Raw genomic sequence first — 131848 nt, forward strand, 5'->3', positions numbered from 1 at the left:
TATTTTGCTCTTTTTACTAATATGGTTACAGACAAAAAAAAGACACACTATAAAAGTTTTTGAATTCAAAATTCTATTTATCAATACTATAAAAACATGATGCGCTTCTCTCCAGTATTGACACTTCAGCATTTTAGAGAATCCTGGAGCTGACATCTCAGTTAAAACAAGTAGCCAATCAAATAATAAGAATTAATACAGCTCAACTTTGATATCCAATAATATTCATATCTTTTTCTATGTCAATTTTTTTAGTTAATTGGTTGCATTTTAAAAAATGGCCCAAGCCCAACTGGCTAATAGCAAAATTTCATTACATAGAAATCTAATTGTAGTCATAATTAAAAGCCAAATAAATTGTAACATCCGCGAACCGAAATTCCGGTTTAGGGATTGCATCGGTCGATGCAAGGTTGTTTTTTGCGGACGAGTTTATGTGAAACGCTGCGTTTTGGGTTAGGGAAAACACTTGAATTGTGTTTTTGTCTCATTCGACGAGTTCAGCAGTTTTTGAGAGAAAAGAAGGGAGAAAAAGTGTTCTTGAGTGTTCTTGAGTGTTCTTGGTGATTTCTGGTGTTAGGAGACGTTTTATGTAGAGATCTGTAGTTGGGATCGTTGTAGGAGCTTCCTAGGAGCGTGTTCTTGATTGTTTAAGGTTCAGAAACTTCTTGGCAAAGGTAAGTGCATGACCATGGCTTATCTAAGCTGGAGATTCTCTAATCTGTTTGTTTATGTGTTGTTTGGCTTGTTAGAATGTTGTATGAGGCGTTAGGAAGCTTTCTTGTGGCTTGGGATCGATTCTTGTGTTTGCAGGAACGGAGATCCGGCGAGAAGCTTCGGGGAAAAACGATGCTCGGCATGTGCATCGGTCGATGCACTATGTGCGTCGGTCGATGTAGTGCAAGGACCGCGCAGCTTGACCTAGGAGCATCGGTCGATGCCATGTGGAGGCGTCGGTCGATGCAACTAGGGTTTCCGCGTATTGTCGAGCATGCGTCGATCGATGCAAGTGGAAGCATCGGTCGATGCAAGTGAACCTTGTGTCGACCGATGCATACCTTGTGTCGACCGATGCATACCTTGTGTCGGTCGGTGCAAGCCTTGTGTCGGTCGATGCAGAGCCTGGTTTGTTTGTTGATTGTTGCTTGATGGTTAGAGTATCTCTATTGTTTGTGTGTATAGCCCAGTAGATGGGAGGATTGCCTTACTGAGTATTTATAAAATACTCATGCATTGCAATTTGTGTTTGTGATGCAGGTAAAGGCAAAATGTGATCGTGGAATCAAGGCAATGAAGAGGAGGATGTTCTAGGGACTCGATTGGATGTTGTTTGGCATTGCTAGGTTGCTAGAGTTGGGTCTTTAGAACTTGCTAGGTTGCTAATTCCTTGTTTCCTGTTGTTTGATTATTGGTTATTAGTTATTGGATTATTGTTTGGATATTGGTATCTATTATTTCCGCTGTTGGTTGTGTTTGTGGTTAGGTGGCTAGTGGATATGGGACCACTAGTTGTAGTTTATTATTATTATTATTTATTATTATTTATTATTTTTTGAAAAAAAAAAAAAAAAACGGGTCAGGTCGTTTTAGTTTGGTATATGAGCCCTTACGGTTCTAGGTTTGGGTTCACTAGGTTTCTGTTGTGATGTTTGGGATTGCATGTCTTGATTGATTATGTGAGTTAGTCAATTGTGTGTGGCATGAAGTTCTAGAACATCCTCTTCGAGCCTACATTGTGATTCCATGGTAAGTATATGTTTTTGTGTTATGTTAATTGTGTGTTTAGCCTTATGTTCATGGTAGTGCAGATGGTTAAAGAGGATGCTGTGGCTGGTCGTGGTCGTGCTCGTGGACGCGGACGTGGTCGTGGACGCGGACGTGGTCGTGGTAGGGGCAGAGTCCCAGAGGTTAGCGAGACTACAGACCAGAGTGTGACAGCAGAGGGTGTCGGCAAATCGCAGGGCGTCCAGGGGGATTCCATGAGTGTGGCCGGAGGGGGCGGTGTTGATGCTCCAGTAGCCGGTGATGTTAGAGCCCCAGGTGTGAGAGTCCCAGCGGATGGAGCCCCGGGTGTCAACCTTGCGGGTTTACTGACACAGTTGATAGCGCGGTTGCCGCCAATGGCACCGGCTCAGGCTCAGGTAGTGCCACCAGTGGTGGCGGAGGAGAGGCAGCCAGTGGCTGCGGATGTGGGGGTTCATTCTTGTTATATCAGCATGCTGACAGAGATAGGTTGTATTGGTACCGAGCGGTTTTCAGGAGGTACAGATCCTACCGCTGCGGAGGCGTGGAGGACGAGTGTGCAACGTAACTTCCATACTCTGAGATGTCCTGAGGAGTTTTGGGTGGACATTAGGGTCCACCATTTGACTGGTGATGCTCAGTTGTGGTGGAGTTCTGTGGCAGCCAGGAGAGTGCAGAGGGAGATGTCTTGGGCTGACTTTGTCTTGGAGTTCAACCGCAAGTATTTCCCTAGAGAGGCACTGGATAGGTTGGAGGTGCAGTTCCTTCAGCTAGCTCAGGGAACTCGGTCAGTGCGGGAGCTTGACTTGGAGTTCAGTCGATTTCTGAGGTATGGGGGTCGAGATATAGAGTCTGACGAGGCTCAGATCAGGAGGTTTTTGAGGGCCCTACGTGACGATTTGAGAGTTCACTGTAGAGGGCGGAGTTATGCTACGCGTGCAGAGCTGGTTGAGACTGCAGCAGGGATTGAGGATGACATCCGGGCACAGTCAGTGGCGGTTAGTCCAGCAGTTCAGCCTAGTAGGGCTCAGCAGCAGGGTGGTTCTAGCATGGGCGGTAAGCCTGCGCAGGGAACCAAGAGGAGGTGGGAGGCTATGCAGAGGCCGAGTGGTGCGAGTTACTTCGGTTGTGGGTGCAAGGATCACAGGATTGCTAGTTGTCCCAAGAAGAGTGCTCCGACGGCAGGGGTTCGTGTGTGCTATCATTGCAGGGAGTCGGGGCATATTAGGCCCATGTGTCCCAAGTTGGAGCCGGTGGCAGTGGCAGCGTTGCAGCAGGTGCAGCCTGGAGGGCAGCAGGTGGCACAGATTGAGCAGGCGCCACGGGCTTACACAACTGTAGAGACTGGTGGAACCAGTGCCGGAGCGATCACAGGTATAATTTCTGGTACTTAATCTTTGTGAATTCTTAGTAAGTTCAGATTTTATGTTTCCCTGTGATAAAGTGTTAGGTTCTCAACACATGAGGTTTGTGTAGGGACCTTGTTGGTGGGCGGGTTTAAGTCCCATGTTATGTTTGATTCTGGAGCTTCTCATAGCTTCATTACTCCGGAGTGTGCAGAGAGCGCGGGAATCAGAGGGGATCCCGGAGAGCGTACAGGAGTTGTCAGAGTTGCTGGAGGCAAGTTTCTGAGGGTCATTGGTAGAGCGAGGGGTATCGATATTCAGATCGCGGAAGAGTCTAGGCCTGCAGATTTGCTTATCAGCCTAGTGGAGCTGTATGACGTTATCTTGGGGATGGGATGGTTGCATAGGCATATGGTTCATCTGGATTTTCATCGGGGTAGAGTGGAGTTTGAGCGCTCAGGAGGGAAGTTGGTTTTTCAGGGGATTAGACCGACTTCGGGGAGTCTCGTGATCTCGGTCGTTCAGGCTAGAAAGATGATCGAGGAGGGCCGTGAGGCTTATCTTGTTACTATATCTATGCCAGAGTCAGTGGGGAAGTCTACGGTTAGCGGTATTCAGGTTGTGGAGGAGTTTGAGGATGTGTTCCAGTCATTGCAGGGATTACCACCTTCTCGGTCGGATCCTTTCACGATTGAACTTGAACCAGAGACAACACCGTTATCCAAGGCTCCTTACAAAATGGCTCCAGCAGAGATGGCAGAGCTGAAGAAGCAGCTAGAGGATTTGTTGAGCAAGGGATTCATCCGTCCTAGTGTATCACCGTGGGGAGCACCGATGTTATTCGTTAAGAAGAAGGATGGGAGTTTCCGCTTGTGTATTGATTACAGGGGTCTCAACCAGGTCATTGTGAAGAACAAGTACCATGTTCCAAGGATCGATGAGTTGTTGGATCAGTTGAAAGGTGCTACTTGGTTCTCCAAGGTAGATCTGGCGTCGGGTTATCATCAGACCCCGATAGATGAGGCAGATGCGAGGAAGACTGCTTTCAGGACGAGGAATGGGCATTATGATTTGTGGTGATGCCGTTTGGGTTGACTAACGCACCAGCTGCGTTTATGAGATTGATGAACAGCGTGTTTCAGGAGTTTCTGGACGTGTCTGTCATCATTTTCATCGACGACATCCTGGTTTATTCTAAGAGTCCTGAGGAGCATGCACTGCATTTGAGAGCAGTTCTGGAGAAGCTGCGTGAGCAGAAGTTGTTTGCTAAGTTGAGCAAGTGTAGTTTCTGGCAGCGTGAGATGGATTTTCTGGGTCACATTGTGTCTGCAGATGGGGTTTCTGTAGATCCGGAGAAGATTCAGGCTATCAGGGACTAGCCTTAACAGCAGAATGCCACAGAGATCAGGAGTTTCCTTGGTTTGGCAGGTTACTACAGGAGGTTTGTAGAGGGATTTGCGAGCAGAGCACGCCCTATGACTAAGTTGACAGGGAAGGATGTTCCTTTTGTCTGGTCACAGGAGTGCGAGGAGGGCTTTGCAAGCCTGAAGGAGATGTTGACTACTGCTGCGGTGTTGGCTTTGCCTGAGCAAGCGGAACACTATATGGTGTATACAGATGCATCCAGAGTTTGTTTGGGGTGTGTGTTGATGCAGCATGGGAAGGTGATTGCCTATGCTTCGCGGCAGTTGCGGAAGCATGTGGACAACTATCCTACTCATGACTTGGAGATGGGTGATGTAGTTTTTGTGCTGAAGTTTTGGAGATCTTATCTTTATGGTGAAAGGTACATGTATTTACAGATCATAAGAGCCTGAAGTATATATTCACTCAGCCCGAGCTGAATTTGAGGCAGAGACGGTGGATGGAGCTGGTGGCGGATTATGATCTGGAGATAGCCTACCATCCTGGTAAGGCTAACTTGGTTGCAGATGCCTTGAGTCGGAAGCGGGCGGCTTCGGCTCAGGAGCAGGATATGGAGTCTTTGGTAGGTGAGATCAGTGCGTTGAGCTTGTGTGCGGTGGTTGCAGCTGATAGAGCAGATCTGTTGAGCAGAGTGCGGTTGGCACAGGAGAAAGATTTGGGGCTGGTGAATGCCTCAAAGGATGTTGATTCTGAGTATCAGGTTTCGACTAATGGTACTATTCTAGTGCATGGGCGGATCTGTGTGCCCAAGGATGAGGAGTTGAGGCAGGAGATTCTGCGAGTATTGGCATGGCTCCTTATGAGGCTTTGTATGGTAGGTCGTGTCGTACACCGTTATGCTGGACTCAGGTGGGGGAGAGGAGCATGTACGGGGCAGATTTTGTTCAGGAGACCTCGGAGAAGATTCGGGTTCTCAAGCTGAACATGAAGGAAGCTCAGGATCGGCAGAGGAGTTATACCGATAGGAGTAGGAGAGATCTTGAGTTTTATGTTGGAGATAGAGTATACCTCAAGATGGCCATGTTGCGGGGTCCGAACAGGTCATTGACTGAGACTAAGTTGAGTCTGAGGTATACGGGTCCATTCAGAGTGATTGAGCGTGTTGGACCAGTGGCATATAGACTGGAGTTACATGAGGTTATGCATGCATTCCATAAGGTTTTCCATGTTTCTATGGTGGCGGTCCTGTTTAGGACATTTGTTTGGCCTTGGTGGCGGTCCGGTTTAGGACATTTGTTTGGCCTTGGTGGCGGTCCTGTTTAGGACATTTGTTTGGCCTTTGGGGCGGCCCTTGTGGCAGTGTGATGATCCATGTGTGGTCATGAGGTATCCCAGTGAGGGGATATGTGGTTGGTAGGAATTGAGATGTCTTTCGCGAGCCACGGGAAGGAAACCTGGATAGGGATAGGACTCAGACGTGTTCAGAATTGTTTGCTCGCGACTCTTGGGGGACTTTGGTTCTCCTAGTACTGCCATATTCGGAGACTTTGTGACTTGGGAGTATGGTTAGTATATCGACTTCGGATGATGATCCGGAGGCGCGCTGTAGGGTGACGACCCGAGATACGAGTATTGGATTTTTCTTTATACAGTATGGCATGCGGGTTTAGGCCCGATGAGGAGCCAACATTATGGCATGAAGACTTAGGTATGATGAGGAGCCAATAAAAACTCATGGTTTAGGCCTATGAGTAAATGAAAGTCCAAAAGTCGAGAGAAAATAATGCCTGGAGCGTGAGTCTATCACCTAGAGGTGACCTTCTGTAGATCAGTCTGAGGAGTGCGGGCCGTGGAGACGGTAGCACGTGAGTCCTTGGCTGAGTATTGTTCGAGATTCGAGGACGAATCTAAATTGGTGGGGGAGAATTATAATATCCGCGAACCGAAATCCCGGTTTAGGGATTGCATCGGTCGATGCAAGATTTTTTTCTACGGACGAGTTTAAGTTAAACGCTGCGTTTTGGGTTAGGGAAAACTCTTAAGTCGTGTTTTTGTCTCATTCGACGAGTTCAGCCGTTTTTGAGAGAAAAGAAGGGAGAAAAAGTGTTCTTGAGTGTTCTTGGTGATTTCTGGTGTTAGGAGACGTTTCCTGTAGAGATCTGTAGCTGGGATCGTTGTAGGAGATTCCTAGGAGCGTGTTCTTGATTGTTTAAGGTTCAGAAACTTCTTGGCAAAGGTAAGTGCATGACAATGGCTTATCTAAGCTGGAGATTCTCTAATCTGTTTGTTTATGTGTTGTTAGGCTTGTTAGAATGTTGTATGAGGCGTTAGGAAGCTTTCTTGTGGTTTGGGATCGATTCTTGTGTTTGCAGGAACGGAGATCCGGCGAGAAGCTTCGGGAAAAAACGATGCTCGGCATGTGCATCGGTCGATGCACTATGTGCGTCGGTCGATGTAGTGCAAGGACGGCGCGGCCTTACCTAGGAGCATCGGTCGATGCCATGTGGAGGCGTCGGTCGATGCAACTAGGGTTTCCGCATATTGTCGAGCATGCGTCGATCGATGCAAGTGGAAACATCGGTCGATGCAAGTGAACCTTGTGTCGACCGATGCATACCTTGTGTCGGTCGATGCTTGTCCCTGTTTGTGTCGGTCGGTGCAAGCCTTGTGTCGGTCGATGCAGAGCCTGGTTTGTTTGTTGTTTGTTGCTTGATGGTTAGAGTATCTCTATTGCTTGTGTGTATAGCCCAGTAGATGGGAGGATTGTCTTACTGAGTGTTTATAAAATACTCATGCATTGCAATTTGTGTTTCTGATGCAGGTAAAGGCAAAATGTGATCGTGGAATCAAGGTAATGAAGAGGAGGATGTTCTAGGGACTCGATTGGATGTTGTCTGGCATTGCTAGGTTGATAGAGTTGGGTCTTTTGAACTTGCTAGGTTGCTGGTTTCTTGTTTCCTGTTGTTTGATTATTGGTTATTAGTTATTGGATTATTGTTTGGATATTGGTATCTATTATTTCCGCTGTTGGTTGTGTTTGTGGTTAGGTGGCTAGTGGATATGGGACCACTAGTTGTAGTTTATTATTATTATTATTATTATTATTTTTTTTTTATTATTTATTATTTATTATTTATTATTTTAAAAAAACGGGTCAGGTCGTTTCATAAATAGACCAAATCGTAGAAAGATAAAAATAGGTGAAGAAATGGTTGTCGTTCAATTACTCAGCAAACCGAAAAATTGAGAGAACATCAATTATTCAATCTCTGCTTGTGATTAATTGTGAGAACTACGGTGAAGTTTGCTGTTCATTTCCCTCCACATCACTTTCCATTTTCTACTCCAAAATACTTTAACTTAACGGAGATAGTAGAAAAGATTGGAATATTGGATGTTCATTGGATATAACAAAGTAATCAGCCAAAATGACAATGTTGCTTTGTATTTCTTCGGAGATGCACTTTGAATCTGGTAAGAGGTACGGTAAACCACACGGCTTCACAGATCGGAATTATCTTCGACAGTAGAAAGATAATAAGAGGTAACAGTATGAACGCCATGGGAAAGCTACAACGAGAAGATATAGTTAAAGTATGTGATGTGAGTCAACACTATATAAAAATTATCCTCAAATTAATTAAAATAAAACAGTAAAAAAAACATTCCTGCAGCGTAGCGCGGACACAATCCTAGTGTTGCTAAACAAAGAATTTTCTAATGTACCCAAACTCCCAAAGTCTCATCTTATTTGGAACTAGATTAGAATCGCCACTGTCCGTAGTAATCATAAATAGAAATTTGAAAACGTTTCTATGCCCGTAATAGAACTACATAGTGAAATGGCTAGGAGTAGCATTGGATCAATTCTATATGTGAAATGGAGGACCACTTGTTCCACGTAAAAACAAAGTATTAGATCTAGCTAAGTATACATATAATACACAAGGCAAGTCCCATATCCTTTTGTAAAGAGAGGCTATATTTAGCATTCATCTTCAAATCCTAACTTATATCTCTATCATCTTAGCAACTATTTTGTACAAAAATATTTGATGTAAATTGAAAAGCAGAGACGAAGGCGACAAAGGACAAGGTATCATTTATCTTCCTTGCATTGCCATGGACTATTTAGAATTAGAAATATAGGTTTTGCAACTCCAATTCTTCCTCTTCACAAGATGAAACGAAACTTGGAAAAGTCCCCTTTATATCCCTACAATTTACCATGAATTGGTTGAAATTAAAGCTGGTCACGGTCTAAGATATATGAGATGAGAATGTTACCCATTATTACATTATAAGACCCAATATAAACTAACTTCAGATATGGCAAAGTCATGTTCTTGATGAGCGATGGATTCAAGGATACAAAATCTGTCCATTCATCTATATTAATTTTTCCTTCGCTTTTACTGTCTGCTTCAACAAAAGCCTGCAAAATAATATATATATAGCACCATTTTCTTCTTCAATATTAGATTTAGAGTCTAGACAATTAATTATAAACATATATCTATATATATGCAGGGGTGTGGGGATGTGGTGGATTACCTTATACACCATAACTTCTGTTGGAATACAAACAATGTCCCACATCTGAAGATTAGAAAATAAGTTTCTAATATATAAGTCAAGACCAACTCCAATTAGTATGAGGTCTTTTGGGAAGGAGCCCAATAAGAAATCCGTGCAGGCTTTGCCACCTGGGCCCAAAGCGGACAATATTATACTAATGGAGGAATTGGTTTGAGCTTGGAAAACCTAACAATTGGTATCAGAGTCTAGGTCGAAAAAGTGGTATTAACTAATCAATTACACAATTTCGGTCAACATTCATGGTACATGTTAATCAACACTCATAAAGTTATTGGAGTAAAACTAGCGAGTACCAAAAAAAAATGGACTCACTTCTTCACGCTCGATGAATCCAGTTTGTCGTAAATCGTACAATTCTTCACGCTCGATGAATCCAGTTTGTCGTAAATCGTACAATTTGAAAGCAACTGCAAATTCATGATAAAGGTAAAGGTAACTTAATTAGAAAATAAGTATTGAGTAGTACTAAACATAGAATGAATGTGAAAAAACAAAAAATGGGGTTAGAAGAATGACATTTGATTTTGTTGTCATCGACCGGTGCGCTTGGATGAAAGACGCCTAAGGACCGGACAAATTCCCCAAACTCGATCACTCCATTTCGCTTCACATCAAATACATCAAATATCTACGTATATAACATATCATTAAACAGAACGCTATAAAATACACATATGTTTTCTTTAAATGTGACACTCGTCTAGTTAAGATAATAACTTAATATATACAACATACCCGATCAGCGAAGAGATTCCTCCGGTTCCTATTTCTGAACAAAGCCAGCTGAAATTCTTCCTGCAACATCACACTTTTATACTTTAATTAAGCCATATAGATTGCCTAATTGCAGTTTATGTATGATCACTTTTAGAATGAAAGAAGAAACCTTATGAATAAGACCGTCATCAATAATTGAGCTGCTTAGCTTCTTAAACAGTTCATACAAAGCTTCCACTTCTGCTACCGTAACTATTGTCCCAACCAAATATTAAAAGTAAAATACAATTAGAGTTTTTTTTTTCCAAATTCTAGAACACTTTTTATAACATTTTTGAAATTATGATACTAAGAAGATCTAAAGATTAAAAAAACTGACATGGTGTAACGGAGGCAAGAAGGTCGGGATCCTCATATCCCGGCAGGCGCATTGCATTCTTCTTCTTCTTCTTCTTCTTCTTCTTCGACACAGAGCAGCCCATATAACCACAAATTCCTTCTCTTAACTGTTTGTTTTTCTCACTCTACAACCAAACATAAAAAATCGATTTCATACCTTCATTTACATTGGTTCTACAAGAAAAATAATTCCTCGAACAAACCAATGAAAATCGAGTGCTATAAATTATAGTGTAGATCGTTTATTTTGTCACGTTATTGACTTTTACTTGGCAAACTCAACACGGGCTCTTATTTTTTTTCTTTTTTTTTTTTGTTGGGCAAACTCAACACGAGGTTAGCGTTCGTAACGAAACTCAGAATTACGTCGAAAACAAAGTAAAGAGTGTATATCACAGGGTTTACATGTACACGAACACGACATAATAAAAACCTACATAAACACTAACGTATGCCCACGTTTATGTATGTCTACATTTATAACTCTTGTCTGTATATGTATTACTTGAATATCATTAAAATTAACGTGGTAATCTCTAGTCCATTACCAAATCTGAAAACTTTTCAGAGTTTGACAAAAAAAAAGATATATATTAAAAGTTTGAAAAAGACGTTTGTGCAAATTTCTTTTAGTGATATAAAAATGAAGTTGATGGCTATATAAGGACGATTATGTCATTGGTTTACACATAATAAATGCATAAGATGTAGTTGGCCAAGTTACCACCGTTTAAAATTAAGATAGTTGTAGCTTTCACGACAGCTACATTAAGCATTTAAGCTCTCCCCATACATCAAATCATTAACGGAAATAGCCAAAACTAGAACAAAACAGCCTTTGGCCCTGCTTAATCAATAATTTAGTAATGATTCAAATAAACAAATTGATAACCAAAAGTCATATGAGTTGTGGAAGATGTTAGGCAACTCGCCGTAATAGCCAAGATAATCAATGACGTATGTCTAGGTGTGCAGATAAGAGAGAGCTTTTGTTTAATCCTACTTATTATTATATATTTTCTAATAACAGAGATAACTTATCAAAGTCTCCAATGATATATGCGAGATAATAGATAACTAGGTTCGGACCCGCACATACGTGCGGGGTTAATTTCAAAAAATAAATTTGTAATCAGATTTGCAATATATAATGTATATGCGGATTAGTTTTGCAAACCTATTTTTAGGTATGGTTGGACTTTCGGATAACCCGTTCGGGTTGGGATATTACCCGATCAGATTTGGCTATATGGGTTTAAAAAAATAGAATCTATTGGGTATTATTTCGATATATGGGTTCGGTTTAGTTCGAGTACTATTAACTTCGGGTCGGTTCAGATTACAAATTTGAAAACCTGATTAGTACACAAACTACCGAATACCCAAAAATAATAACTTGATATAGCATTTATATTATAACTTTTGTTATAAAAAAATAAAGACAGAAGAATGCATGTAAAAAAGTATAAAAATAATTAAAACATGTTTGATACAAATATTTCAGAGTGGATGTGATTCATGTTTCGTCTTGTACCTGAATTCTACTTGTATAGAGAATGCATTCTCGATATATGACATTTCCAATATTAGACAAAAAAAAATTATTCCCGATTAGAAATGGAATGGAACGAATACAAAAATTACCAAAATACCATTAGGAACAAACACAAATATAGTTCATAGTATAATTATAAAATAACATATTACAAAATTAGTTGACTTCTTTATTCTTATTATTTTATGTCTGGTTCATCTATTACGGTTTTTTGTTTTAAATATTTTAATATTATAAAACACACTTTAATGCCTATTTAAAAAACATGTTAAATATAAAATTGTAAGCGTTAATTTATTTTAACTATAACATGTTCTAAAAATTTTCTTTTTGGAAATTTATGTTCTTATCTAGTCATCTTTCCTTCTATCTTGTTTACGTGTGTAATCCTTATTCTCAAAATAAATAGATAAAAATTAGCTCAAAATAAAATAATATGGCTAGATATAATTATTATTTATAATATTTTCTAAAGGTATATTTTAGTTTATACAGTTACAATTTTGATTAGTGGAATATATTTAAGATAATGTAAACCATCATCTAAAAAGAATATCCTAATGCTTTATAATATTTCAATTTTAATTAAAAATGTAAAATGTTTTGCTTTACTAAAACGTATATAACGCCTTGTCGTTTCAAATATACAAAAAAGGTTGTTATGCCATTTGAGAAAGGGAAATGACATACATGTTAACCCCACTATTGTAGGGGCCCTTACAATTATTTTCCCAAATTCTAGGGTTGTCGATGGAGAATTCAATTTTTCCTAAATTTGGTGAAGGTTAAGTGATTTCAGTAACTCAGATTATGCTTCTCAACTTTCATCCTCGTCATTGATTTCAGTAAAATCTTAAGAGAGAGTTTTGATGGATTCTGTCGAGATTAATGGCTAAAAGAGCCATCATCTCGAGGGGGCGTGTGAAGAAAAGATCCCACATGTGATAGATGTAAAAGGATTTGAGTAATATATAAAGAGGTAGGGTCTCTCCACTCATTGCCAATTGGTTTTGAGTTGGAAGCCATATCAAACCCTAATTTAACAAGTTTTCGATTTGGAGAAGGTAAGTTTTTTTCAGATTATGCTTCTTTCACATCTTATCTTCGTCGTTGCTCTCACTTTGAATTGAATTGTAAGAGTTCAATTGCTTAGTTGAATCTTTGATTAATTGATTATCTCACCCTGCTTCGTGTACTTTATCATTATCAGAATTGGACTGTTCTTTAAAAGACTCATCATAGTATTAGACAAAATTGAAAGTAATTGTAGCTTCGCTTATTTTGATTATTCTGCATTTTTCCCTCTGTAATACTCTCTAATCTTTGGTGATGATGATTATTCACGTTCATAGTCTTGAAATTCCCACTTACATTTTCTAGCTGTCAATTGTAATTGACTTTGGAATGGGGCATTTTCTAGCTGTCAATTATAGTTGTTCAATATTCGATTAACTTTAATATTTTGTAGATTAATTATTTAGAAAAAGGTAACAACTCTTAGTATATAATTTCATATAAGGGAAAACGGATAATGATAGTAGGATTTGCCAACTATTCAGTTAAAATATAAGCACAACAAATAATTGTATAGGACTATAGCTTGAATTAAGCTTATATGCATCTGAAGAGAATAGGAGTCTGTGTAGTCACACTTTTCTAAATCTAAAGGTCCATTTTCTTTCCCATAGTCATAAGTCAATTCCACTTTGATTAGCTACAAAAGTATGAAGAAATGGTAATACATATAATTAGAGTTAGATAAATTATTTCATAACATAAAAAGGAAAACATTTTCTACAATTAATTTGTTTTGACTTCTAATTGCAGCAGCTCATCGGTACATTGAGTCTATCAAGTATGGGGGTGGATGATGTCGTACCATAAGGTGAGTTTTTCAAGTGTTTAGTGTTTCGAGTGCCTTATGGTTGCTTATTTAGGTGAACTGTTATTTCTTCATAAGCTGCAAAAACCAAGATACAAAGTTAGTTATCTACGTTTACCTTGGTTTATTCATAAATATGTTTGAATCATACAAAAAAAAAACAACATTGAACAAAACAAAAATCTGGTATAGATTGTTTCTTACATTGACATGTCCAATACATGTCATAAAATTTTGAAAATAATTAGATCTTTCTTAACATTATTTATTTTAAACAAAATTAGAGTGTCATATACGAAGATATAAATAAATAGTTACCACTTCTTGATTGTTTGAAGATCCTGGAGTTGAGAGTTCTGATTCACAAACTTATCAATTGCTGAGAATGGTTTTGTATTTTGATTTTCAGCTGCAAAATTGTTAGGAGTACAAATTAGAAAACTTATTGACATAAAACACATGAAAAACAAATATTAGTAGCTCATCTATAATATACTATACTTATAGAGACATACAGGTTATCCAAAATGCTTTATGGTTTGCTTCCATGATTGGAGGAGGATTTTGGTCTGAATGGCTTGGGTTTGCTAACTTGTTTTCAAGGGTTAATGTCGTTAAGGTATGTGAATCCATCAATCTATTTTCTACATATTTTTTTTTTTTTTTTGGCGATCGATGTTTTTGAATGAAAGAGATTAGAGCTTTAGGTTATCTAAAATGGTAGAATTCGGATGCTATATTTATATACAAAAGTCAGCGTAAGCATTGATTATTTAGGTTAGATAAGTATAAATCGATGCACAATCTTTCAAGTAGCAGATATTTAGTTTCTGTTTTAGAAATATTCTCTCATAAATTCGAGTATCCTAATTTCTTTTTCTATTTAATAAAAGATTGAGTCATCATTCAGTTTCTTTTTTTTTTTTACGATTTGACAGGATTACCTTCCATACTGTTTTTATCTGATCTTTATCAGATTAAATGAGCAACAGAAATGGTAATTATCCAATATGGTACCGATTATTACGAATGGTAAGTTTTCTATAACGGTTTTGTTTATATTCGCTGATTTTTAGCAGTTTAAATTACGAAATGAAATTATATGGTAGGTATTGAATATGATGTTGGTTTTACGATTTGCTGATGTTTTATCAACATAAATTTATATGGTAGGTATTTAATATTACGCATATTACGCATATGATCCTAACTAATTTTTTACTTACATGTTTGGGAAGAGGATGACAGTGTTTGGATACACGTATAGGATAGTTGAGATCCGAATAAGATTGTAGCCAAACAGATAGGGTCCGCGTTTTTTTACACTCTTAATTACCTTTTTGTCCTTTAATTTTTTTTCTTTGTTTTCCTTTTTTTTTGTCGTGGGGGCATTTAATGGAATTTTTTAGTTTTTTTTTTTTGCTTTTCTGTTTTTGTATTCCCCAATTAATAGTATAGATGCATATATATATATATATATAGATAATTGTATTATTTAAGTAGGCCCAAACCCAACTCTTGGTTTTTTTTAAATAGGCCCAAAATCGACTCTTGGTTTTTTTTTTTGTGACTCTGGTTTTTTGCTCGCAAAAAATCCACTTGGTATTTAAAGTCAAAAAAAGTTTAACACGTACTGACCTCTTTAACTAATCGCATGGTCCCCATGCGACTCCTTTAGTTTGGTTTTGACTTTTGACCTTTAGAGCAAATCCATTGCACATCCTCCATTGATTTGGTTCTGACTTTTGACTTTTAAAGGATCAGAAGAATAAAAAAATGAGAAAAATGTGATAAAGAAAAAGTGTTTCTGCCCCAACTATTAAATACACCAAATCTACAATTGTCTTTATTTTATTGGTTAGATAAATTAAAAAAAAAGTAAATAATTAAATTAAATTAAAATATTATTAATTAATTCTTTTGACATCCAAATGGAAGTATAATCAATAAACTTGCCCTTACATGCGAACGGAATCAAATAAGAAAAGTTTAAAATTTACGGAGAATGATTCCTTTTTGGCGATGCAAGTAATAGAAATCTATATATATAAAGTTGGTTTTTCTCTCTTCTCATTCCTTCAGCTCGTCACTTCTTATTTTCAATTTTAACAAATTAATCCATATCATCAAAATAACATAAAATCTAAACTTAATGCATCAATTAATTCGCTAATTTTTGTAATATTTTTATTATTATTAAAAATATTAATTTAAACTAAAAGTAAAAACTAAATGAAAAAAATACAACCAATAAGAATATCAAAATAAAATATGAATAGAGATTGCATAAATATAGAATTAGATATTTTCTATCATAACATATAATAATTGTGTAAATATTTGTAAAAGACTAGGTCAATGAACACCATTTGCACCTCCTCGTTCATAGACATACACTCCAATTACTTGTTGGTCACATGGTCCATTGGATAAAGGGAGGAAAATAGTTGAAACATTATCCCATTTAAGCCTTTGTCCAAAAATTGTTGGGGCAAGGGCCGATTGCACATCCGGCGGCAAAACAAGCAATTTTTTTTTTTGACAATCACAAAACAAGCAAGTTTTTTTTTTTGACGATCACAAAACAAGCAAGTTATCCAGAAGGTTTTGGGCCATCTAAAATTTACAAAGACATAACATTAGAGCTCTTCGAAACAAGTTAAGGATACGACGAACAATTAGAAAAACCTTGAATCACAAAACAAAATATGACAATGTATACGAAACCCCTTTAAATGATTGCACTACATTTTGATACATATACATAAAAGAGTCAACTTTATATAGATGATAATACATGGTTCTGTAAGTCAAATCGAAATAAACCAAAGAGTCAAACTCCATCTTGCTCATGCAGCACCAAACGATCAAATACATGTCGCATGAACGGAGAATATAATCTTTCCGATTGATAATTTGAGATAGAGATAAGTGAAAGTCGAAGGAGGAAGAAGGAGGATTAGAGAGTTAAAGTTGCGGTAGGCTTACATTTAGAATGAATGTTCAGAAAGGTTGCGAGAGATGATGAAGTGAGTGCGGATAAGATTATAATAAACTTAGACATATCGAGAGGAACTGAATCAGCTATCTGGTCGTGTCATAGATAGAGAGAAAGTTTTATGTTCGGTGAGGGATGATGGATGACTCACAAATTCAGCCAGGTTTTGATTTGTGTATATTTTTTCCTCAATTACTTGTTGTTGTTCAATTAAATATTTATAAAGAATTCTAGAGCTAAGTTAATTTTTATTAATTTATTGAGTAGCTAATTATAGATCATATGATGAAAAAAAAACTAATTACTAATCACCAGGTGTAGATTTTACATTTTAAAATTTAGGTTTTATATAGTGTACTAATTACATGTTAAATTGAATATTAATATGACCACAAATTTATGTAAATTTGCATATATACTACTACTAAAACTTTCGCATAGTGCCGATTCTAATCTGTTCCAAATAAGATAAGAGATTTTTTCACATTCAAAAAAGTCATTGTTTTAGCAACACATAGAATCTGAAAGTTTTTTTGAGAAATCTTTTTTGATGTATCTCTTTTCAAAAAATGCTCCTTCATTTATATATTTTCAAAAATATTTTCTATTAAATCTGAAAATTTTGAAGTTTTAGAAAGTTTATAAGGTATTTCTAGATAATAACTACTACTCGAAGACTTTATTTAAATATTTATAAAATTTTAATTAAAAAATGTTTTTCATAGGTTTTGAAAAGTATTTTATACTAAAGTATATATAAAATTTTACTTTAAATGTGAATTGGAAGAATCACTTGGAGCAATTCTATATGTGAATTGGATTGTTCCACATAAAACGTAGTTGGTAGTACTAAATCTAGCATAGTATGCATATACACAAGGCAAGTCCAAGATCCTTACCAAGACCGGCCTAAAGAACCATTTTCAAATTCTAACTTATATATATATATATATATCTTATCTAAGATTTTGTACAATAATGTGAAATGTAAATTGAAAAAACAGTGACGAAGGAGACAAGGATGGCCTTTTATCTTCCTTGCATGGATTGTTTTAGAAATATAGGTTTTGCAACTCCAATTCTTCGTCTTCACAAGATGAAACAAAACTTGGAAAAGTTCCCTTTATGTCCCTACAGTTTTACCAAGAATTGTATATGATCAATCATTTTGATTTTCATCAAATAGGTCGGTTTGGTTCAACGTTGGTCATGATCGTTGAAACATATGAGATTAGACTCTTAACCATTATAAATTAGTAAGAGCTAGTTAATATAAATTCACTTTAGATATGGCAAAGTCATGTTCTTGATGAGCGACGGATTCAAGGATACAAAATCTGTCCATTCATCTATATCAATTCTTCCGTCGTTTTTACTGTCTGCTTGAACAAAAGCCTGCAAAACATATAATCACCATTTCCTTATAGATTATTTATCATCAAGATTATATTCTTCAATATTATATTTAGAATCTAAGATGATTATAAACATATTTGCAACGGTGTGGTAGTGATGGGTTACCTTATCCACCATTACTTCGATCATATCTTCGGAAACAACTAGTTCAGATTCATGAAGTAGCGCAATAACCATCTCGTTCAACTAATCAAAACACAATTTTGGTCATTATGGTATGCATGTTAGATCAAGACGACACACAAAGTTATTAGGGTCAAAACTGTTTAAGCTGGCGGGTACCGAAAAATAAATGGACTCACTTCTTCTCGCTCGATGAATCCAGTTTGTCGTAAATCGTATAATTTAAAAGCAACTGCAAATTCATGATAAAATATATTCAGTTTCAGATAACTTAATAAGAAAATAATAGAGTACTAAGACATAGAATGAATGTGAAGAACTATTCTTGGGGTTAGAAGAATTACATTTGATTTTTTCATGGACCGGTGCGCTTGGATGAAAAACACCTAAAGACCGGACAAATTCCCCAAACTCGATCACTCCATTTCGCTTCACATCAAATACATCAAATATCTGCGTATATATAACATATTGTAAAACAGAACTTTATATAAAATTATACACATATGTTTTCTATAGTCTAGGTAGATAAATAACGTAATGTACAACATACCCGATCAGCGAAGAGATTCCTCCGGTTCCTGTTTCTGAACAAAGCCAGCTGAAATTCTTCCTGCAACATCACACTTTTATACTTTAATTAAGCCATATAGATTGCCTAATAGCAGTTTATGTATGATCACTTTTAGAACGAAAGAATAAACCTTATGAATAAGACCGTCATCGATAATTGAGCTGCTTAGCTTCTTAAACAGTTCATACAAAGCTTCCACTTCTGCTACCGTAACTATTGTCCCTCCCAATATTAAAAGTAAAATACAATTAGAGTTTTTTTTTTCCAAATTCTAGAACACTTTTGATAACATTTTTGAAATTATGATACTAAGAAGATTTAAAGATTATAAAACTGACATGGTGTAACGGAGGCAAGAAGGTCGGGATCCTCATATCCCGGCGGGCGCATTGCATTCTTCTTCTTCTTCTTGGAGACAGAGCAGCCCATACAACCACACCCTACTTCTCTCAACTGTTAGTAGTCTTTGCTTTTCTCACTCTACAGCCACACATAAATAATCGTTATAATTATACTTTCATTTTCGCTGGTTCTTCTACCAAAAAAAAAAACAAAAACAAAAAGTCCAAGAACAAACCAACTAAAACCGAGTGCAATTAACTATAGTGTAAATTGCTTATTTTGCCACGTTATTGATTTTTCTTGGCAAACTCTACATGTAAACCGAGTGCAATTAATTATAGTGTAAATTGTTTTTTTTTTTTTTTTTGACAAACTCAACAGAAACTGAGTGCAATTAACTACCGTTCGTAACAAAATTCAGAATTTACGTCGAAAACGAAATAAAGAATATATCACGGGGTTTACATGTACACGACATAATAAAAACCTATATAAACATTAAACACTAACGTATAGTTTATATATGTCTTTATATGTATTATTAGAATATCATTAAAACTATCGTGGTCATCTCTAACCAGATTTATCAAATCTGAAAACTTTTTAGAGTTTGACAAAAGAAACTGATATTAAAAGTTTGAAAAAGACGTTTGTGCAAATTTCTTTTAGTAATATACAAAAGAAGTCGACGGCTATATACGGACGATTATGTCATTGGTTTATAGTTTAAAATGTAATAAATGCATAAGATGTAGTTGGCCAAGTTACCCATTATAATAAAGATAGTTGTAATGTAGCTTTCACAACAGCTACATTAAGCTCTCCCCATACATTATTCATTAACCGAAATAGCCAAAAACTAGAACCAAAACAGCCTTTCCCCTGTTAATCTATAATTTAGTAACGATTCAAATAAACAAAATGATAACCAAAAGTCATATAACTATATAAGTCATAGAAGATGCTAGGCAACTCGCCGTAATAGCCAAGATAATCAATGACGTATGTCTAGGTGTACAGATAAGAGAGAGATTTGCTTAGTCCTATTTATTATATTCCTAATAACAGAGATAACTTATCAAAGTCTCCTATGATATATGTATATGTATAGATAACGCATAAATCCAAATACCGGATCAAATCTTAATCGATGTTGGTCCACGTATACGTGTGCATGAATCAGTCAATGTTGTTCTAGTAAATAGCTATTTCTTTACATAAATTTGCACCTATATTTGTCCAACACAATCACAAGAACACATTCAAGCGACCAAAAGCGTTTAGAGATCTCTAGAGGTAGCATAATGGATTTTTGAAGAATATGAATAGAGAAGAGTTCCAATCTGAGCGGGACCCCGTTTATGCAATAATACAAAGTGATACTCTACTGAAAGTCACGAGTATGAGACAACTTTTTGTTGCTTTATTCAATAATTGTAGGAAATTGTATGTGTTTCATCAAATAGTTTAAACGAAAGTGGTTTAGAGTAGATTTATGATTTGTACAAACATAGCTAAGTGAAGTCGGTTTATTTTATCTACACAAAAGCCGGTCCGCGATGCATAAGCAAGCAAAGCTTGGACTTGGAACCTCAAATCTAGTAATTATTTTCAAGGCTAAAATAACAAAAGAACCATGCATTAGTAAGATACAGTATATATGCCTAAAGGGAGGTGGTGGTGTAGACTGTAGACTCTGTATAGATTTTCTATCACAATTTTTTAATGTAAATAATTAAAAATAAAAAATTCGGACAATTTTGTGGGCCAAATTTTGTGTGGAGCCACTGAGCCAGAGATACCAAATGATCATGGCCGGTTTTCATCTCGTTGTTTACGAAAAGGTTCAAGATTTTGTTGCTTAAACCAAACCGGCCATGCAGCAAAAAAAAAAAAATGACGTTTAAGCAACAAACCGGTATTAATTATACTCTCAAGTATTAAAATAGTCAATGAAAACAACTTGCAAGTATTGACTTAAATATATTATTATTCCGTTTTTTCAGTAAGAAATTAATTTTGTCATTTCCTTATTTCCTTTGACCGTAAAACACAAAAGTGTTATCAAAGCCCAAACGCAAAACTCAAAACATGTTAAAATGGCAAAAATCTTCCGACTAGTTTTTATGCACCCACCCACCAACGCTAATAGAAGAAGATTTCCTATGGTACAGAAGCTTGACTGCATAGTTCTACCCTCTTTAAATTGATTGAGCTAAACCGAATATGATCCCAATTTGTAAATCTGAAATAAAAATCGAACTGAAACCAAAATAAAACCACTTCCATTTGGAATATAAATGGAAACTTCAAACTAGACACTCAATATAGCCGGTTTGAGTCATGGTTTGGTTTGGTTGTTTAAAAAAAAACATTTAACCGAATTACGCTAAACCCTATAAGTTGTAACTAGATTCCTTTAGAACAGGACATACTTTGAACTTTTTATTGAAGAAAAACTCAAGATGGGATGATCTTTTATTATGTCACCAAACAAAAAGCCATTGGAAAGATAAGAAAGATTTTCTCAGCAATTTGGCAAGAGAGCAAGAGAGCTGCATTTTGGCAGAGGTTGGATCGAAGAAACAACGATAAAATCGAGTATAACAGTAGGACTAACCTGAGAAATGTGTGAATCTCAATCTCTCTCTATGTGTTCTTGATTGTATGCGCCTCTTCACTTCTCTCAAATCTTGAATAATAATAATAATAGTTATGTGTGTGGGGGGAAGAGGGATGATGAAATTGAAAAGGGGAAAAATGAGAGCTAATTAAATAGAGAAGACGGTCTTCCCAACATCGGTTTGGTTTTTGTGTCCATCCATGCGCAGATGGATCGCGCGATGTTATGTCGGTTTCTCTATATATTTTTTTTAATATTTTTTTTCTATAACTAGTATAGTATTATATTATGTTGTTATTGTTGTAGTACGAATATAAATTATTGTTGTAGTACGAATATAAATTATTGTTGTCTCAACCCTTCCGTTTATGACCAAAATATTTACTACTATTGTTTTGATTTTGAAGCCCCACGAGTCCTCCTTTAGAGTCCTCCTTTAGAGTCCTTACCTCACTTTTTTATTTTCTTACTCGACACTTGTTGACAGATAATCATATAATAAAATTTGTACAAAATATAAAAAATCAGGCAGGTTTTATATAATAAGCAGATCTTATAGAAGATAATTTTTTTTGCATCATAACTAGAAATGTTCTTATTTTAAAAGATGTCATCTGAAATAATAACAATTTTCTGAACACCATATTGTTAATATATATATACATATATAGATATTGTTTCTCTTCCTTCGTTTGAAGGTAAAGATAATAAATATCCCTTATGAGAAAAAAAAATAGATATAGTTCTCAAAAAGTTTAACAAATGATTGATAATTACTTAATACATAAGTCTTTTGTAATAATTATTATGTTTTTGAATTATAGAAAATAACTAATATGTTTACGTAACCAATGGTAGGAAAATTTTAATAACTTTGTGAACTAAAATATGTAAATTCAGATGTCTTACAGTCATCGACTTAAATCGTTTCGTAACCCAAAACATCAATAAAATAATTTAGATGAGGATTTTGAATTTGCTATGAGTCTACTATTATAGTAACCATATTCCACAATATACACAGCTTTTGTTAGGGTAGAAACTTGTCAACTCATCCCCGTCCTACAATGAGAGCTTTGGCTCAAATTCACATCCCTACTCTTGCCTAACATTTCTGATTAAACTACACGTGCCTAACCTTTATAACTTTTGTCATGATCGACTTTTCTTTGTTTTTCTTAACCATATAGGTTTTTTTTTCTTGTCTCAGTTTGATTAGAGAATATGGTTTGAACGGTAACAGTGGTTAGAACGAACAAATTCGTCAGTGGTTTATTCTGTCCTAAGAGTAGGACGAATAACAAACCATTGCAAATTAATTATATTTGTACATAAAAACGGTCTACAATTGATTTACTATAGTTTTTTTTAATTTTTTTTATTGTATTACTGCAAACTATATTTGATGAATAGTAAGGGTCCAAATGGTAACAGCGGATTTGGTTGTGCGGAACAAATGATTTGATAGTGCGGTACGGTTCAAATGTGGTTCATGCGGGATAAATATATTTGTGGAACAAGTGCGGTTAATGCAAAATAAGCGGTATGGAATGATGTTTGATTGGTAAAAAAATATTTGCGGTACACTATAAAATATATGACTTGTAAAAAAATAAAAAAATGGATTACATATTATAAATTTTTTATTGTTGGATAAAAATTATGAAAACATCATATAATTTCTAAACAAGTAATGTAACATTTAAAATCAAATATTTTTTAAAATTGCTAAAACATAACTAAATTACATAATTACACATTTAAATTCATAAACTCTTATGTAATAATAATAAGATTTATAGAAAAAAGTTAACTAGAAAAAAAACTTTAAATAGTAATGGCTACTAAAAGAAAATTGAGAAAAATGATTTTTTTTCTTTAAATGGTATGAGAGAGAAATTGTGTATAATATTTCTGAATATTATTATGTGTGTTTATGTTTAAATAAATATACAAATTTATTATTATAAATATATATATATATATATATGTTATCCCGTGGATGCGGATTTCATGAACCGCTGGTTATTAGACATGTTACAAAATGAAGTGCGTTTTTTTATTTGATAGGCAGTACTTGTTAGCCTAGAATACCGCAAATCAATATACTTTTTGAAATGAGAAAAACACATATTCATGTTAACAATTGTGATTGGTGTTCTATTTGCGGTTTTGTAATTTTTTCTTAAATACACATTTGATATTGTTACCAATCACTACCTAAATAAAAAACGGTTTAATCTACATACAGAATTGTCCGGTATAACCACTGTCACCATTCAACCTATCTATATCATTTAAAGTCGACCCATCTTTTCGTTAATCAAACAAAAAAATCTTGTTGTAACCCATCTTTTCATTAATCAAACAAAAAATTCACGTTGTAAAATTGATAAATCCTCCCCTACTTCATATATACGTCTCTTCCCTTTTTTTATTTACCGTCAATCTTTCTTTTCTTGTCGGTTGGATTGATGGGTTCGCTATGATGTAAAACCGAGCGATACAAAGGTGGGTATGCTATAATGGTCTTTTCTTTTTTTAACATGGTTTTGCTATCATCATGGTTATAAAAGAAATATTCTTATCTATGTGGCTATTTTCTTATACATATGTTTGTTTCGGTTCTGAATATCTGTATATTAAAAAGATCATAGCAGCAAAATATTAAAAAACAAAATCAGAAATAATTTTGAAAAAGAATTGGTGAACAAAAATAAAATTTCAGAACAAAACTGACTACTTATTATAATCACCAAAACAAAACCGATTAGCCAACAGGTAACATCACTGTTTGAATCGTTTTAGGTTCAGTTTAACTCATAACTCAATCTCATTCAGGGGGCAGAGTCTGGATTAGCTCTAAAGAGTTTGTTGCATTGTGATAAGCTTCATTTGTTTTCTTCATTTTTTTCTCTAACTTACGCAATGAGCACTTCTCCTCCTCTATCTTCTTCGCTGCCATTCTCACTCTGTCTCTTGCTGCTTCCAATTTTCTCAGCTTCTCTTCTTCATTCTCCGTTACTGTGATCGGGAAATGAATTTCCGGTTTGCTGATCCAATAAACCAAAGATCATAATATCAACAGCATTTACATATTTACATATCAATTCTAGGAATAAAATTCAAAAGCTAACTTGGGCAAGAAGAAGAAACGAAATGCATGGAACTGAAATGGATATAAGGATCAAGAAAAAGTCAAGTACCTGCACCCAGAATATATGAATTCGTTTCCTTTTGCGATAAACCCATCTAAAGAGACTGCACCACCACCATTGATATGTGGAAGAGCTGCTTCAACTTGCTTTTGAGTCTCATATACCTGTAAATTCCCAAAGAGATGGTAGAACAACGTCTCTCTGAGACCGTATCCTGAGTATGTTTGTATACAGAGCTCCTCTGTATCCAAATCAATCATGTTCACGGCATAGCCTTTGAAACCCGGTATGGGATCTCCATCGGACAGTTTCGGGTCATCCATGGCTAATTTCTTCTGAGGATCGTTCTCCAAAATTCCATCCTTCCAAGGTCTGCATGGTTGGAAACGGTCACCAGAAAACTTTTATAGTTCTGTCAGAAACGATTTTAAGCATCTATCCAAAAGTTGAAAGAATACCTAATTGCATCAAGACATAGAACATGAAACCGATGATTGGTTATAGATCTTCCAAGTCTAACTGCTTCAGATTGAAGCCTGAGATACTCAGCACTACTCGAGCCACATTGTGCCGATTTGCATACCAAAGCGAGCATCATGTCTTCTCCCAAATATTCAGACAACACCCTGTCATACCAAATAACTTCACATACAACAGTTTTGGCCCAAGTATAGACACTATGATCAGTAAACTATGGCGATTAATTGATTTCACCTGCTAAGGGAGGTGGAGGCAACCGAACCAAGAAGTGCTACAAGGCCAAACAATCCTTTCTTTGACAGAAGCAGTGACCGCGGAGGGGCAGCCTCTCTGTACAAATAACAGAAAAGCGATGATGCAGTGTTATGTTGCTTCTTTTCAATCTGTTTCATCATTGATTCTTTGGTGTATAGGCATTCTGGGAACGTAGCACCGAGAGCTTCCAGCGAAGCTGTGATAAAGGCAACATGAACATGTAAGAATTGTTGGTTTGTGCTACCATTCGCCATTCTTTTGTCTCAGAAAATTATTGATATAAGAGTATGCTCTAATAACGACTCTGTGAAAATCTTAAATTAAGCTTTTAAGTGTTTTCAGAATAAAAAGATGAGGGCAGTTCAGTAAACATCAATGCAACTTCAATCCCCCGATCATAGTTATCAACCTTTTGCAACTTCAGTCTGATCTAAACCAAGATAATAGTTACCTTGCAAGGTATTAAACTCTTCCTTAGCCTGGTTTAGTTCAGCTTCCAAACATTTTAGACGCTCATCTACTTCCACTCTGTGTTCACTGTATCTAATGAGTTTTTCTTTTAAGCTCTGCAGGAAAAGGGGAGCATTTTCAAATGACGATGTTAACTCCGAATACATAAGTTAGATCAATCTATAATTCTTTTTTGCTGTTAATTACTAAGGCATAAATGAAACGTAAAGATAAATATCTGTGGCTCAAATGGTGATGGTCATACCTCAGTGAACTGTGCCATATCCATCAGGCCAGTTTGGCTACCGAGAGTCGATGACGATGCCTTAATGTTCAAAACTCTAAACTGTGAACATGGAGATTGTCCAGTTGGAGCCACCGATGAATTTGTGGTTGAAGCCATCTTTGATTGAGGTGTGAAACTCATCCTTGGATAAGGTGTAGAACACCCAATCTCATCTCTTTCAAATGTTTGAGCAGGCGTTAGCTGAATCTGTAAATTAAGAGGACATGTTCTCAACAACCTGCATTTTCTACTCATGGTAAAAACATATTGTAAGATAACCCAGTCCACAAATTTCTACCTTTAAGCTCATATGAATCTCGGGAAATCGAGAATGGAAAACCCTGAAAGAAAAGTCACCCTCGCTTTTAGGTAGGGAAACTGTAGAAACTTTGCAGAACCCGTGAACAAATGCATATCTGACTTCACTCTCAACACTGCTTGAATCAGATTCGGCGCTCATGGTATGAAAATATCCAGAATTTTCATCATGATGGATACTAGTATCAATAACACCATCTGAATCCGTCACTTTGAATTTGAGGTTTGTAAGATTTGTACCAGCAGTACAGCAGTCGGGCAGCTGATCAAAACAATCAATTTCAGAATGAGAAAGGATTAAAAAACATGAAAAATGTGTAGGGAGTGAAGATGAAAGACAGAACTCAGAACAGGAGAAACGCATTGAAACAATCAACCTATTTTACGGATACTTACCTTTGTTAAGAGCCTGAGCTCTCGTTTCTCAATTATAGACTCTTTCTTGAAGATCTCATCAGTACCAGACATAACCGAGAGTGATACTACACAGAAAAAGCAAAAAAATACATTAGACAATTAGAAGATATGTTTTGTTACATCTTACAAAAGAATGGTGGCAGATGTTACTAGATTTCCCATAGCCGGCCGTTACTTGGAGAATGCCAGACAGATCAACGCAGCCACAACTATCAACCTGTGACATGATCAATGAGCTTAACGAGTGAATAGAACATTTGTCAATACACAGTCACCAAACAGACCAATGAACTAGAAACAAAGCTTATAATATGGTATCCTAGAAGTTGGTTATTCTAAGAAAATAAGCTCCTCGCACCTTTCGGTGCAAGCCCATCGAGTCTTTGATACAATAGCCCTCAGTGCAAATCAGAACATTGGTCCCTTCTGCAACATGGTTATTATATCCATCAAACACCTGCATGAAAAAAAATTGTACTCAGTGGAATTATTCATTACGTAACACTTAAAATGTAAAGAACTTTTATTACATATACCTCCAAGATATAATTTTGAGCAGTAGAATCTGGAAGCAAATTTTCCAAAGCCTCTGGATACATCTCAACAACACGCTTCATAGGCCCAGGATTAACTGGAATATGAAAAGATTGTGAACTAAATAATTATTCTACACAAAAGTACTCTTATTAAATCAGGTTAGTTTGTATCCCAAAACACTTCCTACTGTTGTCAATTTTTTCAGTTCCATAAACAAAGCTAAATTTACAAAAAGGTCATTTAGTTGGAGTAACATTACTGATCGATACAAGATATTTTGATAACTCCTTCCCGTATCTTACTACAAGATATTGTAGCACAGACATATAAAGACTGCTACTATACAAAATTAGAGCATTAGGCTTACTTTTACACGCAACTGAGACGGAAAATGGTTCGTCCTTTGAGCATATCTTTAAGGTTGCATCATAATCTGGCCTGATCTGATCTAAGCTATCAGTCTCAACGAGCATATTCTGCATTAATTTCAGAAGATTAGACTTTGCCAGAAATTCAACAGCCATCAAAGGTCTTCTTCAGCTGCCACAAGGAGCCTAATTTGGTATCTAACCCTCACTCGATAACAATAATATAGAAATAACATTAGTACTTGAAGAGGTTAAATACCTCGACTTTGAGAATTCCATCATCTACCAGGTTGGCCTCAATCATATCAATCTTTCTTTCGAATCCGGGGCTGGCTTTCAGTTCAACTTCGAGAGTTGGAACAGAAGTGAATGGTATCTGATTTTCATGTTCATCAAAGCAAGCGATAGAGCAAGGAGGAAGTGAAGAACCCACCCTGTAGACACACCATTATACTGATCAAATTTGAGATCTTAAGTGCAGGAATAAGAGAAAGGTCACACACGTGTTCCGTTCTGAAGAATATAAGACTTACTGGACATTATACTGCTGCGTGAACTCAAGATTAGAAGCAAGTTTCCAACTTCCCACCTTCGAAGACGGTTCAACGAGCACCTTTTTCTTAGCGGTAATCGATTTTCCCTGTGTTCAAACAATTGGTTACATGATTTCTCGAGACACTTAAATGGCAGATAAAGATTATAGCATCACTTACAATAGAGAAACAAAAATTGTAAATGCCAGTTTTATTGAACTTGTCAGGGAGCTTTGACTCAAGTGGAAAGATGTAGAGACCATGAAACCCCTTACAGGATGTAGGAAAACAGTCATGTGAATACAAAATTTTGGTATTCTTATTCGAATCTTGAAATTCTACTTCCATGAGCATGTTTCCATCCATCTTCACAATATGTTTCTGATGCAACTTTTTCGACACTTTTGAAGATGTGAAGCTAGCAGGTCGAACAACTGCAACAATCTGTTGCGGGGGAGTTTCTCCAGCACGCACTGTATCACCAAATGATGATTCCTATGGCATGTTCATAAATAAAACGTTATCTGGAAGTTAATGATACTATAACAGCAAACCCTATAACTATATCTGACTCATTTTTAGAAAGAAAAGAAACGTTCCTACCCCATCAATGTTCAGTGCTCTGCAATCTTTCTCATCCAGCAAATCAATTCTCGATGGATCCTTTTCCCGTTGCTTCTCAATTTTTCTATTCCATTCAGTTTCATCTAAAGGTAGACACTGTTCAAAACAGAGTGAAGTCAAGAGGGTACGCAAAAGAAAAAGAATATGATTAAAGGGTTCAGCAGTTGACCATTCCAGAGTCAATAATACTGATTGGAAAAGATGAAGAACTTCGTAGTTCCAATCTTGAAACTCCTTTAGTCATTGAAAGAAGGCATCCCTCATCTTCAGAGTAATTGATTTGCCTAGATCAAAAATTCAGATTCAGACTACAAGAATTAGAGATAGTGAACTCTTCTAGTATTCAGAACTAGTTAAATAGAAAAGAAACCACCTGCATATAATCCAGGCATCACCTGCTCAGAATCAACAGAGACAGATCAATTCAACATTGTTCTAGTATGTAGTTTAAATGATAGTTGAGACGGTACTTACCGCCTGCTTCGTCGTCGAAACCTTCAACGAGAAAATAGTCAATTGTCGCATAGACATCATTCTTGTGAACCCCTCCACATGCACCTTTCAGAATCCTGATCTTCTGTCCACGCTTCCATGACATCCCTTTTCTCTTCATAATACTGTGCACCCTCACAGCTAGAATTCAAAAGCATTGCAGTTACAAATAGTTTTACACAAGGAATAAAGAAAAGATGACAATATTATCACTACAGATATCATGAAGCTTTTACAGCACATTTCTGGCTATTCATTGAAAAAATTTGAAAATGGTTATACCAAACAATAGTTTGCCAAAAAAAAAAAAAAGGTTATACCAAACAATTACTTTTTATCTTTACGAAGGCATTAGGCATGCATAGTCGTTTGCAGCTGCATACCTTCACAATCAGGCGAAATGCAAAGAGCTTTGTTATCCAAGGAATCGAAAATAACGACTGCGTCGTCTTCACCTGACGCCTCTTCTTCATCATAAGTCTTATGCATCTCAAGAACCCAAGCCTTATAATCCTGGTCCACTTGCCCAAATACTAAAGTTTTTCCTTCTCTATGTAGTACACAACTGACATCTGTAAAACATAGAATTAAATGTATTTGAGATAATAGAAGAAGAGCAAACCAAGATTGCAAATGGGTTTAAACTAACCGTTATCCTTCTCCTTTGATTTACTACCAAAGTTTTTCAGAGCCAAAGTGAAGGGGCTTTGACTTGCAAGATCGGTCTGCATAAAACATGTTTAATAATCATGTAAAATTGTACTAATAAGTTTAACTAATCAAGCATAATGTTAGCTCACTTTTGAAGGCGTTGGGCTAAAACCAGCATCCAAATCTGTAACCACCAACGAGTGCACATGAAACATGCTCGGATAAAACAATTTCAAACAGATACATATACAATTGACTAGTGCGAGGCATCATACCGACGAAGCATATCACTCTTTGACACGATTTCTGCAAAGTAGTGGCTCTGTCCCCCTTTTCCATAAACGGAATTGATGCCTACACATAGTTATTGGAAACAGAAGCAAGGATTCACCCACAGTCATAACCTTTTTAAATCCTTGACGGACTAAACATAGTCAAATATCATTCAAAACATTCTCTGGTAACAGAACTGTGAATACTCCAGGAAGAAAAACTAATGGTGAACAAAGAAGACCAACCCAAGATACTTCTGGGAGTAGACGACCAAGTCTTCGTACATAAAGACGACTAAAAGTTTTGAAGCTTTCAGAAACTTTGTATCCTTCCTTTTCTAAGCTTTCCAAAATAATATTACTGCTCTCTTTATAATTACTCTCTTTTTCCTGTCACATACATAGTTCAGAACTTAAGTGTTCAGTTCAAGAAGGTAAACCAATGGTCAAGTTCGCTTCTTTGGAAAGGATTTTCATACCCGTATGATTGGAAGATAAGCAAACTTGAGGCGAGAATTTGCCTCCTGAAATGACCCTGCATGAAAAAGATATTGTCAAGACTCCAAACGATATGATAAAATATTCTGGATTCTAATTCAGCGTTCTACAAAAAAAAGTATATTGAACCCTAGTTTCAATATCTCCATATAAGTTACATTAGCTTTCATTGTTGTTACAAAAATATACTATAGAAATATACTTATCTGTTTCTATATCTCTATGTAAGTTACACTCACAACTGCAATTTTGTTTACAAGGACATAAATTGATAGCTCTGGCTGTTTGCTACCAAATGCTGGAGCAAAAGCTGCCAGACACTTAACAGAGAGGAAGCATCTTGAACTGTCAAAGGGTTGATACCTTTTGTTTTTTCACCATGAAAGAATCGAATCTGAAACCAAAATTCTCGACCCTTGGAGTTTAGGTTGGTAGTGGCAACCTCTCCACCTATAATCTCAGCTAAATCCTCTCCATTGACCTGGGCAAAGACCAAGGAAATTAGAAAAGGTTGAAACTAAGAATGTCAAATCCAAAACATCTGTAGAAATAATAACACACCTGAAACTCTACAGGCCTTTCAGTCCTCCCAGTATTAGAGATTTCATCACACTACATGTTGACAAAAAAATAATGAAACCTCCGACAAAGAAACACCATAAAGGGATCACCACATATTGTATTAATATTAGCCGACGAAAACCTGAATGTAAGGAAAATATATATCCTTAAGTCTGCACTGAAGTTGATATATTTCTGGCATTTTACATTCCGATTCAAATATCTCAACCTGGAAATAAAACAGAATAGCAGTTTCAGATAAGCAGATGCGTATTGCAACTTGCTGATTCATGCAATCAGAGGAGCATAGATTAAGGTCACGCAGGAGAAAGTGGAAAGATTGTTATAGGATTCTAGAACAGCATCAAAAACTTTTGCATAATCTTATCATTAGAACATAATTCTCCAATAAAAAGGTATCACTGCATGATATGAATAAACAAACATGGAGACTATATTTGTTAACAGAGATAAACTCAAGAAATCCAAGTAGCAACACAAAATAAGCTGTGTACCTTTGTGAAGCTTCCATGAGGTGATAACTTCATTTCCTCCTCCAGAGGATCCCTCATTCCACCATCAACCTTTCAAATTTTTTAAATCCACAATTTAATAACATAGACTATGACGAGCAGTAAAGGGTGATGAATCATGAATATATTATATCACCTTCCAGTTTTTTCCTAAGACAGAACGGTTGTCAATCAAAGCTTCTCGATTGAGTTGCAAGGTGAATACTTTCTTAGACTGTTTCGTCTTTGAAGACACCAAAGTACGCCTAATCATAGAAGAGAATTAAATGCACCCAAGGAAGGCAGACAATCATTCCTCAGATTAGTAAAATACTCACCTTCCTAAATGCATACAAGCATAAGGACCTCCATATCCAAACATCCCAAAGAATGGCTACATAGCAAAATAGTGAATCTTCCTCAGATTAGTAAAATACTCGAGTTCATTACTGTTCAATTCAAAGATGCATGTCTTGTTATGTAGAAAGACTCATGATAATTTATAAACTGCCAGCAAAAACTCTTCTAAGATTCTTGGTGTTAAGTACCATAAGGTATGGTGGTTTGCCTCCAATAGCTTTGGATTTTTGCGACCTATGTAATGAAGCCCCTATTTTCCCCCTGCGCAGTGTTAAGAAAATGAAGACTGCTTAAAGATCAAACTCGCGGTATGAACTTGAGTAAGGAAAATTTGATTGAACTGTGAAGTTACTTATATTCTACCGATACATTCCATGTTTTCAGATTCTCACCATTTATCAATAGAATTTGCGTCGCTACTGTCCATTCCAGGACCAGAATCAAAGATTGAAATCCGATCACCGAGAACATCGACACTGCAAAAGCAATTACATGAAATCAAAAGATAAAGTTCATTTGAAGTATATGACCTTTTAGGACAAGAACAAACCTAATCAGTCTTCGATCTCCCGGCGAACAAGACCACACAGCTTGCAGAGAATTATCCTGTGATATAAGCAACATGAAAATTGGAGTTCATAAACGAGGCAAACTAACACAGTCATACCCAATCATATGATAATTAAAAGGGTGATCCAGACGACGTGGAGTTATATTTCACAAAGAAACCAAACCAAGCAACATCACAACAATGAAATAACTAAACCAGTAAAACTAATTTTATTCAGTTCAACAAACAACTACACCATAAAGAGAATTTGATTAACGAGAGAATCTCAGATCTAAACCCAAGCTGTTAACACAACTTCAGACGACTACAAAATCCATAGGAGTGATCCTGCACCAGACTAACACAAGAAAAAACTCATACAATACCGCCAGCCAAGCTGAGAATGAGGTGACTTCTTGAGATTCGTCTTTGGAGCAGCCCCCTGTGTACAAATTTATACTTGTAACTAACCCTCCCCTGCCAATTAGTAATCAGTACCCACCCGCTAATGCCTACGGAATAAGTCTTCACCTCTTGGCTTATTCTCATCCCATTCTCGAACACATATAGTATCTCTCAAAAAGGCTACTTTGAGAGTCATTTCATCGAGCACCTGGAGGGTGTTTTTCATCTTGACACATGTCTTCAACTTTTCAACCTTCTCAGGTACTATCTTCCCACACGAGTTTCAAAAGATTGCTCTCAGCTCTCGTGCTGAGATTCGAAATCTTCTTTTGAAACTCCGAATCAGTACGTACCAACTCCTCCGAGATCCTTGCGAATGTCATCACCATTGACGGAGAAAGAAGAACTCTGTTGAGTTTTGTAATTTGTTGTTTGTTTTGATTTTCGAGATAAAACAGAGAGTAAGAGAACTTCTTTCTTTTAAACTTATAATCAAAAAGCAAGCTAACAACTCTCTGACACACACCATGCTCTCTTTCTTGCATACTCAGCAAAGACACTTTACTAGACAAGCTTAACTCTAGATTAGTCTAGTTTCACACCTCATACAAAAGTTTGATCATGACTTTTACCAACCTCGTTGACCTGCAACTACTAGTTTCTTCACTTGGTTTCTCTGATTCATTTAGTTTGGTTTGGGTACAAAATAGGCATAAGTCAACAAACTCTTAGACCGGTTTTAAAAAGACCCCAAGCCGGTTAACGAGAGAATCACGCTAAACCGTAAGCTCTCATCTAACGAACTTACCAGATTTTAGCTGAGCTGTCAAACTAGCCACAATCTACTACAAAACCCCTTACCCTGACTGCAGTGATCCTACACTAGACTTGTAAAAGACTCACTTAAAAAACTTTGTATTAAGTCAATAAGAGCAATATTTTCACAGACACACATAAAATTGTATCAATATATTACATGCAAATTTTTTACTGAGAAACTTACAATTAGATCCGCAAGAGCTGTCTCAAAGCTATAAGTTTGTGGTAGTTCTCTAAGCAAATCAGTATCAGGTGTTAAATCCCACATGTTCTGCAAATACAAAGAACAAGACCATCACTAAACAAAGCTTAAAGAGACAATTATACATAGCAAAAAAAAAACTATGTAAATAAAGCTAACCTCATACATACTAGAAGCCTCTCCAGTCCCATCCTGATCCAGAGATTAATCAAGAAACATAAATCTATCATAATTAGCTTAATCAACACATAAAGAACAGAGAAAGTAGCATAATGAAAAGATTATAACAACCAACTCACATCAAGACGTATTATGTTGCACAAATCAGGCTTAAACTTCGCAAATCGAACGATCTCTTTAATCTTTTCACCGTTAAACTCGAGATAAGATTTAGCAGCCATATTCCAATCAACCAACTTCCTCTTCTTACCGGACAAAACACAGTTTTTCCGGGTTTTGTCATATTCATCTTTCACCAGGTTAACAAAATTCTTCATTGACATTGTAGGCTCAGGGTTAGTAAGTGTGAGTGTCACACTAGTGCTGTTTGGCAAAAGAACCTTGAGCCTGTAAAACTTATCTCCTCCACCATCATCATCATCTAGAAACAATCTTCTCTCGATCGGTCTCTTCTTACTCATCTGAAATTCAAAGCACATAATTCAGAAGAGAAGATACCCATAAAAAAATACGGATATGAGGCATGCATGGATATGAGGTTTTTTTACATTTTATTGTAAATTTTTTACAAAAAGTTGTGTGGTTTGGTAACTTTAGAAAGCAAGTACCTAAAAGCTACAACATATACATCTACTAATACAAGTGCATGTAAACACCACACTTAGTAAAGAATCTATGTAGATCGATTTGCATATAACAAGCCAAAACCGGAGAGACAACTGTTTATAGACTTTATTACCTTGAGATGAACAACTCTTTAAGTTTTGGCAGTGAAATCAACTTCAGATACCTTAGATTTTGCAGACTGATTTAGCTTTGAATAACCCTCCAAACGCTAAGAAGAGAGAGACAAATGAGAAGACGAAGAAAAAGAAGAAGAGTGAGAACGAGAGTGTTGGGAAAAGATAGGAAGGGGAAGAGTCGAGGAGTGAGATGAGAAATGAAGAGTCGGCAAATTTTATAATGAATATGTTTACAAATAAAATTATTTTTCTATTGGTTATTTTGTTTGGGGCTCCATTACCCAAGACGGAAGATGAAGTATATATACGTGTTTAGGTATTATTAACTTTATCATCATTAGGAGATTTATACTTTTTTCTACTCACAGAAGTACCCATAGCTTTTGATATTTTCGGCAAAAAACATCAAACCTTTTTTATATTACGAAAACATCAAGAACGTTTTAGTAAACTACCGAATTGTTCCAAATCATCTGCTATTTACAGAAGTACTACATGAAGAAGACTTTTAAAAAGTAAAAACCTAAGAGTCTATCGTAGCTGTTAAATGTTGGTACTTGTCCGTTGCCTTCTTCAACTTTTTCACCAACCTACGCATCTTACATTTCCCCTCGGTGATCTCCTTCTCAGCCTTTCTCTTTTGGCCTCTTGCTATTTCCATTCGCACCAATGCCTTCTCTTGCTTCTCCGTTACGGTTATTGGAAAATGAACTTCCGGTGTACTGACACAGCACAAGACACAATAACCAAAGATCACCAACAGTCCCAATAACCAAAGACAGATAACAAAATAAAGCAAAGATCTGCAAGGTTTAAAGGATAAAAAAGAAAGTGCATGTACCAGCAACCAGAGTATATGAAACCGTTTTCTCTGGCGATCACACCATCTAGAGACACAGCGTCTCCATTGATGTGAGGAAGAGCTGCTTCGAGATCCTCTGCGGTCTCATACACCTGCAACTCTCCAAAAACTCCATAGAATAGCGTCTCCCTAAGCCCATGACCCGAGTTTGATTGTATATCCAGCTCCTCTGAATTTAAGTGTATCATGTTCACAGCGTAGCCTTTGAAACCGGGAATAGGATCTCCATTCGGCAGGTAAGGGTTATCCATGGCTAATCTCTTCTGAGGATCATTCTTCACAAGTCCATTCCTCCAAGGTCTGCATGTTTTGAGCCGGAAAACATTTGACTAAGCTATAGATTAACAAGATATCCAAAAGTCAAACGGAGAGTACAAAAATATGTACCTGGTTGCATCAAGACAAATAACAAGAAACCGATTGGTGATAGTTCGTCCGTGGCTAGCTGCTTCAGATTGAAGCTTGCGATACTCATCGCTTTTCTGTCCAAATTGTGATGATTTGCACACCAATGAAAGCATTGTGTCTTTCCCCAAATATTCAGACAAAACCCTGTCAGTCATACCAAATTAGTTACGAAGTTGAAGATTTTCCCCAAGCGTAGACACTATGAATATGATCAGAAAAAATCTGTGGCTATACATTGATATTTACCTGCTAAGGGAGGTGGAGGCAACTGAACCGAGAAGCGCTACAATGCCAAACATTCCTTTGTTTGACAGACAAAAAGACTGTGGAGGCGGAGCCTCTCTGTACAGACAGCAGAAAACCGATGCTGCAGTGTCATGATGCTTCTCTTCGATTTGTTTCATCATAGATTCTTTTGTGGATAGGCATTCTGGGAACGATGCACCAAGAGGTTCCAGAGAAGCTGAGAAGAAATTCACATAAACATGGATAGTTCATAAAAAGAATGCAAAATAAAATAAAATAGCAGCAATGCAGCAAATCAAGACACTAGTTACCTTGCAGCGCACTCAATTCTTGCTCAGCATGTTCATGTTCAGCCTGCAAACTTTCTAGGTGCTTATCTGCTTCAATCGGTATTCTTCGTATGTATTGATTTTTTCTTTTAAGCTCTGCAGGAAGAAAGGAATATTTTCAATGTGGCTGAGATAAACTAGGAATACAAAAGCTAGATCATTCTAGATATTGTTTTGCTTTCACTAAGGCATAAATGAAAGAGAAATATCAATATTTTCCCACTTAAATAGTGATGACCATACCTCAGCGTACTGTGCCATATCCATCAGGCCAGTTTGGCTACTGAGAGCCAATGAAGATGACCTAATGGCCAAGACTCCAATCTGTGAACATGGAGTCAGCCCTGGAGTTGTGATTGAAGGGATTCCTGATTCAGGTGGTGTAGTCGTCCTTGGATAAGGTGTTGAATACCCAGTCTCTTCTCTTTCAAATGTGGAAGCAGATGTCACCTGAGTCTGAAAATCAAATACAGGAAAATCAATATGAAAAAGCGATTTAACATAAACATGAACTGAAAATTCTACCCATAGTAGAAACATATTGCAATATATACAAAATTCACCAGTTACTAGTTACTACCTTTAAGCTCAAATGCAGCTCAGGGTATCGAGAATGGAACACCCTGAAAGCAAAGACACCCTCGATCTCTGGGAGGGAAAGATAAGGAACTCTGCAGGATCCATGGACAAAGGCATATCTGATTGCACTCTCAACGCTACTTGAATCAGATTCAATGCTCATTGTATGGAACCACCCAGATTTTTCGTCATGATGGATGCTAGTATCCAAAGAACCCTCTGGATCCGTCACTTGGAAGATGAGGTTCACGAGATTTGAACCAGCAGCACAGCATTCGGGCAGCTGCTCAAAAAAAACAATTTCAGGAATAGAGTTAGTAAAGAGACAAAATCTTGTTGGCAAGGAACAAAACCAAATTGCGCCAAAAGAATATTTACCTCTGTTACAAGTCTTAGCTCTCGTTCCTCAATTTGAGATTCTTTCCTGAAAATAACTTCATTACCATATATTACGGACAGTGATACTGTAGAGAAACAAAGACACTTGACAATCAGCAAATCATCAAAAGAAAAGAATGACACCAGAAAAATATAAACTTGAAGAGATCACGCAACCAGATTTCCCATAGCCTTCTGTGACTTTAAGAAGGCCAGAGAGATCAATGCAGCCACGACCATCAACCTATCAAATGATCAAATAAGAGTAAATTAAAACCAAAACGCAAACCAAACTGCGTCATCCATATAGTGTTACAATGGTGAGAGCATGGTATACTACAAAAATTCACTCAACAAGTCAGACAAAGTCTCCTTTGCTTTACTAGAATAAACTTCTCACACCTTACGGTTGACGCCCATCCAGTCTTCAATACGGTAACCATCAATACGTATCAGAACATCGGTCCCCTCTGCAACATGGTTATTATATCCATCGAACATCTGCATGAAAATTATGGTCAACTTGATTAGAAGGAAAAACTAATTACTGTAAAACAACGTGCATAGGCCTATATTATATACCTCAAGGATAAAATCTTCAACAGTAGAACCGGGAAGCAAATTATCCAAAGCCTTGGGATTATTCACAGCAACTCGTTCCGGAGGCCCGGGATTAACTGAAATAAGAAAGTTTCGTTAAGGAAAACAATTTATACATATTAGAAATACTATTGGTTCATTTTGCATGTCCTTATAATGTCAATTTGATAAATAGATACAAAGCATCGACTATACTCCCTAAATACATAACTATCAGAGATCTTCAATTTTTTGGAGTTCTATAAAGAGTGAAGAAATTACAGAAAGCTCCCTAACTTAAAGTAACAACTGAACGGAGTGCCGGCTCCGGCTCTGAGTTTGTTTTGCGTGCGCAAGTACAACTTTGACGAGCCTTTTGTAATTTTAGATATGAGCTTCTGCAAATAGACATATATAGACCAATACTAAAAGCTTACCTTTACAAGAAACCGAGACAGAAAAAGGCTTGTCCATTGCGCGTATCTCTAAGGTTGCTTCGTAAGTTGGCCTGATCTGGTCTAACTCACCAGTCTCAACGAGCATATTCTGCATTAGACTCAGAAAATCACGAAATGATCTAGACTTACCCAATGGACTGTATATCATTATTATCTGTGTCCTCACTTAACATTAACCAAAATATGATCATACCATCAGTGCTTAAAGCATGGAAGAAGCAAGATACCTCAATTTTAAGAATTGATCCACTATCTATCAGGTTGGCCTCAATTTGATCAATCTTGAGTAGGAATCTAGGGTTAGCTTCCAGTTCAACTTCCAGGCTTGGAACAGTAGTGAACGGGATCCGGTTTTTGTACTCATCAAAGCAAGTGATACGGAATGGTGGAAGAGAAGAACCCACCCTGTAGAATCACCATTATATTGATCAAATTTGACAATCCAAGATTTAAAGTGAGGGAAAATGAGAAAGGTTTGAGATATATATATATATATATATATATATATATACCATTTTTTAAATGATTAGGAGTCTTACTGAACATTGCATGGAAGGGACTCCAGATTATCGTCAAGTTCCCACCTTGCTACCTTTGAAGAAGGCCTAACAACCACCGTTTTGTTGCGCTTAATCGAATTTCCCTGAAGGTAAAGCGTTTGGGCAATTACATTATATGATTACTTGAAAATAAACTGGCAGATAAAACTGCAAGGTATAAGTCTATCAGTTTAAATTTATCAAACAATCCTTTTATATATAATTTCAGATACAAAAAGGAGAGTGTAGAAAGTTACTTACAATGGAGAAAGAAAATTTGTAAGTGCCAGCTTTCTTGAAAAGGTTCGGTAACTTGGACCCAAGTGAAAAAATGTAGAGACCACTAATCCCTTTACGAGATGTAGGACACAAGCGCTGCGAATACACAGGTTTGGCATTCTTATCACTCGGTTTCATATTTGTGTCTAGCAATTTTACTACCATGACCATTTCTTCATCCATCTTAACAATATGTTTCTGTTCCAACTTCAACTGGTCCAACTTCTTGGACGGTGTTGAAGACGTGAAGCATGCAGGTCGGACAACTGCTACAATCTGTTTTGGGGGAGCTCGCCCAGCACGCACGGATTCACCAACTGGTAATTCCTGTAACATATTGATACATAAAATGTTACTCTACGTGATAAGCTTGTACGAAAGGAAAAGGTGCTTAGTTTTGTGGGGAAAAAAAAATGGAGACAAAAGTGCTTATTTCTCATTTATACATTTTTGCACGCTAAGGCAGTTGGCATCAAACTCTATTACTAGAACTGCCTTTAGTTTATACTAAATAATGAAACGTTCATACCCCATCAATGCCCAATTCTCTGCAATCTCTCTCATCCAGCAAATCAATTTTTGACGGTGCCTTTTCCTGTTGCTTCTCAAGTTTTCTACTCCATTCGTTTGCATCTACAGGTAGGCACTGTACAAAAACATTTCAGATTTAAATTATTTGCTGTATGCAGAAGAGGAGAATAAAAATATATACATATAAAAAAATTAAGAACATGGGTAATAGTTTAGTGATTGACCTTTCCAGAGTCGATTATAGTGATTGGTAAAGATAAAGACCTCCCAATTTCCAGTTTCGAAATTCCATCGATGATTGAAAGCTTGCATCCCTCACTCTCAGGGCGATCGATAAGCCTAACATTAAAGTTATATGATACAGAACTAGCCTTGAATATACAGAACTAGTCAAATGATAAAAACAAATCACCTGCATAAAATCCGAGTATCCCCTGCGCAGAAGACACATAAAAACGACAGCTCAGCTGTAGCGACTACAGAAGACTATTCAGTTTGTAGTTTAAAAGATGGTGTAGATGGGTACTAACCGCCTGCTTCGTCCTCAAACCCTTCTATTAGAAAATAGTCAATGGTGGCATACACATTGTTATGGTGAACCCCAGCACAAGCTCCTCTCAGAATCTTTATATTCTGACCACGTTTCCATGACATTCCTTTTCTCGTAACTACCTTGTGCACCCTCACAGCTACAGCTCAAAAGCATTGGAGGTATGAGCACCCAATTCATAGAAGGAGATAAAGATGAAATATATGGAAAAATGCATCTAGCGAAATCCTCCAGTGTCTTTCTACTAAAACATCAACGTTAGTAAAAATATTTGGATATATGAAAATGCTTAGAAAGCATGCACTGTAAGGCAATAGCTTTTCAAACAAAGTTTATTTAACTTCCATGAAAAGCTAATACATACCATCACGCGAAATGACAAGGGCCTTTTTATCCAGTGATCCAACAATGAGGACAGCTTCATCTTCACCCGATGCAGCTTCTTCATCATGGGTCTCATGCATCTTTAGAACCCAATCTCTAAAATTATCGTCAACTTGCGCGTAGCTGACATGATTTCCTTCTTTATAAATCTCAAAGCTGACATCTGTAAAAACAAGAATTGGTTATGATCTAACTACAGAAGAAGAGGAAAGCCATGATTGCAAAAGGATTTTAAACTGACCATCATCCTTCTCTTTCTCCGTCAGTTTATTACCAAAGTTTCTTAGAGCTACTGAGAAAGGATTTTGGCTCGCAAGGTCGGTCTGTACAAAGCTTATTCAGTGATCAGATGATAATAGATATGTTAAAATAATACTATAAATTAGTGTTTACTCACTTTGGAAAAACCAGCATCCAAATCTGCAACCACAAAGAGTGCACATCCATAAATAAATAAAAAAATTAAAAGAAAAATAACACAACTGAAAACGTAAGCACTTTATACCAACAAAGCATTTTACTCTTCGGGAGCCTTTCTGCAAAGTAGACGCTCTGTTTCCTCTCACCATAAACGGTATTGAATCCTACACGTATGTATAAATAAAACAAAAAGTTAAATTCTTGTTTACAAGCATATTCAGCGAACTTCCAAAGTACTGCACACCATAATTTGTATGATAATGGTGACAAGATAAGACTAACCCAACGGACTTCTGGAAGTAGACGACCAAGCCTTCTTACTGAAACACGACCAAAAGTTTGGAAGCTTTCAGAAACTTTGCATCCTTCCTCTTCTAAACTCTCCAAAATTTTCTCAAAGCTTTCTTTTCCCTGCAAAGCTTCTAAGTGTTTAGTTCTGGACGGTAACCAAAGGTAATGTTTGCTTCTTTAGGAAGGAATGTTAAACCTGGACGATTGGAAAATAAACAAACTTCGGGCGAGCGTTTGCCTTTTGGGTTGTCCCTGGAAAAACAAATATACAGTCAGAATCCAAATAAAGAGATAATTCTTGGGATTGCTATTGCTATTTCAACGTTCTCCATACAAAAATGATTTGGACTCTCTAAGAATTCCAGTTTAAAATGATTAAATATGTGTTGGCTAACCACAAAACAACCATCACTGCATTTTTAATATAGGGAGCTAGAGCAATTTCTCAAATTCACCGAAAACAAAAATACATCTTCATTTTCATGACATTACTTTCAAATAGACTTGCTACCAGATACTGAGGCAAAAGCAGCCAGGAGCTTAACTCATAGGAAACATCGTGATCCGAAGAGGGGTTTTTTACCTTTTCTTTTCCCACCGGAGAGAGTGAATCGAATCTCAAACGAATATACTTGACCCGTGGAGTGTAGGTTGGTAATGGCGACCTCTCCACCTGTTATCTCAGCTAAATCTTCCCCATTGACCTGAAAAAATCAAGAGGACCCGGAAAAGAGTATAACCAAGAACACTTTCAGTAATATATCTTGGAATAGTAATAACAAACCTGAAATATAGTTCAGCTACAAATGATAATCTTAGTAATATTAAACGAGATTCAAAACTGATTAGCTAATGATGATAATAACAAACCTGAAACTCTACAGGCCTTTCAGTTCTCCCAGTTTTGGAGAGTTCATCACACTACGGGTTGATAAAGCAAATTAAAACAGTCACATTATATCAGAACAAAAAAAAGACACAGCAAAAAAATGGTCAAAAGGCAGAACTAATAGAAAACATATATTAGCAATCAGAAACTCATGCATTTTTCCATATTTCTAGCCCATTCTCGGGAATCACTTGACCCAAGTAGACAATAACGTACTCTGGTGGAGGTTAGCATGCTTTAAGAACTATTAAAGCCATCAACAAAACTCCGAGCAATAAACATGGATTATGACCTGTTGTATAATCAATAGCCAAAGAATACCTGGATGTAAGGAAAGTAAATATCCTTAAGCCTGCACTGGAGTTGATATATTTTGGAGATGTCAAATTCTGATTCAAATATCTCAACCTAGAAAGAATAAAGAACAGCAGTCTCAGATAAACAGTTGATAACATATCATAGCTAAGGTTTATGAGAAGAAATTTGAAATTATGAAGATCAAACTTTCATTGGAGTTGAGAACAACACCATGCGGTTTCCGCACAATCTCTAGATTCTAGAACACACATAATACTTCCAGTCTTCCACTATAATCCAAGATGAACATTATAATTTGATAAATGACTATCATTGAACTAGATGAGTAAACAAATTAACAACACCACCTCAATTCAAAGCGATAAAATTCAAGATATCAAACTCGTTCAGAAACAAGAAAGTTTTCCCACAGAAAGTGAACTCCTCACAGAAAAAAAAGATACTCAATTATCACAGCATTTCTGACAATAGAAAATATGTTCAACTATACTTTGTTCTGCATCTCTGACAGTACATAGAAGATTATTTTTCACGTCATATGGGGGAACAAAGGAATAAATTTTTGAACAAGGGGGTACCTTTGTAAAGCTTCCATGAGGCGATAACTTAATTTCCTCCTCAGATGGGTCCCTCATGCCACCATCAGTCTATACAAGAAATTCAGAATTCATTGTTTATGAAACACTGATGACAACAAGAAAAAAATATGAGCTAAACATAAAGATGGTGAATCATATTACCTTCCAGTTTTTTCCCAATATAGACCGATTGTCAATCAAGGCTTCTTTCTTAAACTGCAAAGTGAATACTTTCTTGGACTCTTTTGTCTTAGAAGACACCAAAGTACGCCTGACAGAGAAGAGAGTTAGACACAACAAGAGAATGCAGACCACCATAGGTTGACCTTAACAGTTTTGGGTAAACAAAAGCTGAAATCACACCTTCCCAAGAACATAGAAGCATAAGGTCCTCCATATCCGAACATCCCAAAGTATGGCTACATAGAAAAAGAGTGAATCTCTCTTCAAAAACAGTAAAATAACAGACAGGTGTTAATACAGAAAGAACAGTCCAAAGAGAAGTATAAAAGAGCAAAAAATGAATCTATGCGACTAATGAATTACCTTAAGGTATGGTGGGTCGCCTCCAATAGCATCGGTTTTTTGAGATCTATGTAATGACGCCCCAATCTTACCCCTGCACAATTTGAAACAAATTTGAGTAAAGAACACTTGACCGCAATATCAAGCTTATTACGTAAAATATGTTAAGTTGTCTGTTCTATAGAACAATTTTCTCAGTTCATAATCATAATCCACGTTCTGTGAGAATTTGAATATAACTGAAGAAACAATCTCACCATTTGTCAATAGAATTTTCCTCACTACTGTCCATTCCTTTCCCGGTATCAAAGACTGTAATCCGGTCAGCAGAAATATCCACACTGGAAAATAATCACATGAGTTGAAGGATTACACTCAATGGTTGTCATCTAACTTCCTAATATAAGAACATACCTAATCAGTTTCCGAGCTCCTTCACGATAAGGCCACACAGCTTGCAAGGAATTGTCCTGTTAATTTAGCAACAGAAAAATTAGGATTCCATATCTGAAATAAAGGAGAAACTTAACAGCTACAAACCCCAATCTCATCAACAGATCCAGAGAATTAATGTCAAAACCATGTGACTAATTGAGAGTAAGTTAATTATTTGGAAACACAATGTGAATCCCTAGAAACTTTTGGTTGCAAACACGAAGCGGAGAAAATAATTATATTTTTTGTTTCTTTGGGCACCATCCAAAGAGCTAGACCACATCCAAAAGAACCAAAATCGAAGTCAAACAATGTGTGCCAGTCAACACAATAAGGATAAAGTAATGTGCATCGGTTTACAACAACGCACAATATCCACTTTGAACCAACACGAAACACTTTTCCATTTAGGTAATTTTACTAAATTACTTACTATCAGATCCGCGAGAGCTGTCTCAAAGCTATAATTTTCAGGTAGTTCTTTAAGCAGATCAGTATCAGGTGTCAAGTCCCACAAGTTCTGGAAAAACAAGTGTGAACCATCACAGACCAACCTAAGGAGACAATGAGATAGCAAGCATATATGTTTTAGAATAGTAATACTGACCTCATACATGGTGGAAGCTATACCAGAACCGTCCTGATCCAGAGATAGAAATTGAGTCAAAAAATATCAGAAATAAGAAGTGGAAAATAGTCAAGCACATATCTCAGTCATTTTGTAAAAGACTGGAACGAAAAGAGAAGAACTCACATCAAGGCGTATTATATGACAAATGTTCGGCTTAAAGGCAGCAAAACGAACAACGCCACTCATCTTCTCGCCATTTGACTCAAGAGAAAACTTTCCGCCTGAGTTCCAATCAACCCTGGTCCTCTTAGACAGCAAAACACAGTCTTTCCTAGCATTATCGTACTCCTTCTTCACCAGGTTGACAAAGTTTTGCATAGACATCTTAGGATCTGGGTTACTAAGTGTGAGTTTCACACTAGTACCGTTTGGGAAGAAGAACCTTGAAGCTGTAAAAGATATCTTCATCTTCATCGTCAGATAGAATCAATGATCTATTCACTGATCGCCTGCTACTCATCTGAAATGCGAAGACAGAAACAACATGAAACTGAATAACTTTGAATTAAAATCAGGATTACAGTGGAAGCTAAACATGGAAATCATTGATTACAAGGAACATTAATGGAATCAGTGACACAGCTATCGAATGGGAATGTATGAAAGATGGCTAAAGAATGGTTTTTAGATCATCACTGAACGACTTACTATAAAGAACCTACAAGAAAGACTGCTGCATCAAAAGTAAAAACTTTTTCTTCACTGCGGAAGGCATTCACCGATTTAAGTTGTGAGAATATCAATATCAATCTAATACTTGTTCTACACTTTTACTAAACATTAACACATGTACACACAATCTTGCACATAACATACAAATGTAACAGGCCAAATCTGGAAAAAACGCATTGGCTTCTTAAAAAAACAAAGCAGCAAATTAAGTAATAGGATCTCGAAAAGGAAGAAGAAAAGACAACACTGCAAAGATATTGAGAAAAAAAAAGGGTATTTGCAAAACAGAGACTTTATTCCATCCAACCTACGACAAACCAATTCTTAGGGTTTAGTTGTAAATCAATTCAATTCCCGATCAAGCTTCGATTTTGAGAACAAAAAAAAGTTAAAAACCCAGCAACAACACACAAAGAGCCAAAGAGAATGAGTGAGAGAGAGTACCGTAAGTTCGCCGACTGATTTCTCTCCGACAAAACCCAGGAAACAAAAATCTGAAAGAAGAAGGAAAAGTGTGGATCAGAACGAAGAAGATGAATAAAACCCTATCATAAAGCCGAGAAAGTGTAAATAACTAAACAAATTTGATAACTTGGTAGAGTGATTATTAGCTTACCACAAAAAAAAAAAAAAGGTTCAATTTTTCTTAAGAGAAACGAGAAAAGTTCAGATTTTTTTTAACAATAAGAAGAATCAGAACACATTTCTCTAAGTCAAGCGGAGAAATAAGGAGAAAAAATGTAACCAAAGAAAAAAAAAATCAACTTTTTGAGAAGAAACAACGGAAATGATGAAGGAAGGATGATGATTATATACTTTACCTTTTAGAGTGACTCTCTCTGTTATCAATACCCAGAAGAAGAAGAAGGGGGAACCAAAAAAAAAGTTTTTTTTTTTGGGAAGAAACGACAGAGAGGAGAAAGAAGAAGAGACAGTGTAGAGAAGAAGAAGAGACAGTGTGTCAATGTGTGTGTGTGTGAGAGAGAGAAAGAAAAATAGAGAGGGCGTGAAAGCTTCGGGCACAAGTAGTTCCTTTATCACGCCAGCGTATCAATACTTTTTTCTTTCTTTTTTATTATTTGTCGTCACATCAAATGACCCAAAACATTTGTAGTACATTTATATCTTTGTCTTTAGCATTCAGTTGGAGTATTTGTTTTTGAGTAAATATTGGGAGTGTAATCGTTCTTTATTACTGACATGATATATGTGGACTGTGTGTATGTGGTTTGGAATCCAGTTGTTAACCAATGGAACCAAAAGTTTTTAAGTAACTAAACTGGTTTGCAAACAAGTATTTTAAAGTTGTGCTATATGGTTTACGGAAAAAAGGTTTTTTCATACCCCCACTACGATCATATGTTCAATTCATACATGATCTATGATACTGTGCCAAATCATACTTTCATTATACAAAACTTCAAATTTATTACATTAACTTATAATTTTGTGCTAAACCATACATGAGACATAACAGTGTTAAATCACCGTTAAAACTTGATTACGTGGCTGACATGTGTTGTTTTAGGCCAAAAACGACATTTTTTTATATGCTACTATTAGACGACGTAGTCTTGGCCAACGCATCTTGAGTTCTCTACTTCAACCTCTCAACGAGGAAACACGATTTGAGACTTACAAAACTGTTAGATGTTAATTAAATGGCATACAATTGAACATTAGGAATTGAGAATGAAAACAGCAAACAAGTTTATAATTCATCTCCCGACGATTATTTTCTTCCCAGCGAACTTTAGCTGGTCGATCTAAGCTCGTCGGCAGAATTTGGATCAAATTCGTCGATTGACGAATTTGAAACGAATCCGACATCAACATGGCAACATTTCCGTCGACGCTTCGATCCCGGTACACTGTCCGTGGACACGATGGAGGCGAAATCTTGAGATGCAGACATGATAGGAGGAGATGTTGCGACCGTCGCGACGGAGGTTATGTCGGTTTGAATAGCTTATGTGACCTTTGCGGAGGAGGAGATGGGTAAACGAAGAGATAGATAAAAGAAGAATCTGAGAAGTGATTAAATAAGAAATTTTTTGAGATCGAGATTTTAAATTGTTGAACTTAAGATCGAGAAAAATCAATTTTAGAGATTTAAAATTTTGCTTGATTTGTTGTAAAATTAATCAAATGACATGTGAGGAATTAATGAATCAGACGTGGATGTGGTGGTGAAGAAATTGATGTGAGAGTGAGGGATGATCTTGATGAAACGTTTAAAGAACATACAAATTTAATTACTAATCACCTATAATAGATTATGAAGACATTGAGATAACAAATCTGTTGTATCGTTGCTAATAGCCTGGATTTCACTAAACCCAAATAGTTGTGTTCTTCAGCGAGAGGTTGAAGAAGAAGAATCAAACAGTGCAACGTGGCAACCATGTCATCACAATTTAACGGTGATTTAACATTGTTATGTCTCAGGTATGGTTTCACACAAAATTATAAGTTAATGTAGTAAATTTGAAGTTTTGTATAATAAAAGTATGATTTGGCACAGTATCATAGATCATGTATGAATTGAACATATGATCATAGTGAGGGTATGAAAAAACCTTTTTTCCTATGGTTTACAATTACAAGTTTACAACTATCTATCTATTAAGGGGGAAGTTGAAACCGACAGGTCTATGATTTTATACTAATCAATATGGCTAACAATATAAACTTGTCAAATCACTCGGTTACACATAGTAACTAAACTCAAAGAGATAATCCAATATCAAAGAGAAAAAAAAAACTCAAAGCACCTTTTATTCCAAATAAAGCATTACTTAATTGATTTTAACATTTAACTCTTTACAAAGTTCACTTTGCATATGGAGAGACATATATTTGTCTCGTTTCTCCTACCCAAAAAAATGTTCACTTTGCATGTACCAGAAGAAAGGAAAAGAGATTTAGGAAGTGATTAGAACAAAAATATACGATAGTGGTCTGACCGGTTCTTACATTAAAAGGAAGTAAACCGGTACTCTTCCGGTTTAATTCCATCAAGTGGTGAAGTTATACAGTATTAACCTGGTCTAAACTAATCCAACTGAGCTTCCCGATATACTCTCCCATGATATCTCCTGTTGAATCTAGAATTCACACAATGAATTTGTTTGAGTGGGGGACAAATTCACTTAAGATCTCCCTCTAAAACAATGGATTAAAACTAGAAAATAAAGAGGGGTTTTGATCTCTTGAGAAAGGAGTTAGGGTTTTGTCCAAGAACAAAGAAGAACTAGGGTTTTTGTATTAATTGCTGGATACTTTACAATGAGAGGATATCTCCCTATTTATATGAATACATTGATTATAAAATAAGTCTATTTTCCTTAAATCTCTGATCTTCAAATATGGTAAATTTCCTCTTCTGATGATCTAGTCGGGCTTAGGGGGCGGTCTCGGAGGTCGGTCAAGTGACTTCGCCGAGCTTCTGCTTTTGGGCCAGTTTAGCTAGCCCAAAAAGGGGGTCCCTCGTTTTAGTTAATGTACAAAGTCTATTTGGTTTACCTTTGGTTTAGATCGGTATGTCGTGGGTGCTAAATCCCGCACCAACAATTAGTCCCCCCCCAGTTCGGTAGATTCGATTATCCATTCGAGTTTCCGAACTATAGGAAAAAATATTCGATCTAAACTTTAGGAAAACTGAATTCCGAGCACGCGAACTGATGTTGTGCGTCAGGACTCGTCGCCTCGTTAAAACCTTCTCCGGTAAACCACATGGGAGAAAACCCGAAGTAAGGAAAAAGAGTACGAGTCATGATCCTGACGTCTTTAGCGCCCTCATACAGACGGTCTCGCCGATGGTTGCCTTGGCTGCGTCGATCTCTCAGTCTTCTTGGAAGAATTGTTTTTGCAAGAAATAAAGTTTTCACTCTATTCGGAGTTTTACACGAGGCGGGACGTCTCCCGGCTAACATCGAGTAATCCTTATTGGGTAATTTAACCCAAGCGTACATGCGCTTTGGCGGAGGACGAAGTACGGGACTTCGGCTTACCTCCTTTGTTCCAGTTTGGAAGTCGACGGCGAATTTAAAACTCTGGGTTCGGCTTACATATCCGTCCAAACCGGAACTTGCGAAACAATTCAAAAAAGAATTCTCTGGGTTCGGCTTATCTCTCGTCAGAGAGTTTGAGGTGCGAAATAAAAACTCTGGGTTCGGCTTATTCCTCGATTAAAAGTTTGAAGGGAGCGAGATACTGGGCTCGGCTTATTCCCCTTTTAAAAGTTTGAGGGGAGCGAGATACTGGGCTCGGCTTATTCCCCTTTTAAAAGTTTGAGGGGAGCGAGATACTGGGCTCGGCTTATTCCCCTTTTGCGGTTTGACGCGAGTCGAGCATCTGGCCAGGATGTCGAAAGATTCTGTATGACTCACAAAGATTCAAACAGAACTGAAGCTATTTGATGATGAACTGAAATCGAAGTTGTATGCAGACGAGCTGAAACTGAACTTATCTGAAGACAAACTGAAACTGAAACTGTCTAAAGATGGATTGAAAATGGAGTTGTCCGAAGAAAAACTAAAACTAGAGCTATCTGAAGTTAAACTGAAGTCGAAGCTGTCTGCAGACGAAATGAAACTGGAGCTGTCTGAACACAAACTGATTATGAGGTTGTCTGAGGATGAACTGAAACTGAAGCTGCTGAACACAAACTGAATCTGAAGTTGTCTGAGGATGAACTGAAACTGAAGTTGTCAGAAGATGACCTGAAAAGTTGTCCGAAGGACGAACTGAGAAGTTGTCCGAAGGATGAACTGAAAAGTTTTCTGAAGGACGAACTGAGGAGCTGTCCGAAGGACGAACTGAGAAGTTGTCCGAAGGACGAACTGAGAAGTTGTCCGAAGGACGAACTGAGAAGTTGTCCGAAGGACGAACTGAGACTCAAGTTGCCCGAAGGACGAACTGAAAATGTCCGTTTAAAAGGATGTTCATTCTTGATTTGCAAGCGTGGAGCCCGGCTTTTAGCACTAATGAGTTCGAAGTTCCGAACTGAGGTTATACGAGGCATGGCTCGGCTTTTTTTTCTTTTTTTTTTTTTTTTTTTTTTTTTGCGAGGCATGGCTCGACTTTTTTTTTTTTTTTTAAAAACTAACGAGTTCGTTACTGGTCCCTTTTTTTTATAAGCAAGGCATGGCTCCGCTTTTTGGGACGAGTTACAAAAATCCCATTGATAAGCTGTAGTGAGCTGTTGAGAGCTGAAGATAATTTCCAAAGAAGAGTAGAAAAGTATCGATTAATTTACCGTTGGTTGTGACTGTTTTCTCCATTGTTTGTCCAAGCGTCTTGAGATAATGAAGTTTATGATTTTGCTAGTAATATGAAGATGTAGCGACAGCTTTCTCATGAATTACGAGACTGAAACAAGGTCGATCTTGTTGCGAAGGTAAGCCTCGTTGCTTTGGATTGATATGTAGATGGACTACAGGTTTCATCTAGGTTGCTCGAAATTGGCCATGAAGTAGGGCGAACTGATAAGGTGGATCTGCTTCCTCTTTTTTTTTTTTTTTGGGTTTCGGGCTGAATGTTCCTGTTTCAGAAATACGGTGATATCTTTCAGGAGGAATAGCCAATCAACTCGACGTTTGTCTTGTTAGAAAGATAAGCTTCAGGGCTTCAATTTGATATGTAGATCGGCGTCTGGTTCGTTCTAGAACGATAGAAAAATGCTTTCGAAGTCGATTCTCTTGAAAGGTCGGATCTGCGATTTTAGGGTTTCGATAGATCACACCAGTTGAGGGAATTCTGTGATATATTTCTTGAAACAGCTCGGATTGAGGCGAGGTCGATCTCTTTAGAGACATAAGACTCGGGGCTTAAGATGTATATGCATTATGACACTTGGTTCTTTCTAGATCGATGGGAAAAAGTTCATGATGTAAGAGGATCTGACAATTGCGAACAGGCTGCATCTGATCAAGATAACTGGTCATAAGTTGAGATATAGAGCACCGATTGAGGCGTGGTCGATCTTGTTAGAAAGCTAAGTCTCGGGGCTTCAGTTTCATATGAATACCGATTTTTTGTTTCTTCTAGATCGGCGGCAAACTACACTCCAATTCGTGATGACGAGCTGATAGCTAGGGTTTCGAACAAGATGTGTCAGTTCGGAAATAGGGTGATAACTTTCGATTGACACTTCGGATTGGGTTGAGGTCGCCTTCTCCGGCAAGTTGACTCTAAGGCCTATCCATGGATGGGTTGTGCGTAATCTGGGTCATAGTAATTTGTCGGGAAATCGATCCGAAGGCTGCCTGGTGCGATGAAGACGGATCTGTGTTTTAACAGATTGTGTATGCTGCAGACAAACGGTGATATCTTTCGGCAGACATGTCCGATCAATATGAAACCGGTTTCTATGGAAATATGACTCTCGGGGCGATCTATGATTAGGTTATGCGTAACGTGGTTCGTCGTATTCAGCTGAAAAATCGATCCCAAAGCTGACTAGCGGTAAGCAGGCGGATCTGTATTTTGAAGGATAGAGTATGCTGCTGTGAAACTGCGATATCTCTCTGAATATAGCTCCGATTGAAACGAAATTGATTTCTATGGAAAGCTGGTCTTCGGGGCAATCCGTGGATGGGTTATTCATCTTCTAGTTCGTCGGGAGCTACCGGGAAATCGCCTTGCAAGGTGGCGGTTCCGATGGTTGAACTTGATCTTCTGGTTTGTCTTAGGTTTGGTAGTAGAGAGAAGAAACGTAGAACTTAGTGTAAGGGTCCCCACAGACGGCGCCAATTGTTGAATCTAAAATTCACACAATGAATTTGTTTGAGTGGGGGACAAATTCACTTAAGATCTCCCTCTAAAACAATGGATTAAAACTAGAAAATAAAGAGGGGTTTTGATCTCTTGAGAAAGGAGTTAGGGTTTTGCCCAAGAACAAAGAAGAACTAGGGTTTTTGTATTAATTGCTGGATACTTTACAATGAGAGGATATCTCCCTATTTATATGAATACATTGATTATAAAATAAGTCTATTTTTCTTAAATCTCTGATCTTCAAATATGGTAAATTTCCTTTTCTGATGATCTAGTCGGGCTTAGGGGGCGGTCTCGGAGGTCGGTCAAGTGACTTCGCCGAGCTTCTGCTTTTGGGCCAGTTTAGCTAGCCCAAAAAGGGGGTCCCTCGGTTTAGTTAATGTACAAAGTCTATTTGGTTTACTTTTGGTTTAGATCGGTATGTCGTGGGTGCTAAATCCCGCACCAACATCTCCGACAACGTATGATATTCCGGAAGAGGCAACCACAATAGACGTATAATAAACCGCAGATTTGAGATAAGCTTTAATCGATTCACGTGAGTTTGGCGGTTTTCGGACATAGACCTTGATCAAACCGAGCAAAATCACGCAAACCAGAGAAACCGAGAAAACCGAGATGAGCTTGTAGTTCTTGATTCCGGTTTCGTAGAAGGAGAATGCATAAACTAATGGTGGAATTAGGCCGAAGAAAATGTAAGACATGACCGCTACTAAGATATGTATCCGGAAATTGTCACGTCTCCCTAACAATTCCTTGTACCGATCTGTCTCTTGATCTGAACTGTTTCTTATATCTTGAAGCTACAAGAAAATTAAAAAGAATCGAAAACATCAAGAAACCAAAGAAGCAATTTATATCTCACAAGAAAACGTTTACAAAAGGGTTTGAAAAATTAATTACGTTTTGAGCTAGAATGATGAGCCCACCAGCCAAATTTGCGACAGCAAGAGCCAATATATTTACTGAAACAATAGAAGTTATAAATCATTATATTGGTTAACTATTGTCTGTTATATATAAGAACCATGTCTAATACCAAAGAATGGTGACTTACCGGTGGAGGAACCGGAGGCAGAGGCGGAGGATACAACGCCGAGGCTGGTGATGGTCTCGGTGAGACCGCCGTAGATAATGCTCTTCAACAACTCAACGGCGAATCTTTCTCCGTCCGGTTGAGTTTGTGGCAGTGATTGTGTTGTGTTAATACTTTTCATCACCTCTAAATTTACTTCAACTGCATATAACTTGCAAATTTTCTTAGGATACAAGACAAATTGCAGTGATTGTGTTGTATTGTATCAATCATATATTCAATGTTTTTTCATCAAAAACCGTTCTTGATTTTCCCCAATTTGGAATCAATTTGTCTAGTCCGGTTTAGGTGAGAGGACGAACTTAATAATTTTGTCTCGATTGAGGGATAACATACCTGGTTCCTCAACCGGTTTTGCCCTGATATAAACAAATTCTAAGAACCTTGTTCCTGAAATTGGATTAAAAAGCATGGCTCATCATATTTATAAAACCATGCAAACCCGGCCGGAAAAAATGATTTAGAACCGGTTTAGAAAAAGTTTGATATACCTAACCGGATGAAGTACTTAAGACAAGCCAAGCATGTGAAGATAATTCCCTCCTCTTTAGCTTCTTGAACATCATCTTCAATACGGGTCTCAGGGAGGACATGAACCTTAACCGGTGGCTCCATCTCTTCAATGTCGCTTGGTTCGTCAGTTTCATCAACCGGTACATTGAGTTTTAGATCCGTCATCAAATCAACGTGCTTTCCACGTTTCCTTTTCTTGAGAATCACTTTTCTTGTGATACATGAGCTACAACATGGACAGTAAAGCTCATAGTTTTCTTGTGTTTCAAGCAACTTCTCTAGGTTTGACTTTTCTTCTGAATCCGATGATGATATCTCGCTCTTTTCTTCTTCTTCTTCTTTCTCTTGTTGTCCTTCTACCTCATCATTTTCTCTGTTCTGTTGCATTTCGTTCTCTACATTTGCTAAGTTTATGGAGCTCGACTTTAACCAATCTAAACCGTTTTCTTCATTTGAACCTGATTCTTCGTTTGAACCGGATACTTCGTTTGAGTCGGTTTCATTATTTGAACAGGTTTCGCTGACAGTAGTCTCAAGTACTATTGGATCTGAATTGGAACATACCGATGATGTGCTTTCACGAACAGACTTGTTTCCTACGAGAGCAATTAAGAGTAGACAGTAAACGAGAGGTTGATTTACCGCTTAAGCAAGGTTGAGCCCGGTTAGCAAATTGGAGCTAATTTTAGACGCAATTACAATTTAAAGATATATAGAGGTACCAAAAGAACATAAAAGACCAAGAAAAAAAAAATATGTATGAAAATGACAAGTTGACTAATCATTGTATGTACCTTGAGATCCATCATCTTCCTCTTCGACTTCCAAATCTATCTCGGTGGTAATGTTGACAGGCGCCGGCGTGCTCGCTACCGCCTTGAATCGAAATTCTCCGGCGGGAACATTATCTTTACCAAATCTATAAGTCTCAAGAAGATCAACCAATAATTCTGCATCTATAATTTCACTCTCCCCATCATTCAATCCAAACCAGCTTGCATTGACTGGTCGGTTTGGTTTTTTCATTTCGAGCCCAATTGTAATGAAACCCAATGCCGAAGTTTCTGAGATATGAAGGAGACTACAGATTTTGTGACTCTCTTTTCTTCTTCTTTTTTTTCTTTCAATGAGAAAACTTAGTTGTGCCTTTTTAATTTTTATCCTCTAGAATCATATTATCGTACATAAATAATACCCACGAGGGAAGCACGAGGTGTTTAAATATTTGTTAGTAATTTATATAATTAAAAAAATTGCTTCAGCTTGTACATTTTGGATTTTTGGTAAATAGGGAAGGTGTCATAGACTCATAGTTAGGTAGCACTCTATTTTGCAACCTTAAGTCCTTAACCAATTTTTTAAAAATGAGTAATGAGTTAAAGAAGTACTATTAGAAGTGTAAGAATACGAATCACTTATGGTGATTGTACTGAGTTAACTTATTTCTTCTTTTCACAGAAAAGTTCATACAATAATTAATTAGGCAACCCATATTAAAAAGAGTTCCACAACATTTCATTTCACGAGTCGCACAAGTTTGAATGGTAGTATAACACAATAATAAATCATAGATTATACAACTCATTATTGACAAGGAAACGTTACAAAGTTAGTTGGGAAATAAAATAACGGACACAATACAAAATGTGTAATTACTGTCTGTTACGAAGCCCATTAATTGCGAGACCTTAGAAATTTGCATTTTGCAAAATTACTGTCAGTTTTTTTTTTTCTTTATTACTTTTTTTTTGGGTTGGAGAAGGAATAAAAATAAAAATTTGATTATGTTTCCTAATTAAAGATCCAAAACTTTTGTTTTAGTCAAGAATTAAAGGGTTGCAGTGTGTTCTCTCTGTGTGTGTTATAAAGATTTGGAAGCATGTCGGCGAAGTTCGTATCGTAAAAAAAGGATTCTTTACGTAGTAGATAGGCCACAGGTGGTTTCAATCTTTCCCCAAAGAACCAAAACATTTCGAAATCGACAAAATATATATTTCGAATTTTAAAATATCTAATCAGCATTTTCAGAAAACCCTCACTACTACTCACCCCTCTCTTCTTCGATTTGATCAATGGCGTCGTCTCTTCAGATCAGGTTCGAGCCGCTCCTCGGATTAAACCGAACCGGTTATTCCCGTCCGATCGGGAGTCTCGGTTTCCCTCGTTTTCGCCGCAGGTTTTGTAGTATCAAACGTCCGCTGTTGCTCCGCCCTTCTTCTTCTTCTTCTTCTTCCTTCTCCGGTGGTGGTGAGTCTGATGGTCATGATAAAGGATTTATCCCTGACGCAGAGAGAGATGGCTCTGGCTCCGTTCTTGGATTTCAGCTCAGTCCTCCTGGTATAATTAGAATCACTGTTCTTTGAATTTAATTCACTGCTGTGTTTGTGAATTTAGGGATTTGGTGGTGGTTCTTTAGGGTTTAGAATATTTGATTTTTTTTTTTTCATTTCTGATATAGAGTAGTAGTACAATTTGGGATTCAGAATTTTGTATTTTTGCTTTTGGTTATACAGGTGATCAAAAACTCTTTGGCACTAGCACTAACGAAATTACACATCAAGGAGAGAAGAAAGACGTTATTGATGAAACAGTAATGGCTGATTTTGGTGTACCTGGGAATAGAGCTGTTGTTGAAGAAGGAGCTGCAGAAGTTGGAGTTCCCAGTGGAAAAGCTGAAGTTGTCAATAACCTCGTTTTCGTTACGTCCGAGGCTGCTCCTTACTCTAAAACAGGAGGGTTAGGAGATGTTTGTGGTTCTTTGCCTATAGCTCTTGCTGGTCGTGGGCATCGTGTTATGGTTGTTTCTCCTCGGTACCTGAACGGAACCGCTGGTGACAAGAACTATGCCAGGGCTAAGGATTTGGGGGTCCGTATTACTGTAAATTGCTTTGGAGGTTCTCAAGAAGTTTCCTTTTATCATGAATATAGAGATGGTGTTGATTGGGTAACCACTTTTCTCGTCTTGCATAATATCTTTGATGGATTATGACAATCTCCATTTATTTACTAGTTGTTTTTTTCGGTTTGTTAACTGTTTTTAGGTTTTTGTTGATCATAAATCCTACCATAGACCAGGAAATCCTTACGGAGATAGTAAAGGAGCCTTTGGTGATAATCAGGTACTACTGTTGATCGAAATACTTGTCCAGAGAAAGATTTATATTGCGAGAATGTTGTGTCCTAAATCATGTGCTCTACCAAAAATGACAAAAGTACCTCGTCTCTCACATTTTGTTATTACAGTTTCGGTTCACGTTACTTTGCCATGCCGCGTGTGAAGCCCCTCTTGTGCTTCCTCTTGGAGGGTTCACTTACGGAGAGAAATCCCTTTTCCTTGTCAATGACTGGCATGCCGGACTTGTTCCCATGTAACCTTTTCTTATTCAGATTACCTTACTTTTGGGTTCAACTTTGAACAGATGCGCAGGATTGCAGTTTCATTAGTGGACTTTAATTTTGTGTACTTTAAAACTCATATCGTGTATCCCCTTTGATTCCAGACTTTTGGCTGCAAAGTATCGCCCATACGGAGTTTATAAGGATGCAAGAAGCATTCTCATTATACATAACCTTGCTCACCAGGTAAAAATCTTAAAGCATTTCTCTAGACTCGAATATCTATTCTTCTTGTGGGTTATATATGGTCGTAAGTTATTTTGCATTTCATAATTTGGTTCTTTTACTGAAAGGGAGTGGAGCCAGCAGCTACTTACACCAACTTAGGACTGCCTTCAGAATGGTATGGAGCTGTCGGGTGGGTGTTTCCAACATGGGCAAGAACTCATGCTCTTGACACCGGTGAAGCAGTTAATGTTCTCAAGGGTGCTATTGTTACCTCTGACCGTATCATTACTGTGAGCCAGGTAATGGATCTTTGTAAGCATAATCCCTAATTGTTAGTGATCACAATCACTAATAGTAATTATTGTAAATTATAAGTTGGATGAGTTGGTATTCTGATTGGAACTTGCTTTCCGCTTTTTCAGGGCTATGCATGGGAAATCACTACTGTTGAAGGTGGATATGGTCTGCAAGACTTGCTTTCTAGTCGGAAGAGTGTTATAAATGGTACTGTTCACTGATCCTAAAACCCATGTCTCTTATTACTTAGACATTTTTCCAAGCTGATATTCTTGCGATGATTATCAGGGATAACAAATGGAATTAATATTGATGAGTGGAATCCGTCCACAGATGAACACATTCCTTTCCATTATTCTGCTGATGATATCTCCGAGAAGGTGATGTGAAGTTTTCTTGAGTAAATGCTCCATAATCTAGCATTACCAGTGCATTATTATGGTGAATGCATGCTCTGCTTTGGGCATTGATATGGTGAATTGACTTTCTGTGTCTGCTTTGGGCATTGCAGGTCAAATGCAAGATGGCACTACAAAAGGAATTGGGTCTTCCCATTAGGCCTGAATGTCCTATGGTGTGATTTCAAAAGCCAAACTTTTCAATTTTTCAGATTCAGTTTTGTCTTAAATCAAACTCATGTAGCCTGGCGTGGCTTGAAACTTTTCTCAGATAGGGTTTATTGGAAGACTTGATTACCAGAAGGGCATTGATCTAATCCAAACCGCTGGTCCTGATCTCATGGTGGATGACATTCAATTCGTAAGTGAGTCTTTTGAACAGATTGACTGGAAAGCACACAGTGCAAGTGGCTGGTGTTTTTCACATGTTTCTTAAGCCCGAGGCAGAAATTTGTTTGGCTTGTGTAGCACTTTTCTGTATTCTGATATTCCTTTTTTCAGTGAAAGACATGTTTCTTTCTTGTTGACCTATTTAATGTGATTTGGTTTCTTGCAGGTCATGCTTGGGTCAGGTGACCCAAAATATGAAAGCTGGATGAGAAGTATGGAGGAAACATACAGAGACAAATTCCGTGGTTGGGTTGGCTTCAATGTTCCAATCTCTCATCGAATCACAGCCGGGTAAGAAAAAAAGAATGTCTTTCCAACTTAGACTTTTGTCAAATTCCAAAAGACTCTACTTATCTAGGTAGATCGATTCATTAAATTATCACATGTGTCATGTGAAGGAGCTGTTTTAGAAAACCTTAAGATTGTCACAAGACTCACAAACATCTCATTGGCTTTTGTTTTGAAATCTATATAAACAGATGTGACATCCTTCTGATGCCGTCAAGATTCGAGCCTTGCGGTTTAAATCAATTATACGCAATGAGATACGGAACCATTCCAGTCGTTCATGGCACTGGAGGACTCAGAGTGAGTTTCTTAAAATCTTCAAAAACCGGATAAAAATACAAAATCAGAGAATTATTTGATAGTTTTAAAAGGGTATGAGTATAATTGGATCATAATTGTTGTCAGGATACGGTTGAGAACTTCAACCCTTACGCAGAAGGTGGAGCTGGTGCTGGTACAGGGTAATATATTCCTCTGTATTGACAAATGAATGTGAGAAATCAAAGTCCAATGAATTGTATTCTTATGAATCTTTCTTTTGTGGTTTTAATGTTTCAGGTGGGTGTTCACTCCCTTATCGAAAGACAGCATGGTGTCAGTAAGTCTTATCACACTCTCTATTTCTCTTTAGGATTTGCGATATACGTTTTTGGTTAGGAGGGATTTGTGGGTGAAATGACCCTATTGTGTTACATAATTCAGGCCTTGAGGTTGGCTGCAGCAACGTACAGGGAGTATAGAGAGTCATGGGAAGGATTGATGAGAAGAGGAATGACCCAAAACTATTCTTGGGAAAACGCTGCCGTTCAGTATGAGCAAGTTTTCCAGTGGGTTTTCATGGACCCTCCCTACGTCAGCTAGACCCAACACAAATCGAAACAAACCGAGTTGGACCGGATCGGACCAGACCAGACCTGACCAATCAGATGGAATATAGGGCTATTGTGGAACCTTCTATTCCGGTTATCGAAAATCTATGTATGGTTTTCAACGTTTCCAGTTCCACAATAAGCCGTGTGTATCTAAAATGTTATTGACTCGTATAACTTTTGTTTTGGGGAGGTATAGTAGTTTAGTGATGAGGCTATAATATGTTTCTTCTGTTGGTTATTATGGTATGTACTTTTCCAATGATGATGATTGATAAGTTTAATAATGATGGTTTCATAACAAATTAGTGGGCTCTATTCGTTAAAATAAATAATTTGACCAACTTTTTGATTAATGAAAGATGAGAGAATGAGTAGGAGAGCAGTAACACACAAATGATCGAAAACGTAATGTATAATTGAGTTTCCATTAGACGTGCTTACCTTAAACAATCAAACACCAAATATTACAAAACATGAAGTGAAGTATCAACGACTCTATAACATGATACTAATGAGAAAGAAGGACAGTAATTCTGACCAACCAAACGATGACGACTATTAAAGAGATCATCATTTCGTTATAGTATTAGGCATTGATGTTCAACATTTATTGACAGATCGGTCGATCATCTCATCTTTGATCTATTATTCTGATAACAAGTGATGGGGTTAATGGGGGTAAGGAAAGAGTCCAAAATAAGGTCTCTTAATTATTTAGTTGTTATAATGTTTCGTTGAATTGAAAATGCTATCGTTCGAGCACGCACGATCCTAAAAATTCTCTATTATTGCGATTATTATTATTGTTATCCTCTAATTCGTTGAAGAATGCCATATTTGTGTAGTTCACATTCAAAAAAAACCTTTCCTAAAGTTGACCAACCAGTTTACACTGAAAAGTGTATATGATAATGATTGTTTTGTTTACCCTGTCTTTTTTTTTGGGAACAAACTTGTTTAGACTGTCTTTTCTTTCTTCTTACCATTAATTAACAAAACGTAATGAAGATATTTCTGAATAAATATTAAATTCGGAATTGAAAACAATACCAAACGCGTAATAATTATTTTTCTATGAAACAAACAGTACTCGTAAGTTAAACATATTAAAAGTCTAATAGTGACTCATAAAATATAAATTGATAATGTAGCTTGTGTTTTCTTTTTCGGTGCTTAATTGCATCATCAACCATTTGAAACTTTGACATCCTAAATTTATTAGTCGACAAAAGAAAAAAAATATCAGCCATACTTAAAAAATAATTATGTAATTATGCTATATTTTTTTTTATTTAAGTAGAAAACAATAAAATGTCTAATATACATGAAATAAATCGTTTTTAAATGTTAACATGACATATACCGATAATAGATATATTAAAGATATACCAAAAAAATATTGAGAATTTGTTAGAAATATTGATTTTGAGATACGTCTTATCAAAAATATTTCTTTTCTTAGCCATCTTCATATTTGCACTCTTTTAGATAATCAAAATATGTTAAATTAAGTTTTATAATTTTTTTTAAGGGTTGGGTTCTTTATTTTATATTTATGATATAGTTTTAAGATGTTGGAGTTTATAATATATAGAAAATGAGTATTTTTGGAAAATGAACAACTTAAAAGAGTATTTTTTAAAAGAACATAAAAAATGGGTCTTTTTAAAAAAATGCTCCAAAAATATTTAACCATGTAGAGATATATAGGAGAGATAAAAAAAATTTAAATGTTAAAAATTAAGTATTCAAGTTTTTGTTAGATGAAGACATAAGAAGTTTGTTTTTTTCTAATTTTTGTCACACATTCATTTATGTTTATAGTTGAAAAGTTGAATTTATACATGGGCTACTTATTTTGAAATAAACTAAAATAGTTTTCTTTTTCCTTGAATTGAATTTAATTTCAATAAAAGAAAGAAATAAAACAGAACAAGAGCAATCTCTCCGGTAATGATGGACAAAAGTGGGTAAGTCAGTGGGAATTGAGGTCTCTGATACCAAACACAAACCCTTTTTTCTACACTTTTCTCCCCTCTAATCACTCTCTTGTCTTTGTCGCTGTCGTCGTCCCCTTTCCTCTTTCGTCGTACGTGTAATGTGTAAACCTTGACAAAAAAAAAAGAGAGAGAGTCTTTTTGGTGTTTAAATTTCTCATTTTTTTGCCAAATCTGTTTCTCGAGATTAACTAGCGGGAGGAGGAGCGAAACAATAAAGGCAAGAGGCTTTCTCAGGTGAATTTCATTGTTTGTTCTCATTATCTGTTTTGTTCGACAAAAACCTCAGTTTCGATATGTCAAAAAAAAGGTTGAGACTTTAAACGACTGAGTTCTCTCTTTAAAAACCATTTTCAGGACATGATTGGTAAAAATTTGAATTGGGTTTTTGTTCAAATGGTAAAAAAGTTGAAACTTTTCAATGTTCTTGATTAAGGGTTTTAGGATGACGATTTCTTCTTTTAGGGTTTAGATTTTATTCACTTGCACTGGTCTTTTCATACGCTTTGGAAACAAATGTTGCAGGTTTTGATTGGTAAAGCTAATTATATTGATCTGGGTTGGTTGAAATTTCTAATTCTTTGATTTTAAATTGTAAAGAAATGCCACCTTTCTTCTGGAAGTTTTTGTTCATATCTTATAGACGAGAGAGAGTATTATAGAAGATTCAGACAAAATCTGTTTTTGTTTCAGATTAAATTGTTGGGGTTGCTTTAGAGCTGTGGATTCTACTTCTTGTCTGTTTGTTATTTCTTTTATTATGATTTAGTTAGCGTGTTCTTGTTACCTTAAACATCCACAGAATCATGTTATCTTTTGTTTTATAATGGTTTAAAATATTTGAGATCTGTGATCCAAAATACTCAAGACCTTCTTGTGGGAATCAGAAATCCCCTAATTTGTTTGTTCTGTTTGGACTTAAAGTTACAAGACTCATGCTTTCATATGGATCTATATATATTATTAGGTACTTTAGTTTCAACTTTTGCTAGCAGCTTAATACCAAGTCTTTCTGATCAAGGATGTAGCAGTCTCTCATGTTTATTGCAATACCCATTTGTTTCTCTTCATTGTCTAACATTACTTGGTTAGATATTGTCTTTATCTTCTGATTTGTGTAAGTTTGAATCAGTTGTCTTTTTTTCTTCTTTCTGCTCGCATGTTATAGGAAATGTGGCTTTGAAGTATTCTTACGAATACCATCACTGAAGATTGACTATTTTGTTTTCGTCATTCTTATTTATATCATTTCATTTTCACAGTGAAAGAGAGAATTGGAGTTGGGATTGCATTGTTAATCTTTGAATCAAAATGAGTGCAGCGGCTACAATGCCTATGCCCCGTGAAGCGTCTAATTATGATGAGATCTCTATGCAACAGAGCATGCTCTTCTCTGATAGTCTTAAGGTAGATTCTAAACTTTTGAAGTTGCATAATCTTACTAAGTCTTGTGATCATTGCTAAAGTTTTCAAAAACAATTTCCATGCAAGATAAGGATTCTAGTTAATGTCTTTGGTTTGCAGGATCTAAAAAATCTGAGAACGCAGTTGTATTCAGCAGCTGAGTATTTTGAACTATCCTACTCTAATGATGAACAAAAACAGATGTGAGTGAGTTTATTCCTCTCGGTACTCCCTATTCTATCTCTCAATGATCCTAGTTTGCAGCTCTGATTACTTTTCGTTAGACTTTCTTCTTTTGGGGGTCTTATTAGTTTCTTATGTGTTTATGTAGAGTCGTGGAGACACTGAAAGATTACGCGTTAAAGGCTCTGGTGAATACAGTTGACCATTTGGGATCTGTTACGTATAAAGTCAATGACTTTGTTGATGAAAAAGTTGATGAAGTTGCAGGAACTGAACTACGAGTGTCTTGCATTGAACAGGTATCATTTATTCCTTCTTCTTTAAAATGGTGTTCTTAGATTGATTTCGTTTAGGTTACTGAGTGTTCTTATATATGTATAGAGGCTACGGATGTGCCAAGAGTACATGGATCATGAAGGTCGTTCACAGCAATCACTTGTGATCGACACTCCAAAGTTCCACAAGCGATACATCTTGCCTTGTAAGTTTCTCTCTTATTTGTAACCATCAAGTCTCATCCTCTTTTTTGTTGGTTTTGAGACTCACTACGTAAAAAAAACTACATTCTCTATCAGCGGGGGAAATCAAAAGAGGTGCCAACCTCGCAGAGCTGAAGAATGTTGAAGGTAGTTTTGATGGAGAAGAGAGCTTGAACCAATTCAGAAATGGTATAAATTTCCGTTACCTCTACATGTTCAAGATTTGTTCTAAACCTGATTCTTGATTTGATCTGTTTCTTGTTTCCTAAAGCTGTTCGTGCTACAATTCGGGAAACGCCTCCACCACCAGTAAGGTAAACTCCCTCATTCCTAGTGAGTCCCCTTTGTTAGCTGACTGGAATGTTTTAATCATTGATGTCGAGTTGGTTTATTGCTTTTTTGCAGGAAACCAATAGTTCAGTCTCCGTCTCTTAGGAAACCTCAACGTTCAGCAACCTTCTCGTTCTCGTCTATCGCCACGGTGCCAAAGAAAGAACAAGGTAAAAGAAACAGCTTTAGCTTGAAACTGCCGCTTTGGGATTAATGTGAATACAAACCCTCTAACTGTGTTGCTTGGAAAACCAGATAAGCGAGCAGTATCACCACATCGGTTTCCACTTCTAAGATCTGGTTCAGTTGCTATCCGACCGTCATCAGTTAGCCGGCCAACGACCCCGAGCAAGAGTAGAGCGGTATCTCCAACTCCTAAACGGGTAAGCTTCCGTTACATTTCATGCACACTCACTCAGACTCTATCTTCACCGGTTCAGAACGTTTTTGTGCTTTACGGGTTATGATTCTTGATTTCTTTACGGTTCAGTATCCGTCGGAACCGAGGAGATCAGCTTCGGTTCGGGTTGCGTTTGAGAAAGAAGCCCATAAAGAACCAGAGCATCAACAACAACCGAGCAAGAGCAAACGGCTGCTTAAGGCATTGCTTAGCCGACGCAAAACCAAGAAGGACGATACGCTCTACACTTACTTGGACGAATATTGAACCGAAAGCTGGTTTTGTATTTCGACTGGTAAACCGGAAATTACATTCCAATTTTTATTGCATTTTTGTGTAATATAATAATGTCAATATATATGTTTCTGTTACATTTTTTATGTGAATGCAATATTTCTTACAAGCATACTAGAAAAAAATTCACCGATTTAATCAAATACACTACAAGTTTTCTTCCAAGAGAAAAAAAAAACCACAATTTTATTCTTGAATATTACACTTGATGATGTTTATACTTACCAAAATTGTTTAGATGTTTACACTTTTACTTCCAAGTTCCAACAACCAAATTCACTTTTTCTTACTAATCTTTTTTTTTCGGTAGTGATCTTTTTTTATTTATAATTATCCTTTCACAAAAGCGGAGTTTTTAAAAAGCTTTACTAATTAAATTTTTATGTCCATGTAAATCGCTGATCAACCACTTAGGTTGTGTTACTATGTATAAATGTATATAAAAACAGACAATATGATCGATCATTTTATACTCAAATGTAAGACTAAAGCACAAACGCAAAAAAAAAAGGAACGTGACGATACCGTGTCCTGAAATACTCACATCCGAATTTTCGTAAAAGTGTGATAGAAATTAAAATTTGTGTTTTGATTTGTTTACCAAATGCAAACATTACACTTAAATTTTGAAACAATAATTGAAATTTTATTTTCACCAAGGATTTGGGTAGTACAAACACATATTAGTTTATAGAAAACAAATACAAAGTCGACATGGAAAACAAAACCGACTAGAGAGCCTTAAGACACCAACTCACGAGTCTTCATGTCCAATGATTTAGATTCCAGTTTCGGTTTCTGATATGTCTTTTATAGCCTTTTTTGGTGGTGGTGGAGGCGGTGATCTCTTGTAATAGGCAGCACCAAGTGATCGGCGAGAAGAAGGAAGAGAAGCTTCACGAGAACCTATTGATGAAGGAGTGAAATAAGAGGATGGTGCATTATCGCCATCATGAGTGTATTGAGCCTGTGCGATCATGACTGTAACTAGTAGAATACAACATGCTAAGAGCTGGTTCCGTGAAAACATTTTTTTCCAGTGATATAGATTAGAAAGCACACCAACGATGAGAGCTCGATATTGTAATGTCTACTATATATGTATGGTAGCAAACAATAATTAGAGGGTTCCCACTAACTTATTAATTAGATTTGTTTTTTACTTTTTAGATTATTTGTCAATAATTAAAGATCAACCTGTGTTTTTTTGTTTAATTTAGGAGAGAACTCAGGGCCGGTCCAAAGTAAGAAAATAAATGTGGCCCCTTTACAATTTTTGGTAGAAAAAAAATCAACTAGTCTTTAAGACTTTTTAACAAACAGAACAAAATAAATTTGATGTATACAACAAAATTAATAATATGGCAAAGAGGGGGAAAAAAGTAACGTGATGTACACAAAATGAAGAACGAAAAAATCAAAATATGTGGCTCGTACATGGTAGTAGTTATGTGATATAAACCATTAGTGTTTTTTTTTATTAAAAACATTGCTTAAAGAACCATGGGATGACAAGCGGAAAATAAATGAGCGTCAAATATTATGAGTCAAATCTGAAACTTTTTTTTTGTTTTTATTGAATTCGGTTGAGTTATGCAAAGCCGAAGAGGATTGAAATCCTTTCGGAGTCAAGGCTGGCGGGTACAAGAAAACCCTCAGCCAAACAAGGCAAGCTAACATGAACAAGCTAAGAAAAAGATACAAGGTTAACAACTAAAGGAATAAAAGCTAAAGCCTCCATAGCAACACCACTCGAAGCTCTTTCTTATATTACAAGCAGTCGACTAGCACTTGCATATAACCTTTCGTCTCACTTAATTTGATCGAAGAAGTAATTTATATAGAACTATCCTAAAATATATAATAGAACTCCACAAGAAAGAGATGTCAAGGCCTTTTAAGATATGAATAAGGTGAGTTATGCTAGTATTGTCATTGCATGTGAATCCTTTTAGGACCATGTAAAACTTCACAAAAAAGAAAGAAATGAATCGTCCTAACAACATCATCAAAAGTTAAATCTACACTAGCCGCGCATCGCGCATGAGAATATTTAACTATAAATTATATCATATAATAGTTTTCATTATAATGTCATAATGGTTGTTATAGTCATGCGTAACTAAATTTTGATGCAATTGGCTATTTAAAATAAAAAAATTATAATAATATGCATACAAATCTTCAATCAAAACTGATTTGTACAGCTTTAAAAGTAATATTCTTGGCCTCTGTATAGTATATTTTTGCTATATCACTAATCCAATTGTAATTATTATCTGGTTAGATAATTCATCATCTATCTCAGAGCATTTGTATTCCCGATCTCCTATCACCTCCTATTAAGCAATTTGTTCAATATAAAATCTGGAATTAGGATCATATTTTCGGATTTTTAGGCAAAATTAGTTTACCTATATTAAATATGTTTAGATGTTATTCCCTTTTTTGACTCGAATTTAGGATTAAGTTCTATATATTTTTTTCCTTTTCAGTAAGTCATTACCTTTTATTTCTTTACATGATTAATTTTATTAAAACTTAAAATTAAAATTTGTGCATTTAGTCACTTTTCAAGAATAATACAATATTACATCATACCTTATTTACATATTTAATCAAAGAATACGTTTATTGACATCTAAATTGGAAACATAAAATTAATTTTACTAACTTGATATTATTGCTTCTTTTTTTAGGGCATTTAGGACTAACTTAGGTAACGAATATTCCCTTTGGATTTGATTTTTTTTTTTTTGCATTTATATACTATAGGGAAATTAATCCTTAAATATAGCACTGTTTCAGAATTAAAAATGGAACATATATCATACTCATTTAGAATATCTTTTAATCAGGGAATTACTTTATTTTTTAAAAATACAACAATAAACCCGTAGGTTGTTAAAACAGAATAATAAAACAGTTGTTATCATAAGTTCTTTTTTAAAAAATAACTTTTTTTCCTTTTTATTTATATTTTCTAGTATAAGATATATTCGCCGAGAAATAATTATATTGATAGACAAAATCAAATTATTATGAGAAGGCTAATATGTAGATGATGAAAATAGTTGTGCTTGATGATTTTTGAAATTAATATGAAATAAAATATAAATTATCCGAATGAAATACACATATTAGTGGAATTCTGTAAATCACATTTTTGTGCTTATTCTTGTTTCTGAATACATATGAAATAATTACAATCTAGAACTGTATTAGTTTCCTAGTTGTCATGGCTTATTTTGATTCTATGTCTTTGATTTTGTGAGTCCGTCTTCTTTAATTAAGTACTGAAACAGTATCTTCATCTTATGAGTCTGATCAATTGGTACGTGCAATACATATTTTGGAACCTGTTCATATGTAAAATAGATTTTTATTAGTATAAAAATAGAATATAGCATAAAAATAATTTAAGCATAAACATAAATCTTATCGTCCAATGGGACACAATTCTCGTGGTGGCTGGTAGGTACACCTTCAACTTGAGTTTTTCATGTAAAAATTATAGATGAAGTTTTGCTAAAATTTTGGACTTTTTTGGTTGTTCTGGTGTTAGATATTTTAGTGCAAATAAGAAGGAATTTATAGGTGAGAGGAGAGGTTCCGCCTCATGAGTGTATCATTTAGGATTTATTTTTTAATGGGTTTTTTATATAAAAAAATCAATAAATACAATGGCAGAGAGCTGTAAATAAATTGATGTTTTGAGGGTTGATTGATAAGGTGTATTGAGCTCTGTAATGCTAGCACATCAACTTTTTTTACAAATGTACTTCTCTATTAATATATAAGGGATAATAAAAGTTATTAATAAATATAAGATGTCCTCGAGCTGTCGTTGATATATGTTAGTAATTTGTATAGATTCAGTAATTTGTATAAAATCATTTATATTTAAGTTGTCTCAGAGTAGGCCGAGTTATTTAAGAGTTATTTTTTTAAGTTACTTTTTTTTAAGTATTAATTTTTTAAGTTATATAAGTTATTTAAGAGTTATTTTTTTAAGTTACAATTTTTGTAGATACAAATTAATTTTGTTTATTATTTAACTCTAGGCGTACTATGAGACAATTTTTTTACATAATATTAATTTAATCAACTTAATTAGATATACTTATTACTCTAGTATTGATAGTGTTGAGTGTTAACAAAATGATGAAATGATTTTTTACCTATCGTATAACATCGAGTTAATGATATTTTAACTTTTAAAAAGTTGAAATTCTTTAAAAAAAATAACCGAAGTAAACTAAATAAAATTTATATATTTTGAATGCCTAATAAATCAAACTCTCTGCTCATTCGTGTTCAAAATCATTTTGATTTCTTTTATAGCATGAGTTTGAACCATTGCCCTATTTTTCCAAGCAATGTGAGACATTGTATACATATTTTTTTTCATCGATTGAGTAATAATGTTTGTATAAAATTTTTTTGAATCACATCATATACTGAAAATTTCACAAATTTTATTAAGTAAATATATTATATAATAATTCAAAATAATTTAAATATAAGATCAAATAAAAGTGAAAGGATAATCAAATATTTATGTTTGAATTAGGTAAAGAGATTTATGAATATTAAATTAAAATTGGTGATATTTTTTCAAAGACCTTTCATGTAATTAAGTATAACTAAAAGGGTAGATTGTTAAATGTAGTTCAAAAATATTAATATAGATTAATTTATTATGAATTTATAAAGAAAATTTCCTTATTTGGTAATCCTTTTTATATAAGATTTAATCGTTATAATCAATAGTTTTCTGTAATTTATTACAAGAAAAATAACAATTATGATTTTGATACCATAAAAATATTATAAATGAATTCCAACTACAAATTAATGTAATTTAAAGAAACAAAAACAACAAAAGAGTCACATTTCACTAAATGTTCTTATATATATATTGATAATTTTAATATAATCATTAGTTATGAGACCATATATTTATAAAATATTTCCAAAAAAAATTATTATCTTATTATTTAATCATATTATTAGGTAATCCAACTTGAGATTGGAGAAATTTATTAAATTACAATGATTATTAATTTATCGATTATTCATTTATATAGGTTTTATTGTATATAGTATATAAAATAAAATACTAATAAATAATAGTGTAAATTTATGTTCAACGTTTGCACTAGTAGAACCGTTTACTTGGATCATATGAATGAGAAGTGAAAAAGAGAACATAAATATACATGACAAGTTTAAAATTGTTGGTCTGCTCATGAATTACTAATGTTTAAGTTTAATTTACATTTAAAAGGGTAAATAAGCTTTTTCAATCTTTGGAATTTATTCATTTTATCAAAATTGATTACTAATGTTTAGATTATTTTCCTTATATTTTTTAGTAACAAATATTTGTTAAATGAATCAACCTATTTGAAAGGATATACTATCATCTTACACTAGCCATTAGATTTTGGTATTGAATCAAGGTTTAAGAATTTAAGAAGACCAAAGTATAACTCACTTTATATGCTTAAAAAAAATCACTCAAAAACTTAAGCTCTCAAACTCTCTCTCTCTCTAATGCCACAACTCAACATTAGCGTTTATATAGAAAAGAGGTAAATATTTATCCTAACAACCTTTAGGAAATATTACATAATTTAGATCTTCCTAAATCTTTAGATATGTATATTTAGATATCTCCTAAATATACTTAGCTTGAACCTCAAGCTATTTCAAGCTTACACCAACATTGTCCCCCTTAAGCTTGAAATCATCTCTCTTCACATCTTGAACTCCAATAAGACTTCTCATTTCCTTGAATTTGATCATTGCGAGTGCCTTTGTCAAGATATCAGCCTTTTGTTCACTGCCGGGAACATGCTCAACCTCTATCTGCTCACACTCGACACATTCGCGGATGAAGTGATACCTCGTGTGTATATGCTTGCTCCGACCGTGAAACACCGAGTTCTTAGTAAGTGCAATTGCGGACTTGTTATCTACACGAAGAGTTACTTTTTCACATGCCGTACCAGTGGACTCTCCAAGAAGGTTTTGTAGCCAAATCGCCTGTTTTGCAGCCTCCGTGGCTGCCATGAATTATGCTTCACAGGAGGACAATGCCACCGTCTCTTGTTTCTGCGTACACCAAGTGATAGGACATCCATCGAGATAAAAGATGTGACTGGTTGTACTCTTACCGTCATCCTCATCCACATTGTGACTATTTTCACTGTAGCCAATTAGACCGGTCTTATCCACACGAGTAAACACGAGACCATAGGAGAGTGTCCCACGCAAGTATCGAAGAACTTGCTTTAATGCTGCTCCATGTGACACCTTCGGCTCTTTTCGATACTTGCTTTAATGCTGCTCCATATGACACCTTCGGCTCTTGCATATACCTGCTTAGCAAACCAACATAATAAAATAGATCAGGTCGTGTATGGAGCAAGTACCTTAAGCACCCAATGTTTCTTCTATATTCTTTTCCATTAATACAATCTTCTCTTGGTGCTTTAGACAACTTCAACCCCGAGTCCATTTGTATATGAACCGAATTGCAACTACTCATTCCAGCTTCCTCAAGAATATTCTCTGCATATTTTTCTTGTTTTAGCATAATACCACCTTTAAACTGAGCAACTTCGATTCCAAGATAAAAAGTTAACTTTCCCAAGTCACTCATTTCGAATTTTGAAGCCATTCCCCTTTTGAAATCAAGTATCATACTTAAACTCGAACCTGTGACCAAAAGGTCATCCACATAATCAGCAACGAGAAGGAGGTGACCTTGTTCTTCTTTACGATATAGTGACGGTTCCATCAAGCATCTTACGAACTTAAGTTCTTTAAGAATTTCGTTTAACTTGTGATTCCAAGCCCTACGTGCTTGTCTTAACTCGTAAAGTGCTTTGTTCAACTTATACACTTTATCCTCACCTCCCTCGACTGTAAATCCTTCCGGCTGAGTTACGTATACAACTTCCTTTAATTTTCCGTGAAGAAACGCGGTTTTGACGTCAAGATGATGAACCTCCCATCCGTGAGATGTTGCCAGTGCAATGATGAGACAAACCGTCTCAATTCTTGCTACCAGAGCAAACACCTTGTCGAAGTCAACACTGTGTCTCTGCACATAACATTTAGCCACCAGCCTTGCTTTGTGTTTGTTGATGCTTCCATCCGAGTTTCTTTTCAACTTAAACACCCACTTCAAACCAATTGGCTTAACCCTGGGAAGGAAGATCAACTAAGTCCCATTTTTTTCCTTTCAATCGAAAAAAATTCATCCTCACATGCTTCTCTCCATGCTCTGAGCTGCTTGGTTTCATTATAATCCCACGGCTCTTCATTCACTACTTACAACCTGTCTCAGCAGTCTTCTCAGCATCGGCTGACTCTGTTCTTGTGCAGAGATATCCTCTGTTTCGGGTTTGGGAGCACGAGCTCTGGTTTCATCACCATCAATGTTACCCTCATCTTTCTCCTCAAAGTCGGGTTCTGCTTCTGAATTGCCTCCTTCGACAACAACTTCTTCTCCTCGAAGCCCATTGTTTCCAAACTCTCCAAACTCGAATCTCAACGTTCCTGGTATTTCAGATTCTTCACTGACTACACTACTCCATTCCCAGCCTTTTGTTTCATCAAAGACCACATCCCTACTGACCACAATTCTTTGAGTGGTCGGATTTAATAACCGATAAGCCTTCGACCCAGGTTCTGTGCCAAGATGCACTAAAGGTCGTGATCGATCGTCCAGATTCTTGAGAAGTGATGTCTCTGTTTTCGCAAACCCGATACACCCAAAGACACGAAATTGCTCGATGTTTGGTTTCCTTCCCTTGAATACCTCATATGGAGTTTTCTCGATCAAAACCCTTGTAGCAACTCTGTTTAGAAGATACGTAGCATTTCTTACCGCCTCACCCCATAAGTAATTGGGTAAGTTCATATGCTTCAACATGCTCATATTCATCTCCATTAATGTCCTATTCCTCCTCTCTACCACTCCATTTTGTTGATGAGAGTATGGTGCAGTCAGATGTCTTTCAATGCTAGTTTTTTCACAAAACAAATTGAATTCATGTGACGTGAATTCTCCACCCCTATCAGTCCGAAATATCTTGATCGTAGCACATGTTTCTTTCTCAATTTGCAATTTGAATTTCTTGAATTTGTCAAAGGCTTCGCTCTTGTCTTTTAACAGTAAAGTCCACATGTAACGACAGTAATCATCGATTAACACGAAGATATACATGTTCCTTGCCAATGTAGAGGGTGTTATGGGTCCACAAAGGTCTCCGTGTATAAGCTCAAGTGTTCGTGTGGCATGAAACGTGGTTGCTTGGGGAAATATTTTTCTGACTTGTTTTTCAAGCAAACATGAACCACAAGTTTCCTTCTCGATCGTGATACACGACATTCCTAAGACCAATTCTTTCTTCACCATTGTTCTCATCGTCTCAATGCCAATGTGTCCCAATCTCGCATGCCATTTAGTTGATTCACTCACCGTTTTAACTTGTAGACACTTAGTGGGTTCTACGTCCATGACCACCTTATAGAGTCTGTTCCTCGATCTAATTGCTTTGACCAGTAGTCTGCCGTCTCGATCGTGCAGAGTTAAGTAGTCCTCTCTCATCCTCACGTCGCATCCGGACTCAGTAGCCTGCCCAAGACTGATTATGTTACTCTTTAGTCCTGCTATGAAGTAGACATTAGCTAACACCTTCTTCTCTCCATCTCTAGTTACGAAAAATATGGAACCTTTGCCTTTGATGTCGATGTGTGAGTCATCTCCGAACTGGACCTTTCCTTTGACCGTATCATCTATCTTTGAAAAATACTTGCGGTTGCCTGACATGTGATTGCTAGCCCCATTGTCCAAGTACCATATGTTTTCAGAATGTGTGTCAAACTCGCTTGGCTTCACTTTCATTTCATTGAGATACACCACCTCATGCATCATCAATTCTTCATCCTTTTGTGTGTCATCAGCCTCAACTTCTTGGGTTTCTTGAAGCTTAAGCAACCTGTCAGGACAATCTGAAACATAATGACCCGACTTATCGCACCGATAACATACAATCTTCGACATATCTCATTCTTGTTTGTATCCTCCGAACTGTGGATTGCTGAACCGTCTGCTTCCCCTTTCACGGCCGTAAAAATGACCGCCTTGTACTCTACCATGTCCAAAACCATAGTTCCCTTGATAGGATTGTGTATCCATATTTGCATACATGAGTTTGCCTTGATCACTGGTTTGATCTTCTTCTTCCTCACGAGTTCGCTCCTCATAAGTTTTTAGCCTTCCAACGATGTCTTCAAAACTCGTTGCATTTAGGTCAAGGACCTGTTCAAGCGATGCAATAATATGAATATACCTCCTCCGTGGTAAACTTTTAAGAAATTTCTTAACAAGTTTTGGCTCCTCAATGTTTTATCCTAGGGTTGCAGATTTTGTGGACAGTTCCGAGAGTCGACCTACGAAGTCATCAATGGTATCGCTATCTTTCATCCTCATTCTGTCGAATTCTGCCATCAAGGTTTGTAACCTTGCTTCTCTCACCCATTCAACTCCAATGTGTCAGGCTTTGATAGCATCCTAGATGCCTTAGAAGTATCTAAGTTTCTGACCTGTAAGATCAAGGCTTCTGGTATTGATTGGAACAGAAGGGTTCTGGCCAGGTCGTTGTGGTCTCCATTGTCTGATCCAGGTTCGATAGACTCCCAAGCTTTGTTCACCTTGAGTAATACCTTCATACGCATTGCCCATACTGTATAATTTACAGCATTCAACATCGGACATTGGATGCTAGAAGGATCACCTTCTTTTGGCTTGGCAAGAACAATATCAACAATATCACCCATGATTCTTGTTTCTTAAAAAAAAAATTCTCTCGAGATTGTTAACGTGTTTGATTCAATACTCGCTCTGATACCAAATATTGAATCAAGGTTTAAGAATTTAAGAAGAACAAAGTATAACTCACTTTAGTTGCTTAAGAAAAATCACTCAAAAACCAAAGCTCTCAAACTCTCAAATCCCTATTCTCTCTCGTCTAATGCCACAACTCAACATTAGCGTTTATATAGAAGAGAGGTAAATATTTATCCTAACAACCTTTAGGAAATATTACATAATTTAGATACCTCCTAAATCTTTAGATATGTATATTCTAAATATACTTAGCTTGAACCTCAAGCTATTTCAAGCTTACACCAACATTTGGAACGTTATATCGTTAAATCAACAAATCAAATTTATTTAACATATCGCATACACTTGTCATGTTTCTCTATTTTACCATGTTTAAGCATAGTTTTATCTTCAGTTTTGCATTGTTTAGAAGCTAGTTTTAGCATTTCTATGCATTTTAGCTTCAGTTTATGCATTAGGATAGAATTTGCATAGCATTTGCATAGTAGGTGAATCAAGTGCTTTGGAGCATGGAAGGGAGCTGTGATCAAAGAGAAGACATCTAGTGAAGCGGATCAAGATTAAAGTGGATTTTAGATGAGTTCGTGAAGTCACTCGACCTGACACATGAACGAGCATGGAGAAGCACTCGACCAGGTGGCAATAGGACTTCAGGAGGCGCTCGACCAAGCACTTGACAGAACACATGGTCGAGCATTTGCCCAGCCGACTTACTCTTTTGTCTTCTAGCCAATTAGGGATTCCCCCACTTACTATATATATATATATATATATATATAATATATATGTGTGTGTATTGTACATGCAGCCGCACAGTAGTCAATAGAGTCCTAGTGAGTCAGCTTTTAATCTAATTTTTGCTACTTACCTTTTTAAACATTTTGTAATCCAAATATCTTTTGATCTGTTGAGTATTTGCCTTTACTTTGTATTAAGTTGTTCATCTCATCATTTTCTATCTATCCATGTCTGTTTCATCATTTTCTAGGTTTATGTTCTTAATCATGTTTGTTAGATCTGAGTAGTGATTAGATCTTTGGAGATGGGTTTGGTTGATAAAAAGTTTGGTTTGTCTAGATTGTTTAAGCCTTGATTGTTTATAGATCCTTTCTGTATTAGTTGTTCTCTATGCTATATTTGTTCTGAGAAGTTAAAGATAGATCTGAGGTGTTTCATCATTCAAAAGATGCCTAAGATGCTTGATCAAACTAATACTGGAGATACTATGCCTAGCCTAAGAAATTAGTTATCTAGAGTGATTTTTGACAAAGAATTAACCTGGAATTTAATGTCTGTTTATTCATGTCTTAGCTAGTGAGACCTAGGTCTATGAGTGTTTAAACCTGATTGATATTGCCATGAGAGTGGATTTGTAAGTTTATGAGATCATTGTCTAGGAATAGCTTGTATGAGTTTTGTTAGACAATCTCGATATCAATCCATTATTCCCATCTTTAAGATCTATTTGCTTCTTGTTTATTCTCTGTTTTCTCTGTTTAATCGCTTTGATTCTTTTTCTGTGTTGTTTAAGTTGTTAGAATTGCATCTGTTCTTCGTTTAAGTCCACTCGACCACCTCGCTCAACCACGGTTCATACTGTACTCGATTGTTTGCATATCACTTTCTTTATAGATTGATATCTTTTATGGTGCAACAACATAAAAGGTATTAAAACACCTTGCACTTCATATATGCATGTACAATCTTTGGTTTATGTTTGTTTGATCTCTGTCTATCCATATAATGATTAAGAACATAAACCTAGAAAATGATGAAACAGACATGAATAGACAGATAATGATAAGATGAACAACTTAATACAAAGAAATAAAAGCAAATACTATTTGGATTACAAAGTGTTCTTAATCATGTTTGTTAGAAGAGCACTTCATATATGCATGTACCACTTAAAGTCCATCATTATCTATCTATCCCACTAATTATTATTGAATTAATTTCTTTTAATTGTGACATTCCTCTTTATCCTCCAACTTTTTTACCATGAAAAATAATTTTTATTACACATCATTCCTCCTCCACGTCAAATGGGCAACAATAGAACACAAATATTCATTCTCAAATATTGATGAGGAACAAAAAAAAAAGAACTGTTCCACATGATAGTTTGATGTTTGGTTCGGTTACGGATATTTAAACCGTATCCGAGAGAGACTACACATAATAATAATAATAATAATAATAATAATAATAATAATAATAATAATAATAATAATAATAGATATTCGTTCTGTTTTTCACAAATTTACCATACCCAAGTTTTTTTTTTTTTCTTCAAATTATATCACATCAACAAACACATAATCGTGACTAAAACCAAATCCAAAAACCAAGACTATTGTAATACAACATACACATAAATGAATATTAGAAAATATCCGTATGTGTAATGGTAAAATAGAGATACTGTATATAGTAAAAATCAAATAAATAAAGAAGGAGATAGATAGTGATTTCCTCTTATTCATATATAGAGATATTAATTATACTTCCGAAAACAAAGAAAACAAAATCAGACAAAAGCCTTCAAAGATTGCGAAGCTCTTAAAAACATAAACCAACATTTGTATAATGACATCAAACTTACGAAAGTCTTCTTTTACCGAAAAAAAAAAAACTTACGAGTCTTCTTCACGACCGATGCTCATCATCACTCAAATGGTCTAGGTACCGGTAGTGAGGGGTTCGACTTCTGAGGATTTTTTAGGTGGTGGTGGAGGCGATGATCTCTCGTAATGCTCAGCACCAAGTGAACGGTGGTGAGAAGAAGGATGAGTCTGACTAGATTCAATCGATGGTATATAAAAGGATGCTGCAGCATTATCCTCATCAACAAGTTTCCGGTCTGTTTGAGCATGCCCCATCATGATTATAGCTAGCAGAATACAACATCTTATTAAGAGATGAATCCTAGATACCATTTCTTTTTTTTCTTTTTCTTTTATCCGGTGATGATCGAGATAGAGTTGATTAATTTCTATGCTCATTCAACAACTATAATGTAAGGTTCCATCGTGTAATGTCGTCTATGTGTAGCTCACAATAGAGGGTTCCCACTAACTACTATTACTAATTAGATTGAATTCTTCTAAGATTTACACCAAGTTATTATTAATTTGTTTTGTAGTGTGTTTAAAGTTAAAAATTTTATGATATCAGAAGAAAAGAACCGTTCCACATGAAAGATTTATATCCGGTTCGGTTAGGGATAATTTTGTTCAAATCAGAACCGATCAAAGATAAACCATTAAACCGAACCGGAGTGGCTAGATATAAAATCAGGTTCCGGTTCTATCTATTCTTCTACTGTACAGAGTGGTGTGTGTAACCCATCCATGGCTTCTTTTTCCTTCACCTGCTCTTCGATTTTACCTGTAAGTAAATCCCTAATTGCTGATATGATTGATTGATTACTCATATGTTATTCGATTTTTTTGTATTATTCAGATTGCTGATACGAGAAGCGTGAACTTGCGCTGCACATTTCAGTCTCAGGTTCGTATGGTTTTTTTTTTTTGATATCTATACGAAGTTTTCGGAGTTAATTCAGGTAAAAATTGAGTTTGAATCTGGTTAATTTCGTTTTTAGGTTTCGTGTGGGATTCAAAGAGATGATAACGGACGCCGTGTTTGGAGGAGGAGAACATTGGTAAGATGAATGCTTGAGAGAAATCGCTCAGTTTCCACAGTTCAATGTAAAATGACCTAAATTGGAATCAGGAATCAAATATTAGGGTTTAGCTTTGCTTATAGACCACAGAAGAAAGCATTGTCCTCTTGATTTCCAGTTTAGGTTTTTTACACACTGAGGATGAACTCTGCTCATTTCTGTGTAAACTTTGTATATGAATTTTAGAAAAACAACAAGGCTTTCTTACTACTAGTTAGTCGTTATTCAAGTCACAGTGAGTGGTCTTAGTGTAATCGATATAATGCATAGAAGGAGATGGAGATTGTCTTTATCTAAGTTTGTAGGACATCGTTGTAAAAAATACTCTGGATCTTTGTTCTTATTGGACATCTTGTGAACTATCTGTGTTTGTTGTTTGATCGTATTAGGTTCTTGAGGGTTTGTTTTGAGTATTCACAACTACTCCAATATCCAGAACAGTGCATTCTCTTTGTTATATGTGTAGCTCCAAAGTTTCTTACACTATTGTCTAGATTCTTTACTTCCTCAAACCTTTTCTTTTGCATTGACCATATGTATCACAAGACACTCGTCCAATCCCATTAATTATAGTGAGATATCAACCAAGTGTTTTGCAATTTTTGTAAAGCAGCCATCGATTGTTTCATAAACTAACAACCTCTCCTATGTCGTTCTGCTGTTTTTCTTTTTGGGTCTGTAGACGAAGAAGGATGATATGTTGCGTTACAAAATGCAAAGAGTTCCGTTTGTGGAAGAGCAAGTAAGGAAGATTAGAGAAGTTGGCAAGGTTATGACAATGGACATAGAGCAGCTTCTTTTGAGAGAAGACAATCGGTTTGAATTTGTCAACAGCGTAGCAGCTGAAGCGACAGAGTACGTGGAAAAGAACAGAGACGAATACGGAGGTTCCAAAAAAGCCATCTTTCACGTTCTGAGTAACCGTGTGAACGATCTCGGGTTTGATCGCCCTGAGGCTTATGTAGAAGCTGATCCTTACAAACCCGGTCCTGGCTATTTGTTGGAGTACTACACATAATATGCCAATATATATTCTCACAGCTTTGTTGTTGTATTACCAAAACCAAATCTCTATGCATCCACAGCTTTATTGTTTTGTAGTTAATTTTGGTAGAACAAATCTGTTTAATTTGTTCTGGCTTTCATCTATCTATAAAAGGAAGCATTATTCACTAAATAAACATAAAGTTAGAGATTATTACATGAAATGTCATTACAAACAAAAAAAACAGAAAAAAAGTAGAATTGTATTAAATTAAAATTGAAAAGACGCGGACTCTGTCTAACCCGACCCGAAGTTTATGGGTTTGATAAAAATTTCGAACAAAACATAAATGAGCGACTGAGTATATTTTTAAAATCTAAAAAGGAAATCTTGCAGAGTAAAAGGGAAGCATTTAATAATATATTACATATTTGTATGACTAATGATCCAAACGTTTTGGGCTATCTTATAGTACAAATTGGGCTATCTTATAGTACAAATTGGTCCACTTTTATATAACGTGTCCAATACTTTGGTTCATAGTTTGCTATGGAATGACGTTTTTTTATTGGAAAGTTAATTATGGGAACGAACGGTACATGTAAAAAATATCCAACCAGATATTGATTTCTAGAAATTTTGTCAATCTCACACGTAAATTAAAGAAATTAAGAGAGGGCTAATTACTCTCAAATACAACATATCAAAGATCCGGTAAACTAAACATATCAATTCACGTAATTCGAGCGCATTTATTTATATGTCAACTTTCCAAATTTAAAATATATTATAACAATTATGGAAAACCAGATTTTACAAAATCTTGGATGCATTTCACATGTTTAATATTCCTCAATTAGTAGTGAAATTACGCAAATTTGGGAGTTATTCCACGTTTACGGAATATTAAACATGGCAAAATTTTTACCACTTACCTAATTTTCCTATCATGGTGTACGACTATAAAAACCATACAACGTGATGTTATTGTTACTCAAATCAAACACATAAAACAGTATACTACAAGCAATACTTCTACAAAAAAAAAACTAGATTCGGACCCGCACGTACATGCGGGGTTGATTTCAAAAATTAAGGTTATTATTAAGTTTGCAATATATTATGTATATGCAGGATAATGTTTATAAACATATTTTTAACGAATATTAGTAACATTTATAATCTAAACTCGTATCAGTATAGTATTTGATATGTTTTTGGTTTTTGGACGAAAAGAATGATTATATATGTTTTGTTTTTAGACGAAAAGTATAAACAACTACAATTAAAAAAATAAGATGAAAATAGAATGTTTATATATGAACAGAAAAACCGTCACGTCCCATATACGTCATATTTATTCTACTTTATAAGTGTGACTTTAATAATACTTTACCCATTTAAGATTGTAAATCTTAGTCTAACAGATAAAGAAATAGGTAGAAGATTCGGATGGGATACTCGTACTTCATGTACTTTTTGTTTGGATATTTAACTTTTACAAATTAGTGGATATTATACAAATTTTCTTTATATTTCATAAAATTATCTATAAAATCTGCTATAATGATTAAAATTCCTAAACTCAATGACCTTAGCGTGACAAATCTACATTGATAGGCTTACCTTGTAATGGTTTTGCTATTTTTTTACTTGTGGAAAACTCTTCACCCAAAAACCACAGGAGCAATATCTGCATTGGCCATGTTGAATTTACAAAACCCGTAGGTAACATGTATTTCAATTTAAAAAAATTATTATCTATAAAATATGTCTTAAGAGATTGGATTAGAGATTATTTTATATTTTGATAGTCTAAAACTCTGTAAAATTTTCAAAAATACTCAAATTTATTCCATTTCAAAGTTATATATTTATCCATTCTAAATTGCTCTTACTCAACTTAGATTTTGAGAATAAAATATAGCTATTAAAAAAAATGGAATTTTACCCAAAATTTTATATATTCATGTGTGAAAATAAGTGAAACTATTCACTTTTAAAATTGATATTTATTCATTGGTATTTATAAATGAAACTTATCCTTATGCACTAACATTGTTACAATAGTTATGTTGGTATGATATGTTCTTTCGTTTTAATTGGTCTGATAGCTTCTTTTTGTCCCAACAAAAAAAAGTTGGTATGTTTAGTTCTATATTTATGCAATTGAATTAAAATTGATTTCTTTATATAATTTAAAATTGATAATTATATTTCCAATATTTTATGGTAGATTATTGGTTCATATAAGTTTGGATATGAAATTATAACTAATACTCTAAAATATACTTTGTTTGATTTCCGTAATTTTAATAACACACAAATTAAATTAAATTAAACAAAAATGTGAATTTACAATTTAAAAATGATTTTAAAAAACACATTAATAAAATTTTGATTTTTTATACCACACATATATACACATATATATACCTACGCTATATGTGTGGATGGTTACACAAATCTACTATACAATTAAATTGATTAGAATCAATCACTTGAGAAGTATATTCTTCATAATTAAAGTCCTTTGACAATACTCCTTCACGTTTCACCTTATATGTTTTCTCTTTCACACCATATCTAGTAACAACATTTGTTTTTTTACCGCCTGCAAACATATATATACATATAAATATTTAATTCATGTGTGACAAAAAAATAATAAAATCATTTATATATTGGTATTTCCACGTATTTTTTTGGTAGGAGGTATCTCCACGTATCTATACTGGTATCTTCATGTATCATTAATAATATATAAAATAAAAATAAACAACTATCAAACTGGGGTTTTATGGTAATGAATTTAAATGATTGTATATGTTTGGATACGGATTTAGAACCCATTCTCTTAGCCACATTAATCACGATCCAAATAGGAATCTCCCTGTTTAACCAACTGATCTTTTTTTTTTTTTTTTCCTAAAACTAAATCCAATGGAATGTAATAATCTCAAAATTTATGCCTAGATAGTGAAAAATGCTTCTCTTTATTTAAAGAAATCTAGCTTGTCACTAATTCAGTCTGAATCTCTTACCTAATCTGTTGAACTAAAATGTATAATCTTAAATGGGTATTAAAACTAAAGTTATAAGATACCAAAACAAGACATACATGGGATGGGAAGGGTTCTCTGTCCCAAAATAGCCATACCACAATTTTCTTACTATTTTTTTCATAGAGTGATCTTCTTACTTATAAACCTGCACTTATGTATTACAAACATAATAATAATTTTAGCTTTAAAATCAATTCCGCACGTATTTAATTTAGTTTGGAATAAATTAAAAAAAAAACACAAAGTTTCATTCATAGAATAATTGTTTTATAATGCTAACATGGTTTTTGGCACCTTAAATGTCGTCTTGTACACTTGGAGGCAAAGTAATAAGAACCAAAATCCATGTCAATCGAATAGGTGGTACACATGCAGATCTTATACTTTCCCTCCTAAAAGAAACATTTAAACATGCAATTAGTTTGCATGATCCTTCTATAAAATATAAGTAATAGAAATATACTTGACGTAATATCCATACATTGGTCATTACTTTAGTTGCTTCCAAAACTTCTGAAATGGTTTTGCGAGGAAAAAGGTTAACATACTTTCTTGAATTGTCAAGGATGTGATAGTCCATCCTTCGGTAACCTAAATCATAAGTAGTAAACATAGTTTAGTCATAACTAAATATAATACTTGCCAACAAAACATAATTTTTAAAAATCAAGTAACTTGCAGAGACACATCGGGTAAATTCAATCATCTCTATGGCTTCCCTTTTCTGATTTTCTATGTGTGCATTATTTGCACTTGAACCTCCAACATGTTTTAAAAGGTTTGGTCATAGCAAGACTTGTGAGTAGCATTTGCAACTATTGTGATTTCAAAAGTGTATGCTTTTGTGAATGGTTTTAATAGTGGGGTGCTATGTTAAACTTGTAGGATGTTTCTATATTTATAGCCTTATGTAACTACTCGATGAAAGGAATATGCCGGATCCGGTGCAATATTCCTAAACAATAGTAACGTATTACATTCGAATTGCCAAAAAAAACTTGGATTTAGATATATTTTGTTAAGATTGCGAAATTATTATTATGATAAATTTTGGAATTATCATTAATTACTTTCTTTTTTAAAAAATTGCAGGTGAAAGATATGCTCGAAGTATTTTGTTTTAACGCTTACTCATAATTGTTATGGTACGTGCTAATGTTCAGGGATATAGATTTTATTATGATTCCTTAGATTATTCATTAATAGAAGATATTCTAAGATTAAATTTTCCTAATTGTAACAATATAATAAGGGAAGCATTAAAGTTTGACGTGCTAATTAGATGGGTAGATTTGTTTAGATATTGGCATATACATGACGAATATCGTGTAACCATATTGTTTGCTTCCGAATTTGATGTGTTAATAACGCATTAAATGTTTGTTTGCTCCGTACACTTAAATATGAATCTGTTTGGCTCTGATTTTTTTGCTAAAATATCACATATAATATCTGTTTGGCTACAAAATTCCTTATTAATTGTGTCAGTTTGGCTTCAAGAATTATACATATCCTTATTCCGATTTAAATGGCATTTCATTTCATGTAATAATCTCTTAATCTATATTTACTTATTATAAATGCTTCTCTTTTAATAGTATAGATAGATGGCTACTAACAATGTTTTCACAAGTCTTGCTACCATTAAGCCCTTCAAGACGACTTGGAAGCTATTATAGAGTTCGAGATAAAGTGTTGATTCCACGGATACTGCTAACACCGTCAGATACCAAGCTTTTTTTTATGATGAGAAGAAGACAACTCCCGTTAGTTGTTGCTTTTGCCATGGCCATAAACAAAAGTTAGGGACAGTCTCTCGAAAACGTTGGTCTATATTTACCCAGACCATGTTTCTCTCACGGCCAGCTGTATGTTGCTATCTCTAGAGTAACTTCTAAAAAAGGATTAAACATCCTTATTGTTGACAAAGATGAGAAACCGCAGAAGAGGACAATGAATATAATCTTCAAAGAAGTTTTCAAAAATCTATAGATTTCAGCGAGGAAAGCAAAATGGATTATGGGTACTAGGTATTTTACATAATCGATGATATTAAATAAAATCCTTGTGTGTGTTTCAGATTGATGTACTTATCTGTTTTCAATATTTGGTTTCAGGGCCTATACTTTTTTGAAGGTACTTTACGATAAGAAGGGAGTTATGATCAAAACAATGATGCTTTCCAAATCTAAATATGGTACTGCACTGTCTTCATTATCCAAACTACCATTAATGTTGCGAATTAATAAGATGGTAATGTCAAATAGAAAACTGATTATGTTGGAAAGACAGAAGTTTCTAAATGGGTTACATTTAAGGAGTATGTGGTGTGAAAATTGAAGCAAGTGTAGGCAGAACGGAGAAAAGGAATGTGACAAGAATCAAGATGTCAGATAGGTGCTGCTAACTATCCATGATTTCATCTATTTATCTGATTACTTGGCAACTTAGTTCTGTTTTCGAAATTTTAAAATACAGTAATTTCCAAATGATTAATTAAGCATTAAGACAGAGTTTTCAATTTTTGGGAAATTTGTTATGTCATACGATATTCAATAATATTACCAAAGTTCTATTCCGTTCAAGTCACTCTTACTTTTTAAGTCTAAACTATCTATACTCAAAAAAACAAATTTCTAATTAACAACATAATAATTTCATTTGTAAATAAAAATAAAATTATGAAAACATGCCCGCACGTAATTAACAATATAACAATTTCATTTGTAAATAAAAATAAACTTATGAAAATATGCCTGCAGGTATGTGCGGGTCCGACTCTAATGTCTTTTTAAATCAAAATCATATAATTTCAGTGCAACAGTTTGTTGTAAACTTGTAATCAGAACTCTCTATGCATACTTCATGCGTATTTAATATGTTATGACCATTTTTGATCCGACCAGTCTTTTTTTATTGGTTAAACTCTATCTAGTAAATGTCAAATAACTAATATTCCTTCTGTATCAAAGATGATTTTCTAGTATTTTTTTTTGTATCACAAAGAATAATTTTTTGTATACTTTTATCAATTAATGCTAAGAAATTGTAAATTTCAAGAAACATTAAATGAGAATTTAAAATTTTGATGAAATTATTGGTTAATAATTATAAAATATCTTATTATAAATAAATAATACACTCCTCATTAAACATTAAATATTTTTCTTAATTCATGTAAAAATCCTATAACATCATCTATTGTGATACAGAGGGAATAATATTATGTAAAAGTAGTTAAATAGTATTTATGGTTTGTAAATTTTGAGCTTTTAGCTAAACAGTCAATAAATAAACTTAATACTCATTCTTTTTTGAAAATACTACGTAGTATTATTAAATACGATTGAGCTGATCTTTTGTTGACAAAAAAAAAATTTATTAAATACGACTAAATTTATATAGAATTCTAATTTCTACATGAAAACTCCTTGACAAATAAAAGCTCTATATATATATATTAGGGGACACTACAAATGTGATCATCGAATTACCATACGTTAAAACTTAAAAGCCATTTTTTTTAGAATGACTACATCGACTAAGAACAAATAAAATTATAATAAAAACAGTTAATTTGTTTAAACTATTGGTCTAGCGACTTATAGTGAAGGGAAGAGCAGCGATTTATCATTTATAGTGAAGTTAAGAGCAGGAGGTGGCCTCTCATGTGGTAGGAATAAAAATGGATCCTTATTCGCATAGTTGTCTTTTATACCCACATATTTCATCAACCTTTTAAATTAAAAAATTATTATTATTTTTAATTATTCAAGATTAAAATCCTCTGAATAATAAAAAAAAGGACGCAGCATCTTGTATAATACTCCCTCCGTTTCAAAATATAAGATGCTTTAGAGAAGTTTTTTGTTTCATAATATATGATGTTTTCAAGTTTCTATGTAACTTTTAGATTATTTTAGTATTTTATTTTATGCAGTATTGTTTTTGATTGGTTAAACTTGTTAAAAGTAAAAACTTCTTAATCTGTGTGCTTTAATTAAAACATCATATATTTTAAAACGGAGGGAGTATATTTTTATGGAAATTATTATTTATATGACATTTTCAAGTTAGCTGAATCATTGAATGATATGCTTTGTGATACTTTTATGCTTGTAATGGTCAACTAATTTTTCTTGTTATAGGCATGTACTGATGGTGCTTTTGGAGGTGTGGGCGGCCCAGTGTAATCCATCTCTAGATCGACTCTTCTTCTATTCATCACCATCTCCTCTTTAACCTTTAAAAACAACAAATTAAAATAGTATATATATATATATATTTTTAGTTTGGATGTGCATATTTGTAATCGATATATAACACTTTAAAAATCGTTGTTGTTGATACCTCATAGTTGACGTTGTCAAGATACGAAGTCTCAGCGATCCCTAAGAAAATATGAAGCATGTACACAAAACATTTATAACATCAATATATATATATTTTTGAACTCCTTCGGAAAACCAATCTACAATAGTATACTTACACTCTAATTTTATCTATGCTTAGTTAATTCAACAAACAGTAATAGGTTACGTTACTTATTTGCAAAAGCAACAGATTGTAAAAACATGACTCAGCTAGTTAATTTACGTTTCTACAATCTAGATTTTATAAGTACTTTTAAGTTTTAAGGCTTAGTTTACATATTGGAGCCACGAAGTAAAGCATAAGTTAGAACAGTGTTTAAATGTTCAGTACCTGAAGAAAACATCGGGGGAACGAGCAAGAAGGCTACAAGAATCATAACCAGCTTCATCTTTTAGAAATATTTTCTAATTTTTCTGTGTTTGGTGATATTTGAATGATTCGAGTTTATAATTCTTCTGGCTTAGAAGACACATGCTGACAGCATGTAGACATATATATAGATAGATATAAAGTAGAGTCAACTATAGATATCAAGGTAACGGATCAACAACTTTAATACAAGTGTTCTATCAGTTTGAAAATTTTAAGAATGATGAATCCCTTAATAACTAGTCAAAGTGAATACGTATACAATCCATTCTTTCCTTTCTTGGAACTTGTTAAAAGATTATATCAAAAAAAAATTTGTTAAGAGATTAAATTATCTGATAATTTTTTTTTGTAGTAGTTGGTTTTCTTTTTGCTTGGGTTTATCGTTTCTATGATTTTAATGAATTTGGAAATCTAAACAAAAATCATGTATTATTCATTCATTGATTTTAAAATACTTATCAAAATTATGTTAAAAAAATTATATTTCAAAAAGTATTTTTTTCATACTTTTACCTCAAAGTTGTATGAATTTTTTTTCTTTTGAATAATCTAATTTCACTAAATGAAAATAAAGAATTCGTATATACATATAAAATGTTAATAATCAGAAATTTAAAAAAAAAACGTCGAAATGGAGAAAGAGAGGATAATAATGTTGGTATATATTTTGTGCTCACCAAAATATGCTTTGCTTTGTCTTTTCGGGGATCCCTAGATGTCGAATTAACGAGTCAGTCTTCTTCAGCATAATATCATTGTAACACTCTTTTTGTGTCCGATAAATTTATAGTTTTCTCTTTTCGGATCCAGTTTTTTCTTTTTAGAGAGAGGAATACTAATTTCTTTGAATGGAAGTATAAAGAACACTATTCGAGTTTCTTGCATATGTACACTGGAAACAAAAAACCTTAACAGAGAGAATTATCTTAAAGAAAATAGCCATGCATGCATAAACATAAGCTAATTACCAGGAACTCATCAGCGAACTGATAAAGGGGGGGAATCCGCATCCTAAAAAAAGGATCAGGAATAGACCAGAAACTCATCAGCGAACTAAGGGACGCAGTAAAAGCAATCCTCCGGTTAAATCAGTGGTTAGACATCAGAGGGATAATTCAATGTCTGTTGTTACTCAAGAAAAGGTGAAGGACTGGATTAAGGAGAGTAAAGAAAGGAAAATACCGATTGTTCCAATAGTTCAGCCTGTTACTCCCAAAGAAAGTCAGTGGATTGTAGTAGGTGCAAAAAATAAAGCAAAAGACAAGACTCGTCAGAATGGAAAGAATAAGGAGGCTCAATCGGTGGGACAACTCTCTGTTTCAGACCCAGTTAAGTCGATTCCGGGTGTTCAGGCATCTCGTAAATTGGCAAAGGTGGAATCTAAGAAGCAGTTTGGTATAGCTAGGCAGGGGTTGGCATATCAGTTTAAAGTGTCAGGTCTGGGCTTAGCTATGGTGGTTAGTAAGTCTTCAGGGGAGTCTTCAGTCTTGCAGGTTAATCGAGGAGATGCCTCGATTACGCCTGTTAGCATATGAAAGAGCGTAGCTCTACCTTCAATTTTGGGTTTTTGATGATGAAGGTTTTTTCTTGGAACATAAGAGGTCTTAATAGCCTTTCTCGACAAAGGTTCCTAAAGGAGTGGATAGCTAGTAATAAACCCATAATGGGTGCTATCTTGGAAACGCATGTCTCAGAGGAGAATGCGGTTAATATTTTGGGGTCTACCTTTCCCGGGTAGAGAGGTTGTTTCAACTATGAATTCGCGGAGCTAGGAAGGATATGGGTGGTGTGGGATCCATCTGTATCAGTGGTTTGTCTATACAAGTCTGCTCAAATAATGCTATGTGGTGTGTATATGCCAGCAACCAAGGAGAGCTTCTCAGTGGCATTTGTCTATGCCTACAATACAGTTAGTCAAAGGAGAGATCTATGGGACCAAATATATATGATTACTCAAGAGTCATCTGCTAGAAGCCTTCCACTCTTATTGATAGGTGACTTCAATCAAATTCTATCTGTTGATGAGCACTATTCACTCATTCCTCATTCACTTCCACTGGCGGGAATGCAGGAACTCCATGCTTGTCTGGAGGATAATTATCTATCAAATATGGCAAGTAGAGGTGATTTTTTCACTTGGTTCAATCAACGACCTGAAGATACTCATAAAACTGGACCGAGTCCTAGTCAATGAGTTCTGGAGGGACGTATATCCTGAGTCAATGTCTGTCTTTGATCCTCCTGGAGATTCAGACCATTCACCAAGCTTGGTGTTTACCGCAGCAGTCGTTGAGAGAAGGAAAACTTCTTTTAAGTATTTCTCCTTCTTATCTACTCATCAGAGATATAAAAAAGTGATTGGAGCAGCTTGGCAGGAGGAGGTATCAGTGGGATCAAAACTGTTTATGTATGGTCAGAGGTTGAAGAAAGTAAAGGTCGCTTGTAGACAGTTGAACAGAGAGGGGTTTGGTAATATTCAACAGAGGACGAAAGAGGCTCTGTAAGCTCTAGAGTTGATTCAAGCTCAATTGATGACTGATCCATCGGATTCTCTTTTCAGAGAAGAATTTGTGGCTAGGAGGCAATGGGATTTCTTTGCGAAAGCACATGAATCTTTTTATAAGCAAAAATTAAGACTTCGATGGACTCGAGATGGCGACGCTAATACAGCTTTATTCCATAAGTCTGTAGTTGATAACCAAGGGAGGAATTCAATTAAGTACCTCAGAGAGGAGGATTTTCAACGAGTTCATAATGTGAGTCAAATCAAGGACATGCTGATAGGTTATTATCAGAACCTACTGGGATCTGAGAACCACGAAGTCACTCCGATGTCAGCAGAGGAAATTCAAGCCTTAGTTCACTTCAGATGTTCACCGGATCTAGCCACACAATTATTGCAGCCTCCTTCAGATGACGAGATAAGAAATACAATTGCTTCAATGCCAAGGAGTAAGGCTCCTGGTTCATATGGGTTTCCAGCGGAGTTCTTGTGGAAAGCTTGGGATATAGTCGGTCAAGATACGGTGGAGGCAGTGAAGGATTTCTTCTCTTCTGGTTTCCTTCCACGGAGCTTTAATGCCACGGCTATCACGTTGATCCCCAAAATTCAAGGCACGGATTAGATCACTCAATTTCGTCCCATATCGTGTTGCTCAACAATTTACAAAATCATTGCCCGATTGCTGAAACAGAAGATCAAGCTCTTTATCTCAGAGGCTGTTCAGCCAAATCAAGTTGGATTTATTCAGGGACGTCAACTTTGCGAGAATGTCCTTCTTGCCTCCAAATTAGTCACTGATTTTCACATAGCCGGTCCCACTACAAGGGGGTGTCTGCAAGTTGATTTGGCAAAAGCTTATGATAGCCTCAACTGGGATTTCCTATTGAACGTCTTACATGCAATTCATCTTCCGGAGCAGTTCATAGGATGGATAAGACAGTGCTACACTACTACCTCATACATCATAGCTTTTAATGGGGAGCTCATAGGATATTTTCCCATAAAGGAAGGACTTAGGCAAGGGGATCCAGTTTCCTCCTTACTCTTTGTTCTAGCCATGGACGTACTATCAAAGCAATTGGATAATGGAGTTCTTCAGAGTGAATTTGGTCACTCATCTTAGTTTTGCTGATGATATCCTCATTTTCTTTGATGGACAACAAGAATCACTCAATGGCATTCTACAAATCCTAGAAGAGTTCAAAGCAGGTTCTGGATTGGGCATCAATAGGGATAAATCAGCTCTGTTTTTGGATGGGGGTAACTCTCAAGCAATTCAACAAACTGCAAATACTGTTGGAGTTCAGTTGGGCTCCTTCCCGGTAGAATACTTGAGTGTCCCTCTCACATCAAGGAACCTAAGAAAGCAGGACTATCAACCACTAATTGATCGTATTTTGAAGCGGTTTTCTTCGTGGACAGTGAGGTTCCTATCATTTGCGGGCCGGCTCCAATTACTTCAGTCTGTTCTATACTCCACGATCAACTTCTGGGCATCTATCTTTGTCCTTCCAAATAAGTGCCTTCAGGAGCTAGAAAGCATTTGTAGTGCTTTTCGATGGAAAGGAGCACCTAACTCAGCGAGAGGGGCCAAAGTAAGTTGGGAGTCAGTTTGTACACCTAAAGAGAATGGAGGTTTAGGATTGAGAAGGCTCTCACAGTGGAATAAGGTTTTAGCTTTGAAGCTAATCTGGATGATCTTTGCTAAGGGAGGTTCCCTATGGGTAGCTTGGGTTAGGCGCAACCTGATAGGGTCTCGTTGTTTCTGGGATTTGGATGCGAATACCTCAGGGAGTTGGATCTGGCGAAGCATTGGTAAGTTGCAAAGTCTAGCAAAGACATACATTGTCTGTCAGGTGGCTTCGGGCATAACCTGCAACTTTTGGATGGATAACTGGACCGGTTTGGGTCCGCTGATAGAGATCACTGGAGAATCGGGACCGAGAACAACTGGTCTGCATAAGTATGCAGTGGTGGCAGATGCAATAAGGAATGGTCAGTGGTGGATTTCTCAGTCCAGGAGCAGAAGCCCTATTATTATACTCCTCAAGCAATGCCTCCCACAGTCCTCTACAGTCAATACAGAAGTTGAAGCACCGGATGATTAGTACCTCTGGAAAATAGGAGAAGGTGAGGCTTCACATATGTTCTCCACGGCTAGGACATGGGAATCCTTATTTCCTACTGGTCCTAAAGTCGCTTGGTTTGCATCCGTTTGGTTTAAGGGTAGAATTCCGAAACATGCTTTCATCGCTTGGATAAACTCTAGGAACAGAATTCATACAAGGGATAGACTCATCCGGTGGGGACTTAATGTCCCTTCAGCGTGTCTTCTTTGTAATGCTCATGACGAAACTAGGCAGCATCTCTTCTTTGACTATGGCTATTCTGCTGAGATCTGGCTCTATTTCACGCTCAAAGCACAAGTATCCCCTCCATTATTGTTTGATGATAGGACTATTTGGCTCAAGAATCCAAGCCGTGATAGGAACATTTGTTTGATTCTACGACTCGCCTATCAAGCTTCGATGTACCTCGTCTGGAAAGAAAGAAATTCTCGCCTGCACAACAACATGTCTCATCCTACTTCACTGTTGATCACTCAGATTAAACAAATCCTCCGATGCCATCTTGACCCTCTCTCTCGTGCTCAACGACATATCGATCCTGACCAATCCTTCTTGGTGACATGGTTTCGTCTATTTGACTAATGTTTCTCTAATGTGAGCTTTTGTTGTATTATATTTCCTTCCTTAGGTGTATCTCTTTTGAAGACACCATTGTTGTAACAAGATGTAACAGGTTTCACTTGTTGTTAATAAAGGTATCGGTTAAAGAAAAAAAAACCATAAGCTAATTACTGGTCGTGCCAGATTCTACAAGTAAAAGCCAAACTAATAATACCAGTAATTGTAATCTTAAAAGAAAGAGTCAAACATGTGTGTAGGTTGTGCAATTTTTGTAAAGCAGCCATCGATTGCTTCATAAATTAGAAACCTCTCTATATGTCGTTTTGCTGTTTTATCTACGCTTCGGCATAAAATTCAAATCCAAAAATCCAACTGCATCCGATCTGGAAAAATTAGATTAAAACCGAACCAATATTGAGTAAATAACCGATTGGTTTTTGTTTTCATTATTTTTGGAGATCAGGTAATATCCGATCCAAACTGATATCCAATAGATATCTAAATATAACAGAAAATATAAGAAACAGCTTGATAAGAATAGATATACACATAACTATATACGATACACATGATACGTAGATAAAAAATATACACACATAACTATATACAATATACATACATCGTAGATATATATCTACATTATGGTTTATTTTGGTTTTGATTTTTTTCATTCACACGGTCTTATGTCTCACTTTGGATGTTAGTACGTCGCACTTTTATGTATTGCTATGGTTTTATGTTAGTTTGAACTTTGAACTTATCATTTACTTTATTTTTATTTTTTTTCCAATACTCAGTTCGTATGTATTTTTGGATACAATCAGATTAAAAAGTATCCGAATAAAACTTTATCCAATAAATTTTGATTTAATTTTGGTTATCGACAATACATCCAATCCAAATTTTGAATTACCTGAATCGAAAGCGAATGACATTATGACAACAGTTTGATTATGATTTAATTTTAAATCAAAATCAAAATTTATGTAATTTTAAGCGGATTAGATGGTCATCTAATCTAATGACATTATGACAACAGTTTGTTTTATTAAAATTAGTTCTCTACTGATTTATGGTGAGGAGGAGGAGGAGGAGGGCGAGGTAAGTATGGCACCGGTCGTCGTATAACTGGAATTGGAGCCGGATCCTTATAGTCGTCTTTGATATACACCGGTGGTTCCTTTGTCACAACCTCATCTACCTTTTAAAAAACCAAACTCTCATTGTTTTTATCATCAAAAATCATACACTATTAAAAAATGAAAATATTATTTAATAAAGTACGTAGACGGCATTTGTTATCATATACATTTTCTTGGAAAATTTTAATAATAATTTCCGTTCAAGGTAACAGAGTTCATTCATCTTAATTTCAAAGTTACTGTTAGCTATATGTTTTTGTCATCATCATATTTATAGGCACGTACTTGTTTTTTCGGAGGATCGGATGGATCAGATGGTCTTAGATGTGGACCAGCGTAGTCTATCTCAAGATCGATTCTTTTTCCATTCATAACCACCTCCTTCTTAACCATTTTCTAAATCAACAAATTAAGTAATGATATATATTTATTAAAAAATACCGATGCGTATTGGTGATCCTAATACAGATTGTATACCCGTGGTTGTTAATAAAATACCTCGTGGTTGACGTTGTCAAGAAGCAAAGTGTCCACGACCCCTAAAAAAATGAAGCATACATTAAAACAGTAAAACAATCTATCGAACGCGTTTCTAACCAAAATGTTACCTGACGAAAACATCGGGAGAAGGAGCAAAAAAGATACTAGGATCACCAGCTTCATCTTCAAGTCAGATTTTTTTTTTGTTTTGGAAAAAACTTTTTTTCTTTTGTTAAGTTTTTTTTGGTGATTTGTGAATTGATTTTGTAATTTCTTTGATTGTAGATACACATATATATATATATATATATCGCAATTATGAAGGTAACGCAATCTACGCTGACTAAATTGTCAATTAGTTTAAATATATGAAACAATGAGTAAGTTATTCTCTATAATTTAGTTATTATTACCATTCTTCTTCTTCTATTCAGAAAGTCAATCTTCTAGAAAAAGTTAGATACATAATTAAAAACTGAAAGATTTTAAAGTGTTTTACAGTTTTAGATAATTTCTATCCAAATGGCTGTAATAAAATGACATTTGGTTCGTCTGATTAACTTTCAATCAAATTTTAATCAAAAGATATATAACAATTTGGCATCGCAATTAAATCACAATTTTTAGTTTATTTTACATAACAATAGTATTTAATAGAAATTAATAACTTAATTAACAGTAACTTTTTTATAAATTTTTATAATATTTTTTAAAAATACATAATTGAATCAGACTAATTGATATCGAACTCACAGTTCATTCTAATTTAGTAAACTTTAGTTTTTCTTTCTATAACCCCTCTCCCCCTTACTATATAAATTAATTCATAACCAGAAAAAAAATATGTACTCTCTTGCAAGGTTTTGAAAATCGAGGAAAGGTTTGAAAATATCATTTTTATGATACGATTTTAAAAATATTATAAATAATATACAAATTTACAATATTATAATCTGTTCCGTAAAACATTCATAATACAAATTTATAAATTTATATATATTATAAGTAAAAATTCCATATTTGTGATATGTTTAAGAATCTATATTAACATTTTCACAGCAGTTTTGTGAAAAAGGCTTGGTCTTCTAACATATTTACAGATATGTCATTGTCATTTATTATTAAATTTATAAATAATTTTAATAATATTATTTCGTTAAACATCTTCCTATATTCATTATATCCACTTGATTACAAGTTTCCTTTCCAATGAGATTCGATTCTTTTGAAAACAAATAAAACAACATTCAATTATTTTCCGATATAGAAACAAAAATATCTTAACGATTTATACTAATTGATTTTGCAGCTTTCCTTTCAAAATACATGGATTTTGCATTAACTAAAACACCGTAAAACACGCAATAATATCTTATAAACCATAATTCTATCCTAGCATATTTCATAAGCTCCTAACAAAAATTTACTCACCTTCCGAAATTGTAATATTTCCAAAGATATTACCTACTTGCTCACCAAGCTTATTTCTACGCGCTCACATAACACCCTACTTTCTCATTAACACTATAAATAAGTTCTCTTTCACGGCAGCTCGTAACAAAAGCAAAACCAAAAGCTTAGTTCCTATCAATTGTTTTGTTTCTTATACAATCTGTACTTATTTATTTTTGTTTACAACTATCGTGATTCAAGATCCAAAAGCATTGTAATGGTCATGTCACAACAATGTAAGTATCTAGACTAAAGGTTTGGCTTATTCGTATATTCTATTAAACTATTATAATTTGTTTCTTGATTTTAATTTACAGGCTCCAAAACAAAAGACTATCAAGAAGACAACATAAGGCTGAGGAAGTTTCTTTTTAATGGCTATTATATTTTCTAAAGGATGTTTTTCGTTAGTCTTATTCTCAGTTCTAAAGGAAAGATGACATAAAGGTTTAATGATTGTGTGTATTCCACATGTTTAAGAACATAAGCTAATCTACATAGTAAAGTACCTATGAATTTTTCATGTTAAAAGTATGATACAGTGAAGTGTATTTTTACCAACCTGCGATTAATTACAAAGCAAACAAATGATTATTTACTTTATAAAGTACAAAATGAGCCAGCATACTGTTTTGATTTTGAAAGTGAATCTTATCATTGTCTTGAATCTGACAAACACAAATACCATGTTTGAATAGAAAACCCCAAACCATTTAGTGAAAGGAGATTCAAAGTTGTTTACCTCTGTTACAAAGGCTCTGTATCGACTCCGAAGATTAATCTACAAAATTTGGATGAAGAATTTTTTGGTATCTATACAAACTGATGAAATTGTGCATGGATAAGCGATTTGGAAATCGAATCGACGAGAGGTAAGAGTCGAACGAAACAATGAAAGAAATCGTTGATTTAGATCTAGAGAGGCTTTCCTTTCTGATTTTTTTTTTCATTCGGCGGATGTTTCAAAGGTAACTCACTTTTCCTTTTTTTTTTGGCAATATTAACCCACTTTTCCTTTCTTATTCATGTAATCACTTTTTTTTTTGTAATAATAATTATTTCCATGTGTTTATCTCTCTCTTTTTTTTTTTTTTTTTTTTTTTTTTTTTTTACAACAGACTACTATATATCTCTCTTTTATGTTAAAAATGTACATATCAAATATTTTTCAGTTTCTAATTGATTTTTTTGGTTTCACGGTTTTGTGGTTTATAGTTTTTATTTTTTTACCATTGACTTTAGTTCTTGGGATATAGTCTTGAATGTGTACCACATGATAAATATATTACTAAAATACACATGTAGGTGTAGCATGAGTTAAATTTTGAAAACACTAGAAAAATTCCTATAATTTTAATACTAAGATTAAAAATCTGTAAAATCTTAGAAATTTAAATATAAGATTATAAAAATTATCCTGGAGATTAAATTATAGAATAAAAGCCTTCCAAGATAAATGAATAAATTAATTATAAACTAATTTCATAAATTATATTATTGGCATATTAGTTTGGAATTTATTCACTTACATATTCTTTCCACATTTATATATACACACTACATAGTAACATGATGATCTGTTTACCTTTACAACAACTAATTTTAATTGATCAAATTCCAAATGAAAACAATTAATTTGTATTTACATCAAAACAATAAAATTACTTATACTTCCCACATATCTCTAAATTATTATATATATAAAAAATACACTAATGTGTTCTACTGCGGGTTAAAATCTAGATAAACATTATAACATCTATATTAAAAGTCAAAAAAATAATCATTTTATTAAAAATCATAAAAAATTGTTATAAAAGAAAAAAATTGTTTCATGGTAAACTACATGATAAATCCAATAACTTTTTATAATTATACAAGGTCAAAATTAATAAACAACCACAAAATAACAAACAAATATAATATAATTTTTCAAATTAAAAAATATACTCCCGTGGTGTACCGCAGGTTAAAATCTAGTAAGTTCAAAAAAATCTGTATTTTTAGAAAGTACTATCATAAAATTTGAATCATAAATCCATAGTTGTATTTTTTTTTTATAGTTGTTGAAAAAGAGTTGCAGATAAATCACGTTTGAGGAAAATTGATCGTGAGTCTATATTTACATGGCATTTTTTCTTAAGTTTCTGCCAAGTTTCTTATACTTATTTATAATTGCTACATCGATTAGGACGAATTTCTAATGATAACAATTGTAATTTAAAATTAATGGTCTAGTGATTTATTGTATAAGGAAGAGGACGAGGTGGCCTCTCATCTCAAATGGTGGCTTCAAAGGTGGTAGGAGTGGAAATTGATCCGGATCCACATAGTTGTCTTTGGAAAAAATAACATTTTAAATTTTTAAAGTATCACTGGTTAGCAATAAAAACTTCGAGAGAATTTTACTAACATTACAAACCTCTAAAATGATTTACGAACACTGTAAACCTTAAAAGTAAGTTTTCTATTTGCACTGTCATAAAAAATGACAGAATAATAATATCTGTCAATGTGAAATATATGTTAGTTTAATTAAATTTTAATTATTTTTTTTTTCTATAAAAAAAAGAGAAAAAGATATTAAAAATAATCATCTTTTTTTTTAATAAACTATGCATGTTTATTCTCACTTTAATAAACCTCTAAAACTAGATATTGAATCAGAGGTAAGATGTTTATGAAATTTTTTTTTTGAGAAAAGTGAAATTGAAGTCGACAATATATAGGATTCATTAGTTTCCAATGAGAAATAAATAGGTTTAAATCAGAATCTAGTGCAAATGCATATATCAAAAAACTAATGTGAAAAGTAACATTGTAAAAATTTAGTTTACAAGGAGAATGAACGAAAACAATGAATTGAATAAAAAAACTCTGATATTTTGTGATCAGACGGTAAGCGGATCGAAAAAGATGATTTAAAAAAAATCTTTGCTTTCTTTTTATAAAAAAATGAAAATTTAAATTTAAATTAAACCAACATAATTTAAATATATATTGTTACCCAATAACATTTTGAAAGTTTAAAATGTGATTTTTCCGTTGTCTTTGTACCCATATTTGTTCCATATCTCATAACTTTATCAACCTTTTGAATACAGACTTATTTTTTTATTACACAACATTTAAAAAAAATCTGTATAATAATTAAAAAGGACACGCAATTTTATAATATATTTTAGCGAAAATATGATTTATATATATGTGACATTTTCAACTTAACTTCATGTTTTTAAATAAAATGGTTCGTGATATTTTCATTTGTGTAATAGACGGGCATCTACTTTTTCTTGTTTTAGGCATGTCCTGGTGCGTTTGGAGGGCCGGGCGGCCTTGGATGGGGGCCGGTGTAGTCCATTTCAAAATCGATTCTTCTTCCATTCATCGCTACCTCCTCTTTAACCTTTTAACTCAACAAATTAAAATAGTATATATTTTGGTAAAAATTAATAATATAGATAAACTATAGTCTTACCACATATATATTATATATGTATATATATAATTAATATATGATATATTTGTAATCATATAAGACTTTATCGATGTTACTGATACCTTGTGGTGGACGTTACCGACATGTAGTAGTGCTTTTGGAGGGCGTGATGGAACAGGTGGTCTCAAATGCGGACCCGTGTAGTCAGTCTCTAGATCAATTCTTCTTGCATCCATCACCACCTTCTCTTTAATCTATTAAATCAACAAATAATGAAAATAATATTTATAAATTTTACTTTCGATATGCATATTTCTAACATACTTGAATCACTGTTGTTGATACCTTGTGGTGGACGTTGTCAAGATGCGAAGTCTCAATTCCTGGCAAAATATTTAACATCCATATTTCAAAACAGTCATATCATTAACAATATCAAAAAAATTTAAGTAGAATACACAAAGTCGTAAAAACAATAGTAAAAATTTAAGTAGAATATATATATATATATATATATATTTAAAAACATTTTAAGTAGAGAAAATTGAGCCAAAATAGTATATTTTTTGAACTCCTTAAAAAAAATTAAGTACAATAGTTTGGCTACACACTAGAATAACATGGATTTGATACGTAAAGGCTTAGTTACATATTAATGGACCAGTTACTAAAATTTTGAAATAAAGCATTAGTAATTAGAACATTGTTAAAATGTACCTGAAGAAAACATTGGGAGAACGAGCAAGAAGGATAATAGGATCACCAGCTTCATCTTTGAGTCAGATTTTCCAATTTTTCTGTGGTTGGTGTCTTGGTGATATGTGAATTGATTATATAATTTCTTTGGCTTTGTTGGATATATATACACTCATAAACATGCATGTAGACGCGTATATATAAGGTAACAGATCAACACTAAAATGAATGTTCTATTAGTTTGACTACATTCTAAGAATGATGAATCCCATGTAAAAATAGTCAAAGCAGAAACGAATACGTACCATTTATTCTTAATATGTATACCACTGTTCTTTCCACTTTTGGAAGTTTTTCAAAGATCAAATGTATAGGATAAGTATTTTATAGTAAGGTTTTGATTTTGTACTAAGTATATATAAGATTCCAGTTTGTTAAATGGAAATTATAGTAAAAAAAATATCATAGTCAACAAGTGGATGGTCACATGTGTCATGAGGTGCAAAATTGAGAGAGCATAAAATATTTCCCACTTAACGATGAAATATTTATTTATTTCTATTTTGTGACCATATTCCTTATTTATTCGGGCGTATTCTATATTTCCATCCATTAATATTTATTTCAAAAAATATATTTCTGTATTTTTAATCCAAAATTTGTATTTGAGTTTTTAAACACATGTTTTTTTATTAATTAGTGTGAAAAGTTAATACAATAAAATAACTACCACATAATTATTGAGTAAGAGCATGCTAAAAAAATATTCGTATGTAAAATACAAATTAGAAAAATTATCTAATTTCATGAAACTAGAGATCAATGTTTATCCTGAGTTTTGGAAGACCTAAGAAGACATACCTGAAAATATGTAAACTAAGAAAATAGTTTGATAATCTAATTAAAGTCTAATTCATAGTCTAAATTTGTTGTAGGGCATGTAACTTTCAATACATATTTATTGTTCAGCAAAAGAAAACATCGTTGACAATTTCATCAGACTATTGATCAGACATTAAAAATTGTTTGAATCTTGTTTCACTAGAAACGACAGCTTGTTCCATAATATTTATGAAATAACAGACCAAAAATGATAATATTTATAAGAGACTAATTTACTCATAAGAAATTGTAATCATACAAGTGATTATTAGAATATGCCGAATATTACTGCGACATTACAGTATACGAGTTTAAGTTGAATAGTTAGGCGACCAATCTTGTGAGATACAAAAATAAACAAAGACACTAAACTTGATATTCACAATTTCCATAGCCTGCACAAATCAAAATTCAATATTTATTAAAAATTAGTTACCAAAAAATATAATTTTATAGTTTATAAAACGAAACTTACTTGGATCCATCGTAGTTATCTCTCCAGTATTTTCGAAATCACAATCAAATTTGTATTTTCCCATAGTTTGATAAAACAAGTTCATCGCGTACTCCGAGTGAGCTTTCACTGTGTTCGGCAAGTAACAAAGCCCACCTTCAATAATGGGCCTACAATCCAAACCTAGCCCACATACGTAGTCAATGTTCCTTTGTAACGCCACCGTCTCCGCACCGGCCTTTGCAACGCACCACCGCGATCCCGGATTCGATGATCTAACCTTCGGCCGGAGGATTCCGATGTCGTACAACGGCGTCAAATCAGACCGGAGTATTCCGAAGTTGCGCTCCGACGTTGGTCCTGATTTGAGGTTCTCATTGAAGAGCGCGAAAATGTAAGTCTCGAAAGACCGATTCGGCATCAACGGTGTTCCGGTACCGGAATCTACACGCGCCACCAGGTTTTTGTTAAACTCGGCCGCCGTGGAAACATCAACGCCGATCTGATCTCTATCTCCCTCCGACGGCCACCCGATCTCGCCTATGACGATCTCAACATCTGAAAACCCTAGCTTATCCATGGCGGAGTAAACCGAATCGAGCTGAGCATCGAGCATGTTTGTGTAGAGAAGCTTCGTGTGTCGATCGATTAATCCTGGATTTGGTCTAGCCAGAGCGAAATCGAGTGTTTCGATTGAGTATCCGAAGAACGGGTACGGATTCACGACGAACGGGGAAGAGGTAGCGCGGAGGAAGCTGAGGAGAGGTTTGAGGACTTGTGTGTTGTAGCCTCGCCGAAACTTAGCGGAAGACGGTGGGGTTGAACCGGAGAGGATTCCTAAAGAATGCGGAGTCGAGATTTGGATTCGACGGTGGAGAGAGGCGGAGACGAGGGCGGTGTGTAAGGATTGCATCGCCGGGACTAAGGTTCTGATGAGGAGGTGGTTGGCGGTGGAGATGACTTCGTTTCCGACGAGGATTCGGATGATGTTTGTGGATGGGTAGTGAGGTTGGATTTGATCGGAGATCCATTTTTGGGCGGAGGTGAGGTTGGTTAAGTGTGGGACTTGGTCGTTGGGGACTGTGACGGTTACGGCGATACCGGTGTTGGCGAAGGCTTGGAGGATTTGTGGATCGGCGTCGAAGAGGCGGACGCGGTTAATTACGGTTGAATGGAGGAGGAACTCCGCTACTTGATGCGGTGGAGGAAGGTTGTTAGCAAGTGTGCCGTAGTTTACACCAATGCTCGCTTCAGCTCCTCCTGATCATGACACAACTAAACCGTTAGATTTCAAATATTAACATTAACATTTATATATATAGTAAGCTAAAAGAAAATTTTAAAAACATATTTGGTTGTACACAAGATAAATAATTTCACTGTTACAGAATCAATTCTTTTCTAGGGGAAGTAATGAATTCGTTCTACTTGGTGTGTTTTATTATATGAAATAAATTGAATTAAAATGGTAAATGAAGAAATGAAAAAATACCTGTTAAACAGATGATAAGAAGGCCAACCAAATTGAACATACTGACAGAAGAAGTAAAGGAAGAAAAATAGAGAAATGGTAGCACATAATTCATTGGTAAGTTTTAGAATCAAAAATCGAAATGGAGAAAGAAGGATCAATGTTGGTATAACTATGTAGGTATATTGTTATGTTTTGTGCTCACCAAAATATGCTTTGCTTTGTCTTTGGGAGATCGCTAGAGGTCGAAATGAGTTTGTCCTTCCATTCTTTCTTTTTGTGTGTCTAGAGAACTACAGTTTGTCTTTTGGGCTCCTATGTTACCTTTTTAATGTTTTTAAAAGTGAAATGTAATTCACTATGAGTCTATAAGCCAGTAATATAAATTTAGAGAGGAATACTAATTTCTTTGAGTGGAAGTAAAGAACACTATTCAAGTTTCTTGCTCAAAAAAAAAAACATATAACTGAGAGAAATCTTACAGAAAAGAGTCATGCATAAGCCTAACCTACTCTACAAGTAAAACCAAACTAATAATACACATGCAAACAACATGATATGTATGAAATCTAACGATCACAAGACTGTTCTCAGCAAACTCATATTTTTATGAGAGATTTAAACTCTGATTCCAAGTGTCAAGTTTTCTACTACAAGTCTTACCATTTACCAAAAAAATATTGGAGTGGAGAAAACACCATGGTATTTACACGAAAGAAAAAAAACAGAACTCAGTTACATTTCCCTATATATATTATTATTACTTACAGGAACAAAAAAACAAGTATAACTATAATACTAATAATTTTTACGATTTAAAAAAAAAGGCAAAAAATCTGAGTAAAACCCTTTTTTTTCTTTTCGTTTCCCTACGTCTGAAGAAGCAATTCCGAACCTTCTTCAGCTCCTGGCTAGGTCTCTGAACCAGGTGACACTCAGCTACAAACCACCGGGTCAAAAAGCGGACCAACGTGGTATAGGCCCAAACTTAGCCCCGTCGAAAACTCCAAAAAACAGATGGCTGCCGAGTTTATACGGCAATGTTTGACGAGGGTTTCCTTAGCCGTTGGGATTTCAAACGGGAACAGGCAAACCATAGTTATGAAACAATCTGATTCGTCCATCCCACCCGCCCGTGACTATAACCAATCCCCAGAGATGAGACGACTCCGAGGTTCTTCTGCACGACGATCTTAGGAATTTGTAATGTGATCTACGGATGGCCTTGACCGGAGAAAACGAGCTCGCTAGCTTCTCCTCCGGCCAAGTCGCAGATCCTTTAGGAGAATCTAGAACGTACTCGCGCCCCAATGAGAACAGCGATGGTGATAACTCGGATCCGCCCGAGATTACAGGGGCAAAACCGCACCACGGGATAGCTACTGAGACATCTGCAGAGAATTTCTCAAAGGATCTGATCTTAAGTCGTTTCGTGTAGGAGAAGAAACCAGTAGATGGCTGTTCAGGACCGTTTCCAACGCAGTTCCAAACATAGACCGACGAGTCGTCACACGCTGATACGATATGCTTCCCGTCTGCTGTAAAAGATGCTGATATCTGGTTTCCGGTGTTTCGAGATCCTACAAGATAAAACAACATTTCAGAATATTTGCATACACTTTTATTCGACTAATGTGTGTGTCTTTACTCTTTAGAAGTATTACCTTTGTATTTATGGACAACGTTGCGTCCGCTTATGATCCTGACTTGTGAATCTGCGGACGCCACCATGACTCTGCTTGGATCAGTTGAATCAAACTGTCGAAGAGTTGAGTATTGTGAAAAGATATTCAATCTTAGGGTGACGAATTTAGATGTTTTGAGAAGAGAAATGTACCTGAAAGCCGATTATTCGTTTATTTGACGATTTCTTTTTGTTATGCAGACATATATGACCATCGAGCTGAAGGCAGTTGCCTGAAACAGAAAGAGAGATAAAAATGTAAGAAACCAGGTTTCTAAGACCATCTCATGCGTGTGTGTTGTAATTGAAGAGCAGTACCTGATACATTGTAGAACCGACAATCGCTAGTCAAAGTTCCGACAATCACTCCCTGAAATAGATTAAAAGTATTCTTGTTTTAGAAAACAAATCTGAGTCGCATCAATAAAACTATAAAAGAATGAATTTGGGTTCCGAGTCAGACCTGTCCGTCTGGGCGATAACAAACTGCGGTTACAATGCCTCTAGCGTCTGCCCAATCTACAACTTGGCACTGAGAAGCTGACCAGATACGAACTTTTCCATCTATTGAACCGCTGATGAAGTGATCATCATCAACCGGGTTGAACTGAACTGATGTAACTGTAATATTGCACAGAAAAATAGAATGGCGTTTTAATTAAAAGATGACTAACAAAGGGAGGCGGGGAAAAATACAATACACAACAAGTCCATTGTACAAACGGAGAAGAACATTACCATAGTTATTGTGAGAGAAGATTCCAAGACAGTCCTCATGACCAATCTGCCAAAGCCGCACACTATTGTCTACTGAAGCTGACAACAGACGCTGCCACCAATATCACAGAATGAGCAACTCGGTCTAGTTTTCTGTTCAAGATTACACATACAGGGACTGAATCTACGTTCTTGTGTGTTACAGATCTCAAAACATAACGAAACAGACATTCAAAAGGTGTCTAAGTAGTTCAAAAATAGCTTATTAGGATTCTTGAATCAAGTTTAAGAGGGGCCAACCTAGACTTGGGTACTAAGATGTAAAAAATAAAGGGAGATTCAAGAAAGTAAACTCACATTGTTCTTGGACCATGAGATATCAAGGATATCACCACTGTGACCGAAAAACTCGTGAACTGGTTTATCAAGAACCCGGAAAATCCTTGGGGGAATAATAACACAAGCGGACTCTGTTGTCTTCCTTGGACTCATCAACGAACCAGTAATGCCCTCTTTTACTAAAGCCACAGGTCTCAACTCAGAGAGTTTGCTCACTTCAAAGTATATACAAGAAGGATCAATCTTAGGTACATCTTGTTCTTCACATCTTTCATCTTCAACAACACTCCAAACACGCAAAACCCCGTCTTCACCAGCACTTGCGAGATACCTCCCATCAGGACTAAACTTCATAGCTAGAATAGGTCCTTGATGAGCTTGTATCTCTTGACCTTTAAAAAGAGCAGAAAGCTCCTTAGCCTCTTTCTTATACTCTTTAACCTTAACCCTCTCGACCCTACTACTCCCGTAAACCGCAACTTCACCACCGTGAACATCTCCTTCTCTTTGCTTATTCCGCACTCTATACAACCGACCTAACCATTTCTCCTTAACCCTCTTCATAATCCCACCTACATCACGAACAACCTCAGACGAAACCATCGGGTTTGGTAACAACTTGGATTCAATAACTTCACCATTAACCTTCACAACCTTATCCGTTAAACCAGATGATCGAGAACAAAGACTAGAGCTAATATCATTATCATCATCATCATCATCATCAACAACACCCAAATTCCTCAAAACCATTCCACTATCTACTTCTTCTTCTTCTTCTTCTTCCGCTTTACACAAAGTCTCATTCACAACTCTATCTACACCCTCACTCGAACTAAACACAGAGGAATCACAACGACAAGAGCCAAACTCATCATCATCATCAGAAGATTTAAAACTCCTCAAAACCGCTGATGATCCGTTAACAGAGGTCGAGAAACGATCCACATTATTATTACCTGATCTCTCTGTTTCGCTCACAACAGTAGTAGTAGTAGTAGTAGACAAACCCATCCAGTTCAGAAACTTCTGACGACGCTCGACAGGGTTACCAGGGCTTTTGATCCAAACATCGTACTGAAAACCACCAGAAACCAACGGTTGAGATCCATAGTGGTCGACACTAGAACAGGACGTGATGTCTTCGTGAGCGTCGAAAAATCGAGATTCTTCTTCTTCTTCGATTAGAGATTCCATTTCTTCTTCTGAATTCTTAAAGCTGCCTGGAGAGGAGAAACAAAAAGAAAAGAAAAAAAAAATCAATTTTCCCCGAGAAAAAGTAGTGAAATACTAATAAAAAAACAGAGGAAGAAGATAAGAACATTGAGAAATGGGAAAACAGAAAAATATATATACCTAGAATCAATCGAACAAAACATAGATCCCGATCAACAAATGTTACAGAATCGAGAAGAAGTTAAAAACGAATCTGGATCGAAAAGTTGAGTTTTTTTTTTTTTTTAATTATTTGTTGTTGTGTACAAAATCGTAGCCATGAAAATACAAAAACCAAAGCTTTAGAAGAATCAAATCACAGAATTTTTTTTTAAAAAAAAACAACATATGAATTCAACAACACATGCAAATTTCGAGATAAATAAAAAGGGTAATTTTATCTTACATGTGGAGATTTTTTAATGTTGGAGAGAGATCAGAAAACGAAGAAGAAGAACCCATGAGAAGACAACAACAACATCTAGAACACCACCAAGTTGTTCTCTTTTTTTTTTTTTTTAACTCTCTATTTTTCAGATTTTTAAATAAACAACAAAAAGAAAAAAAAAATCTGAAGAAGAAGCGTAGATAGATTGAAGGAAAGACAAAGAAGAATCTATATGGCACAGAGGAAGAAGAAGAAGGAAAAAAATTTAATATTTTAGTTTGGGGGAAAGAAGAAGAAGAAGAAGAAGAATGAAGATTGTCCGAATCTGATTTTGGGAGGACATTAATTTCTCTTTATATTAATAATAAATATTCTTGTGCGGACACATTAATTATATTATCTGCCCCCTTTTTATTTTTTTCCCTTTCTCCTAATTTTTTTTTTTTTATCCTTTCTCTCTAATTTTTATTTATTTTACTACAAGTAGTTTATTTTAATTCTACTTAATCACTTTCCCAATACAGAGTTAGACGAAAATGTGGAATTAATTAAATAAGTCAAACACGAAGAGCCAAACAAAATACTATTAAGCACACGGAACTGTTGAATTATCTCTCTCTCTCTCTCTCTCAATATATACTTACTATAATGAGTTTTTGTTTTACTTGTTTCCTTAATAAAATATATCATAATTAAAAACAGCCAAACTAATATCTTATCTTTGAAAAGGATATAAGAAAAGCATTAAGTATGTAAAGTAGATATATCATTAGAATGTTAGAAATAGTTAGGTTGAATTAGTTTAATATTTTAAAACCACTATAAATGATCTGAAATTCAGCTCAAGATGTATTTGAAGATGATTAGTATACTATAATTTTTAACTATTTTTTTTGAATTTTGTATTTATGACTTTTAAGATAAGTCATTCTATATATTTGCTTTTTTTATTGATTTATATTAGATGATTAAGTCGTTTGTTGCATACACACTAAAAAAAAAATGAAGATGATTAGTTGTTCTACATGTAAAATTATTACTTTTTTTTTATTTTCTATTTTAGCTTTCTTACTTTCTAAGTTTATAATACCATTTTCTATATATAATTCAAAAAAATTTGTTGTTTATAATTGCTGAATTACATTGACGAATTCATTCTTTTGACGAGAATTACCGTTTACCTACTAGGTTATGATGCGACTTTGATTTCTTAATACTATACATATTTTTGGAGATAATCTATCACCTCGATTTAATAATAATCACAATACCTACTTTTACAAACTTTTAGAAAGACAAATTATGTGCAATATTTGTCAATTGTGTGTTCAATATTTAGTTTTGTATATATATAGAACACTAAATTGAGACTTAAAAAAAAACACATAATTTGTACCTCATAAAAAGGTAGCATGGTATGGTAACACAAAGATAATATATAATATCAAAAACATGAGATATTTTTAACCTCAAAAAATTCTTTTGTTTTTCCTCTCGAACCTCAGCTCCCAATAATACAGTATTGTTATCATTTCGTCCAACACTTCCATCTCCTCCACCAACATCTCCTGATTTAGCGAACTTTTTAAATCTACCAATACGTTTTATCTATTTTATAAACAATACTTCCAAACCATTAGCTCAAAACATAATTATGAAATGAAATGTTTATGGAATAAACTTTCAATGGTGTTAAATAGATAAACTAACTAAAAATTGTAATAAGTGTTTTTATTATACATCTCACATTATATTGTTATAGATAACTGAAAAATGTATTTTGTTACCAAAAAAGTTAAGGCATCTGTCATTGCAGTAAATAGAAAGAATAAATAATGGTTTGATATTTTGGTAATTTTTTTATAAAAGCGAGAAACTCTGATGTATATAATTTAAATATTTGATTATAATCTAGAATTATAAAATGACAGAACAAATAGTAAAAGAGAACTTTGACATAAACCACAACGTTCATTTCTCCAACTTGGTTTGTATCATGCTTCATTTAATTCGTTAGTAAACTCCATAAAAGGATTGGTAATAATCTCTAACCAACTCTCTTTCTAATTGTCGTGGCTCACATGGATGATTTCATCTTTGCAATAATTTTGCGAAAACCCCCTATAACTACCCATAGTTTACCAAACATTCGGGGAAACAAAAAACACAAACCACCTAGAGAAACAAAAATATATGATAACTTTGTTTATATACCGGTAGTGACCGTTGATTAGTGTAACTTCAACGTAAAAAGAAAATGTAGAGTATTTAATCGAATAATCTTATAGAGAGAGAGATGCTGATATCCGACATGTATGATGCCAATGTCTCCGATGAAATCTTGAATGCTAACACTCGGATAGTACAAGTACCGAAAGATCCGAAAGTATTATCATACCACCAAGAGATATCTCCAATATTCTAACTATATGGAGTATATGATTTATAAATTCTTGTTTTTTTTGTTTTTAAATATCAGTATGTAATTACGAGATAAATGACTTTTTATTATATATCTTAAGAATTATATTAAGATATATATCTTAATATCTTAAAAAATATAGTAGATGATAGAATATACGATCGTTAAGTTTTAGAAAACAAAATAGAGATAGATTTAATATATATTAATTTACTATAATGAGTGTTTGTGCACGGTCAATATAACATCTATGGTGTTTATCGGGAAAAAAATAAGACCAATAAATTAATGGAAAATTAAAAAAAAATCTATGAATATTTAATTATAAGAAAAGAGTATAAAAAAGTAAGCATGGTGGGTTAGGTGCTTCATGCTTGCATATACAATTTATTTGTAATGCGTTTTTTCCAAGCTTATATTAAATAATAATAATATTGATAAGAAACAACAAGGGTAATGCATTTTTTTCCAAGCTTTATAATTTCACAAGAGAAATAAGAAAACAGAACATGGTGCTTACTAAATTTAGAAACCGAGTACTGTATTTACCATATTGACAGACAAATTCTTGTATATGACTTTTTAAAATTTTGAATGTATATACCCGAGTAATGAAATTTGATGTACTATTTATTCAAGTTGATAATAAAAGAGATAACCTAGGAATCATATCGGATATGATGGAGGAAGTGATGAGAGGAATCAAATGCCATTTTCTTTCACGAATACTCTTCTTAGTTAAACCATTTTTTTGTCGGTAATGAAATTTTCTTAATTAATTAAACCATAAAATTATATTAAGATCCAATGATGTGGAATCTCTCTTCTATTTTACTATGATATAAAAGACTAGAAACAAAAACCTGAGTTAGCCAAATAATTTTCATAGGACACACACCACTTTTTTCTTAAAGTATTGAAACATTATTCTCTGATCTCATAAATCTAATTTTAATTTTTTCCCCCTTTAATGTATAGCGTAATAGCTAACGTCGATGTTATATCAAGAAGTTCTGTAAACGGTATATGTATATACAATAGTTAACCAATTTCTAAATTACTTTTACCTACTAAATTTTTTTAATAATTTTTATTATAAATAATGAAATTTTGTATATGCTTTACAAAAATTGTTATTTCGATATGTTTTACACAAAAAAAAAAAAAAAAAAAAAAACATGTTGTTAGATTGAAATATCAATATCTAAGAATATGTTTGTTGGATTAGAATTCAATTTGTACCCAGGCTTAATTCAGATTGTATGTTAGTCCTACGACAGCATGCATGCATATATAGCAGCCTCGGATTCGACTTTTTCTAAAGAAATGACTTTAAAGGCCAATAAAATTCTTACTATAATTACTAGTTCTAAAGTCTTTGAAAATCACTACTTGAACTGATTAATTTATACATATACAATAATATACGCTGTTGCGTCTGTGTGTTTGTGTCTAATGTCTATTTTACATATTAGGTAAGAGACAAATATGAGCATTCGGAGCGAAACAGAGCCAATTATTAATTGATACAAGATGAGCTCACAAGTTCTGTCCATTTTTACTAAATTAGTTAAATTATTTTTGTTGTTTGCCAAAAAAAAAAAAAAAAAAAAAAAAAAGTAAAATTATTTTTGTCTCCATATATTGGAGCCCAACACACAACTCCTTCAGAACTTTTTTTCTTAAAAAAGATTTTTCTAACAAGTTTCTTTAGGTTTTTGTTTGGGTAGTTATGGTAATAAATATAGATAAAATTATTACTAGGAGTTCTGGACTAAATAGGCAACAAATGAGAGTGATCGTTAACAGTTACATCATTTTTCCAACCTTCTTGTTACCAACTCGATAGTATCAAATCCTATACATATGAGACGTAGTGTAGACTTCCTACACTTCCAAGTTGTAATGATGTCAAAAAAAAAAATTAAAAGTTGTACGTAATATCAAATATAACTCAAAATGTTTGTAATAATATACGTTTAATTTGCATTAAGGAGAAAAAAGGAAATAAAATTTAAATGTACATAGGATATATGTATCATAGTATAGTAGTGTTCCGATACTTTATGAAAAGTGGTTCCCTATGAAAATTATCTGGCTAACTCAAATTTTTGTTTCTAGTCTAAAAAAGTCAGAACCAGCACTGTCAATTGTGTCAAAAATATATTAAATTATTTGTAAGTAACCTTCCTATCAATTTGGCCGAAATCCATTAAACAATTGTCTACATTTCAAACACAATTATAATGCTTTTTGAAATATGATTACGAAACCAACGTTGGCGATTTAATTCAAAGATCAACTCATACAAGTCTCTTTGATCAAACGGTTTGAAGATTATTTTTGAAAGTAGAGAAATAGTAAACGTCGGTAACCATATGGGACCAACTTCCACCCGTGTCAACATAATTGTCATCATTTTAACCTTAATCAACGACAATTACACACAAAGAATCTAAAGGGTGAGTGAGTTAAAAGCAAAAATGAAATTTAATTAGAAAAACAGTAAAAAGGATAAAAGTTGTATTATGCGCACCATTTTACATGACTCACTAAAACAAAAGCATATTGATGATAATTCATTTTTTTTTTTTGTGGCATAAGCTTGAGAAATTTGGATCTTTTTCCCAAACCTCGATCATTATTTTTCTTTTTACACTACTTCAGTTAATTTGGAAATATTGTATATCCTTTTTTTTTTATTGTCGTTATTTCTGATGTTGATCTTTTTGGTGACCAATTCTTTAAATTATTATTTTTATTATATAGATATACACACATTTCTCAAAATAAAAAAAAACGAGTTAACTTTAAGAAACATATTTAATTATCGAAGCCTAAATTATCTGCAACAGATATAATTACAATGGTAAAGTTGAAAATTTTCAGGGCAAAAATAGCTTAGGCCATTTTAAAGCAAAACAATACATTAGTAAAACACAAACCATATGTGGATTAGTTGATTTATATAACGCCATCATCAATCCAATGTTATGACGTTAAGTCGTACTATTGCAGTATTTTTGGTGAGAGTTTATCGACTTGTAAGGTTAAAGTTATGTCCAATATATATTTTGGATCGTTAAGTCGTCCAAAAAAGTGGTGTCGTATGTAGCAAAGCTTTTACTTTTCTAAAGAGAAAGAAATGATTATGATCCCAATTAGAAACCCTAACGTAGGGGCAAAGAGGGGGAGACACTGATTAGCTATTATAACCCTAATTAAAAGACAGCCCGACATTAATTATTTAATAATCAAAGTTTGCACGGATAGATATAGTTTTCAATGAGATAATGATATTTGGCTTTTTGTTAAGGGAACAAGAGATAATAATGATGTCGGTAATAGTTGGTTAGTCTGATAACCTAAGTCCTAACGACAAATTTCTCTATTTACACTTTGCTTTACTTTACGATTTTGAAACCAATATGTTGGCAATTTGTCTTCACATCTGTTGTTGTACAGTTGTATTAGTCGAGATAAAGAAACGAAATGTTCAACTTTTTCTTAGTAATTAATTACTACGTATTAACTTAATTCGATATGTTCGTTGCAAACAAAAGTAAGATCGGTGTTAGGAAAATTCACTACTAATAAATAAGTGATCAAATAGAAGCAACTCAATATTTGTTTTGTGAATAGGTTTCAGGAAATATGGTAGTTTTTCATTCAAAATAATATTAAAATAAATAATTTTGAGGAAATTTGTTTATAATTTAAAATATACTTATTGAATGTAAATAAATAAATATGTGTGTGTGCATAATATTTTCCACGACGAAAAATTGACTAAGCAACTTACAACATATTGATAGACAAATATTTGTATTCTAATTACCCAAAAAGAAAGTGAATTTATAGGTTGTTGCAATGAAAAAAAAAACTCATATTTAATTACAAAAGAAAAACTACAATGAAAATAAACAAATAGAGAAAGAGTGGCGTAAATCACGTGAGAACGATATCCAATAAAATTAGGCAATAAGCCTTTTAGATACTATATATATATATATATATATATATTACCCTTGAACTGCATTAATTATTAGAAATTAACGAATACAGAGTTGAACTCAGATTGAATACATAGTGGGATGGAGTGATGGATAATGAAATCTGAAACCATAAATCTTTGTGACTTAGCTAATTTATCAGCTAGGAGGTTAATCGCCTTGATATCCATCTGAAAATGATAATGTCAAATCTTGTTGCCCATCCTTGTATGTCTTGTATCCAATTGTAGATATCAAATCTTCTATTATTACTATTGATTGCAAAGATCAAAGTTTGACAATCACCTTCAAAAATGATGTTTGTGTATCCACTATTCCACGATTGTTGCATAGCATAGATTAGGCTCTGGCTTTCGGTTTCAATAACAGACTTCACTACATTACCCGTTGTTTGATCCGCTTCTTTGAAATGACCTTGATCATTACGAACTAACCAAGCTAATGTGGATCATCTTTCTCCATTGATGAAACTGCCATCATAATTGCATTTAAACCCACCAAGAGGGTGGTTTCTCCCAATTGTGACTTTCTATTCTGGAACTCATGGTGTTAGTTGGTAGTTGATGAGAATATTTTGTGCTTGATATCACAACTGCAAGCCATTCATATGTTTCTTGTTTTGCTTCTCTTAAATCCCTTTGCTAACTATGATTTAGTTTCTGGAAGGTGAGCTTGTTGCAACTTGTCCAGATCTTCCATAATATCCAGAATGGTAGTAGAGATAGCCTATCATAGTTCTTCTTGTGTTTGTGAAATTTCAGAATCGCTTTTATTTTGGATTCAAGAGTCTCACTTGGATATAAGAGAAATCTGATTAGGATGTTGGATCCTCGCCAAATCTGCAATGCATGAAGACAAGTGAAGAATAGATGTTCAGTTATTTCTACCTTTGAGACACACCGTTTGCAGAAAGCATTTGTAGAAATATGACGTTGCTCCAGCACGGCTCCTGTAACCAGGCTCCTGTAACCAGTGCTCGTGACAATAACCGCCATAGGAAATACTTAAATTTTGGAAGGATTTTTGTTTTCCAGATATCGTTTTTTATTTGTGGATCTCCATATGGGGGGTCTGGCTTGGAATTCTTGATGTGGGTGGTGAGTTGCAAGCTAGTAGCCTGATCTGACTGAGCAGATACCATTTTCTGTATAATGCCAACCAAGATACTCATGTTTCTTCCAGATGCTGAGTTTGATTGATAGAATGTGAGTGACATCATCTGAGTGGACTCTCTCCCTTATCAACCTCTCATTCTAGCTACTTTTGTTTGGTAGAAAGAAGCTATCCACAATGGGTATATCTAGTTGATATTCAAATGCTTTTGTATGCATCGGCAATCCCCTACTATAAAACGCAAGCCTTTTTTTAAGAGGTCCCGACCAACAAGAATTAATTGCCAGCCAAATGAAGGTTGTGTTCCCATAGAAGCATCGAGGATGTTTGATCCAGAAAAATATCTCCCCTAAGTGTACGAGATAGAAGGCTATTTGGATTTTGAAGGATTTTCCATGCTTGTTTGGCTAGTAGCGCTTCATTAAATTGTTCTATGTCTCTAAAGCCAAGTCCACCCTCTTTTTTCATATACTTCATTCGGTCCCATGCTACCTAGTGGACTGCATTGCCATTTTGTTGAGAATTCCACCAGTAGTTTGCAATAATCCTTTCTATATCCTCATAGATTCCTATCGGTAACTTGAAGCAGTTCATTGTATAAACAAACATCGCCAGAACAATTGCTTTCAAGAAAACCTCTTTCCCGTCTTGAGACAGTAACTTGTTGTTCCAGCCTTTTAGATATTATTATTACTAGGTGATTACCCGCGCTACGCTGCGGGTTTTCTTTTATTATATTTTTGTTGTTTTTATCATTTTAAATGTCATGTTTTGATGATTTGATCATTGTAATTTCTAGTTTTCTTATCATTCACTAATGCAGTTGAAATCAACGTATGAACAACTACTCTTTACATTGAAGTATTTATCTAGCTAGTAACCTTTTCAACAATATCACTCACACAAAAGGTACATCATAAGATTCATTTATGATCTTGTTTCGCTGGAAAAGAGAGAAACTTTGTTAGATCTTATAGAGACATAAACCTTTAATAATACAAAACTGACGAACAGAGCAATTTGCCACACAATTAGCTTACTTAGCAATGTTGATTTTATTCATCAATCTTGAGTGAGTGATCTTCTCATTTAGAGCCCAACCCTTCCCCTTCATCACAACATCTCTATATAAGATGAAAAAGTTTAACTTTAGTTAATAATGATTTTTACAATTAAATATAGACAATGATGAATGAATCATTAACTTTTGGAGTGGAATATGAAAAGAGGCTATATGTTTTAAAGTTAACATTAATTATAGACATGTGACAAGTTAACATTAATTATAGACATGTGACAGATGCTGCAATGATGATGTGACACTCATATGGAGAGAGTTAGCAAACTTTCATATATATGATTTACCCTTTTTCTTTCTCCTTTTCTATGGCCTCCATACAAATTAAAAAAACATGGTTAATGAATAATGATTTGTAATTCCATAACAAATAGGGATTTTTTTTAACAAAATTATTGGATTTGTAAATCTTGTGATGGCTTCCAAATTATTATTATTATTATTTTTTAAAATTAACTATAAGATAGGTAACTATATATAAGACATGCGAAAGCATATTCAAAGTTAACAAAATATTAGTTTTTTTTTCATGTCAGAATATTACAGAGCAAATATATAAATATATTAAGTTTCCTCTGGCCACAAACTCCTAGAAATATCATACCATATAATAGATTAATTTGTCACGACAACGGTTGAGATGTACCAAATGAACGTGGAAATCTGCTTTTGTAAGAGCAGCAATATCCGAGCTTAGACGGGATCCCCTGTGATTACAAAGAGTAAGGCAAGAGCAGACCGGGTTAGGGCCCAGTTGTAGAGGTCTTTAGATATCCTCACGTCGTGGTAATCCCTCACATTGCTGATAACTCTGCCTTTTTTATTTTTTTGATGGGACTAGTTTTTTAAGGCGCAAGAGTGTAATATTCTTTAACTCTTTCAATTTTCTCAATTTCTCTTACAGTTTGAGGTCAAAGATTATCTGAAAGCTGCACGTATGCATTGATCTCGTAAACGCCATAACCTCCTCCCAACAAGGAGCTTTGGTTATTCTTGAAAAAGTTTTCAGGTTTAACCTTTAACGGGAACTTAACAGTCACAACATCCCAAATTACCATAGCACTGAGTATAGTAGTTCCAAATTAGTACAATATAGTAGTTCGATAAATCATTATATCTTTTAACATAAGCTTCAGATATTAAGAAGACATAAAATTAAACATAGACTTAAATAACAAAACGAATTAGTGAGGGGTTTGTTTATTTTTTTTCTCAAAATTATTGGATTTATAAATTTCGCAATGGTGTATACATTAATTTGACAAAAAAAAAAAGATTTAGTAGTTATGGCTTATGAGTGTCTAATATTAAGGAGTCAAAGAATGGTGGGGGTGAAAAGAAGCTTTTCCAAATAATAATAAATCATTTGTATCTCATTTACCAAAAAATAAAAAAAATAAATCATTTGTATCTCCAGGACTAAGCATGCAAATATGGGTTTCTCTTTTGTTGTTACTTGTTAGTGTTAAAGGCACTTAACTCTTAAAACATTAAAATTCCACCCTCTCTTTAACGTACAATCAACAGTAGCCCCCTAATTTTTTTTAATGCCTAATCAAGGACTTCGATTATACTATATAGAAAAGAAAGATGATTAAAAGTAATTACGATGGAACTTAAGTGACAGAATCAGATCTCATCAATCTTGCAAGTTGTATATAATTTTAGAGTGTACAAATTGGTTGTTCGATGTAGACAAAATCTTTGATAATGATCTATCAAAAAAGTTTGGTGGATAGATATGATTTCGACTACATATTATTGGTAGCTACTTGAACACACGACTAAGCTAGTTAATATATGTACTAATCCTAACCCTTGTTATTTGTTTTAAGTTTTATGAAGCATTAACATATGAAATTTGAGTGTCTTTTTGGAGTATTTTCACTAAAATAATTATCAAATTGTTTTCTGTACAACCCATCAAAATTGAATATATTTTCTGTTGTAGAATGTAAAAAACAAAATGGAAAAATACAGTATGTAAGTGTTGTGGGGTCACACAAATCAGAAAGAGTTTTTGATGCTAACTTTCAAAGTTGCTTGAAGGTCTCTTTCTCTTCCTTTAACAACAACAAATTTTATTCCGGAAAAAAAAAAAAAAAAAAAAAAACAACAAATTTTATTTTTCTTCACTATTCTTTAATTATCAAAAAATAGTACACAAATTGTTACAACAAGGCTTCAAATTTTGGCCCAACCTAAGTTTCAAAAAAAAAAAAAAAAAGTTTTGGCCCAACCTGAAATAAGACTTTTTCTTTTAGTTTTTTGAATTTTTGTTTGGTGTTTTTGTGTTTTTGTTTGTAATGGACAAGTAACCTTGAATAGGTTAAATGAATGTTCTTGTGTATATATCACAGGGGGGTTATACAAAATGTTCAGTTGGATACTCATGTTCATATCCGTTGTAATCATAATATAATCTCTCTCCTTTGGATATGTCTCTGTTAGCTACGAGTAGAACCCTAGCTTCTCCGTTGATGTTGAACCTCACACACTTCAGGTTCTGCTTCTTCCTCCCTTCTCTGAAATTTTCACAAAATGTTCAAAACACACAAATGACTACAAGCAATACTAGAATGTAACCATATTATAAGAGGAGAGAAACTCACGGTGAGTGATTGTTGATGCCGCTGATGAACCGTGCGATGTTACTACGTTTGTCCGGGCAAATAACGAGGCATTGAGTAGGATCAGAGGCATGAAGTAGAGTCATCATGCTGTCTCCATCATAGTCATCTTCTCTGTTGCTCAAATAATCAACATCTCCAACGTACTCTGTGATTATGGTCCAGTCTTTTATAAACCTGTCTGCTTCTACCGCAAACCTGTTCAGGTTTTCAATAAAATCAGAATTCAATACGATTCTAGATTGATAAATGCATTTCTTATCCAGTCATACTCTCTTTTCGGTTTAGAAATGTACAAAAAAGAAGCTAATAAGAAGGTTAAGTACCCTTCATAAGGATCGAAGACGACCATAAGAGGCGGGCATTCACCACGGTCCATCATATTCTTGCACAAGGCTAAGGTCTCTACACCATCTTTAGATAGAACCTGTAAGAAATTTGAATACAAACTTAACTTTTTTCTCTTGATACTAAACTCAAATGAATACTTTCAAATAGATGTGACTGAAGAACCGAACCGATGCAAATTCATATGGACTTAAAAATATATATACCTGCATGCCTCCTTTCTCAAAAGCAGCTTGGTTTGAAGATCTCGGAGCCTTGCCAGATACATAGGTAAGCTCATTGCTGAACTTGGTGTTGGAGGCTCTCAACGCAGTAGCAAGAGACGCCATCTGCTCGAGCCTCCTTTGAGAATCATTAGTAGGAATGTAAGAAAGAAGCTTTCTCTTCTTCTTTGACATCACCAAGCTAGTCTTTTTCCGTTTCTTCCCAACACTATCTACAAACATTTCCACTCTTCAGATTAAATACATCCTAACACAACACATTTGTGGATTTTGACTTAATAATTTACATACCTGAAGAAGAAGTTGAGAATTGAGATGAATCTGGAGACCGCTTAATCCGGAAAAAATCAATAATTTTAGTCTGAACAAGAGGGAAAGCTGCAAATTACAAAACTTTTCGTTAATTTATCATCTAAAAAATTGAAACTTTATAGAATCAAATGTGATACACATAACCTAAAACAGTTTCAAGTGATTTATAAAGTTCAAATCAAAATCAAATTCGCAATATCAAATCAAAGATAGAGATCAAGAAACCCAGAAAAATTCAAATCTAAAGCTCAACAATGACATAGGCGAATCAAAAGGAGGAAGCTTTGAGAATAGAGAAATATGGGTTTTAGCGAAAGAAGCTTACATTTGGGGATCTGGTGTTTGGAACAAGAAGGGCAGAACCAGGAGCCTTTGGGAACTGAAACGAGGATTGGTCTGAGACAAAAGAGATGAAACCCTTTATCGCATTTGTCGCAAAGAAGAAGCTTCGCAGGTTGTTTCCCGGAGTTGCATTCTTCGCAGACCGTATCCCAAGCTGAATCTGAATCTGAATCTGATACATCCGCCTGTGGAGGTTCGGATCTAGGGTTTGACGCCTGGGTTCTTCTTCTTCTCACAGCCACCATTGTTACGCTTTTTGTAGATTTACAAGAGAAAGAGTAAGAGAGAGATTATAAACATGAGATTGAGAGAGGTGAGTTGAAGAGTTGGCGCTCTGATTTCACCGGTTTTTCGCGGGGGAATTTTTGATTTGGCGCCGCTGTTCCGGTTTTCTCTAACCCGGTTTTATGGAATCAGGACTAGTGTTTTTGGTCATTCTTATCGGTTCGGTTCAGATAGAGCCAATTATCGAGCCAATCTTAAAAATCTCAGTCTCGGTTTACTCTGGTTATGATCTTATCAATTACTTGACATCAAATAATTATTAAAGATGATCTTACCGTATTATCCACAAAATCTATATGTTCAAATAAATGCAATAAATTTTGTAATTTATGGAGGTCTACAAAACCGTCCACTTTATCAATTTGTATTCTTTTTTCCCTTATGCGTAAAGTTTGTACACCGTATGTTCAAATGTAATTTTCTTTTTTAAAACAATTATTTTGGTTAAATTAATTCTTCATTATAATTTTATCTTGCAATTAATCAAACATAACATTACAATAACAATGTTAACTTGATTTATCTATCCATATGGCAAACTTTTACTACAAGTAATAACATCCAATGAACATGTTTGTCGTAAACAAAATCATACTTGTGAATCACCAACTCAACTGATTTTGTTTGATATTTTTTTTTATGATATTTATACTCAGAGATCTTCTCGAGACCCTTTACTAAATTTTGATAGAAAATTAATTGCAATGAATGCATGCGAGGGTTTTTTTCAAAGGGCTTTTGACCATTTCCACATAATAGATTATTCCTATATTAACATTAACATTATATATTATAGATTAAATCATATATGTATTTTTTGATTACAAACTAGTAGCTTTTTAGTGTAATCATATGTCAATACTATGTTAAAATTAATCAAACCAATCATAAATTTAAGCATAAAAAGTTAAGATTTGAAATCTAAAAAGTATGCTTTAAAGATTTACTAAATAATAGTAAATTATGAACAAAATTAGTAGAGATAATTTGAAATATAGTTTGGAAAAATAACTTTGTGGAAAATATATTATAATTAATATCACATATGAAAATTGTTAATAAGGAATATCCATAAAATTTAGCTACAATTTTAAAATTTTGTTAAAATATTATCTACTTGTTGTATTTAGTTCTATGATTTTAGGTACAAGTACAACAATGAGGATAACAAAAATAGAAGAAAAAATCATAATATAATATTTTAATCAAAAGTATATGACAAAACTTACATATTATATCTAATTAATTTAAAATTCTTAACATATCGATTGAAAAATTTCATATAAATATTTATACATATGAAAATATACTAACAAGATTAAAAAAAATTTGAGTTTGAAAAGACCCCACTTTTTTTTTATTAACCTAATAACCCCATTGTTGGATATGGGCTGCGCCCAATATGCCACTCGGTCCAACAAGATAAACTAATTTTGATTTCGGCCTGACAAGATTGTGAGAAAGTCATTAAACATTCCGCAGAGGGCAATCTCGAAAATTCGCACCAGGAACCCAAGGGAACCCTAGGTCAATAGTCACTTATAAAAGGAAACAACATTTATTGGAATCACCATCCTGACCCCCGGACAATACCTAGAGATCAATACTTTGCATCGAAAACTGTTATTGTCTTTTGTATAATCCTTTTTAGCTTCCGAGCTCGTCACTATTGACTTGTTAGTTCTCCTGTGAACTGACGAGATCGATCTTGACTCGTGTTAGTGACGACCTCACGTTTTCATCGTTAATAATAGAACTAGCTTCACTCTTTCCCCAAATACTTTATTCATCTAGTGTTGTGCAATCCCCAGTACAAACAATTGTCGCCCACCATGGGGCAAGAGTAGAACGCTTCTTTTGACGAATCAAGACCAACGGTCCTCACTTCCTCGAAGTTTCAAGACTCATGACGAACCCCATCGAAGACCTCAACGAAGCAATGGAGCAGCCAACAGAGCAGCGATGAGGGCGAACGAGAACACGAATTGTCCCCCCGCCGAGTTCCCTGTCGAACCCCCGGCCGAACTCCCTGCCGAACTCCCTGCCGAGCACAACCGAAGGCTCCCTGCCAAGCACAATCTCTCCGCCAGCGCCCGACGTGCCCTCTGAGCCTCTCGTAGCTGCACACGCCGAAGCCGAACCTGCCGCAGACCAGTTGGTCACCAACTCCGCCGCTCTCCTCACCGTCGCTCTCACCAACGCTACCACTCTCCCCAACGCCGCTCTCCCCAACGCCTTACCCGTGCAAAGAAGCAGACTCGATGACATGATGCAGGTCATTCTCGATCGTCTTGATGGCCAGGAAGTACGAACAAACGAACGACTCGAGGCAGCTGCACAAGAGGCCTCACAGAACCAAATCAGCAAGTTCCAGCGAAGGAGGGGCGAGCGCCGAAACGAATGCAGTCCTGCTAGCGAGAACGAAAATCCTCCCCCACCGCAGCTATCTGTGGAAGACCGATACGACAGCCACAGACGCCGCCCAGCGTCTATAATCGTAGGATCCGTTGACCGACACAGCAGAAAGGAGCCAACTGACGAGCAGCAGGACGGCCAAGGCCAGAGGAGAGGAAGTCCGCCGACTCCAACACTGCCGATCCAACAGTCCGAGGGAAATCTCAAGGACGAAACCATACGACACCTAGAGACAATGGTCCACGAACTCTCCTCAAAAGTCCACCGAGCAACGAGCTCCGCTCCCACCCTTGATCGAGTGCTCGAAGAAGTCCAGCGCTCGCCGTTTACAGCACGGATCTCCCGCGTTCGAGTCTGCTACGTGAACAAGTTCAAGTTCGTCCCGTACAACGGATTAGATGATCCGAAACCATTTTTAACTTCAATGAGTTTTGCAATCAGCCGAGCTCATTTCAGCGACGAAGAGTACAAAGCTGGCTGCTGCCAGCTATTTGTCGAGAATTTAGCCCATGAAGCTCTAGGATGGTTCTCCCGGCTCCCGCCACACTCGATAGGAAGCTATCACGAGCTGACCACTGCCTTTCTCCAGCACCACTCCACGTTTATGATTCGAGGTGCCTCGAACGCTGATCTCTGGAACATGTTCCAGCATAACAACGAATCTCTCCGCGACTTCATGGAGAGGTTTAATAGAATCGTCTTGAAGCTCTCGATCGCCGACGATACAACAATATCAGCTCTCCACAATGCTTTTGCTCACGGCTCCCTATTTAGGGAGAACATCATAATCCACAAGCCTTTGACTCTGGATGATGCACTACACCGTGCTAACAAATACATCGAGTTAGACGAAGAAAGGGCATCAAGGACGAACCTTCCAGAACCGCCGACCCCCAAATCGGCCAAAGGAAAAGAGAAGGCACAAGACGAGCATCACGAGCCTCGTCAACACTTTGACAAGGAGTACGCTGATAAGTTGGAAAAAGGAAAGAAAGTTCAAGAATTTGCAGTTAGTAATCAAGATCCCCAAGCATCTTCATCAAAGCCTTGGAATAACAAGTGGGTTTGAGACCCATCAGGTAAAGGTGGCAAAAAATATTGTGAGTACCACAAGTGAGCAGGACATTCAACAGAAGAGTGCCACACCCTCCAACAAGTATTGCTCGACAAATTCAAAGAGGGCCAAATTGACGTCGACATCGAGCGATGACAAATATCATCCCACAAAGATAACCACTTCTTTAACCCTGAGAACGAAAATCCGAGTAAGCGGTACAACACCGCCCCCGCGCCACAAAAAGGACCCGAAACCCTGCCCCACCCCCCACCATTAACCCATAAAAGGAACCCCGAGCCAGCTGAAGATGCGAACGCTCCAGCTCCGCGCCGAAGAATAAATATAATCATGGGCGGTCTGGCGGCTTGCCGGGACTCGGTTTGTTCTATCAAAGCTTACCGGCAAGGATTAGAGGTCAAGCGAGAATGGTTAGCTCAAAGCACACAACCTACTACGAACTCTGATCCAATCGTGTTCACTGAGGCCGATGCCTCGCGGCTAACTGGGCCGCACAACGATCCACTTGTGGTCGAGATGGAGATCAGTGAAAGCATGGTCACCAAAATCTTGATCGATATAGGCAGCTCGGTAAATGTCATTTTTAAGGACGTGCTCATTCAAATGGAGGTCGACCTATGGACTGCCGAGCACGACGTTCAACCTCTCACCGAGTTCGATGGTGACACAGTGATGACGGTAGGCACGATCATGCTACCAGTCTATGTGGGTGGGATGATGCATTGCATCAACTTTGCTATCATTGACAAGCCGATCGTATATAACGTCATCCTCGGCACTCCTTGACTGCATAAGATGAAGGTCATGGCGTCAACTTACCACCACTGTGCAAAGTTCTCAACTTCTAGAGGAATATTTACATTACGAGGGGATCCACTGGTAGCAAGAACCTGCTTCATTATTGAACGACAACAACGCAATGCCAGGACATTCACCATTTCGAACTTAGCCGAGCGGCCAGATAGTCGTGTTCGCCCAAACATCGAATCAGTCATCCAAGTAAACTCGTTGCGTAGGGATCGGTGCCGACCTGTCACAAACCGTCAAGGACTAGCTCGTAAAGTTCGTATGCCATAACCCCACAACCTTCGCATGGAACATGAGCAATATGATCGGCATCAAACCCAACATTACCTGCCACGAGCTCAATGTGGATCCGACATTCAAGCCGATCAAACAAAAGCGACGCAAACTCGGTCTAAAGCGTACCACCGCTGTCAACTAGGAAGTCAAAAAGTTGCTTGAGGCTGGATCCATTAGAGAGGTTAAGTATCCCGACTGGTTAAGCAATCCAGTCGTGGTAAAGAAAAAGAACGGCAAGTGGCGGGTCTGCATCGATTTCACCGATCTCAACAAGGCGTGCCCGAGGGATAGCTTCCCCTATCGCGAATCGACCAACTAGTCGAGGCAACCGCGAGGAACGATCAGGAGAAAACAGCCTTCATCACCGATAAAGGAACTTACTGTTACAAGGTTATGCCATTTGGCCTAAAAAACGCTGGTGAGACCTATCAGCGCCTTGTTAACCGCATGGTTGCCGAGCAGCTCGGGCAAACCATGGAAGTTTACATCGATCATATGCTGGTCAATCGACCCGTGCCGCTGATCACGTCTTGCATCTCGCTTAGTGTTTTGAAGTACTAAACAGGTACAATATGAAATTGAACCCAACCAAGTGATGGTTCGGCGTAACTTCTGGAGAATTCTTAGGATACCTCGTCACCAAGAGGGGTATCGAAGCTAACCCGAAACAGATTTCGGCGCTTACTAACCTCCTATCTCCATGCAACACTCGCGAAGTTCAACGCCTCACCGGGCGGATCGATGCTCTGAACAGATTTATTTCACGTTCTATCGATAAGTGTCTACCGTTTAACCAGTTGCTTCGCACCAACAAGAATTTTGAATGGGATGATAAGTGCGAGTCCGCCTTCCAGGAACTCAAGAATTATCTCGCTACTCCCCCCGTCCTAGCAAAGCCCGATCAGGGCGAAACTCTGTATCTGTACATTGCTGTCTCCGGCTCGGCAGTCACTGGCGTATTAATCAAGGAGGACAAGGGAGAACAGCACCCAATCTTCTATGTAAGTAAAAGCCTCGACGGAGCCGAGCTCCGCTACCCCACGTTAGAAAAACTCGTCTACGTTGTAGTTATCTCGGCCAGGAAGCTTCGGCCATATTTTCAACCCCACACTGTTGAAGTATTGACCAATTAACCCCTGCGAATCATTCTCCACAGCCCCAGTCAATCAGGTCGTCTGGCGAAATGGGCAGTGGAACTCAGCGAGTACGACATCGAATATAAAAACCGCTGATTTCTTGGTCGAGCTCCCCCCTGAACTAGAGTCCGGTTCCCCACGAGAAGAGAAGTGGACACTGCACGTTGACGGCGTGTCCTCTCGACATGGCTCCGGGATCGACATACACCTCGTTTCACCAACAGGTGAAGTACTCGAGAAATCATTTCGGCTCGCCTTTCCTGCCTCAAACAACGAGGCCGAGTATGAAGCCCTAATCGTAGAAATGAGATTGGCAGGTGGAATCGGGGTAAAAAGGATACAAGTCTTCTGTGACTCACAGTTGGTAGCCCACCAGTTTAGCGGCGACTATGAGGCGAAAAACGACCGCATGGATGCCTATCTCAGAGTCGTCCAAGACATATCTAACACTTTTGAGACATTTGAGCTGAACAAAATTCCCCGAAGCGACAAGGCACCGGCCGACGCCCTGGCCATCCTCGCGTCAACGTCCGACCCCGACCTCTGCCGAGTTATCCCTGTCGAGAGCATCGATCAAGCAAGCATCAACCTCCCTGCAAACACCGAGCCCAATGTTCAAGATAAAAAAAAAGAAAAAAAAAAGATTTTCGAAGATGAGACTTTCAGTGATCAAGTCTCGAAAAAGCAAAGAACAAATGACGGCACTCCCGTACTCACGCTATTCGTCGTTGAAACATCGGCAAGTGTACCACCAACACCTGTTGAGAGCTCGTCCGAGCAAGGATCCGCGTCTATCGAAGAAGGACAAACATCATCGTCTCAAGAACAAGCGTCACCATCTCAAGAACAAGCGTCACCATCTCAAGAACAATTTTCATCGTCTCAAGCACAAGCGTCATCGTCACACGCCCAACCCAATCCCGAACCCCTCGAACGACCACACGATTGGCAAGAAGAAATCTGTTGTTTTATCGCAGACGGCATCGTCCCCTCGGACAAGTGGAAGGCCCGGCGCCTTCGGACTTGCTGCACGCATTACACACTCCTGGATGGCAACGTCTTCCGTTGGACAACATTTGGTGCACTCTTGACTTGCGTCGGTCCCGAAGAAATCAATAATGTAATGAGAAAAGTTCACGAAGGTTCCGGTAGTAATCACTCCGGAGGTCACTCGCTCGCACAACGCATACGCAATAATGGTCATTATTGGCCAACCATGAACGATGACTGCGAGAAATTCGTTGCTAGATGCAAGAAATGTCAACGCCACGCTCTAATCATCCATGCGCCAACCAAGCTGTTGAGGACGACCTCTCCACCATACCCTTTTATGAGGTGGGCAATGGACATCGTCGGACCTCTCCTCGCATCCCGTCAGAAGAAATACATCCTCATCATGACGGATTATTTCACCAAATGGGTTGAATCCGAAGCCTATGAAAAAATCGGAACAAACGAAGTCCAGAAGATTGTGTGGAAAAACATCATTTATAGGCACGGAATTCCGTATGAGATTGTCACCGACAACGGCACGCAGTTCACTTCGCTCAAATTCAAAGGTTTTTGCACGAAGTCGAGAATACGTCTGAGCAAGTCGACCCCCCGCTATCCACAAGGCAACCGACAGGTCGAGGCGACCAATAAAACTATCATTGATGGACTAAAAAAATGACTCGAAGAGAAGAAAGGTCTCTGGGCCGACGAGCTCGATTTCGTGCTATGGTAACACCGGACCTCTCCGCGCCGATCAACCGGACGGACACCGTTCTCCCTTGTGTATGGAATGGAAGCCCTTGTCCCAGAAAAAATTGGCGTACCAACATTAAGCCGCTCTATGCTCCTTCACAATTCCATTCTAAATACCGAAATGATGCTCGATACTCTTGACACTCTTGAAGAAGAACGCGACAAGGCACTTTTCCGAATTCAGAACTATCAGCAATAAGCCGCTAAGTATTACAACAAAAAAGTAAAGCCACGCCACTTTGACGAAGGCGATCTCGTCCTCCGAAAACTTTTCGAAAACACCGTCGAGCTCAACACAGGAAAGATGGGCGCTCAGTGGGAGGGCCCTTACCTGATTTCCAAAGTCGTCACTCCCGGCGTCTACCAGCTGCTCGCCATGGATGGCACTCGAATTCCTTGTTCATGGAATTCCGGTAACCTTAAACGTTATTACCATTAGAAAAAGCGCAAGTCGCCAAAAAGAAAGAAAAAAAAGCGCTCGTACTACCGAGCTCTCCCTTTGTAATATGAACTACGAATGACTTGATCCCTTTCTATACCAAAAAATAAAAATAAAAACAAAAGTATTAACGCTTCAAAACACAAATGAGCTCTCTCGAACGAGTCCGTCTTAGCGAGATGTCCAGCTCTTACATCAACCCTCTAGCCAAGGGAAGGATTGAAAATGCGTTCGTCATGGATGCAGCGGTGAAATAATCCACATAAATAAGCTGACCCAGATCGCACTCAGCTAGCAGGCGATTAAGTTTGTATAAGCTAAGTTCTTACTTGCACTCTCTTGCCGACCTCGTGGCACACACAGGGTAAGCCAGACACCAGAGCCGCACCTAAAAGGTACAACGAGCTCATCTTGACTACCACCCTAAACATTTGGTATTCGACACACGTAATAGGATAAGCCGGGAGACGTCTCGCACCGTAAAGTACAACTTGATACCAAAGATAGGAAAAACACAGTAACATTCTTACTCCATAATCCAAAAGCACACAAGAACAAGACAACAAAAGCAGACTACAAAGGTCACACTCGACACAAATGAAAATTAACAAAACAAACAAGTCTCGAGTACGAACTCAGTCTTCCATTCCCATATCGGCATTGGAGGGTTCATCAAACTCCAGCTCGCCGAGCTTCACCTGCCAGGACTGGCACTCCCTCCGCAGACTATCTAGCGTGTTCATTGGGACGTTTGCACCCCTAGGAACATCTCCTCGAGATATGAGCAGATTCCTTCAGCACAGTTGCTCTCAACGAAGAAATGATCCGTGCACTCTAGCTGAATAATGTAACGACGCAATGTGTCAATCTGAGTTCGGCAAGCGTCGATCTTCGCGTGACTCTCGAAAGGCCTGGTGCCGATAGGCTCAAGATCAACCTCCTCAAGATCGGGAATTTCCACTTCAGCCAATAACGCTTCCTGGCGAGAGCGCTCCCCTAGCAAACGATCCCATCTCCACTTCGGAACGAAGAACCCCTCGTCGTCTCAAGATATGCAACAGTCCCGTCCACACGGCAAAACTGGAAATGCAGCTCGAACTTGCAACGTGTAACTAGAGTGTAGGCTCTCAACATTTGGATCCAAGCACGATAATACTCGACTTCAGAAAAAATTACGTCATCCGATCTCACAGCGAGCCACTCTCGCGCCCTCCTCAGCCATCTAGACCTCGTCGTTACAGGCATAAGACCGATCTCAACTATTCAAAACAGAAGGAGAATTTTATATTAAAAACAAGAAGTAGAATGATGAAAAATGAGCAACTCGAAGACTAATTTATAGAGAAAAGGGCACAATTTTCAAGGTAAAAGTGACCAATCCAGTGATTCTCGAAAAACGCATCCACTGAACGATCAACACATAGCATAAAACCAGAGGATAAAACATAAAGCCATTCCAGTCATAAGCAAGGTTCCAAAAGGAAAACACAACACTAAACGGCTCAACATCCGCTACAAAACGGGAATAACAATACAAGGAAACACAGCAAGTCACTGGTCGGCAGTGACTTGAGCACCCAAGGTCGCGGTAGCCTCTGTGATGATCTGCACACTGCCAACGCCCTCGGTGATCACAGGAACTCCCACGCTCCCCGGCTCCGCCTGAGGAATCCCAGAATCGATCATGCTCTCCAGGCCGACCATAGTCTCTAGAAGAGCCTCGAGGTCGCTGTCCAGAACATCGGCGATGTCAAAACCAAGGACCTTGTCCTCCCACATCTTCGCATCAGCCTCCAACCCAAGCAAAGTCTTCGACGGGATGACAATACCACCCTTTGCCAGCTCCTGGAGACAGTCATAAGTGCCCGTCACCTGGCTCAATGTCATAAGAGACTCGTGCGCTGCTCTGTTGTCAATAATGTGCCTTCTTATCCTCTTGATTCGGGACCTGAAACCAGCAATCTTGACATCGACCCTCTGCCGCTCTGCTTGCAGCTGCTGTAGCTGCCCCCTCTGAAATGCATGGTTAGCCTCAAGCTATTCGAAACGGGAACGGAAAGCATCGTAAGAAGCTTTGAGATCGGCCAACTGCCTCCTGTAACCGGCGGCTTGCTTCGTGAGAGTGGCAGTAACACCTCGCTCCTTGTCAAGGTCTTGGTGAAGCTCTTCGGCCGACCTCCTAGATGGCTTAGAAGGGCGAGAATCCGCGAGTTGCTTATCCAGCTCGACAATGCGGCGCTCATACGAGATGACCATACGGTTCACACCACCACCATCCTAAAAACATAAGGAGTGAGGAATCAAGACAGCAATTGAAAGAGTTAAAACATAAGAGAAAAGCCAACCTGAAAGTGCTTCCAAGCCCATGATCGGTACTAATCAGGATCGTGGAGAGAACCCAGAGGAGGAAACGGATCAAAGGAGCCGCGAACCTTGCTAGCAAGCTCTCCCCAAGCAACCCCGTTGTTGATAAACAACTCGTCCTTCGTCTTGTAAGAGAAGGAGAACGAGTCATCAATCTCAGTGGTTTCACCAACAAAAACCAACAAGTAAAGATAAGAAAAGAAAGATCACAAGCCAATCAAAGAAAATCGACAAGTAAAGATAAGAAACAGCAAAGCTACCGGGAATCAAATTCCACTCAGTAGCGTAAAACATATCGAGATTGTCAATTGAAATCTCACCCAGCCTGACAAAGAAGAAGTAACGCTGCCAACAGCGTATCTTCTTCTCAGCACCGACAACGATCTGATGACCCGATTTAGCACTAGTATAGAAATATCTCGGGCTACCTCTGACTTTCGTAAACTTAGTGGCTTCCTCTAAGAAATGCACGTCAACCTCTACACCACAGTTGGTACCAAGTATCACCAAACCAGCCGCATTACGGATACCTCCCACAGAAAGCTGAGAGATAGCTATCCTACGCCTCGCGCAATAACGTGTCAAAAACTCTAGTAAGGGGAACCAAAGACCACATTCAGTAAAGTAATGCTCATAGAGTGCGATGAAACCCGTTGGGGGCGCCCAAGGACGCTCATGGGACTCGGGAACCCGGAAAACCAACCCCTCGGGCATCTTACACCACCGCGCCATCTCAGCGATAGTATCCGAGGTACACAACGAAGGACCATGATCGGCCAGACCAGAAGCAAGATCGACGTCGGGACCAATAGGTATAGCACTAAAACCCAAAACAGCTGAACTTGTACCGACATCCTCAGCTGGGACAACGTCCATAGGACTCCCATGAGAACCACTCTCGCTGTCTTCGCTGAACTCGAGAATATCACCCAAATCGAAATCGTTGGCCAAACCGTCGATACTAAAATCTCCAAACTCCTCAATATCAATATCAACACCATCAAATGAGTCTTTATAATTGGTACCCTACTTTCTGATGAGCGCGTGTTGGATCACTACAAGGGTTTTTCCACGCATCAGAACAAAAGAGATTGGTGGAAGCCGACCTTCGTCCCCAAACGTGCCGACCTCGCAAAGATCAGCCACATCTCTAAACCGTGTCTCGCGACGACCTCCCATCATGAGATCGACATCACTACCATCTGAAACAGCATCAGACTCAACGTCGCAACTAATATTCCTCACGTCGCCCCCATGGAAACGGAGAATGTCGGGATCTTGAAGTCCTTGATCGTGCCGACCTCCAGCTCCAGCGTTGCTGACCTCGTGGGAAGTGGCGA

General features: G+C 35.8%; 16 protein-coding genes, 3 long non-coding RNA genes and 1 pseudogene across 35 annotated transcripts; 7 read left to right on the forward strand and 13 right to left on the reverse strand.

The window, feature by feature from the left end:
* Positions 1-8289: 8289 nt before the first annotated feature.
* On the reverse strand, positions 8290-10661 carry LOC104706732 (calcineurin B-like protein 4). 10 transcript variants are annotated; one of them, XR_015564711.1, is made up of 8 exons: positions 10150-10661; positions 9940-10022; positions 9789-9848; positions 9570-9657; positions 9366-9460; positions 9009-9160; positions 8777-8889; positions 8290-8670 (listed from the first exon to the last, which is right to left on the reverse strand). XR_015564711.1 is itself a non-coding variant. In XM_087463425.1 (8 exons), the coding sequence occupies exons 1-8, from the start codon at positions 10250-10252 to the stop codon at positions 8592-8594; spliced, it is 690 nt and encodes a 229-aa protein (XP_087319551.1). In that variant the 5' UTR covers positions 10253-10661; the 3' UTR covers positions 8290-8591. The 10 variants fall into 10 exon arrangements, 4 of the variants coding, with proteins under 4 accessions (XP_087319551.1, XP_087319552.1, XP_087319554.1 ...); XR_015564709.1 differs by having other exon boundaries at positions 8752-8889; XR_015564710.1 differs by having other exon boundaries at positions 8742-8889.
* Positions 10662-13447: 2786 nt separating this feature from the next.
* LOC147939790 (uncharacterized) lies at positions 13448-14015 on the reverse strand. Its single transcript, XR_015563862.1, has 2 exons — positions 13925-14015; positions 13448-13684 (listed from the first exon to the last, which is right to left on the reverse strand). It is a non-coding gene; the product is annotated as an uncharacterized LOC147939790 (long non-coding RNA).
* A 3509-nt stretch (positions 14016-17524) lies between these two features.
* LOC104706729 (calcineurin B-like protein 4) lies at positions 17525-22193 on the reverse strand. Of its 2 annotated transcripts, none has more exons than XM_087462641.1 (9): positions 21680-22193; positions 19056-19197; positions 18848-18930; positions 18697-18756; positions 18488-18596; positions 18323-18375; positions 18126-18206; positions 17887-17999; positions 17525-17735 (listed from the first exon to the last, which is right to left on the reverse strand). In XM_087462641.1, the coding sequence occupies exons 2-9, from the start codon at positions 19144-19146 to the stop codon at positions 17657-17659; spliced, it is 669 nt and encodes a 222-aa protein (XP_087318767.1). In that variant the 5' UTR covers positions 19147-19197; positions 21680-22193; the 3' UTR covers positions 17525-17656. The 2 variants fall into 2 exon arrangements, with proteins under 2 accessions (XP_087318767.1, XP_087318768.1); XM_087462642.1 differs by having other exon boundaries at positions 17849-17999; positions 21680-21937.
* A 2156-nt stretch (positions 22194-24349) lies between these two features.
* LOC104706733 (structural maintenance of chromosomes flexible hinge domain-containing protein GMI1-like) lies at positions 24350-35071 on the reverse strand. Its single transcript, XM_019228377.2, has 37 exons — positions 34730-35071; positions 34590-34622; positions 34413-34499; positions 33005-33060; positions 32847-32930; positions 32643-32715; positions 32433-32488; positions 32252-32360; positions 32098-32166; positions 31725-31811; positions 31583-31633; positions 31385-31502; positions 31003-31058; positions 30770-30913; positions 30527-30605; positions 30401-30435; positions 30250-30325; positions 29984-30172; positions 29583-29741; positions 29482-29503; positions 29278-29392; positions 29088-29204; positions 28665-28979; positions 28485-28591; positions 28211-28385; positions 27951-28059; positions 27583-27677; positions 27405-27503; positions 27197-27263; positions 27026-27111; positions 26610-26891; positions 26291-26518; positions 26027-26141; positions 25555-25771; positions 25299-25466; positions 24889-25212; positions 24350-24735 (listed from the first exon to the last, which is right to left on the reverse strand). Exons 1-37 carry the CDS (start codon positions 35069-35071, stop codon positions 24516-24518), a joined length of 4764 nt encoding a protein of 1587 aa, XP_019083922.2. The 3' UTR covers positions 24350-24515.
* A 671-nt stretch (positions 35072-35742) lies between these two features.
* LOC104770756 (structural maintenance of chromosomes flexible hinge domain-containing protein GMI1-like) lies at positions 35743-47096 on the reverse strand (annotated as a pseudogene). Its single transcript, XR_015564273.1, has 39 exons — positions 47056-47096; positions 46679-46728; positions 45686-46022; positions 45539-45571; positions 45365-45451; positions 44911-44966; positions 44754-44837; positions 44518-44590; positions 44335-44390; positions 44134-44242; positions 43972-44040; positions 43397-43483; positions 43057-43107; positions 42770-42890; positions 42383-42438; positions 42178-42306; positions 41981-42059; positions 41873-41895; positions 41717-41798; positions 41456-41638; positions 41072-41230; positions 40954-40975; positions 40766-40880; positions 40540-40656; positions 39993-40337; positions 39732-39835; positions 39420-39597; positions 39172-39280; positions 38738-38832; positions 38558-38656; positions 38333-38399; positions 38156-38241; positions 37779-38060; positions 37442-37654; positions 37181-37294; positions 36870-37086; positions 36603-36767; positions 36195-36515; positions 35743-36075 (listed from the first exon to the last, which is right to left on the reverse strand). The product of XR_015564273.1 is annotated as a structural maintenance of chromosomes flexible hinge domain-containing protein GMI1-like (transcript).
* A 2057-nt stretch (positions 47097-49153) lies between these two features.
* On the reverse strand, positions 49154-55753 carry LOC104706735 (membrane protein of ER body 2-like). Its single transcript, XM_087461456.1, has 7 exons — positions 55418-55753; positions 54602-55219; positions 54447-54500; positions 54072-54251; positions 53918-53979; positions 53464-53817; positions 49154-49327 (listed from the first exon to the last, which is right to left on the reverse strand). Exons 1-7 carry the CDS (start codon positions 55647-55649, stop codon positions 49265-49267), a joined length of 1563 nt encoding a protein of 520 aa, XP_087317582.1. The 5' UTR covers positions 55650-55753; the 3' UTR covers positions 49154-49264.
* Positions 55754-56303: 550 nt separating this feature from the next.
* Positions 56304-60734, forward strand: LOC104706736 (starch synthase 1, chloroplastic/amyloplastic). 2 transcript variants are annotated; one of them, XM_010422950.3, is made up of 15 exons: positions 56304-56960; positions 57137-57567; positions 57665-57742; positions 57867-57991; positions 58124-58205; positions 58313-58486; positions 58610-58691; positions 58773-58864; positions 58996-59058; positions 59154-59243; positions 59439-59563; positions 59752-59860; positions 59966-60021; positions 60119-60158; positions 60263-60734. In XM_010422950.3, the coding sequence occupies exons 1-15, from the start codon at positions 56696-56698 to the stop codon at positions 60419-60421; spliced, it is 1971 nt and encodes a 656-aa protein (XP_010421252.1). In that variant the 5' UTR covers positions 56304-56695; the 3' UTR covers positions 60422-60734. The 2 variants fall into 2 exon arrangements, 1 of the variants encoding a protein (XP_010421252.1); XR_015564274.1 differs by having other exon boundaries at positions 56447-56960; positions 59154-59247.
* A 1544-nt stretch (positions 60735-62278) lies between these two features.
* Positions 62279-65740, forward strand: LOC104706737 (protein ABIL3). Its single transcript, XM_010422951.3, has 10 exons — positions 62279-62666; positions 63692-63836; positions 63954-64036; positions 64165-64315; positions 64398-64497; positions 64592-64684; positions 64767-64809; positions 64901-64995; positions 65081-65208; positions 65316-65740. Exons 2-10 carry the CDS (start codon positions 63741-63743, stop codon positions 65490-65492), a joined length of 966 nt encoding a protein of 321 aa, XP_010421253.1. The 5' UTR covers positions 62279-62666; positions 63692-63740; the 3' UTR covers positions 65493-65740.
* A 12170-nt stretch (positions 65741-77910) lies between these two features.
* Positions 77911-78489, reverse strand: LOC109126071 (uncharacterized). Its single transcript, XM_019229149.2, has one exon. It carries the CDS (start codon positions 78450-78452, stop codon positions 78129-78131), a length of 324 nt encoding a protein of 107 aa, XP_019084694.1. The 5' UTR covers positions 78453-78489; the 3' UTR covers positions 77911-78128.
* A 253-nt stretch (positions 78490-78742) lies between these two features.
* Positions 78743-80316, forward strand: LOC104706738 (protein PLASTID TRANSCRIPTIONALLY ACTIVE 7). Its single transcript, XM_010422953.3, has 4 exons — positions 78743-78839; positions 78913-78960; positions 79055-79114; positions 79818-80316. The coding sequence occupies exons 1-4, from the start codon at positions 78801-78803 to the stop codon at positions 80151-80153; spliced, it is 483 nt and encodes a 160-aa protein (XP_010421255.1). The 5' UTR covers positions 78743-78800; the 3' UTR covers positions 80154-80316.
* A 6864-nt stretch (positions 80317-87180) lies between these two features.
* LOC104706739 (uncharacterized) lies at positions 87181-88031 on the reverse strand. The gene is made up of 3 exons (XR_754468.3): positions 87890-88031; positions 87536-87576; positions 87181-87428 (listed from the first exon to the last, which is right to left on the reverse strand). It is a non-coding gene; the product is annotated as an uncharacterized LOC104706739 (long non-coding RNA).
* Positions 88032-89049: 1018 nt separating this feature from the next.
* Positions 89050-91056, forward strand: LOC147939791 (uncharacterized). The gene is made up of 4 exons (XM_087461030.1): positions 89050-89424; positions 89511-89665; positions 90003-90431; positions 90492-91056. The coding sequence occupies exons 1-4, from the start codon at positions 89050-89052 to the stop codon at positions 91054-91056; spliced, it is 1524 nt and encodes a 507-aa protein (XP_087317156.1).
* Positions 91057-92578: 1522 nt separating this feature from the next.
* LOC104706740 (uncharacterized) lies at positions 92579-93280 on the forward strand. Its single transcript, XM_010422954.3, has one exon. The coding sequence runs from the start codon at positions 92579-92581 to the stop codon at positions 93143-93145; it is 567 nt and encodes a 188-aa protein (XP_010421256.1). The 3' UTR covers positions 93146-93280.
* Positions 93281-93957: 677 nt separating this feature from the next.
* Positions 93958-95080, reverse strand: LOC104706742 (uncharacterized). Its single transcript, XM_010422955.3, has 4 exons — positions 94875-95080; positions 94765-94805; positions 94552-94662; positions 93958-94325 (listed from the first exon to the last, which is right to left on the reverse strand). Exons 1-4 carry the CDS (start codon positions 94927-94929, stop codon positions 94179-94181), a joined length of 354 nt encoding a protein of 117 aa, XP_010421257.1. The 5' UTR covers positions 94930-95080; the 3' UTR covers positions 93958-94178.
* A 1222-nt stretch (positions 95081-96302) lies between these two features.
* On the forward strand, positions 96303-96805 carry LOC147939792 (uncharacterized). The gene is made up of 2 exons (XR_015563293.1): positions 96303-96434; positions 96516-96805. It is a non-coding gene; the product is annotated as an uncharacterized LOC147939792 (long non-coding RNA).
* A 2572-nt stretch (positions 96806-99377) lies between these two features.
* Positions 99378-100467, reverse strand: LOC104709330 (uncharacterized). Its single transcript, XM_019229137.2, has 4 exons — positions 100355-100467; positions 99983-100020; positions 99760-99891; positions 99378-99604 (listed from the first exon to the last, which is right to left on the reverse strand). Exons 1-4 carry the CDS (start codon positions 100407-100409, stop codon positions 99497-99499), a joined length of 333 nt encoding a protein of 110 aa, XP_019084682.1. The 5' UTR covers positions 100410-100467; the 3' UTR covers positions 99378-99496.
* Positions 100468-101432: 965 nt separating this feature from the next.
* On the reverse strand, positions 101433-103492 carry LOC104706743 (glucan endo-1,3-beta-glucosidase-like). The gene is made up of 3 exons (XM_010422956.3): positions 103162-103492; positions 101691-102929; positions 101433-101610 (listed from the first exon to the last, which is right to left on the reverse strand). Exons 1-3 carry the CDS (start codon positions 103253-103255, stop codon positions 101582-101584), a joined length of 1362 nt encoding a protein of 453 aa, XP_010421258.1. The 5' UTR covers positions 103256-103492; the 3' UTR covers positions 101433-101581.
* A 334-nt stretch (positions 103493-103826) lies between these two features.
* LOC104706744 (putative WD repeat-containing protein C3H5.08c) lies at positions 103827-107942 on the reverse strand. 4 transcript variants are annotated; one of them, XR_015563898.1, is made up of 8 exons: positions 107502-107942; positions 105899-107103; positions 105563-105694; positions 105288-105445; positions 105143-105194; positions 104978-105057; positions 104805-104898; positions 103827-104720 (listed from the first exon to the last, which is right to left on the reverse strand). XR_015563898.1 is itself a non-coding variant. In XM_010422958.3 (8 exons), exons 2-8 carry the CDS (start codon positions 107075-107077, stop codon positions 104215-104217), a joined length of 2160 nt encoding a protein of 719 aa, XP_010421260.2. In that variant the 5' UTR covers positions 107078-107103; positions 107502-107867; the 3' UTR covers positions 103827-104214. The 4 variants fall into 4 exon arrangements, 2 of the variants coding, with proteins under 2 accessions (XP_010421260.2, XP_087317940.1); XR_015563899.1 differs by having other exon boundaries at positions 104805-104875; positions 107502-107849; XM_010422958.3 differs by having other exon boundaries at positions 105563-105653; positions 107502-107867.
* Positions 107943-118434: 10492 nt separating this feature from the next.
* LOC104706745 (histone-lysine N-methyltransferase ATXR6) lies at positions 118435-120307 on the reverse strand. 2 transcript variants are annotated; one of them, XM_010422959.3, is made up of 6 exons: positions 119949-120307; positions 119603-119689; positions 119294-119523; positions 119066-119166; positions 118722-118937; positions 118435-118634 (listed from the first exon to the last, which is right to left on the reverse strand). In XM_010422959.3, the coding sequence occupies exons 1-6, from the start codon at positions 120208-120210 to the stop codon at positions 118475-118477; spliced, it is 1056 nt and encodes a 351-aa protein (XP_010421261.1). In that variant the 5' UTR covers positions 120211-120307; the 3' UTR covers positions 118435-118474. The 2 variants fall into 2 exon arrangements, with proteins under 2 accessions (XP_010421261.1, XP_087317941.1); XM_087461815.1 differs by having other exon boundaries at positions 119294-119519; positions 119949-120227.
* Positions 120308-124070: 3763 nt separating this feature from the next.
* Positions 124071-124526, forward strand: LOC104709331 (uncharacterized). The gene has a single exon (XM_010425963.1). It carries the CDS (start codon positions 124071-124073, stop codon positions 124524-124526), a length of 456 nt encoding a protein of 151 aa, XP_010424265.1.
* The last annotated feature ends 7322 nt before the right edge of the window (positions 124527-131848 follow it).

Source organism: Camelina sativa, chromosome 8, assembly GCF_030686135.1.
Source record: "Camelina sativa cultivar CO46 ecotype springtype chromosome 8, ASM3068613v1".
Classification (NCBI taxonomy): Eukaryota; Viridiplantae; Streptophyta; class Magnoliopsida; order Brassicales; family Brassicaceae; genus Camelina; species Camelina sativa.

Coding starts and splice junctions, on each gene's coding strand:
- LOC104706733 (XM_019228377.2), bottom strand. CDS start 35,071: ATGAGTAAGAAGAGACCGATCGAGAGAAGATTGTTTCTAGATGATGAT. Junction 29,205..29,277: donor GTATTATTGACTCTGGAATG/GTCAACTGCTGA, acceptor TGTTTTGAACAG/TGTCTACCTTTAGATGAAAC. Junction 27,678..27,950: donor CGTCTCAGTTGCGTGTAAAA/GTAAGCCTAATG, acceptor TTCATATTCCAG/TTAATCCTGGGCCTATGAAG.
- LOC104706737 (XM_010422951.3), top strand. CDS start 63,741: ATGAGTGCAGCGGCTACAATGCCTATGCCCCGTGAAGCGTCTAATTAT. Junction 64,810..64,900: donor ACGCCTCCACCACCAGTAAG/GTAAACTCCCTC, acceptor GCTTTTTTGCAG/GAAACCAATAGTTCAGTCTC. Junction 65,209..65,315: donor TATCTCCAACTCCTAAACGG/GTAAGCTTCCGT, acceptor TTTACGGTTCAG/TATCCGTCGGAACCGAGGAG.
- LOC104706729 (XM_087462641.1), bottom strand. CDS start 19,146: ATGGGCTGCTCTGTCTCCAAGAAGAAGAAGAAGAATGCAATGCGCCCG. Junction 18,757..18,847: donor ATGACGGTCTTATTCATAAG/GTTTATTCTTTC, acceptor GTGATGTTGCAG/GAAGAATTTCAGCTGGCTTT. Junction 18,000..18,125: donor TCGAAGTAATGGTGGATAAG/GTAACCCATCAC, acceptor TATGTTTTGCAG/GCTTTTGTTCAAGCAGACAG.
- LOC109126071 (XM_019229149.2), bottom strand. CDS start 78,452: ATGAGCATAGAAATTAATCAACTCTATCTCGATCATCACCGGATAAAA.
- LOC104706732 (XM_087463425.1), bottom strand. CDS start 10,252: ATGGGCTGCTCTGTGTCGAAGAAGAAGAAGAAGAAGAAGAAGAAGAAT. Junction 9,461..9,569: donor CGATGACAACAAAATCAAAT/GTCATTCTTCTA, acceptor ATGAATTTGCAG/TTGCTTTCAAATTGTACGAT. Junction 9,054..9,365: donor GATTCATCGAGCGTGAAGAA/GTGAGTCCATTT, acceptor TCTAATCTTCAG/ATGTGGGACATTGTTTGTAT.
- LOC104706745 (XM_010422959.3), bottom strand. CDS start 120,210: ATGGTGGCTGTGAGAAGAAGAAGAACCCAGGCGTCAAACCCTAGATCC. Junction 119,524..119,602: donor ATTCTCAACTTCTTCTTCAG/GTATGTAAATTA, acceptor AAATGTTTGTAG/ATAGTGTTGGGAAGAAACGG. Junction 118,938..119,065: donor GTCTTCGATCCTTATGAAGG/GTACTTAACCTT, acceptor AAACCTGAACAG/GTTTGCGGTAGAAGCAGACA.
- LOC104709330 (XM_019229137.2), bottom strand. CDS start 100,409: ATGAAGCTGGTGATCCTATTATCCTTCTTGCTCGTTCTCCCAATGTTT. Junction 99,892..99,982: donor TTGACAACGTCCACCACAAG/GTATCAACAACA, acceptor TTGATTTAATAG/ATTAAAGAGAAGGTGGTGAT. Junction 99,605..99,759: donor TCGGTAACGTCCACCACAAG/GTATCAGTAACA, acceptor TTGAGTTAAAAG/GTTAAAGAGGAGGTAGCGAT.
- LOC104706735 (XM_087461456.1), bottom strand. CDS start 55,649: ATGAAAAAACCAAACCGACCAGTCAATGCAAGCTGGTTTGGATTGAAT. Junction 55,220..55,417: donor GGAAGATGATGGATCTCAAG/GTACATACAATG, acceptor TTGCTCTCGTAG/GAAACAAGTCTGTTCGTGAA. Junction 54,501..54,601: donor TAAGTACTTCATCCGGTTAG/GTATATCAAACT, acceptor ATCCAATTTCAG/GAACAAGGTTCTTAGAATTT.
- LOC104706744 (XM_010422958.3), bottom strand. CDS start 107,077: ATGGAATCTCTAATCGAAGAAGAAGAAGAATCTCGATTTTTCGACGCT. Junction 105,654..105,898: donor TCTCATGGTCCAAGAACAAT/GTGAGTTTACTT, acceptor TATTGGTGGCAG/CGTCTGTTGTCAGCTTCAGT. Junction 105,195..105,287: donor GTTATCGCCCAGACGGACAG/GTCTGACTCGGA, acceptor AATCTATTTCAG/GGAGTGATTGTCGGAACTTT.
- LOC147939791 (XM_087461030.1), top strand. CDS start 89,050: ATGTCTGTTGTTACTCAAGAAAAGGTGAAGGACTGGATTAAGGAGAGT. Junction 89,666..90,002: donor TTGGGGTCTACCTTTCCCGG/GTAGAGAGGTTG, acceptor GCGGGAATGCAG/GAACTCCATGCTTGTCTGGA. Junction 90,432..90,491: donor CAGAGGACGAAAGAGGCTCT/GTAAGCTCTAGA, acceptor TTCTCTTTTCAG/AGAAGAATTTGTGGCTAGGA.
- LOC104709331 (XM_010425963.1), top strand. CDS start 124,071: ATGGGCGGTCTGGCGGCTTGCCGGGACTCGGTTTGTTCTATCAAAGCT.
- LOC104706743 (XM_010422956.3), bottom strand. CDS start 103,255: ATGAATTATGTGCTACCATTTCTCTATTTTTCTTCCTTTACTTCTTCT. Junction 102,930..103,161: donor TCTTATCATCTGTTTAACAG/GTATTTTTTCAT, acceptor TGTCATGATCAG/GAGGAGCTGAAGCGAGCATT. Junction 101,611..101,690: donor GATAACTACGATGGATCCAA/GTAAGTTTCGTT, acceptor TGATTTGTGCAG/GCTATGGAAATTGTGAATAT.
- LOC104706736 (XM_010422950.3), top strand. CDS start 56,696: ATGGCGTCGTCTCTTCAGATCAGGTTCGAGCCGCTCCTCGGATTAAAC. Junction 56,961..57,136: donor ATTTCAGCTCAGTCCTCCTG/GTATAATTAGAA, acceptor TTGGTTATACAG/GTGATCAAAAACTCTTTGGC. Junction 59,059..59,153: donor TTAGGCCTGAATGTCCTATG/GTGTGATTTCAA, acceptor AACTTTTCTCAG/ATAGGGTTTATTGGAAGACT.
- LOC104706740 (XM_010422954.3), top strand. CDS start 92,579: ATGTTCTCCACGGCTAGGACATGGGAATCCTTATTTCCTACTGGTCCT.
- LOC104706738 (XM_010422953.3), top strand. CDS start 78,801: ATGGCTTCTTTTTCCTTCACCTGCTCTTCGATTTTACCT. Junction 78,840..78,912: donor CCTGCTCTTCGATTTTACCT/GTAAGTAAATCC, acceptor TGTATTATTCAG/ATTGCTGATACGAGAAGCGT. Junction 79,115..79,817: donor TTTGGAGGAGGAGAACATTG/GTAAGATGAATG, acceptor TTGGGTCTGTAG/ACGAAGAAGGATGATATGTT.
- LOC104706742 (XM_010422955.3), bottom strand. CDS start 94,929: ATGAAGCTGGTGATCCTAGTATCTTTTTTGCTCCTTCTCCCGATGTTT. Junction 94,806..94,874: donor TCTCCCGATGTTTTCGTCAG/GTAACATTTTGG, acceptor TCATTTTTTTAG/GGGTCGTGGACACTTTGCTT. Junction 94,326..94,551: donor CCGATCCTCCGAAAAAACAA/GTACGTGCCTAT, acceptor GTTTTTTAAAAG/GTAGATGAGGTTGTGACAAA.